The 144179-nt window shown below is 45.0% G+C and overlaps 1 protein-coding gene and 1 long non-coding RNA gene across 2 annotated transcripts; one reads left to right on the top strand and one right to left on the bottom strand.

Moving 5' to 3' along the window:
- The first annotated feature begins 29739 nt into the window (after positions 1–29739).
- Positions 29740–121281, top strand: SNX5 (sorting nexin 5). Its single transcript, XM_040429664.1, has 13 exons — positions 29740–29909; positions 59661–59765; positions 61448–61558; positions 72051–72172; positions 78457–78580; positions 80328–80423; positions 95749–95854; positions 97272–97347; positions 113030–113069; positions 113172–113258; positions 113373–113532; positions 115803–115888; positions 120907–121281. Exons 1-13 carry the CDS (start codon positions 29871–29873, stop codon positions 120955–120957), a joined length of 1203 nt encoding a protein of 400 aa, XP_040285598.1. The 5' UTR covers positions 29740–29870; the 3' UTR covers positions 120958–121281.
- Positions 117713–138794, bottom strand: LOC120998818. Its single transcript, XR_005778488.1, has 3 exons — positions 138635–138794; positions 134291–134293; positions 117713–117723 (listed from the first exon to the last, which is right to left on the bottom strand). It is a non-coding gene; the product is annotated as an uncharacterized LOC120998818 (long non-coding RNA).
- Positions 138795–144179: the final 5385 nt, after the last annotated feature.

The following is a 144179-nucleotide window of genomic DNA, read 5'->3' as shown; positions in this document are numbered from 1 at the left end:
AGAAAAGTCCAAAGAGACATTCAGAGACTTACATAAAGATCTCCAAAACCGGGAGGTGAATTGTACTCCTCTATCCGAGACGATATGGAGGGGAAATCCATGAAGGCGGAAGATATGTAAAATGAATAGCTCAGCCAGACGAGGAGCAGATGGCAGACCTGGAAGCGGAATAAAGTGCGACATCTTAGAAAAACGGTCAACGACAACCCAAATGACTGTACAGCCCTCTGAGACAGGTAAATCAGTTATGAAGTCCATACCAATATGCTGCCAGGGGACCTCAGGCACCGGAAGAGGCAATAATAAACCTGCAGGTTTCAGTCTGGGAGACTTATTCTGAGCACACAAGGTACAGGAAGCCACAAAGTCTACAATATCCGCGGTTATGGATGGCCACCAGTAATGTCTGGAGATGAGATTCAGGCCCCCTGCACACGATCAGGATTGCGTGCGGATTTTCCGCGCGGATTTGCGTGCGGAAAATCCGCACCGTAGGTCATGTCCATTGTATTCTATGAGAATTTGAAATTCTCAATGCACACGATGCGGATTTTTTCCGCGCGGATTTTGACCTGCGGTGCGGATTTTAAAATCCGCGACATGTCAATTAATTTTTTTTTTCCTGACCGGATTTTCTTCATTCACTTAGTGAAATCCGCATGCGGAAAATCCGCACCGAATCCGCACCAAATCCGCATGCAAATCCGCATGCAAATCCGCACTAATTAATGCGGATTGACCGCACGGATTTGCCTGTGAACACCTGCGGATTTCAGTGCGGATTCTCCGCACATGAATCCTGATCGTGTGCATGTAGCCTCAAGGTCCCCCGTTGACCTGGATGGCCAGCAATCTTGTATGAATGCCCCCACCATAAAACCTTCCTTCGTTTAGATTCCGGAACAAAGATCTTACCTGGGGGAACCTTGGACAGGTTAACTGGAGCCACTGGGACTACTTTAGTTGGTTCAATGATGAACTGGGGTTCGTCTTCTGAATCTGTGGTTTCAAAGGACCTCGAGAGAGCGTCCGATTTGATATTTTTGTCAGCGGACCGAAAATGCAATTGAAAATTAAATCGGGCAAAGAAGAGAGACCAACGGGCCTGACGAGGATTAAGTCGTTGAGCTGTCTGCAAATAGGTGAGGTTCTTATGATCGGTGTAAATTATGACCGGTAGGCTAGAACCTTCTAGAAGATATCTCCATTCCTCTAGAGCCAACTTAATTGCTAGGAGTTCCCTGTCCCCAATAGAATAGTTTTTTTCGGCAGTGGAAAATGACTTAGAAAAAAAACCACAAGGAGACATACGACCTGAGGCATTCTTCTGTGACAGGACCGCCCCGGCTCCCACGGAGGATGCGTCCACCTCCAAGAAGAACTGTTTGTTGGGTTCTGGGCGTCTAAGGACTGGAGCTGAAGAAAAGGCTTGCTTGAGGGAGGAAAATGCTGTCTCTGCTTCAGGGGACCATTGTTTGGGATTGGCACCCTTCTTGGTCAGACCAGAAATAGGAGCTGTCAGGGTAGAAAAATTACGGATGAATTGACGATAATAATTGGCAAAACCCAAGAACCTTTGTATTGCCTTCAGGCCGGAGGGACGGGGCCAGTCGAGCACTGCTGCCACCTCTTCAGGATCCATTTTGAGACCATGATCTGAGATGATGTACCCCAGGAAGGGCAGGGACGACTTTTCAAAGACACACTTTTCCAATTTAGCGTACAGACGATTCTCTCGTAAGCGTTGTAAGACCACCTGCACATGCCTGCGATGAGTTCTGATGTCACTGGAAAAAATAAGAATATCATCCAAATAGACAACAACACAAGAATAGAGGAGATCTCGAAAAATGTCATTGACAAACTCCTGGAAGACAGCAGGGGCATTACTGAGCCCGAAGGGCATCACGAGGTATTCATAGTGGCCATCCCTGGTATTAAAAGCTGTCTTCCATTCGTCACCCTCACGGATCCGTATTAAATTATATGCCCCCCGCAAGTCCAGCTTAGAGAAGATCCGAGCCCCACGGAGTCTATCAAATAATTCAGAAATTAACGGTAAAGGGTATTTATTCTTGATGGTGATCTTATTCAGACCACGGTAGTCTATGCAGGGGCGAAGAGACCCATCTTTCTTTTTCACAAAAAAGAATCCTGCCCCTGCAGGTGAGGAAGACTTCCTGATGAAACCCCTCTCAAGGTTCTCCTTAATGTAATCTGCCGTTGCCTGCGATTCAGCAGGAGACAGAGGATAAACACGACCCCGAGGAGGAGAAGTCCCAGGTAGTAAATCAATTGGGCAGTCATAGGGGCGATGGGGAGGTAGTGTTTCAGCCTCTTTTTTATCGAACACATCCGCAAAGGAATGATAGACCACCGGCAAGGCCTCCAGGTTTTTAGGGAGGGATATAGAGACCCTTCGTTGAATAGAACATAAGCACTTGCCTTGGCACAGCTGACCCCATTGAAGAACCTCTCCAGAGCTCCACTCGATTACTGGATTGTGCATCCTAAGCCAGGGCAACCCCAGCAAAAGAGAATGGGACAGTTCAGGGAGCACATATAGAGAAATCTTTTCAACATGTAACCACCCTACCTGCAGTTCCAACGGCTCAGTGATGAACCGGACTGGATCCGTCAGTACTTGTCCACTGACGGCAGTCACCAGCAGGGGATTTTTAAGCAGGCGTACAGGAATGTGGTATTGACTCACCATAGCTTGGTGTATGAAGTTCCCCGCAGACCCGGAATCTAAGGAAGCAGATATGGAGACCTTGATGCCCCCAAGAACCAGAGTCACAGGAATTTGGAGAGTGGAACAGTTTTCGCCTAGGGCCGCCTCTCCCAAAGACCCTAAGCATTGGAGTTTCCCGACTTCTGGGGACAGTTTCGGACACGGTGACCCGGACCACCACAGTAGAGGCAGAGTCCAGAAGACATGCGAAGACGACGTTCCTCATCCGAGAGCCGAGTGGAATTCACCTGCATGGGTTCAGGATCCGAAAAGGAGGTGCGTAATGGAGGTTGAGACGTATTAGACTTAAACAGTTGTTGTGGAAGTCTTTTTTCTCGACGGGCCTCCCGAGCTTGCTCCGAAAACCGTATGTCGATTTTAATAGCCAGAGAGATCAGAGCCTCAAGGGAGGTAGGCACATCACGACCTGCAAGTTCATCCTTAATACGTCCAGACAAACCTTCCCAAAAGGCCGCCACCAAAGCCTCCTCATTCCACGAAACTTCAGACGCTAAGGTGCGGAACTGAATCGCATATTGGCCCACCGACCAGCTTCCTTGACGGACGTGCAGCAGAGAGGAGGCCGCAGAAGAAGCTCGACCTGGCTCCTCAAACACCCTCTTAAAAGAGTCCATAAATAGTGCCACATTATTGGTGATAGGACCAGATCTCTCCCATATTGGATTCGCCCAGGCCAGAGCCTCACCCTCGAGATGAGAGATAATAAACGCCACTTTAGCGCGGTCTGATTGAAAGTGATGAGGAAGCAGTTCAAAGTGAATTGTACACTGGTTAAGAAACCCACGACAGACTTTCGGGTTACCGCTGTAACGGGGCAGAGCAGATAATCGTGGTCCGGAAACGCTTGGCTGTGCTGCAGCCGCAACAGGGACAGCAGAAGCAGTAGGAGCCTGTGCAGACTGTGCTGTAGAAAGGGAGTCCAGGCGAGCAGCTACATGCTGCAAGTAATTAATCACTTGTTTCTGGGTGGTACGCTGTTGTTCAAGTTCATGTAGTAGTTCAGACATTCCTGGTTTAGAGCCAGCGGAATCCATGGCCCAAGCGTACTGTTACGACCAGAGGATGTGGATCCTCTGTGTCAGCTGATAGAGGACTGGGAATTAGTCCAATATTGCTGACTGCTGACTCTCAGAGACAGGACCCTGGTGTCTGCACTGGTTACCTTGAATGCAGCTACCTGCAGTAGTGTGAACAGAGTCCAACAAAGGCAGAATAAAGGAACAGATGGTCTTTACTGGCAGACAATATTCAAAAGTCACTTGACAGATACAGGCAACACAAAGTTCAGAGCAATATAGCATGCTGATATAAGCAGTCTCATAGGCAGCGCAGGGTCTGGATCCAGGCAGACTTACAGGAGGAGATGGGCAGATGAGTAGTCAGGCAGTGCAGATATAAGCAGTCTCATAGGCAGTGCAGGATCTGGATCCAGGCAGACTTACAGGAGGAGATGGGCAGATGAGTAGTCAGGCAGTGCAGAGGTCTATAATCCAGGTGATCCAATAAACAGACAGCAGGCAGATGCGTGGTCAAACGAAGCAGAGGTCAGAATCCAGGAAATCCAATAAACAGACACAGAGGAATGCTTCAGCGGGAGTCAAGAGGTACAACAACCACGCTTGGGCACTTCATGATGAGTGAAGCTGCCTTAAATACAAATAGTCCCGCCTCCGGGTGGGGATGGTAATCAGGAACCAGCTGCCTACTCCTATAAGAAAGGGAGAGGTGCGCGCGCGCATGCTATAGCACATCAGATGACACCTGGCAAAGAGGACGGATGCGGCGGTATGCTGGCGGGCACCTGCGTCTCCTATAAGGTAAGCCAGTACTGGGACCCATAGTGCTGCAATGTGTAGACAGCGGTCTGCCACCCTGCAGTGGAGATGCAGATCCCATACTGACACTAATTCTGTAACTCGGAAGAGGTACAGATCGAGTTCCTCCCTCCTGTCCGGCTTAGCAGAACATATGACATCCCTGAAAAGGCTAAATGCCATGACGAACTCCGGGATGGTTAACTTGCGGTTAAGCCTGTGGTCGCGGCCTCTCAGCACCACCGAGACTTCCCCGCAAGCTATGACTTTGTTGTCAGACAAGTCTCTGGAGGCTACCAGCAGTGAAGCGAGGTTAACATCCCTACTCTCTAGGATGTCTTTTCTGACGCTGACCGGGACGAAATGAGATGGAGCCACATTGGGGATGGCCTGGACAGTACGGATTTCCCCTACAGCAGAGGTGGTAGCGGTCGGAACCTCAGGGGAAGAGACCGGAATGACTGAGCCGTGGGACTCGATTAACTCCAACCTCGCCGGAATCAAAGTGACAGCAGATGTCAGACTGTTCAGCATGACATGTAACTGAGCCAGTGACGTTTGCACCGTGGTCACGGGGAGATCATCATGACTGGTCGCCAAGGAGTCTTTCCAGAGCCGGTATAATTCTGCCTTCCTGGCAGAACCCGGGAAAGGGACGCCCCTCTTCGACAGCTCCGACATAAGCCTAGGGATGGTCCATGCTCGCAGGGACGGTATACTGCCCCCCTCGGACATTCCTGCTACGTTCTCGTCCACAGACGCCTCGACGATGTCTGATGCGTGTGACATCACAGCTGTGGAAACAGTAACGTAAATGACCAGCTAAACTGGACGACCACCAGCATTCGTGAAACTGCTTAGCAACGTGTGGAAAGGTGCACTGCCCCCGTGTAGTTACGCACACTAACACCAGAAGAACCGTGAGGGCGTGGCCAGGAACCGTCACCCAGAAATAGCACCCAGGGAAAATATGATGTACTTACCTACTCATAAATCTATACACTGACCACCGCGGAAAGCTTGTGAAACAGCACAACCTGGACGTGAAATAGTACATGAGACACAACCCCGCTGGTGGGTACCTCCTTCCCCTCCCCCAACGTGTACCCCTACTACCTTGCCGACAAGCCACAATCACAGAATGAGATCAAGACCAAATTTGGATCTGGAAACAAAACAATTAATGCGTAAGACACGAAAATGATTGAACGTGAGCTGCAAGCTAAAGGGCGACCGGTGGAAGGGAGTTAGCCGCTGACTAACATTGTTCCCCCGACTGTTCCTAGCGTTGTCACGGACCCCTACCTATCTATGCGGCACGGCGGCCCGTGCCAGACTTTAGTGAAGGCGAGGAGCGGGGCCATTGCGTCCCCCGCACCCCTCCACGATAACCGCGCAGGGAGCGCAGAGCTCCCTGGCACCGTGGACTAGAGTGGGGGGTACCCCTTGCACAACGGCCCCCGCCCCACACCAACACGGATCGAGAGCCACGTGGAGAGCTAGCGCTAGCTCAGTGCGGGGGTGCCCTCCTCTGCCCAAGGGGCCGACCCGCCTGCCGGCTGAGCACTTCTACCGCGTGGGGAGTAGCGCAGCTCTTTGGCATGAAACCGGTGTAGGGGGGCCCCCAAACAACGCGGGCCCCACCTCACTGGTCAGTGGATATTGCCGCGTGGGGGGCCTCACCGCTCCCTGGCAGTGCGCCCAGTGCGGGGGTGCCCCCCTTCGTTTGAGGGGCCGACCCACCGCCGGCTGGGCACACCCACCACGTGGGGAAACGGCGCAGCCCCCTGGCATTTTGGAGCCGGGACAGGGGGGAGGCCTTATGTGGCATGGCCCCCACCCTTCACCTGAAAAAACGATGTGCCACGTGGCGCTACACCGCTCCCTGGCAGGGCACTCGGTGCAGGGGTGCCCCCCTGCTTGAGGGGCCGACCCACCGCCGGTTGAGCCCGCCCACCACGTGGGGAAACGGCGCAGCGCTGGCCAGATATCGGAGGCGGCGCGGGGGGGGGGGGTCCTCTCCATCACAGGCCCCGTGACTGCCACACTGGTTCTCCGAGCGGCGGAGGAGGGGAGCGCTGTCTCCGTCGCGACTCTGCCCCCGCCCCGCTGGAGACAGACAGCGCACAACAGCCGTGGACGGGGGAGGAGGGAGCCTTTCCTCTGTCGAGGTCCCGCCCCCCGCTGGCTTGGATCCCCACCGTGATGCGGTCCGGAGCGTGAGGGCCCCCACTCACCTAGGGGCCGACCGCCAACCGGACTTCCACTTACCCTGCCTGTTGAACTGAAGTGCCAGGTGCGAGCGCACGCTTCCTGCGAAACTCTGCACGTCGTACGATTGTAGGAGGGCGCTGGCCGTTGAAGTAGGCAGCCAAGCCCCTCCCACAAATATGGGCCAATGAATCGGCCTTACACGTATAGCATTAGCCATTATTATGCATTTTTGTACTTTATTTGGTTTGCAGAGAGCTGTTGAATTGCATGTTTTGTCTTATATTATCTTATATTATATAATGAATCTTAAAGGCATATTTTCTTTTCTGCTTCTGTTTACACAATATACACTGCTCAAAAAAAAAAAGGGAACACAAAAATAACACATCCTAGATCTGAGTTAATTAAATATTCTTCTGAAATACTTTGTTCTTTACATAGTTGAATGTGCTGACAACAAAATCACACAAAAATAAAAAAAATGGAAATCCAATTTTTCAACCCATGGAGGTCTGGATTTGGAGTCACACTCAAAATTAAAGTGGAAAAACACACTACAGGCTGATCCAACTTTGATGTAATGTCCTTAAAACAAGTCAAAATGAGGCTCAGTAGTGTGTGTGGCCTCCACGTGCCTGTATGACCTCCCTACAACGCCTGTGCATGCTCCTGATGAGGTGGCGGACGGTCTCCTGAGGGATCTCCTCCCAGACCTGGACTAAAGCATCTGCCAACTCCTGGACAGTCTGTGGTGCAACGTGACGTTGGTGGATAGAGCGAGACATGATGTCCTAGATGTGCTCAATTGGATTCAGGTCTGGGGAACGGGCGGGCCAGTCCATAGCATCGATGCCTTCGTCTTGCAGGAACTGCTGACACACTCCAGCCACATGAGATCTAGCATTGTCTTGCATTAGGAGGAACCCAGGGCCAACCGCACCAGCATATGGTCTCACAAGGGGTCTGAGGATCTCATCTCGGTACCTAATGGCAGTCAGGCTACCACTGGCGAGCACATGGAGGGCTGTGCGGCCCTCCAAAGAAATGCCACCCCACACCATTACTGACCCAATGCCAAACCGGTCATGCTGGAGGATGTTGCAGGCAGCAGAACGTTCTCCACGGCGTCTCCAGACTCTGTCACGTCTGTCACATGTGCTCAGTGTGAACCTGCTTTCATCTGTGAAGAGCACAGGGCGCCAGTGGCGAATTTGCCAATCTTGGTGTTCTCTGGCAAATGCCAAACGTCCTGAACGGTGCTGGGCTGTAAGCACAACCCCCACCTGTGGACGTCGGGCCCTCATATCACCCTCATGGAGTCTGTTTCTGACCGTTTGAGCAGACACATGCACATTTGTGGTCTGCTGGAGGTCATTTTGCAGGGCTCTGGCAGTGCTCCTCCTGTTCCTCCTTGCACAAAGGCGGAGGTAGCGGTCCTGCTGCTGGGTTGTTGCCCTCCTACGGCCTCCTCCACGTCTCCTGATGTACTGGCCTGTCTCCTGGTAGCGCCTCCATGCTCTGGACACTACGCTGACAGACACAGCAAACCTTCTTGCCACAGCTCGCATTGATGTGCCATCCTGGATAAGCTGCACTACCTGAGCCACTTGTGTGGGTTGTAGACTCCGTCTCATGCTACCACTAGAGTGAAAGCACCGCCAGCATTCAAAAGTGACCAAAACATCAGCCAGGAAGCATTGGAACTGAGAAGTGGTCTGTGGTCACTACCTGCAGAACCACTCCTTTATTGGGGGTGTCTTGCTAATTGCCTATAATTTCCACCTGTTGTCTATCCCATTTGCACAACAGCATGTGAAATTGATTGTCACTCAGTGTTGCTTCCTAAGTGGACAGTTTGATTTCACAGAAGTGTGATTGACTTGGAGTTACATTGTGTTGTTTAAGTGTTCCCTTTATTTTTTTGAGCAGTGTATAACAGTTATATGACATCCAAACATGAAGTCACTGTAAATAACTCTGCTTTTGTCTTTAACACACAAACATAGAACTGTATTAAGGTTATTGGCAGGTTTAGCTGTATAAACATATAAGCTATATTAGCAACCTAGGACAGGTCTTAGCTGGCCAGCTACAGCGTTTAAGATAAACATCTGCTCTTGTATCTAAATGCTTGCCTAAACAGCCTAAATCCTCAAACAGAAGAGCTGATTTTGTGGCTATTTTAGCTACAGGGGCATCAACAGAAGGAGCTCTGTCCCATACGCCCGCCACTGACTCTTCAAATGGATATTTTCTCTTAACAGAATTCGGTATAAAAAATATTCTGCCAGGGTTTTTCCATTCTTTCTAAGAGCCCTTTCACACTTGCGGCAGGACGGATCCGACATACTGTTCACCATGTTGGATCCGTCCTTCCGCTATTTCGCCGTGCCGCCGGACCGCCGCTCCGTCCCCATTGACTATAATGGGGATGGGGGCGCAGCTCCGGCGCAGCACGGCGGTGCACGGCGAAAGCCGCCGGACTAAAAAGTCGGACATGCAGGACTTTTTAGTCCGGCGGCTTTCGCCGTGCTGCGCCGGAGCTCCGCCCCCGTCCCCATTATAGTCAATGGGGACTGAGCGGCGGCACGGCGAAATAGCGGAAGGACGGATCCGACATGGTGAACAGCATGTCGGATCCATCCTGCCGCAAGTGTGAAAGGGCCCTTAATCAGTGCTTCTATATTCTTATGAACTGAGACAACTCTATGGCGTTTATCGCCAAGGCCCTCAAAAATCTGGTCAGCAATAGTCTTAGGCTGTTTTACGTCCTCCAATTGCATAGTGGTTTTTAACAAAGACTTAGTATCTTCAGGTGGAAATAGCGCTTTCCCTGATGAATCATGAATCCTAATCTGAAGACATAAACTCAGAAGATAAATCCTGACCTGATTCTATGTCTTCGTCTTCCCCAGAAAGATCAGAATCAGAGTCCATGTTATAGGTACACCTTTCTGGTGAATTCGGACGGCCCTGACTGAAGGATTTAAAGGAAGACTTAACTTCAGATTGTACCAAGGCCTTAATGGTTTTAGATAAGCTATGGGATTCTTCCATGACTAACTTATCTATACAAGCTTGACATAATGGTTTAGCATATGAAGCTGACAACCCTACTCTACATACTTAGGTGTTTTTGCTACCTACAAAAAAGCAAACAACACCCAAAGTTATTAGTAGAGGATCAATCTCACCAATTCGTAGTCAAGCTTCCCCACTCCTCAGGTCCAATACCGGGCTTGTGGACCTCGAGGGTTCCAAGGGATCGGCGCGTCCGGCGTCACCTGGTTCAGACATGTTTCGTGGAGGCTCCAGATCCTGAACAGCACTGTGTGCACACCAAGGCTGGCTGTCCCCTCCTGCTGCCGACTTATTACGCGCCTCGGCTCCTTTTAACACCAGGCCCAAAAAACGCCTAATCCATGAGACAGGTGAGCCCTCCTCCTTCCGGTCAGTGCTGTTGTAAACAGCCTCGATGCGCTGGAAGAAGCCACCCCGGCGCACATGCGCTCCGCGCATGTCACGGCTTGGTGGTAGTTTGCCGTGACACTTTCGCCGTGCATGATGGTTGCCAGTGGCAATGTGTTGTTTGTTATGCATTTCCCCTTTAAGGCTGTTTCCCTTCCCTTTTCTGGTGTGTATGGGGTTAATGAGTGTGCAAGGTGGAGCTGGGTGTGGCCTCTTGGCTCTTATTGTTCTGAGTTGTGAGCCTGAGGTCAGATTGTCTTCAGTGTCTTGAGGAGCTGGTGCTTTTCCATCTGCCCAATCCTTGAGGGCCACCTTATGGGACATCGATGTTACCTGATGTCTTCTGATGTCACCCCTTTGTGTCTGTTGCTGTTACCCTACCTCACTTGTTGTATGTTTGGTGTAGGTTTATGTTTGGGTTTGTTGTTATGTCTAGTTTGGTGTTTCATGTCTGGCCTGTTTGGTGTTTCAGGTCAGCATGGATGCCAGACATATCCTTTGTATGTCCTAACCTCCGGAAGGGAGTCGCTGGAGTTCCCCGGAGGGGGAACTACAGGCAGCATGGCCTGGTGCCGCCATGGTTCATGCCTCATGGTGGTTCAGGCTGTTACTACTGGATTCTGTGTTTGTGCTAGGTCCTGCCTGGTGTGTGTTTGGGCCTATGCGCATTACCATGATCCTGTGGTAGTGGCGTGGACGGCTCGAGTTCCTGTTGCAGCTGTGTCAGGTAGGTGTCCATGTTGGTCCTGTTGGCAGTGGTGTTTTCTGCCACTGGACACTTACCTGTCGTGTCGTCCACTGCTGGCTGCTTTCTTCCCCTTTGTTGCTAGGCCTGTTGGAGACTGCGGCTCCTTCGTGTCTTGGAGGAATAGCTTGTCTCCACCTGAACACGGCTACAGCAGTTTTCCAATGAGGCTTGGCAGGAGGCAGGAAGCAGGACAGACTTAAGCGACAGCTCCCCCAGGAAACTTACGCCGCCAGGAATAGGTGGGGAGTGAACCATTTTATCTCTTCAGGTTTCCTGTCCTGGATGGGAGGTCCTAGTCACATGGGTGCCGTCATGGGTGAGGGGAAATGACTATTATTTCAGATGACTTTTTGGAATATGCTTTGTGTGTCTGTCCATCATATGATGGCTTCTACCCTTTCTGTAAGCTCCATCTCTGATTGTCAGTTTTTCCTAAGCTATTGGGTGAAGACTAGATGCTATGATGTCCCCCATACACTGTACACACAGAGAAGAGGAGATCCTGCTCCCATCTCTTTCCGTTGTACTCCCTCGGAAGCATCAGCAGCAGCAGCAGGTTGTTATACAACAGTAATGAGCAGTGAATCTAGGACTGGAGTGCAATAGAAAACTTACTGGGGGTAATTTACTATCGAGTCTGCACCTGTCTTAGGCCAAGTTCACACCAGTTATTTGGTCAGTTATTTCCATCAATTATTGTGAGCCAAAACCAGTAGTGATGCCTACTCAGAGATCAGGTGTAATGGAATGATCTGCACCTGTTCTGTGTTTTTGACCCGCACCTGGTTTTGGCTTCCAATGACTGATGGAAATAACTTGACCAAATAACTCAAGTGTGAATTTAAAGGCAATGTACACCTTTGGAGACTTTATTTTTTATTATTGCATTGTACTTATTTTTAGCTAAAAAAAGAATAATAATTTTTTCGATTGCTCTTTATTAAAAATATGGAATCCTTTTTTGTGTACAGAGCTGACATGCTCTACTAGCTGCCTGTGGATTTTCTGTCTTTTCTGTAATTTGGGGAGCTGACGCAGGGGCGTAGCTAGAAATGACTGGGCCCCATAGCAAAAATCTTTTAGGCCCCCCCCTCCCGGATCTCCCACCCCCACATACCTCGCCGCCACATCCGCAGCTCCTCATGCACTTGCGACGGTTACGTGTAGGACTGAGCACAGACAGTTGGTCACTGGCAACGCATTTGTGCCAGTGTAGGAAATGTATGACTCTCAATGTCTGTGTATTAAAGTAGGACTAGTCAGAACTGCCGCCCAGGCTGCGGGACCACTCCAGGGGTCAAGTCCTGGGAAAAAAGTGTGGGAACTCACCCAAGATCGACTGCCACCCCTACCCCCCCCCCCCCCCAAAAAAAAAATAATAATAATAATAAAAAAAAAATATATATATATATATATATATATATATATATATATAAAACAGAAATTGGACTGTACTCCAAAGGACTTTTCAATGAGTCAATGTGTTTTATTCACCCATCAAGTGGCAAAGAGCGACGTTTCGGCTCATACATGAGCCTTTCTCAAGTATTGGTACAAAATGAACAGCACACATATAAAAGTGTATCAATCAAGGTAATCAGTGAAAAGACATGATTGGTAATTAGAATAAAAATACAAGTACAAAATATGTCAAAGTACATTAAAAATCAATAATCAACCCCAAAGGGTAAAGTGACATAGTGTATATGGTAAATCAAATACATAATATGATATATTACATACAATACCATCAAATGTGCATAATTGAATCCAACTGTATCGCATCAATGTGCAATCAGTGCATACACTTTAATCAATGTGATCATAAGTGGGAGGAGGAAACTAGTTACAACCTGGATGATCGATGAGGCCCACACATACCATCGCGCCGATCGGCGCGTCTACAGGTTACCTCTGCGCATGTTCCGGCTGCATTACATCATCAGGATCGGGCTGAACGGAGACCCAATCGGCGCACGCATGAATCACATTCACCACCAAGAAGGGAACATTTCTTTTTATAATTCATCACAGCAGCCAAAAATTGTCACAATCGTATGATACCTTATCAAAAAAGTCACTATGGATAAATTCCACTGACAGGCAGGTTAGGCGAGTGACCATCTCTTCCAAGATGGATAATGGTTTGGTATAGAGTTGTGTAATAAGAGCCCCATTGGAGAATAAAACATTAGTGTCCAAAAATTGTACAGCGGTATCAGAATAGGTGATAGTGAACTGTAAATCACCATCAATACTATTGAGATACCGGTGAAAATTAAACAATTGTTGTTCTGACCCTGTCCAGAGGAGGAATATGTCGTCTATGTATCGCCACTATCCCAGAATGTGCTGGGCATGGTGGGAGCCATAGACGACATCCACCTCAAACCGGCGCATGAATATATTGGCGTAAGTGGGGACCAATTTGTTTTCCAACAGTGATCCTTTCTGTAAGCGATTTGAGGCCTTGTCTAACAAATATTCCATGGATTTTATTCTATTGAATATTGAATTTCTGCAACAAGAAGTCTCTTCATTAACAATCGACATGACACGTATTGATCAACTGTTACGCACACATATGACGGAAGAATTGTATTCCTCAGTTTATTGATACTTTAAATATACAGTTGCAACAGATGCAGACCGAATTAGAGGAAGGCAAGAGAAATAAATGGGCACGTGACACAGAGGACTATAAAAAGGGTGATATTTACATCTGGCAACCAAATAACTCCTCATATAACATCATGAGAGATAACAAGAAGCCAAGGAAAAACACGCAGACGCACAAAAGTGAGTCAAATGTTTTTTTAGGGAACAATTCACACCCAAAGACACCAAAAGGAAGCGAATCAGGAGGGGCGGCCGTCGATATAGACGAAACCGGAAAAACCTGCAACATGAAAACACGGACTCAATTGAACAAAGTACCTACCACTAAGAAGAAGTAGCCGTCATCAATCTTTCTTCTAAAGTACTGACTGCTGCACAATTAACTTTCCTGTCCAAAGGATTGTCCTTTTGCCCTAATGCACAGGTAAACTGGTTGGATGTAGAATCTGATTTGTGTAATTTTATTTCGTTCAATTAAGTTAAAAGTCTGGTTTCAGGGAGTAACTGGGGACAAGATGGAGAGATCCAGTGAATTCACCTGTAAAATGTTTGATTTATCCAATAAAAGCAGTTTCAATCCTGTGATAAGTGAACCTGCCATTGAGGCGTACATCTCAGCCGTCAAGACTGAGATTGGTGGGGGCGTGGCCTGACCGAGCTAGATGGCGGCTGCTTGTTAGCAGAGCTCTCGCCACCAGCACCCATCTAAGCCTCATTCTTAGCGCTATCCTGACCTCGGTATGAAGATCCAGTCGAAGGACTGCATGCAGACTGCACCGGGACGCAGAGAGGACCCGAACTCCAGCCTAGAGATGGATAGATTCCTGAGTAAATTGGCAGCACAGCCGCCGGCGCGGCCTTCCAAGATGGCGCTGAAACCTCCCAGCTCGGCTACAGGAGACCATGCTTCCACCCAGATTCCAGGAGATGACGGGACATCGCACAGTGACGAAAGGTCAGGTCTCACTAGGGAAATTCTTGAGGAGGCTTTACAGCGAGCCCTGGCCCCTTTAGCCGCGGACCTAGTGGCGATCAAAGCGGACGTGCACCACATAGGTGACCGCGTTGAGGCGCTTGAGCAGTCGCAGGACGCCATACTCACCTTTAATGCGTCTGTAAAGGATTCCTTGCTCTCGCATGCCAGGGCGATGAACACGCTCCTGCTTCAAATGGAAGACCAGGAGAACAGGAATAGAAGAAGGAACATCAGGCTCAGGGGGCTTCCAGAGGCGGAGGATAAGGAAGACCTTTTTCAGGTCATGGACTCCCTCTTTAGTATGCTACTAGGCCCAGAGCAAGCGTCACATATTACTGTGGAGAGAGTGCATAGAGCATTGAAACCGAAGCCAGCGTCACGAGATAATCCAAGAGATATAATCTGCGGTATTTTAAGCTTCAGAGATACCGAATTAATACTCCAAGCGGCTAGGAAACAAGGAGAAGTGAAGCTTCAAGGGGCCCAAGTTCAAGTCTACCAAGACCTAGCTGCATCCACGTTGCAAAAACGGCGCTTACTGAAGCCTCTCACTGATCTCCTGCGGTCGTCCAAATTCCCATACAGATGGCTCTTCCCATTTGGGATTTCAATCACGATAGGGAACCGCCGTTACACTGTTCGATCGCCTGAGGACTTACCACCTGTTTGGGAAGCACTCCAACAGCCTCCGGTCGTGATTCGCTCCTGGTTATCCGTCCTGCCCGCGGAGGATCTACCACCGCTCCCCCAGGTGTCTAGATGGATGAAGCCAAAACCCCAGAGAACCGGGAAGAGTAAAAGAGCATGGCCGCAAGGAGTCCCGGACTAAGGGTTCACTGTTAATGCATCTTTCTTTTTCTCCCATAGCAGTGTAGCATTGTTGGCACATTGGTACTGCGTCCCTGTTGGCTGTTAACTACCCTACCTGGGTTTACCTTGCCTTTTAAAATGTCCGTGGTAGTCAGTATCACTGACATTCTTTAGTTTACTAGCATCTTGTCTGGATAGGGGCGCATACCCAGCTGGGTGGCTAAGGGGCCTATCGCTATGCTCTGCCAAGCTGCTGTGTATTGTGCCTTCCTTCTTCAACAAAATGTTGGTCAGGATAGCTTTATTATAGCTTTATTATAGCTTTATCATAGCTTTATTATAGCTGTATTATATATACTAATGAGCACGAGGTTTAGAAGTGGGGTTCTGGGCTGGTTGGGATACACATGGTTTTCACATGTGCGATTCTTTACCCCCCCCCCCCCCCCCGGTCCAAAAGGCCGTACTCCTTTGCTATTACCTTTAAGTTATTGTTATTGTTTGAATTGGTTCTTTAACCTGTTTGGTACATCCAAGTGGTCTAGTAAGACAAACGACCTAAATATGCAAAATGTCACTTCTATGAGATGGCTCCATTAACTTTATGTTTTTCCACCTTCAACGTACATGGTTGTAATAGCCCTAAAAAACGTAGTAGAGTGTTTCAGGTTCTCAGGAGAATTGGTGCGGATATAATACTCCTCCAAGAGACCCATTTTTCTCATTCGCATGTTCCTAACTTAGAACATAGCCCTTTTAATGTGTGGTACCACGCTACCTCCAGTAGTTCTGCGGCCAGAGGAGTCAGTATAGGCTTTAGGCGGGGCACCCCTTTTGCTTTCCAATCCGCAGTGAAGGATCCGGAGGGGATATACCTATTATTGAAGGGAGAGATAGGACACGTAACTGTCACAATATGTAATCTCTATGCACCAAACGTGAAGACGGTTGGTTGGTTGACAGAAATGCTGGACAAAATTGGTCCATTTGCTGCGGGTCTATTGTTAATCGGTGGTGATCTTAATCTAACCCTGAACCCTTTACTTGACTCCTCTGCCCAGAAATCTGCCGTTTCTTTCCGAGCTCTCAAAACAGTTCAGTCACGTCTTAGATCTTTGCACCTTAGTGATGTCTGGAGGTCGGCGCATGGTGACAGGCGTGATTACACATTCTATTCTAACCCTCACAAATCATACCAGAGGTTGGACTACCTGTTTGTGCAGGATAAATACCTGCCAGCCATTAAGTCCTCCACTCTCCACAACATCACGGTCTCTGACCATGCGCCGGTCTCCCTTATCATCAGTTTTCCAGAATTGTGTAGTAGGGAGTGGACATGGAGGCTAAATCACACCCTTTTGGATTCGCAGTCTAGGGTTGACTCCATATCACAGAAGTTACTGTCATACTTTTCTACCAACACAACGCCCGATATATCCCAGGCAATAATATGGGAGGCACATAAGGCGGTGATTAGGGGAGAATTTATTGCATTAGGGTCCCACATTAGCAAACTAAGAACGCGTAAAATGTCAGACCTCTTATCTCACATTGCTAGCCTAGAATCATCCCACAAACGTTCTGGTGCACTTAGAGATCTGGAGGAGTTGAGGATAGTGAGACGAGAACTGCAGGAGCTGTTAAACATTAAGGCGTCTAAAGCCTATCTAAAAGTGAAACACAAACATTACGTCCACGGAAATAGGGGCGGAAAAATAATGACTGCACTTATTAAAAAACGAGAGGACCAGGTTTTCATTAAACGTATGAAATCACAAGCAGGATCGGTTAAGACTGACTCAAGGGATATATCAAAGATCTTTAGAGATTACTACCATAATCTATACAACCTTAGAGGGGAGGAACAGGAGGAGGTACGGATAGACCGCAAAAGGGAGATTGAGCAATTCCTGGGGACATTAAACCTCCCCACCCTGGATGACGCCTCCAAACCCCCATTTCATTAGCCAAAGTAAAAAAAGTCCTGAACTCAACTCCATCAGGTAAGAGCCCAGGCCCTGATGGGTTCACAGTTGCCTATTATAAAAAGTTTTTCCCGGAATTAGGCCCACAACTAGTAAGCTTTTTCAACGCCCTTTTAAGCGGTTCCCATATAGCCAATCAGGCTCTAGAAGCACATATAATTGTGTTGCCTAAGCCAGGTAAAGATGTCGAGGTCCCCTCTAGCTATAGGCCAATCTCTCTGCTAAATGCAGATGTCAAGCTATGGGCCAAAGTATTGACCAATAGGCTATCACCCCTACTCCCAGGGATCGTATCCCCCGAACAATCAGGCTTTGTGGGGGGCAGGGAATGCAGAGACAGCACCTTTAGAGTTCTTCAAGCTCAACAATTTGCTTTAAAACAGGGGAAGAAGCTTGTGTTCCTCAGCACCGATGCCGAAAAGGCGTTTGATAGAGTGGCTTGGGATTATATGGAAGCCACACTGCATAAGTTTGGCCTCCCCCCCAATTTGTGGGGGCGGTGCTGTCTCTGTATTCTAACCCCTCCGCAAAAGTACAGGTGAATGGTATCTTGTCACCCCCATTTAAAATCTTAAACGGGACACGCCAGGGATGCCCGCTTTCGCCCACTTTATTCATCCTGTGCTTAGAGACCTTTATACAATCTCTGAGGCAAGATCCTGAGATTCAGGGGCTCACAATAGGCAAGGACTTACATACTATCGCCGCGTTCGCAGACGATATGCTTATATTTCTGACCAACCCTGAAAAGGCATTCCCATCCCTCTTACGACAGTTAGAAGTATATGGAGCCCTTTCCAATTTCAAGATTAACCTTTCTAAGTGTACGGCAATGGGTATCAACATTTCTCACTCATCTATCATGAAATTGGAGAGGGATTTCCCGTTTGAATGGAATAACTCCCATATAAAGTACCTAGGTATTAACATAACTAAAGACCCTAACTTATTATTCCACCAAAACTACACGTCATTATTCGACAGTATAAAACAACAACTAGTTGATATAAAGATTCCCTTCTTATCCTGGTTGGGGAGAAAAAATTTACTGAAGACCTATGTACTTCCTAGAATATTATACACACTCCAGACCTTGCCCATACCCCTTCCTCAATCTTTCCTAGCAAGAATCCGGAGTCTTTTCTGTTCTTTTGTGTGGGGAGGTTGTAGGCCCAGGTTAGCATATAAGATTCTCACCAAACTCATATTTAAAGGAGGATTCGGTCTTCCTGATGTTGCAGCATATTATAGAGCTGTACAACTTAGGCTGCATTCCGAAATTTGCAGTCCTATGAATGCAAAGCTCGGATGTAGGATAGCTAGGAATATACTAGGCCCTAGAGGAATGGCAGCATTATGGGACCCAAAACTAGTGACGAACCGTACCATAAGTAAGGGGGGACTAAATCCTCTACAAGGGGTTATGGTCACTTGGTCAAAGATATCACCGCTCCTGCGTAGCTCCCCATGCATGTCTCCGTACACTCCCATTTGCTACGTCCCGTATTTGGTTACTCAGGGATTTCAGGATGATTTAGGTTTATGGAAGGCAATGGGTAGTGTAGCAATTGGGGATATCTTGAAAAAAAGGGCAATCCCCTCTGCTCAAAGTTTGTCAAGGAGATTTCCTCATATCCCTTGGTCGCCCACTTAATATTCACAGTTCCAAAAGGTATGCACTCTATATCTGGCATGTACCCCTAGTAAACTAGACCCTACTTGGTATGACACTTGTCTGCTTAGCCAGGGGAACAAGAAAGGAGCTATATCTAAGGTACACAATAAGTTATTGGAGGAAGAGGGCCACGATAAACCTTGGTTTATTTCCCAATGGGAAAAAGACCTTAATACTACATTCGATGAGGGAACGGTAGATAGGATTCTGTGTCATTCACATGGATATTCTCGGTGCATTAGGATCCAAGAAAATGCATTTAAATTGGTAACTAGGTGGTACAATACGCCAGCAAAATTGCATGCCATGGACCCCTCGCATACGGAACAATGCTGGAGATGTAAAGGCTCCAGTGGCACTTTACTGCACATCTGGTGGACCTGCCCTTCGATAAAACCATATTGGGAGATGATTTCTGGGAACATATTGGAAATCATCCCTTCCTCTTCCTCACTGACCCCCTTAGTGGTCCTGTTAAATCTCCCTAATGATAAATTCATTCTTACCAAACATTCTCTATTATCATCCCTTGTAGCTGCAGCAAAACTTCTGGTTCCAGTCCATTGGCTTACCAATAAAATCCCAACAATTATGGAATGGGTAAACAAAGTTCAAGAGATCCGCTTACTGGAGGAGTTGTCCAGCTGGGAATCTCTATCACACGAAAAACACCTGAAAATATGGGCTCCATGGCTGCAATGGCAGGCTAAAAATCAAAATGCTTTGGCACTGGGAGTGGCATCTGGTCCTACCAATAGTGATTAGTGTTTATTGTATTTTTTGTGCATTATGCTTCCTGCCATCAGAATGATTGTGATCTGACTTTTGTGTTATGAGATAGAGGTGGAGTGTTGCCCCCTGACCTCCATTCCTATATACAACATGTGATTTTTGTTCAAAAAGAGGCTTTAATATTAAAAATAATAATAATAGCTTTTTTTTACACCATAAACAAATGCTCATCAGTACTACTTCATATGTATTGTTCTGCTAATATGACAGTATGCATGTTATAACTTGTATGCCATCTTGTGCTTACCCCACGAGTCGTATTGTCTTATACCTCTAAATATCTTCTATGATATATACTGACCAAGGATGTAATGTTCATGTTTGTTAATGTTTCTCAAATATGTCATGCACCTTTCTTTGCTTTGTAAATTGAAGATAATCTTAAATAAAGATTTGTTAAAAAAAAAAAAAAAAGACTGAGATTGGTGAGTTGAGGTCTCTCCCTCAATTGGAGGGCTTCAAGTATCTGAATCTCACTACGGCCGAGGCGTATGCTTTGACTGAGTTGAGGGATGACATTGATTTAATGGTGAAATCAGCCGATAAAGGCGGTGCAGTTGTAGTGATGGCTACTACTAAATATATCAAAGAGATCTTAAGACAATTAAGTGATGTAAATGTTTATAGTTTGGTACAACATGATCCCAAGTTTCATATCATTCAAATCATTGAACAATGTGTGTCAGATGCTTTAAGGGCGGGTATCCTAGATGAGGGACTCAGGGAATATTTGGTTGTTCCCCACCCCATCACCCCGGTGATTTATGTGTTGACTAAGGTCCACAAAACTTTGGTGGACCCACCGGGACGCCCCATCGTATCTGGCACAGATTCTGTTTTTGGACACATAGCAATTTTCCTGGACAAGGTATTACGTGACTTCTCTACAGGAGGTCAGTCTTACATTAGGGATACATCTGATTTTTTAACTAAATTGAGTAAGGTTAACTTGGATGAGTTTGAATCAGTCACTTTGGTCTCCTTTGATGTCACATCTATATATACCTCCATTGACCATCAGAAAGGTATTGAGGCTGTGAAAAATATGTTGGATCTATCATCTATGACATCTGAAGCTTGTTCCCTTATTGTTTCACTCCTTAGGATAGTTTTGGAACATAATTACTTCCTTTTCCAGGACAAGTATTATGTCCAGAAACACGGCGTGGCGATGGGGTCCAATGTGGCCCCCACTTACGGCAATATATTCATGCGCCGGTTTGAGGAGGATGTCTTCTATGGCTCCCACCATGCCCAGCACATTCTGGGATGGTGGCGATACATAGACGACATCTTCCTCATCTGGACAGGGTCAGAACAACAATTGTTTAATTTTCACCGGTATCTCAGTAGTATTGATGGTGATTTACAGTTCACTATTACCTATTCTGATACCGCTGTACAATTTTTGGACACTAATGTTTTATTCTCCAATGGGGCTCTTATTACACAACTCTATACCAAACCAACTGATAGAAATACGATGTTGAGATTAAATGTTGAGAAATGAAAACATTTACCATACTCACAATTCCTGAGGGCAAAAAGGATTGTAACAGATGAAATGACTTTGGACAAGACAATAGATGACATGGTTATTAAATTTAGGCAGCGAGGTTACCCTAGTAAATTGCTTGCTGAACAAAAACACAAAGTTTTGGCAATGGATAGGGATTCCATACTTCAAGGGGCTAGAGATAGGAATGCTCAAAGGAGAATTACATTTGTATCTACTTATTCTGAGTTTAGCGGCGAAGTCAACAAAATTCCGAAGAGGCATTGGCCTATTCTAGGCAGTTGTTTGAAAGAGGTACCTGAATTTAGGGTATTACCTTTGTTTTCATATCGCAGATGTAAAAATATTAGAGATCAGTTAGTGAGAGCGGATGTGTGCCCCAAAACAACTATCAGGCAGACGACGTTGGCACCATCGGGCACTGGTTGTTTTCCGTGCTTGCATTGTGTCAATTGTCGTTATGTCTGTAGATCTAGGACATTTACACACCCCAACACTGGTTGCACATATCCCATCAAGTTCCACTTAACTCATCTTTTGTAGTATACATATTGTCCTGTCCTTGCAGGTTGCTCTATGTAGGTGAGACATCTACAGATTTAAAGACCAGGCTTTATAATCATCGCTACACGATTAGAAAAGGGCGTACAGATTTACCGGTCCCTAGACATTTTGTGTCATATAAGCATAATGAAAAGGATCTCAGATGTTGGATCATAGATCAGATTCAAATGCCACGGAGGGGTGGAGACCGTATATCTCTACTTAAAAAAAGGGAGTTATATTGGATCCAGACTTTAAATAGCTTACATCCTAATGGATTGAATATAGATTATAGATATGGGGGTATAGTATGAGCATGTGGTGGTTTGCCCCCTGTTACCCTTATTTTACGCGAAGCGTCCCACCTGTGTTAGACAGGTTCATTGGTTAAAAAATAAAAAAATAATGAAACATATATAATGTAAAATAAAGAAAAGAAAAATATATATTTTTGTAACGTAGGAATAATAAGGTGTATTATTTATGTCTATTATTCATACTTTTTTTATTTTAGTTTTTTAGACACTTTCGCACAACTGGGAGAAGGTATTTTGGATAAATAATGGGCCTGGACATTGGATGAAGAGCCCCCAACAAAGTATAATCCTGCTACAACATCTCATCGTTCTTTTATTTTTAGGTTCCTTTTGCGTGTCCCGCCTGTATTGCATGGGGGTAGTTTCCTCCTTGTCTTGATAAGACATTGTTTTGTATAGTATAAGTGCTTATGTTGCCAGTATGGTATTTCTTTTAGAGCTTTATACATCCAATGACCAATCATGTCACAGCTGATTGAGGAGAACCCTCTTAGTCACGAGTTGGGGCAGGACGGGGACCCGTAATGTTGCTGACACTGACGTGCTGGCAACATTGGGGCGCCTACTGGGCCTGGGTTATCCGTCTTGGAAGAGATGGTCACTCGCCTAACCAGCCTGTAAGTAGAATTTATCCATAGTGACTTTTTTGATAAGGTATCATACGATTGTGACAATTTTGGGCTGCTGTGATGAATTATAAAAAGAGGTCTGGCAATGTTCCCTTCTTCAATATGGCGGTGGTTACAAGGGTGACAGTGTTGCGCATGAGCCGCCGTCTCCAGCCGTCAGCTTATGGGCAGTGAATGTGATTCATGCGTGCGCCGCTTGGGTCATCGGCAGGCGACCCTGCGGCGAGCGCGTGTCTCCGTTCGGCCCGATCCTGATGATGTAATGCAGCCAGAACATGCGCAGAGGTAACCTGTCGGCGCGATGGTATGTGTGGGCCTCATCGATCATCCAGGTTGTAACTAGTTTCCTCCTCCCACTTATGATCACATTGAGTAAAGTGTATGCACTGATTGCACATTGATGCGATACAGTTGGATTCAATTATGCACATTTGATGGTATTGTATGTACCGTATTTATCGGCGTATAACACGCACTTTTCCCCCCTGAAAATAGGGGGCAAATGATGTATGCGTGTTATACGCCGATATAATGTTAAGAAGCCATGTTTTTACAGTATTAACAAGTACCGTATACACCATATACACCGCCGATATAATGTAGGTACATACCGCACATCAGCGAGTGGATCAGTAGCAGCGTGTGGAGTGTGAGTAACGGCAATCAGTAGGCAACGGCAAGCCCAGGCAACCCGCGCCTTCCTCACGTCTAATTCTCGCGGCCGTCGGAGCGTAACCACGGTAACGCTCTGCACTGCGAGAGTTTGCAGACTCACTCGCGAGAGTTTGCTGTCTGAGGCAGGAGAACTTGTACCCGTCAGGTACAAGTAAAGTAGTGAAGTGTACAGCGTAACAACTTAACGAATTACCGTAACAACTTACGGTATTAACAGATAAAATATATGGTAATTATAAAATAATTATACAAAGTGCTAACATGCTAATTCCCATATGTGCATTTTTTTTCCTGAAATTTCCCTCTTAAAATGAAGGTGCGTGTTATACGCCGATAAATACGGTAATATATCATATTATGTATTTGATTTACCATATACACTATGTCTCTTTACCCTTTGGGGTTGATTATTGATTTTTTATGTACTTTGACATATTTTGTACTTGTATTTTTATTCTAATTACCAATCATGTCTTTTCACTAATTACCTTGATTGATACACTTTTATATGTGTGCTGTTCATTTTGTACCAATACTTGAGTAAGGCTCATGTATGAGCCGAAACGTCGCTCTTTGCCACTTGATGGGTGAATAAAACACATTGACTCATTGAAAAGTCCTTTGGAGTGCAGTCCAATTTCTGTTTTATACAAGTGGGTAAGCACCTATTGCCATACTTGGGCCTTGCACCCTCCTTTTTTCCTTTTTTCTTCTTGGATGGTGCTGCCGGTGGTTTTTTCTACTATATATATATATATATATATATACAGTCCTGTAACGTTTAAGACCACTTGAAAAATGGCAAAAAATCATATTTTACATTGTTGGATCTTAACAAGGTTCCAAGTAGAGCTTCAACATGCAACAAGAAGAAATGAGAGTGAGACAAAACATTTTTTAAGCATTCAATTAATTGAAAATAACGATTAAACTGAAACAGGCTGTTTTTCAGCTGATCCAAATTTTTGGACCACATGCCCTTAAAAGGCCAAATCTGTGCAAAGATGTGGATTCATTGTCATTTTCTGTCAGGTAGTCACACATTGTGATGGCAAAGGCAAAAAAACTCTCCCTTTTTGAACGTGGTTGGGTTGTTGAACTGCATAAGACAGTCATTTGGAATTTCTTAAATGATCCTGAGGGTTATGGAACAAAAAAGTCAAGTGGAATACCCCAAAAAATTTCATCAGCACTGAGCCGGAGGATCCAATTGGCTGTCCGTCAAGACACTGGACGATCCTCGACCCAAATTAAGGCCCTTACTGGTGTTGACTGCAGCCCCATAACCATCAGACGGCATCTGAGACTGACGGGCTTCAAAAACAAAAAACGACTTCAAAGACCTCGTCTCCTTGAACGCCACAGAACTGCTCGTTTGGACTTTGCAAGAGAGCACCAAACATGGGACATTCAAAGGTGGAAGAAAGTTTTATTCTCTGATGAGAAACAATTTAACCTTGATGGTCCTGATGGTTTCCAACGTTACTGGCATGACAAGCAGATCCCACCTGAGATGTTTTCTACGCACCACAGTGGAGGGGGCGCCATAATGGTCTGGGGTGCTTTTTCCTTCAGTGGAACAATGGAGCTTCAGGAAGTGCAGAGGTGTCAAACGGCCGCTGGCTATGTCCAGATGTTGCAGAGAGCATTCCTCATGACTGAGGGCCCTCGTCTGTGTGGTAACGACTGGGTTTTTAAACAGGACAACGCTACAGTACACAATGCCCGCAGGACAAGGGACTTCTTTCAGCAGAATAACATCACTCTTTTGGCCCATCCTGCGTATTCCCCTGATCTAAATCCAATTGAGAACCTTTGGGGATGGATGGCAAGGGAAGTTTACAAAAATGGAGAACAGTTCCAGACAGTAGATGGCCTTCGTGCGGCCGTCTTCACCACTTGGAGAAATGTTCCCACTCACCTCATGGAAACGCTTGCACCAAGCATGCCGAAATGAATTTTTGAAGTGATAAACAATAACGGCGGAGCTACTCATTACTGAGTTCATGTTTGGAAGTTGGATTTCTGTTTTGGGGGGGTTTAGTTTTTTTTTGGAGGTGTGGTCCTAAACTTTTGATCAGCTGAAAAACAGCCTGTTTCAGTTTATTCGTTGTTTTCATTAAATTGAATGCTCAAAAAATGTTTTGTCTCACTCCCATTTCTTCTTGTTGCATGTTGAAGCTCTACTTGGAACCTTGTTAAGATCCAGCCATGCTAAATATGATATTTTTTGCCATTTTTCAGGTGTTCTTAAACTTTTGATCAAGACTGTGTGTGTATATATATATATATATATATATATATATATATATATTTCGCAGAAAATTCAGTGCAACATAAAACATAAACAAAAACTGGAATTTGCGCTATATGTCTGTTCAGACATAATTCATCTCTTTCATATTATAAGCTCTCCTTATATATAATTTACTTACAGTTCTGAAGACTCAGGGGTGCTGGCTGGCTTAGCCTCAGGGGTGCTGGCTGGCTTGGCCTCAGGGGTGCTGGCAGGCTTGGCCTCAGGGGTGCTGGCAGGCTTGGCCTCAGGGGTGCTGGCAGGCTTGGCCTCAGGGGTGCTGGCAGGCTTGGCCTCAGGGGTGCTGGCAGGCTTGGCCTCAGGGGTGCTGGCTGGCTTGGCCTCAGGGGTGCTGGCTAGCTTGGCCTCAGGGGTGCTGGCTGGCTTGGCCTCAGGGGTGCTGGCTGGCTTGGCCGGGTAGAAGGAGTGTGGGAGACTGTGAGGCCTTTTTTCTCCAAGCTGCTCCGGAAAAAAAAAAATATGTCATTATATCTCAGGTCAGACCACCAATCAGACCCCCAATGTTAATCAGACCTCAGCTAACAGCCCCAATAAGATCCCCAATGTTAATAATACCCCAATAAGACCTCAAATAACACCTCAGCTCAGACCCCAATATGAATGACCCCCAATCAGACCTCAGATAAGAGCCCCATGCCTTATAGCAACCCCCAGTAGCCTTATAGCAACCCCCAGGAGCCTCATAGCAGCCCCCAGGAGCCTCATAGAAGCCCCCAGTAGCCTCTCCATCAGCCCCAGTGCCTCTCACCAGCCCCCAGTGCCTCTTCATCAGCCCCCAGTGCCTCTCAATCAGCCCCCAGTGCCTCTCAATCAGCCCCCAGTGCCTCTCAATCAGCCCCCAGTGCCTCTCAATCAGCCCCCAGTGCCTCTCCATCAGCTCCTAGTGCCTCTCACCAGCGGCCCCCCAGTGCCTCTCCATCAGCCCCCAGTCAGTGCATCTCCATCAGCCCCTAGTGCCTCTCACCAGCCCCCAGTACCCTCTCCATTAGCCCCAGTGCCTCTCAATAAGCCCCCAGTGTGCCCTCCCTGGTATTAAAATCATTGGTGGGCAGTGTGCACCCCCCCTCCTCGGTATTAAAATCATTGGTGGGCAGTGCACCCCCCCTCCCCGGTATTAAAATCATTGGTGGGCAGTGTGCCCCCCCAGTATTATAATCATTGGTGGGCAGTGCAAGCCCTCCCCCCAGTATTAAAATCATTGGTGGGCAGTGCGCCCTCCCTACCCAGTATTAAAATCATTAGTGGGCAGTGCACCCTCCCCCAACATTGGTGGCAGCGGCAGTTCTAATCGGAGTCCCAGTGTAATGCTGGGGCTCCGACCGGTTACCATGGCAGCCAGGACGCTACTGAAGTCCTGGCTGCCATGGTCAGTTAGTCAGCAGCATATTTGCTACATACTTACATGCGCTGTGGCCGCCCGACGCTCCTTCTTCTTGTAACTCACAGGTCTGTGCTGCGCATTGCTTATGCTTATAGCAATGCGCCGCACAGACCTGTGACAAGTTACAAGAAGTAACATGTAAGTATGCTGCTGACTAACTGACCATAGCAGCCAGGACTTCAGTAGCGTCCTTGCTGCCATGGTAACCGATCGGAGCCCCAGCATTACACTGCTGGGACTCCGATCGGAACTGCCGCTGCCACCAATGATGGGGGGGGGGGGGGATCGGGAAGGGGGGAAGGTCGCCCCCTATCGTACCGCCACCCACTCGCCACAGAAGATTATTATAATTTTTTTATCCTCAGCCGGCGGCCCGGGCCCCCAGTGGCGTAGGGCCCCATAGCCATTGCTATGGCTGCTATAGCGATCCCTACACCACTGAGCTGATGGACTCCTTATTTCTGTTCTCTGACCTTATAAACACTCATTATGGCTCAGTTCTCTTACTGATAAGACTATGGCTTAAATAAGTGTTTATGACCTCTCAGTAGTTTAGAGGTTTAATAGATGACCAGCAGAAAGTGAAAGTAACAGTCACACAGTTAGAAAAATAGTTTCACCCTTGGTGACAGAACGGCTCAATATTTTTAATAAAGGCCAATTGAAAAATATGATTTTTAGCCAAAAATAAGTAAAATGCAATCATAAAAAAAAATTGCCTCTGCAGGTGCACATAGCCTTTAACCTACGGCTACATGCACAAGACAGTGAAAAGGGCTGTGTGACGCCGTTTTCAGAAACATTGCTGTCTATGGGGCTATTCACATGGCCATTTGTTTTAACAGCCAGTGAATAGCGGCCATAAAAAAACTGAAAATGTCCTACCTTTGGCCGTTTTCATGGCCAGACGAACCCCACTGAAATCAATGGGACCAAATGGGTACACAAGGATAATATGGCCTTTTAAGGGTTAAAAAAATACATGCTGAGCACAGGTCTTTTGGCAGGTCCTTTTCAATCCAGAGAGGAGGGACTGCCCCTGTGCGTGCAAGTGGATGAGGTATTTTTATTTTATTTTTTTGCTAATATGAAACATTACAGCTGGGGGCCACTATGGGGGGCATTTTTACTGCAGGGGTTACTATGGGGAACATTATGGGACACCATGAGGGACATTACTACTGCAGGGGGCCACTATGGGAGAGATTACTACTGCTGGGGGGGCCACCATGGGGGACATTATTACTGCTGGGGGACATTATTACAGATGGGGGCCACTATGGGAGAGATTACTACTGCTGGGGGCCACTATGGGGTACATTATTACTGCTGGGAGCCATTATGATGGGACATTATGTGTACTGAGAGCACTGCAGGGGTTGGGATCTTTATTTAAAAAGCCAATGAAATTCATCCGTTTTCATGACCATTTTAACAGCCACGAAAGACAGACATTTATGACCTATCCACGGGAAGCTGTCAATCACTGTACGTGGGCGGGGTTATCAGGACTCTCACTGATTCTCCTAGGAGTCCTGTCGAGGTTTATTCCACTTTTTGCTCCAAACCAGATAGACCCATACGTCACAGAGCTCAGCTTCTTTCCCTCTATCATCTTACAGGTTTGCTTTAAAGGAGTCGTCTAGTTTCAGGAGGATTGGGATCCACCTGCTATAAAGAAGTGGTAAGTACTTACCTAACAGATCCCGCTGTGGTTCTCCTGGCTAGGCTTTATATACCTGGCTGCAGCGGTGATATCCTATCAAGCAACACATGACTGCTGCAGCCAATCACTGGCCTCTTCAGGTGCACCTCTGAGGTCAGTGATTGGCTGCAGCAGACACATGTTGCCAGGTATATAGAACCAGAGTGGGATCTGTCAGGTAAGTACTTACCACTTCCTCATTGCAGGTGGATCCTGAGGGTCTTGGCAGAGTAGACAAGTGATGAACGGAAAGCTAAACGGTGATGTGAACTCAGCCTAACCAAACAGGTCATGGTAGACCAAGCCACTGCTCGTAAAATAAGGCCTTAAACGGGTTGGAAGACAGTGGATTATAATGTGTCTCTTGGAACGTGCAACATATCGGTTTTGTTTTGTGCACTTACTCCATAGGAACAGAATACAGGGCTGACCCACAAGTGTGAACCAAGCCTGTGCCTCAGGGGCCAGCCTCCACTGACTCCTATAGACCTGTCACTAGTCTATAGCTTTAGTCATTGGCCTCAGTTCCTTATTTTCAAGCAGCAGGGAACTGGACATAAAAGTCACATTTTGGCGTTTTTCTAGGACTCAGCGAAGTCTGGAGTCACAGCAACATGTGGACGCCACGCCCACACCGTCCTCATTTATAAGGTAGCGTTGTCAATAAAGTTACCATTGCAGTGGGCGTGGCCCGCTCACGGAACAAGAACCTAACTAAAGTTATCTAGGGGCGTGGCTACTCCGGAGGGAAGTTCTTATAAAGTCTTCTAAGAGGGCGTGGCTACGCAGACGGAGGGAATGACTTGGAGAATGTGGGCGGGGCCTGAGCGCAGTGTGCGTTGCCGGTGAAGTGTAGCCAGCCTGTGTGTCAGGAAGCTGTACCCCAGCAGTCAGCGAGCTCTCCGGCGACGTCCAGCTGTCCGGCCCCGGCATGGCCTCCCTGGCGGTAGAGGAAAGCGGCCAGAGCAAGGTACGGAGCTCGTATTTGCCTGCTTACGGACGTGTGCGGAGCTGGCTGCTCACCCAGCACTTCCTGATTTCTGTCTCTATTCCCAGTGCAGACATCATGTGCTTGCGTTTATCATCTGCAGGGTTGACACTTTTTCTACAGTTCAATTAGTTATGTGATCACGTGATAGAGCGGAGCAGAAGAATATGATATAATAATAACCTGGAGGGGCTCATCCCTTTAACCCTTATAGTTGTCCCTTTTATTTATATTTTTACATAATTAAAGGGGTTGCCCAAGTGCAGTAAAAATTTTACCAGCAGGAAGTAAAACTTTACCATGGCAGTCATACACTTTGTTCTGCCCTGCTGCTTCCAGCGTCGCGCGCCGATTCTGCCAGAGGCGGATTGGCCATAGACCCTACAGGGAAATTTCCAAGTGGGTCGATGCCCGGGGGGCTACTCAAGCAGATGGCCGCAGGCCGGGTACATAATGATCTGAAGCTCAACGGCCACAGGTGCCCTCCTGAGCTCAACTGTGGTTGGAGTGGCAGTATTCTGTGCCGTACTGATGTATTTGGTTCTGCCAGGGCGGTATTCTGTGCAGCACTGTGGTATTTGGTTCTGCCGGGGCGGTATTCTGTGCCGTACTGTGGTATTTGGTTCTGCCGGGGCGGTATTCTGTGCCGTACTGTGGTATTTGGTTCTGCCGGGGCGGTATTCTGTGCCGTACTGTGGTATTTGGTTCTGCCGGGGCGATATTCTGTGCCGCACTGTGGTATTTGGTTCTGCAGGGGCGGTATTCTGTGCCGCACTGTGGTATTTGGTTCTGCTAGGGCGGTATTCTGTGCTGCAGTGTGGTATTTGGTTCTGCAGGGGCAGTATTCTGTGCTGCAGTGTGGTATTTGGTTCTGCCGGGGCGGTATTCTGTGCCGCACTGTGGTATTTGGTTCTGCAGGGGCGGTATTCTGTGCCGCACTGTGGTATTTGGTTCTGCAGGGGCGGTATTCTGTGCCGCACTGTGGTATTTGGTTCTGCAGGGGCGGTATTCTGTGCCGCACTGTGGTATTTGGTTCTGCAGGGGCGGTATTCTGTGCCGCACTGTGGTATTTGGTTCTGCAGGGGCGGTATTCTGTGCCGCACTGGGGTATTTGGTTCTGCCGGGGCGGTATTCTGTGCCGTACTGTGGTATTTGGTTCTGCAGGGGCGGTATTCTGTGCCGCACTGTGGTATTTGGTTCTGCAGGGGCGGTATTCTGTGCCGCACTGTGGTATTTGGTTCTGCAGGGGCGGTATTCTGTGCCGCACTGTGGTATTTGGTTCTGCAGGGGCGGTATTCTGTGCCGCACTGTGGTATTTGGTTCTGCTGGGGAGGTATTCTGTGCCGCACTGTGGTATTTGGTTCTGCAGGGGCGGTATTCTGTGCCGCACTGTGGTATTTGGTTCTGCTGGGGCGGCATTCTGTGCCGCACTGTGGTATTTGGTTCTGCTGGGGCAGTATTCTGTGCCGCACTGTGGTATTTGGTTCTGCAGGGGCAGTATTCTGTGCCGCACTATGGTATTTGGTTCTGCAGGGGCAGTATTCTGTGCCGCACTGTGGTATTTGGTTCTGCTGGGGCAGTATTCTGTGCCGCACTGTGGTATTTGGTTCTGCAGGGGCAGTATTCTGTGCCGCACTGTGGTATTTGGTTCTGCTGGGGCAGTATTCTGTGCCGCACTGTGGTATTTGGTTCTGCTGGGGCGGTATTCTGTGCCGCACTATGGTATTTGGTTCTGCAGGGGCGGTATTCTGTGCCGCACTGTGGTATTTGGTTCTGCAGGGGCGGTATTTTGTGCCGCACTGTGGTATTTGGTTCTGCCGGGGCGGTATGCTGTGCTGCTTTACGGTTTTGCAGGCCCTGCCTACTTCTGTTGTCACTGCCTACTTGTTTTTGTCTTTTTTGACCCACCTACAACATGGGGCCACTTAAGTTTTTTTCCAGGGCCACTTTAAGTTCCCAATCCGCCCCTGGATCCTGCAATGCTGGCGTCCCGCGCAGCTGGTCCCTATCCTCAGCTGTCATGTGCCGCATGGCGCGTCACTGCTGCATTTAAGTACAAATACTGCTGCATTGATATTAATGACACTTCTGCGCCTGTGGCGTTGTTCCGATTAGCGGGGGAAGCTTCTGCATCCAGAGCAGCAACTGTGCATGCGCCTCTACACTTCTGGGTAGCAGCACATGAGCAGCAGCAAGGCGTGAGATTGTCAAGACCAGGTGAGATGTCTGGCCCTGTCCATCAGGCGGAAGAGGGGAGTTTCTTCGCCAGCAGGGACGGCCCCCCACAGGTAAAGAATTGATTTGCTCATCACTGTCAGATCGGTGGGGGTCAGCTACTTCAGTCAGCCGCCAGGGCCATAATCTATACAGTACATTCCCAACGACTGGGGGAGATGAGTGGCAGCGGTCGTGGCCCGTATCGCAGAATAGCGGTGATCCCATACCATAGAAATAAATGGGATCGCACTGTGAGTGGCGAAAAATCCAACACTGCTAGGTTTTTTTTTTGTGACTTGCGCTGCAACCCTATACATTTCAATGGGATCACCGCTATCCTGGCCACAACCAGAGTACCTTTTATTACCATTAATATGAAATGCCCACTATTTAATTCACAGTGTGAGATCCCTTTAACTTGAGCAACCCCAGTCTGAAATACTGCCAGGTCCGGCCTGATTTTTATTCTGAAAAGTTATTTACACAAATGTCAGAAAATATTATAAAAACAAACCCACAGTGCTCTCCTGTTAAATGCTCCACCGCTCCAGCGCCGGTGGTCCCTACTGCTCCTTGTATTGGCATTCAGAGGCCACGTGCTTTCTGACGTCACCACTTCTCCCAGTTCCCCAGTCAAGCCGTTCATCCTAGCAATATACGTTACTAGAGGGAAGCACACTCTGACAGCGCAGTGATTACTATTACTAGATAGGAGTACACTCTGACAGCGCAGTGATTACTATTACTACATAGGAGTACACTCTGACAGCGCAGTGATTACTATTACTAGATAGGAGTACACTCTGACAGCGCAGTGATTACTATTACTAGATAGGAGTACACTCTGACAGCGCAGTGATTACTATTACTAGATAGGAGCACACTCTGACAGCGCAGTGATTACTATTACTCTGACAACGCAGTGATTACTATTACTAGATAGGAGTACACTCTGACAGCGCAGTGATTACTATTACTCTGACAGCGCAGTGATTACTATTACTAGATAGGAGCACACTCTGACAGCGCAGTGATTACTATTACTAGATAGGAGTACACTCTGACAACGCAGTGATTACTATTACTAGATAGGAGTACACTCTGACAGCGCAGTGATTACTATTACTCTGACAGCGCAGTGATTACTATTACTAGATAGGAGCACACTCTGACAGCGCAGTGATTACTATTACTAGATAGGAGTACACTCTGACAACGCAGTGATTACTATTACTAGATAGGAGTACACTCTGACAGCGCAGTGATTACTATTACTCTGACAGCGCAGTGGTCGCCATTACTAGACTGTGACTGCTCAGTGGCGCCCACTATTGTATGAGGGTGGAACTTCACATTGCCCAGCAGCTTGTACAAGGTAAGTGTTCTCCTGTAGTCATTGCCAGCAGATCCTATGTCGTATCCATGTAGTTCAGGTTGAGTCTGTGGGCTCCTTCCCTCTGCTGAGTTACATGGCAGTGATGTACTTTCTGCAGTTTTAGACGCTAATAGTCATAGCCTCAGGTTTTACAGCTTTGACCTGCTTAGTAGGAGGTGAGGCATAGTCTTCCTCAGAGTAGTCACCAGTCACGTGAAAACATGAAGCTGCCTGAGCTGTAGGACACTGGTGCTTATGGTTGTGGGAAATTGTGGAGACCGTCAGACGTCATGTCGTTCTGTCACCCTGATAGTGAGCAGATCCATAAATGGTACCATGTGCTGTCAGCCAAATAGGTTTCAAGATCTCTGCTTGCAGTCATTCCATGGGAACCTTCGTTGGTAACTTGCAGTAGATAAAAGCCTGTCCTGAGTCTGGTTTCACATTTAAAGTGGTTCTCCGGGCTGCAGATATCGATTGACCATAAGTCATCCATATCAGATCGGTGGGGGTCAGACACCTGGCATCCCGCCATCAGCTATTTTGGGCTGGCACTAGACAGTGTAAGGAGCTGGAGGCAGAATGCCGCTTAGGCCCCATTCACACGTCCTCAGTTTCGTTCCGATTGCGGACCCGTGCGGCCCGGCTCCGGAAATGCGGACCCGCAATTCTGGGTCTGCATTTCCGTTCCTGAAAAAAATAGAACATATCCTATTCTTGTCCGCAATTGCATATTCTATTAGTGCCGGCGATGTGTGCTACGGACGTGTGAATGGAGCCTTATAGTGTAATGGCCGTTCCGGGGTCCTGCAGCACTGGGAACTACACATGCTTCAGGCAGATAGTGTCTAGCGCAATGGCAGCCCGAAACAGCTGATCGGCGGGGTGCTGGGTGTCGGACCTTTATTGATCTGATATCAGTGACCTGTCTGTGTGGTCATCCATATCTGTAGCTCGGAGAACCCCTTTAAAAGGGTTGTGCAGGCATTATATAGATCTTTTTGGTTCCGAGGTACTAGTCGGAACCAAAGCCAAATTCGGTTTCAAGTTTTGAAGTGGTTTTCCATTTTAAAAATCAATTACCGAAGTAATTCAACCAAGTCACGCGCGAGTTCGTGAATAACTGACTTCGGCTCATCGGAGCCAATACATTCTAATACTGTACAGAGACAAATTTCTGTACAGTATTATTCCGAAGTTTTGAACGAAGCGACTTCAGATGAAGCATCCGAAGCTCGCTTCGCTCAACTCTATTGATGACCTATCCTGAGGATTGTAAATCGATATATATATACTGCCTGCACATCCCCTTGAACAATACATCTGTTAAACCCCCCCGAAAAACATATATTTACCTTGCAAACCAAGACCCACTGCTATCGACTGGAGCCAACAGCAGACTGGTAGCTGACACAACCCCTTCCTGCCCCTTACATTGAATGGTGCCCAGTGTAGTACCTCCTCTTGCCCCCTCTCTCTCCCCCAGTTGGTGTACCTTCATCCAGTAACAATGCTATATACTGCCGCTGCCATCATGTGCGCCAAGAATAATACACTGAACCGTGCCCGAGAAAGGGTGTGTTTACAGGCCGAGCCCTCAGATCTGTGCCGCGGATTCCTATGAGGATTGACCCCATTGTCATTCAATGAACACGACCGTTCCCGTGCTGTGAACCGCAAATTGCGGTCCGCAATGCACGGGCACCTTCCGTGGGGCAGGCGCATGGGGATCGCAGACCCATTCACTTGAATGGGTTCGCGATCCTTCCGTTCCGCAAAAAGATAGAGCAAGTTCTATCTTTTTGCGGTGCGGAGGCACGGAACGGAACCCCAGAAAGCACTCCGTAGTGCTTCCGTTCCGCATCCGATTTGCGGATCCATTGAAATGAATGGGTCCGCATCCCTGATGCGGAATGACAATGGAACGGTGCCCGTGTATTGCGGATCCGCAAATGCGGTCCGTAATACGGTAATGGGACACCAACGGTCTTGTGAACGAGCCCTAAGATTTGAGGAGTCCTCATTCACATGGACAGGATACAGAAATCCATGTCAAGTCCAACACATGTGAACAGGTCCCAAAAGTGCCACATCATGCCCGTTACTACCATATAGTGCGTGAATATTACCAACAAATAGTGACATAAAGTAATAACTAATGCTGCCATACCATTAAACTTTTTATATGTCATAGAGACATATGAACATTTTAGGCTACTTTCACATTAGCGTAAGCAGGGTGCAGCAGGCTGTTCCGGTAGGGGAATAGCCTGCCGGATCTGTAATAACGCTAGTCCATGCGTGCCGCCGGAAGTCCGCTCCGGCTCCATTCACTATAGTGGGGACGGGACGGAGATGCAGCACAGCAATCATGCCGAGAGGCTGCCGGACAAAAACTGCGCTAACGCTAAGGTGATAGTAGCCTTAGGTTGGTGTGGGGGGCTGCTAAGACCCCCACTGATCCTTAGAAGGAGGGGAGTGTGTCCTGGATGCCTAAGGGCTCTTTAACACAAGCAAGTTTTCTGTCCGGCTGAGATGAGTGTAGTGAACACACAGCTTCCAGACTGAATCCTCACCTATTCATTTCGTTGGGTCTGTGCACATGAGTTCAGGAAAAATCGCAGCATGTTGGGGCCCTTTCACACGAGTGAGTTTTCCGTGCGGGTGCAATGCGTGACGTGAACGCATAGCATCCGCACTGAATCCTGACCCATTTATTTCAATGGGTCTGTGTATTTTTTTATTTATTTCCCGCAGCATGTTCTATATTCTGCGATTTTCACGCAGCCCTGGCCCCATAAAAGTGAATGGGGCTTCAGTGAAAAGCGCATTGTATCCGCAAGCAAGTGCGTATACGATGCGTTTTTCACTGATGGTGGCTAGGAGATGTTGTTTGTAAACCTTCAGTTTTTTATCACGCGCATGAAAAACGCATTGCACCGGCTCAGAAAAAACTGAACGCAATCGCAGACAAAACTGACTGAACTTGCTTGCAAAATGGTGCGAGTTTCACTGAACGCATCCGGAGCCAATCCGTCACGCTTGTGTGCAAGAGGCATTACTGTGGTTTTTTCACACAGCTCTGGCTCCAGAGAAGTGAATGGGGTTTGCGTCAAAAATGGAAGGCATCCGGATGCAATGTGTTGTTCACTGATGGTCGCTAGGAGATGTAGATTGTTTTGCTTCCATTTTTCTTCACATGCGTGAAAACCACGTGCAATCCAGATACAATCTGGATGTAAAAACGCACACACTGAAAGAAAACTGATTGAACTTGTGTGCAAAACCGTCAGTTTTTTCCTGAACAGATCCGGACACAAACCTTATCCCTCATATGAAAGAGGCCTAAAGTTTTTTTTAGTTTTTTTTTGTCCTTTGATATTGATGGCCTATCCTTAGGATAGGCCATCAATATCTGATCGGTAAGTGTCTGACACCCCGCACCCCCATCGATCAGCTGTTCTGCAGTAGCTTCGGTATCAGAACTACAGCTCCATCCAGTGTTTAGTGGACAGAACTGGTTACTGCAGCCCTGCCCTCATTAAAAGGGTTGTTCACTTTTTACTACTGATGACCTATCTTTAGTATAAGGTCATAAATATCAGACCGGCAGGGGTCCGACTCCTGGCACCCCCGCTGATCAGCCGTTTGAAGAGATATGAGCGCTGCCTTCTGTGCTCTGTTTACCTGCTTACTGCATGCAATTACAAAAGTATTCAGAACCAGGCGCTGGTTTAAATTTTTTTGAAATATTTTTCATGGCACATCCCCTTTAACAGATGATGAGACTTTATCTGAAGGTACTCTCTAGATCCAGCACGTTTAGCAGCAGAATGATGTATTTTATCTGTGACATTGAGGAGAGAACACACTGATCGCCCCCGTGCACGACGCTTGCAATGGTTGGGCAGTGAAGGTTGTCAACTTTGCTCCTTCCTCTTCAGGGCAGCCATGTGCCAGGAAACGCGTTGGGTGAGGTGGTCATTATGGGAAGCAGATGTCTAGTGCACTGTGCGGAACATGGCCAGCGCGCTACATCCCCCCCAAGAAGAATACGTGTGTCCAGGTATCCGATACCCATAGAAGTCCGTGGTCATCTGTCGTTTAGTGAAACGTGCGCTCTGGTTAAAGCTTTGTTGTAGATTTGGTTGTAGTCACGTCAAGGGGTTCATTTTTATAATAGCTCCTTATCCCCTTTTCTAAAATCTGGATAGAAATAACATTCTCGGCATTCTTCGGCTGCAGCAAATTGCATGATGGGATAGAAAATGAGCCAAAAGGACGGGATTTGGAAGTAGTAGAATGTGCTGCATTCATATCACTCAGTCTCTATTATAGGTCATGGCTTATTAGCCTTGCCCTTAGGCGTCTGCTGGTTTCTTCTGTAGCTGCGTTATCACAGAGGGCAGATCCGTGCCAAGCCATGGGCTGGACCTGTGCAGTATTATCACAGAAGTAACGTCTGCCTTGGGCATAGCCCTCCTGACATTGATCTCATTGATGCAGGTAGCTAAAATAAGTAAGGCTACCTTCACATATGCGTTTTTGCTGTCCGGTTTTGAGGTCCGGTATGGGGTCTCAAATCCACAGCGAAACGCATCAGTTTGAATAATACAAGCGGCTCCATCCGTTCAGATCGGATCCGGTTCTATTATATAGAAAGTGAAGAAACCATTGTAAGGCTACTTTCACACTCACGTTTGGTGCGGATCCGTCTTGCTTCTGCACAAACAGACCCGCACCGATAATACAACCGTCTGCATCCGTTCTGAACAGATCCGTTTGTATTCTCTTTAACTTAGCCAAGTCTTGAACACCATTGAAAGTCAATGGAGGACGGATCCGTTTTTTATTATGCCTGATTGTGTCAGAGAAAACGGATCCGTCCCCATTGACTTAAATTGTATGTCAGGACGGATCCGTTTGCCTCCGCATCGTCAGGCGTGAAATGGAGGCAGAACGGAGGCAAACTGATGCATTCTGAGCGGATCCTTATCCATTCAGGATGCATTAGGGCAAAACTGATCCGTTTTGGGCCGCTTGTGAGAGCCTTGAAACTGATCTTTCAAACGGAAACCAAAACGCCAGTGTGAAAGTAGCATAAGTCAATGGGCGCCGGGTCCGGTTTTTTTCAGTTTACATGGCTTTTGGTGCAGGATCCAGCATATTCACAAAAATGCTGCTTGCAGCGGTTTTGTGTCCGGCATGGGAACGTAACAACGTGTTCCGGTTTTGAAATACTCTGCCGGAGCTCAAAACCGAAAAGTAAAACGCAGATGTGAAAGTAGCCTAACCAGTTATAACTTTATGTACAGTAGTGAAGTTGTTTTACTTGTAATCTGTGCCTTTCATTGCTCACTGTATTTGTGGCAGTTTGTGGTTATTAAACCGCTGGCATGATGCGGTTGTGCTCGTATCTACCCTACTAGACATGCGTCCATTGAAATCGCTCTTTTTTTTACTAAGGGGAGGAAGCGACATTAATGAAGTCAATAGCGACCGTTGGATCAGAGGGGTCTTTTGATTCGAGCCCCCATGACCTTTTGACAGCTCCCAGGCCTGCCGTAGTATGCTGCTTGTCTTGCTTGTGACGGGGCTTATAGGGGTTGTGCACCTTTTGGAAACCCCCCCTTCCCTGGGAAGACCTGTGAAGGGAAGCGTACTTACCTGCCTCCCAGCGCTGGCTCTCGGCTCCTTCACTCCACTCGTGGCTGGGGTCGCTTGATGTAACTTCCTGTTTGACACTGCTGCATCCAATGGCTGGCGGCAGCAGTGACCTGCTCCCCTTGTGTTATATGACGATTTGTCATGGCGCAAGGGGAGCAGGGGTGCTGTAGTCAGCGATTTGCTGCAGAGGTGTCAAACAAGAAGTTTACATACAAGGAGCCCAGTGGAGCAACCAAGAATGGGGCGAAGGAGCTGGGAGCCAGCGCCGGAAAGCATGGAAGTATGCGTCTCCTTCCCAAAGACGCACACCCCATTTAATAGGATGCCTGTCAAAAACCTATAGGCTGCAACAGTATTCTGTTGCAGTCTTATGTTACAAGCGATTTCCTAAGGGAACTAAAAATTACAGCAAAAAAATAAAAAAAAGTTTTTAAAAATATAAAACCCGAACAAAAATATAAAATATTTCAGTCACCCCCTCCTTTCCCAATTTTACATATAAAATTGAATAAACAATAAAAAAAAAATGGTATCTCCACATTTGAAAATGTCCGGACTATTAAAATATAGGAATATTTATTATTAGCGGTGTATGCAGTAACTGAAAAAATGGACAATTTGTTGTTTCTTGTTTCATCCCCAAAGACTGAATAAAAAGCGATCAAAAAGTCATATTCTCCCCCCCAAGTGGTACTAATATAAACTACAGCTTGCCCCACAAACAAATACAGTCAGAAAGTTAATCAACTGTATAACTTTGGTATCACTGTAACCATACTGATCCGCAGAACCTAAAAACTATGGCCAAATTGCATTTTCTTTCAATTTCGGCCCACAAAGAATTTTTACAATGCAAGATATGGTAAATTAAATGGTGCCATTAAAATTATTACTATGTAAACAGAACATTAAAGAAGTTATGGCTCTTGGAAGGCAGGGAGGAAAAAAAACAAAGAAGAAAATTGGTCCGCTACCCTCATCAAGACCAGGTCAATTTTATTTATATTTTTAACTCTCTACCTTCCAAGAACCATAACTTTTATACATTTTTCTATTCACATAGCCGTATGAGGGCAAAAAAAAAAAGATTCAATTTAAATAAAAAAACACGCAATTTTACTATTGTCTTTTTGGGTTCACTGTGTGCTAAAAAGAACATGACCCCCTTATTTTGAGGGATGGTGCAATTACATCAGGGGAAGGGTGATCGGAGATCATATTGAGCCCCCTCCCTCTGACTAACATCTCAGATGCTGTGGTGTGTCGGACTGTCTGCAGGAGTGGTCACCACCGGGGCCAGTGAATGTAAAACACAATACACTATAATAACCTCATGTTAAGCAGATCTGAGAGATCTCACATTCATATGAGGTTTTAAGTAGTTCCCTTTCAACTTGAAAGGGAACTTCCCTGTCTAGGAGCCCGACGAGAAGGATTTGGCTGAGAAAGTTCTAGTTGGAGGAGAGTCCTAGGTGGCCTTATTTTCCCATGTAGCCCAGAATGAGGTGTGTTGTGACTAGGTGGGAGTTGGACCTTGAAATATTGACTCGGGAACTTCTTGTCTAGTCATCAATGGATTTAGGAGTTTATAGTAACAGGACATTGAATTCTTTTGAGGAAAAAAAATCTCAAAGATGTCTTACTCATCTCAGTGTGGAGAGAACTGTACATTTACTGATGAGCAGGCCACAAACTGTTCCTGGTAACCCAATCTCCTGGTGATCAGCAGATAAAGTAAAGGACTTGGAAGGTTTCCCAGTGGAGGCTGAATGACAGTGAAGCTGGACCCTGCATGGAAAATGAATGAGGACGGATGGAATCAAAGTAGTGTTTGCATGTTAAATCACGTAACACTCTTAACCCGTTTAAGGCCTTATTTTACCAGCAGTGGCTTGGTCTACCATGACCTGTTTGGTTAGGCTGAGTTCACATCACCGTTTAGCTTTCCGTTCATCTGATCAGTCAGTAGAACAGAAAAAAAAAACGGAACCGTTATTTTTAGCACCAATTATGATCAGTTTGTGTCACTACCATCAGAGATCAGTTATTTTTGACAGAAGAAAAAGTCCTGCGTTTAGAACTTTTTCTCCCCTCAAAAATAACTGATCTCTGATGGAAGTGACACAAACTGAGCACAGCTGATGCTCAACATAACTGGCGGATCAGAAGAACGGAAAGCTAAACATTGATGTGAACTCAGCCTTAGGCCTCTTTCACACTACCGTATGGCTATTTCAGTGTTTTGCGGTCCGTTTTCACGGATCCGTTCGGTTTTTTTGTTTTTTTTTGCGTTCTGTTTCCGTTCTGTTTTTCCTTATGGCATATACAGTATACAGTAATTGCATAGAAAAAATTGGGCTAGGCATAACATTTTCAATAGATGGTTCCACAAAAACGGAACGGATACGGAAGACATACGGATGCATTTCCGTATGTGTTCAGTTTTTTTTGTCGACCCATTGACTTGAATGGAGCCACGGAACGTGATTTGTGGGCAATAATAGGACATATTCTATCTTTCAACGGAACGGAAAAACGGAAATACATTCCGTTTTTTTACGGAACCATTGAAATGAATGGTTCCATATACGGAACGCAAAAAACGGCCCGCAAAACGAAAAAAAAAAACAGTAGTGTGAAAGAGGCCTTATTCGTTCATGGGTTTACTGCATTTTGACAGCCATGAAGTTTTTACTTTTTCATTGACATTGCCCTGTCAGATCTTGTTTTGGGATGTAGTTTTTTTATGTTATCGTTTTTCAAGATTTATTAATCACGCACACGTTATGGATTACGTACAGATTTGTCGCATTGATAATTCAGCACCAGATAAGTCTAAAATTTCCCTATGGTGCGGGTTTTGATATCTGCAGCATGTCAGTTCTTTCCACGGACTTTCATTGTGGATTTCACCCTTTGCAATGATTAGGGTGAAATCCAGGGCAAATCCGCAGTAAATTCTCATGTATCACATGCAGATTAGTGAATGCGAGCCAAGCTGCACGGCGCTGGAAACTAGACTGAGGCTTCCAAAGATCCTGAGGATAGGTCATCGGTATATGTCCTGGGAAACACCTTTAACGATTAGAGGGATACCTATTTGCGTAATTTGGTTGTGTATGGTTTTTATTTTATGACTTTTTATATTTTTTTAATTCTTTTTTGAATTTTATTGCTTTGTATATTTTTTATTATAATGATAAATGAATTATCCAGGATATTTTTTAAATGTTCCACACACTCCTCCCCAGCAGGACCTGCGAAGAGCTATACTTTCCTGCTCTCCACCGCTCCATTTGGTCTCCGTGGCTCCTGAGCGGTCTTCACTAGAGATGTTGCGAACATGAATCCACGGTCACTGCGTCTGTGCCGTGCAATTTACTGTCCCACCCGATATGAGTGGTATTTTCTGTAGTACTATTCTCATCAGTTCAATCCCTGTTACGTCCCCAATCTGGGGTCCATTTATTAAATAGATTTTTCGAACGGGGAGATGGTTAAAAAAAACGCTGGCTCCCTCCCCTTTGTTTGAATCCACGCCACAGTCACTGCGTCTGCGCCGTGCAATTTACTGTCCCACCCGATATGAGTGCTATTTTCTGTAGTTCTCTCTTCTCATCAGTTCAATCCCTGTTACGTCCCCAATCTGGGGTCCATTTATTAAATGGATTTTTCGAATGGGGAGATGGTTAAAAAAACGCTGGCTCCCTCCCCTTTATTTGAATCCACGGTCACTGCGTCTGCTCCGTGCAATTTACTGTCACACCCGATATGAGTGCTATTTTCTGTAGTACTATTCTCATCAGTTTAATCCCTGTTACGTCCCATATCAGGGTGGGATTGCCTTTTGTGAAAAAAAATTTAGGCCGGGTACCTTTGACTGCCTTCACAATGACAGACCAAACTCTGATACACCTAACTGAATTGATTTTAGAAACCGGGAGATGGAAAAAGCAGCTTGGTCGGTCCTCTTACTCCCAAGTTGGGGCACTGCGCGTGCACGGAGCAATGTGCTGTGACACCCTATATGAGTGGTGTCTTAACTAGTACTATTCCTATCAGTTTAATCCCTGTTACGTCCCCTATCCGGGGACGTGTGTCGAATTGATTAACCATTGTCGAATTAACGAACCATTTACGACATCCTGAAATAATTTAATTCTGAGCTCTGTACTTGCTTTGTATTGGAATTGATGGGGATTTTTTAAATTGTCTGCATTATTTCTAATAAACTAAGAGACTTTATTATGATTTTTTTATTTTATGTATTAAAAACTCACCCATACAACTTAAAAAAAAAAAAAAAAAATTCGTTTTTTCTATGAAAATTTTTCCAGCCGATCGCTTTTGGTCTGATCATAATGAAGCAACGGCCTTATCATCTGGTGTGTCGCAACATTGCCAACACACTCATAGAGGTGATGATCGCTTCATTGTGATACGCAAGCCCGTTCACCACAACAAGGTAACGATCACGAAGGGGAATTGACACTTGTATGTGCCTTTTTTGTTTTGTTTTTGCAGCCACAGTGCAGCACCAGAGGCCAGAAAAATTAAACATGTACACATGCCTGAAAAATAATGTTATTGTTGCAGCCGCTGTTGTAGCAGCGGCTGGAAAAATTGATGTTTTCAAGGCAGAAAGGTGACTAAAACATTGCGGCTTGAACCCTAGTTGGTGGCGGAGAATTCACGAAAGTCATCCGGTATGCAGACATTAAATACAGCAGCGTGGGGACCATTTTGAGGCCAAGGCATGTCATCAGGCCTTTTGTTAGTCAAACGTATCCCCCACTGTCAGTCCCTTCGGGATCCATGCCTCATTCATCTTAATGAAGGTGAGGTAATCAACACTTTTTTGACCGAGGCGACTTCTTTTGTCAGTGACAATGCCTCCTGCTGCACTGAAGGTCCTTTCTGACAGGACACTTGAAGCGGGGCAGGTCAGAAGTTCTATCGCGAACTGGGATAGCTCAGGCCACAGGTCAAGCCTGCACACCCAGTAGTCAAGGGGTTCATCGCTCCTCAGAGTGTCGATATCTGCAGTTAAGGCGAGGTAGTCTGCTACCTGTCGGTCGAGTCGTCCTCTAAGGCTGGATCCCGAAGGGCTGTGGCGATGTGTAGGAGTGAAAAAGCTCTGCATGTCCTCCATCAACAACACATCTGTAAAGCGTCCTGTCCTTTCCGCCGTGATAGGAGGAGGATTACTTTCACCTCTTCCCCTGTTAGATTCCTGTTGTGCTGTGACATCCCCCTTATAAGCTGTGTAAAGCAGGGCTTGACAAATTTCCTTGGAATCTAGGAGCCAGCTAAAAAAGTTAGGAGCCAGGCGGAGCCGCGTCATAAAATCTATATTGCGATATAATTTTAAGCATGTGCGATATGCGATATATATCGCAATATATTGTTTTCTATATTTGGGGGGGGGGTGTTTAAACTTTTTTTTTTTTTTTACTTTTTATTTAATAACTCCTTAAGGGCTAGAACCCTTGTCATATTCACCCTAATAGAGCTCTATTAGGCCCCTTTCACACGAGCGAGTTTTCCGCGCGGGTGCAATGCGTGACGTGAACGCATAGCACCCGCACTGAATCCTGACCCATTCATTTCAATGGGTCTGTGTACATGAGCGTTGTTTTTCACGCATCAGTTCTGCGTTGCGTGAAAATCGCAGCATGTTCTATATTCTGTGTTTTTCACGCAGCCCTGGCCCCATAGACGTGAATGGGGCTGCGTGAAAAACGCATTGCATCTGCAAACAAGTGCGGGTGAAATGCGTTTTTCACTGATGGTTGCTAAGAGATGTTGTTTGTAAACCTTCAGTTTTTTATCACGCGCGTGAAAAACGCATCAAAACGCATTGCACCCGCGCGGAAAAACTGAACAACTGAACGCAATCGCAGACAAAACTGACTGAACTTGCTTGCAAAATAGTGTGAGTTTCACTGAACGCATCCGGCCCAAAAACATGACGCCCGTGTGAAAGAGGCCTTAGGGTGAATAGGACTTTACACTCTCCCTGCTGCCCTGTGCTTTGTGCACACAACAGCAGGGAGCTGACCATGGCAGCCAGCCTCTCATGTGCCCCCCAGCCTCTGATCAGCCCCCCCAGCCTCTGATCAGCGTCTCCCTCTTATCAGCCCCCTCTGGTAACAAACCCACCCCCCCTCCCCAGTATTAATCATTGGTGGCAGTGGGCAGTGTAATGCTGGGGCTCCGATCGGTTACCATGGCAGCCAGGACGCTACTGAAGTCCTGGCTGCGATGGTATGTTAGTGAGCAGCATTATACTCATGTGCGCCGTGATCGCAGGGAGCTCCTTCTTCTCATAGGTCTGTGCGGCGCATTGCTAATGCTATAAGCATTAGCAATGAGCCGCACAGACAGAAGGAGCGACCGGCGGCCACGGCGCACGTGAGTATAATGCTGCTCACTAACATACCATCGCAGCCAGGACTTCAGTAGCGTGACTCCTGGCTGCCATGGTTACCGATCGGAGCCCCAGCATTACTCTGCTGGGACTCCGATCGGAACTGCCCACTGCCACCAATGCAGACAAACATTCCCGGCACCCGACCTCTGACAGGACGCTGTGATCCACGCGATTAACCCCTCAACTGAGGGGTTAATCACGCGGATCACAGCGTGCAGTCATAGGTGCCGGGATATGGCCGGCACATTGGTATTCAGGCATTCATTGGTGGCGCAGTGGCCACAGTCCCTCCCCTCCTACTCTGTTCTCATTGGTGGTCAGCGGCAGCCGCGCACAGTGGGGAGGGAGGGACTCCTCTCCTTCTCCACTGTGCCGGCTCAGGAAACCATGGTGCGCGCCGAGAGCTCATCTTTGAAAACGGGCTGACAAATACCCAAGCGCCAGGACCAAATTCCTGGTCGCCATGGCGACCTGGCGCCTGGGATTTGTCGAGCCCTGGTGTAAAGCATATTTTTTAGTTTTGTTTTGAACTGCTGCATCCTTTCTGACTTTCGGTAAGTTGGTAACATTTCCGCCACTTTCTGCTTATACCGGGGGTCTAGTAGCGTGGCCACCCAGTACAGGTCGTTCTCCTTCATCCTTTTTATACGAGGGTCCCTCAACAGAAATGACAGCATGAAAGACCCCATTTGCACAAGGTTGGATGCCGAGCTACTCATTTCCCGTTCCTCGTCCTCACTGATGTCATTGACTGTCTGTTCTTCACCCCAGCCACGTTCAACACCACGGGTCCCAGATAGGTGACAACAACGAGCACCCTGGGATGCCTGCTGTGGTTGGTCTTCCTCCTCCTCAAAGCCACATTCCTCTGACTCCTCTTCCTCATACTCCTCTTGCAGCGTTGCCGCAGGTCCGGCAAGCGATGATAAGGCTGTTTCTGGTGGTGATGGTGGCCACAACTTTTCCTCTTCCTCTTCACGCTCATCCATAGCCTGAATCAGCACTCCTCGCAGGGCACGCTCCAGGAAGAAAACAAATGGGATGAGGTCGCTGATGGTGCCTTCGGTGCGACTGACTAGGTTTGTCACCTCCTCAAAAGGATGCATGAGCCTACAGGCATTGCGCATGAGTGTCCAGTAACGTGACAAAAAAATTCCCAGCTCCGCAGAGGCTGTCCTAGCACCCCGGTCATACAAATTTTCTTGTTGGAGCAGGCGGTCGAACATTAGGAGTGTTGAATTCCAACGTGTCGGGCTGTCGCAAATCAAGCGCCTCACTGGCATGTTGTTTCGGCACTGAATGTCTGAAAAGTGCACCATGGCCGTGTAGGAACGCCTGAAATGGCCACACACCTTCCTAGCCTGCTTGACGTCCTGTAAGCCTGGGTACTTAGACACAAAGCGTTGTACGATGAGATTCAACACATGTGCCATGCACGGCACATGTGACAACTTGCCCAAATTCAATGCCGCCAACAAATTGCTTCCATTGTCACACACCACTTTGCCAATCTCCAGTTGGTGCGGGGTCAGCCACTGATCCACCTGTGCGTTCAGGGCGGACAGGAGTGCTGGTCCGGTGTGGCTCTCTGCTTTCAGGCAAGTCAACCCCAAGACAGCGTGACACTGTCGTATCCGGGATGTGGAATAGCCCCTGGGGAGCTGGGGGGATTCAGTTGATGTGCAGCCAGACACTGCAGCAGAAGAGGACTCAGCCGAGGAGGTTATGAAAGAGGATGGAGTAGGAGGAGTAGAGGAGGTGGCAGTAGGCCTGCCTGCAAGTCGTGACGGTGTCACCAACTCCGCTGCAGAGCCACGCATTCCAGCCGTCAGCAGGTTGACCCAATGCGCAGTGTAGGTGATATACCTGCTCTGACCGTGCTTTGCAGACCAGGTATCAGTGGTCAGATGGACCCTTGCCCCAACACTGTATGCCAGAGATGCCATGACTTCCTTTTCAATCACTGAGTAGTGGTTTGGGATTGCCTTTTTTGAAAAAAGAAAATTCGTCTGGGTACCTTCCACTGTGGTGTCCCAATAGCGACATATTTTTTGAAGGCCCTCAGACTCCACCAGCTGGTATGGTGAAAGCTGGCGGGCTAAGAGTTCCGTCAAGCCAGCTGTCAGACGCCGGGCAAGGGGGTGACTCTGTGACATTGGCTTCCTACGCTCAAACATTTCCTTTACAGACACCTGACTGTGGGCAGATGAGATGGAACTGCTAAAGGTGAGAGGCGGAGTGGCGGGTGGTTGAGAGGGGGCAAGGAGGACACCAGTGGTTGACGTGGCTGAAGATGCTGGACCAGGAGGAGGATGGTGGCTTTGAGCTTGTGTGCTGCTTCTACTCGTCATCATGTGTTGATCCCATAGGCGTTTGTGATGTGCGATCATGTGCCTTCGCAAAGCAGTTGTACCTAGGTGGGTGTTGGATTTCCCACGACTCAGTTTCTTTTGGCACAGGTTGCAAATGGCACCGCTGTTGTCAGAGGCAGACACACAAAAAAAATGCCACACTGCTGAGCTTTGCAATGACTGCATTCTGGTGGTTGCAACAGCATGTGTTGATTGGCATGCTGTCTGGCTGACCCCGGGTGCCGATACTAGCTCCTTGTGACGACCTCCCCCTGCTTCCAACTCGTCTCCTCCTTCTCTCTGTCTCCCCTTCTGAACTTTTCCCCTCTTCTTCTCTTCGAGCAGGCACCCACGTGGCATCCACGGACACATCGTCATCATCAACCACTTCACTTGTATCTGACACCTCAGCAAAGGAAGCAGCAGCGGGTACCACATCATCATCACACTGTACGTCCGTGTGTAATGCTGCCTGAATGAGAGATATCCCTGTTATCTCCATCCTCTGGCAATAATGGTTGCGCATCACTAATTTCATCCAACTGATGTGTAAATAACTCCTCTGACGGATCAAGTGAAGCGGCTGTGGTGGTAGTGGTGGTGGCGGGCGGGAGAGTGGTAACTTGAGAGCAGGTGACCAAAGCTGAGCTGGAGGAGGATGGTGCATCAAGGTTCTTAGCGGAAGCTGTTTAAGATTGGGTGTCCTGTGTAAGCCAGTCAAATATTTTCTCCGAATTTTTTGGGTTCAGGGTACGTGGCCTCTGAACACTGGGTATTATTCCAGGGCCAGTGAAAATCACAGCACCACGACGGCCCCTGCGGCGTGGCCTGCCTCTGCCTGTCATTTTTTTATTAGATAAGTGTTACTATGCGTGCAAGGTACTGTGCCACCCTATATAAGTGGTGGGCAGTGGGCACAATACAGTCTGTGTGGGCCTGACACACACGGGCTTGCAAATGTGATTAGATCACAGAAAAATATTAAATAGATTTTTTTTTTTATCTGCGAGGTATTTGTGAGTGAGTGACACCCTGTAACGGTATAAGTGGAGGCCTAGCCACTAGCCAGTGGCCACAATACAGTCTGTGTGGGCCTGACACACATGGGCTTGCAAATGTGATTAGATCACAGAAAAATATTAAATAGAATCTGCGAGGTATTTTCTGTCACACCCTGTATGAATGGTGTGCACACAGTACTGTCTGTGACTGAGCCTGCAGCCTTTTACACACGGGCAGGCAATTGCAATATATATATTTGCACTTTTTGTGAGGCAAGATAACAAGAAATAGCTGTTTTGGCACCGTTTTTATTTTTTGTTATTCACAACTTTCATCTGACAGGTTAGATCATGTGATATTTTTATAGCCCACGTTGTCACGGATGCGGCGATACCGAATATGTATACTTTTTTTTTTATTTATGTAAGTTTTACACAATGATTTCATTTTTGAAGCAAAAAAAATAATGTTTTAGTGTTTCCATAGTCAGAGCCATAGTTTTCAGTTTTTGGGCGATTATCTTAGGTAGGGTCTCATTTTTTGCGGGATGAGATGGCGGTTTGATTGGCACTATTTTGGGGTGCATATAACTTTTTGATCGCTTGCTATTACACTTTTTGTCATGTAAGGTGACAAAAAATGGTTTATTTAGCACAGTTTTTATTTTTTATTTTTTACGGTGTTCATCTGAGGGGTTAGGTCATGTGATATTTTTATAGAGCCGGGCGATACCAACGCGGCGATGCCAAATGTGTACTTTTTTTTTATTTATGTGAGTTTTACACAATAACAGCTTTTTTAAAACAAAAAAAAAATTCTGTTTTAGTGTCTCCATATTCTGAGCCATAGTTTTTTTTATTTTTTGGGCGATTGTCTCAGGTAGGGGCTCATTTTTTGCGGGTTGAGGTGACGGTTAGATTGGTACTATTTTGGTGGGCAAACGCCTTTTTGATCGCTTGCTGTTGTACTTTCTGTTATGTAAGGTGACAAAAAAATGGTTTATTTAGCACAGTTTTTATTTTTTACGGTGTTCATCTGAGGGGTTAGGTCATCTGAGGGGTTAGGTCATGTGATATGTTTATAGAGCCGGTCGATACGGACGCGGCGATACCTAATATGTATACTTTTTTTTACTGTGTGTATTACTCATACAGCTTCCGGGGCCTGTGAGATCCAGGGGGCTGGATCTCACAGGCTCTTCACCGGAAGGCAGCGCAGATGCCTCAGGAAGGCATCGCGCTGCCTTCCATGCCATCGGGTCCCCCCCACAGCCCCATGGGGACCCAATGGCACCACCGCCGCACCAGGTAAAATCCGAAAACCGCAGGTCTAAATTAACCTGCAGTTTGCGGCGGTCGCCGACACGGGGGGGGGGGGGGGGGGGTCACGGGAACCCCCCCGCGCATTTAGCCGAGGTGCCTGCTTAATGATTTGAGCAGGCACCTTGTTCCGATCACCGGGCAGCGGTGATCGGAACAACACATGCCGTACCGGTACGTCATGAGTCCTTAAGGACTCGGGAACCATGCCGTACCGGTATGTCATGGGTCCTTAAGGACTCGGGAACCATGCCGTACCGGTACGTCATGGGTCCCTAAGGGGTTAAAGGGAATCTGTCTCCCCGACTTTGGACCATTATCTACAATAATACCTGAGTAGTACTGCACACATGGAGTCCAGATCACAATTTTTTAATTACCTACTGCATTCCCCTGCTGTCAGCACTCAGAGCTGTGCTGAAGTACATTGTCAGGACTGCTGTGCATGCGCACAGGAGTCCTCTTTATTATGTTAGTACAGCAGTCCAGACTGTATATTTCATTACAGCTTGGAGTGCTCACAGCGGGAGAACTGGAGGCAGTAGGAAAGTAAAAAATAGTGATCTGTATTCCTTATCTGCAGTACTATGCCTGTATTACTTGTGGAGATTTGCTCTGGTAGGCAGCTTAGCGGACGCAGTATAGAGGCAATCACAAAGTCTTTAACTTAAATAGTTCAGTATTTATTCGTTAGTGTCCATGGGTTTACCCCGATGGGGACAGTCGGCTCTTATGTGTCCAGGCTCGTGACACCGCCAGCAGACCACCAGGGCTGGGTCTGCAGGGGGTACCTCCCGGGCAGGTTTAGCTGGCACCAGCTGCCGGGCCTGGGGTGGAGATTTCCGGGGTTTGACTGGCCCCTTCCCAAAAGAACCCCCCTGCAGATTTCTGGTGGCTTCGTAGCGCTCCACCAGGTCTACTATCTCTAGGGCATTACCAGGAGACACCTGGCCGATCCAGTGCTGGAGAGGGTACGGCAAAGCCCTCCAGAACACATCCGCAAACAGGCGGTCCAGCATAGCAGTGGGACTCAGTACGTCAGGCTGCAGCCATTTTTGCAGCCAGTGTAGCAGATCATAATACTGCGGTCTGGCGGCTTCAGCCGGGTTAAATTCCCACTGACTCACTCGCTGGGCCCGGACAAATACATTCACCCCCAGTCTTGCCAGAATCTCACCTTTTACGGACAGGTAGTCGGCCGCTTGGTCAGCTGGTAGGTCGAAAAACCCCTGCTGGGGTCCAGATGCCAGAAACGGAGCGATGACCTCAGCCCATTGGTCTCGGGGTAACTTCTCCTGCACGGCCACCTTTTCGAACACCGCCAGATAAATCTCGACGTCGTCCGATTGGGTCATCTTAGGGATCGCTGCACGAACAGCTTTCCGGGCATCGTGAACGTTCTGGGACGCTCCTGCCGCTTGTAATGCCATCACATGCTGTAATAACAACTGGTTGGTTTCCTGCTGCTGCTTGTTTGCCTCCCGCTGCTGCAAGTTAGCCTCCATTTTGTCAGGGGATATAGGTCGTAACCTTGCCGGCTTGATAAGACATACACCCGTGCCCGGGGAAAAAACAAAAAGGTTTCGGCCTTCAGGCCAGCCTCACTGCGTTTGCCCGGATCGTCTCTACAGCCATACTAAATAACAAATAGTGTCAGTCAGCACTAACTGCCGCTGACACTTAAAATTACCGGCTCTTACCTCACCGAGGCCAGGAATCTTGGTGACACATACCTTCCGTCAATGACGGACCCTTGTGCCTTCCTACATACTGTAGATAATAGTCCAAAATCGGGTTGACAAATTCCCTTTAAGTTTTACTTATTTTTAGTTTTTAGTATCCTACTAAATGCACAACCAGCTGTCAAGGCAGTAGAGCAAGCCTGGGGCATTTATTAGGCCCAGTGCAGTCCCTTAAAATGGTTATCCCCCGGCTATCAGGGCTTTCCCCACAACGCCTGTTTGTCAATCTCGCATACTTTCAGTGGACGACAGTATGGTGTTTGGCCACCACTCCATTCAAACAGAGGAGGGGGAAGGTATGGAGGACTTGGGGACCTTCTGTTCTGATAATCAGTCACACCACGATCATATATTTGGCTCACCCATCTAAATTGGATCAAAATTCTTCTATGCGCTAACCTAACTTAGAGGGGTTCAGCAAGTGCCATTTATCATGTAGAGAAACCTAATACAATGCACTTACTAATGTATCATGATTATCCATATTGCTTCCTTTGCTGGCTGGATTCATTTTTCCATCACATTATACACTGCTCATTTCTATGGCTACGACCACCCTGCAATCCATCAGCGGTGGTCGTTCTTGTGACACAACCCCTTTAAGGTGTGTTGGTGACTAAATCATTATTGGCTAAAGTGGATTTGAACTGTGAAGTTGGGCTATCTTAGGGCTCTTTCACACTTGCGTTATTGTCTTCCGGCATAGAGTTCCGTCGTCGGGGCTCTATGCCGGAAGAATACTGATCAGGATTATCCTAATGCATTCTGAATGGAGAGTAATCCGTTCAGGATGCATCAGGATGTCTTCAGTTCCGGTACGGAACGTTTTTTGGCCGGAGAAAATACCGCAGCATGCTGCGCTTTTTGCTCCGGCCAAAAATCCTGAAGACTTGCCGCAAGGCCGGATCCGGGATCAATGCCCATTGAAAGGCATTGATCCGGATCCGTCCTTAAGCTAAACGTCGTTTCGGCGCATTGCCGGACCCGACATTTAGCTTTTTCTGAATAGTTACCATGGCTACCGGGACGCTAAAGTCCTGACAGCCATGGTAAGTGTAGCGGGGAGCAGGGGAGCAGCATACTTACCGTCCGTGCGGCTCCCCGGGCGCTCCAGAGTGACGTCAGGGCGCCCCAAGCGCATGGATCACGTGATCACATGGATCACGTCATCCATGCGCATGGGGCGCTCTGACGTCATTCTGGAGCGCCCGGGGAGCCGCACGGACTGTAAGTATACCGCTCCCCCGCTCCCCGCTACTACTATGGCAACCAGGACCTTAATAGCGTCCTGGGTGCCATAGTAACACTGAAAGCATTTGGAAGACGGTTCCGTCTTCAAATGCTTTCAGTACACTTGCGTTGTTACGGATCCGGCAGGCACCTCCGGCAACGGAAGTGCATGCCGGATCCCAACAACGCAAGTGTGAAAGAGGCCTTACATGTATCTCGGTGATGTGTTTTTTTGGGTGGTTGTTTACTATGGTGTTACATTTCTTACCTACGTCAGCTAAATATGAATCACAGCAGTGCGAGATTTGTAAATGAAAGGTTTTAGATTCCAGGGAATAGATTGTGCATTGCAGTAAGCGGGAAGAAGCGCAATATTTCTATCATCATCCTGGAAGTAGCTGTAATATCCTCTTCTAGTTATTTTAGAGATTTATCTTGTGTCCTTTCCTGTGCCATTGATATGTTTCGCACAGTTTTGATATTTCTGGAAGTATTCTTAATTTAACTCTTAATTATAACATTTTGCGGTTGTTAGAGTACAGTGTGGATGTTGCAGCGTACAGTGCTTCTTTCAGTGGGATGAGAGCATTTTTTTGGAAACGGTCATTGTTAACCCAAAATATATAAAAAAAAGAATGTTAAAGGGGTATTCCCACCTTAGACATTTATGGCATATCCACATGATATATGTGTCTGATAGATGTGGGTCCATTTTTAAGACTTGCACCTACCTCCAGAATGGGGTCTCCTTCTCGCCTGGTGAGGTGGCCACCAGTTGCCACCGATAGAGGATAAATGAAGCGGTGAGTTGGAGATACAGAAACAGCCGAGCAAATGTTGCCATGCGTGACCATCTCTCCATTCATTCTCTGCCTGCATGTGGGGGGCGCCTGGCCGTTATAGTGGATATACAGTGGATATAAAAAGTCTACACACCCCTGTTAAAATGTCAGGTTTCTGTGCTGTAAAAAAAAGACAAAGATAAATCATTTCAGAACTTTTTCCACCTTTAATGTGACCTATAAACTGTACAACTCAATTGAAAAACAAACTGAAATCTTTTAGGTAGAGGGAAGAAAAAATATAAAAATAAAATAATATGGTTGCATAAGTGTGCACACCCTTAAACTAATACTTTGTTGAAGCACCTTTTTATTTTATTACAGCACCCAGTCCTTTTGGGTATGATTCTAACAGCATGGCACATTTTGACTTGGCAAGATTTGCCCTCTCTTCTTTGCAAAAACACTCCAAATCTGTCAGATTGCGAGGGCATCTCCTGTGCACAGCCCTCTTCAGATCACCCCACAGATTTTCAATCGGATTCAGGTTTGGGCTCTGGCTGGGCCATTCCAAAAGTTTAATCTTCTTCTGGTGAAGCCATTCCTTTGTTGATTTGGATGTATGCTTTGGGTCGTTGTCATGCTGAAAGATGAAGTTCATAATTCCCTCTAGCTGAACTAAGGCCCCAGTTCCAGCTGAAGAAAAACAGCCCCCAAAGCATGATGCTGCCACCACCATGCTTCACTGTGGGTATGGTGTTCTTTTGGTGATGTGCAGTGTTGTTTTGGCGCCAAACATATCTTTTGGAATTATGGCCAAAAAGTTCAACCTTGGTTTCATCAGACCATAACACTTTTTCTCACCTACTTTTGGGAGACTTTTGCAAAATGTAGCCTGGCTTGTATGTTTTTCTTCGTAAGAAAAGGTTTTCGTCTTGCCACTCTACCCCATAGCCCAGACATATGAAGAATACGGGAGATTGTCACACGTACCACACAGCCAGTACTTGCCAGATATCCCTGCAGCTCCTTTAATGTTGCTGTAGGCCTCTTCGTAGCTTCCCAGACCAGTTTTCTTCTCGTCTTTTCATAAATTTTGGAGGGACGTCCAGTTCTTGGTAATGTCAATGTTGTGCCATATTTTCTCCACTTGATGACTGTCTTCACTGTGTTCCAGGGTATATCTAATGCCTTGGAAATTCTTTTGTACCCTTCTCCTGACTGATACCTTTTAACAATGAGATCCCTCTGATGCTTTGGAAGCTCTCTGTGGACCATGGCTTTTGCTGTGGGATGCGACTAAGAAAATTTCAGGAAAGACCAACTAGAGCATCTATTTGGGATTAATCAGAGGCACTTTAAATGATGGCAGGTGTATGCTGACTCCTATTTAACATGATTTTGAATGTGATTGCTTAATTCTGAACACAGCTACATCCCCAGTTATAAGAGGGTGTCCACCTAAAAGATTTCAGTTTGTTTTTCAATTGAGTTGTACAGTTTATAGGTCACATTAAAGGTGGAAAAAGTTCTGAAATAATTTATCGTTCTAATTTTTTTACATTACAGAAACCTGACATTTTAACAGGGGTGTGTAGACTTTTTATATCCACTGTAGTTACAGGTCCCAAGAATTGGACCTATGTGTATATGACCTTTATATCATGTCCTGTAGATATGCTATAAAAGTCTGAGGTTAGAATACCTCTCTGAAGAAATAATTACATAACTAATACAGATGGAGAAAGTCCTCAAAAGACAGACAAAGCAGGTGAATCACATCCTATGGCGAGGACCAGAGCTTCTTCAGGGTCCTGTATAGTATAAACTTTTTACAGTAAAAGTAGACTGACGCCACAACCATCTGGTTCCAATGCAGCCACTTGGAAAGTCGCGGGTAATACATATATCAGAGATAGAAAATATATGTAGTACATGTAGAGAGCAGCACGACATTTAACACGGGTATAGTACAGCACCCATGTAGAGAGGAGAAGAATATATGTTGAGTCTGTGCAGAGCAGTGTGTGTAGAGGGCAGGACAGTACGTGTAGCGCTGGTACAGAGCAGGACAGTACGTGTAGCGCTGGTACAGAGCAGAACAGTACGCGTGGCGCGGTTAGAGGGCGGAGCAGTACGCGTGGCGCGGTTAGAGGGCAGAGCAGTACGCGTGGCGCGGTTAGAGGGCGGAGCAGTACGCGTGGCGCGGTTAGAGGGCGGAGCAGTACGCGTGGCGCGGTTAGAGGGCGGAGCAGTACGCGTGGCGCGGTTAGAGGGCGGAGCAGTACGCGTGGCGCGGTTAGAGGGCGGAGCAGTACGCGTGGCGCGGTTAGAGGGCGGAGCAGTACGCGTGGCGCGGTTAGAGGGCGGAGCAGTACGCGTGGCGCGGTTAGAGGGCGGAGCAGTACGCGTGGCGCGGTTAGAGGGCGGAGCAGTACGCGTGGCGCGGTTAGAGGGCGGAGCAGTACGCGTGGCGCGGTTAGAGGGCGGAGCAGTACGCGTGGCGCGGTTAGAGGGCGGAGCAGTACGCGTGGCGCGGTTAGAGGGCGGAGCAGTACGCGTGGCGCGGTTAGAGGGCGGAGCAGTACGCGTGGCGCGGTTAGAGGGCGGAGCAGTACGCGTGGCGCGGTTAGAGGGCGGAGCAGTACGCGTGGCGCGGTTAGAGGGCGGAGCAGTACGCGTGGCGCGGTTAGAGGGCGGAGCAGTACGCGTGGCGCGGTTAGAGGGCGGAGCAGTACGCGTGGCGCGGTTAGAGGGCGGAGCAGTACGCGTGGCGCGGTTAGAGGGCGGAGCAGTACGCGTGGCGCGGTTAGAGGGCGGAGCAGTACGCGTGGCGCGGTTAGAGGGCGGAGCAGTACGCGTGGCGCGGTTAGAGGGCGGAGCAGTACGCGTGGCGCGGTTAGACGGCGGAGCAGTACATGTAGCGCTGGTAGGGAGCAGTACTGTTTGAGTCTTTGTGACTTTTCTGTAATTTCAGTTAGAGTGGTCCAGGTAAGGCCCGTTGTATGTTACCTGAGGGAGCGCTGTCTACAGAAATATTTCAGCGATTGATAAAACCTTATGACAAAATAGAAATCCTGAGGGCAGAACCTCTGTATATTACCCTGTGGCTTTAAGTACATCCATGGGTTTCCTGACCTTTATCTTCTAGGATGTTGATTCTTTTAGCTTATCGCTTTTTTTCCCTCGTTCAGCAGTTTCTAGTTGTTTAGTTTTGCTCTGCTGGAAATGGACAAATCCTGAACCCATGGCATCCGTTCCCCTCAGACTTTCACTGCATCCAGCTTTATAACACAGGAAGTATTTTCGCGGTGAATTTCCCCACCGGTGATGGCTATCACTTTCGACCAGATTTTCTTGTTCGATGTGCACTGAATATGCATCTAGTGTTATTGAGATGTCGGCCATCAGATAGCCCTGCAGCACCCTCCTCTCCCTAGTTCTAGATTGGAGTCTCCACCGAGGAAGGAAAAATCTGCCGCAAATCCGCAGCAAAGTCTGTGTAACAGAATTCAAAGGGTTAATATCTGCAGCAGCAAATGAAATGCAGTGAAGTGAAAAAATCCTCTCCGCGGGTTACTTTGTGTTCATTCTCTGTGGGACTGCCCGCGATTGCCGAGCTCTGTAGAGAACGTATGGAGTGGCACGGCCCATGCTCGACCAGCTGCTCCATCCATTTCCAGGTACTGGGCCCCCAGCTCTCCTGATTATTAGGGGTCCCAGCCGTCAACTCTATGTCAAATAGTCTTTCGTGATCTCAAACACCTCCAGCTTTGTCACTGAGGATTAGATAAGGATCATTGATTGCACTAGAGGCCAAAGACCTAACCATTGCATAGTTCACTAGCAGCTAGCTAACGTTAGATAGCCGAGGGTGGGGTGGGGGATGTCCATGCAAAATTTGATGGAACGAGCATATAACGTATTATATTCTGGAATTTTTGTGATTAGAGTGTATAGTTGGTCTCTGTCAGTGGCTCGTATTATTATGTATTTATGCATTTAATTGTGTTTTTTTGTTTTGTTTAACCCCTTAGTGACTGACCTGTTTTGGACCTTCAAGTTATTTTTTTGAGATTTTGATACTGATGACCTAGCCTCAGGATAGATCAACAGTATCTGATCGGTGGGGGTCAGACACCCGGGCCCCCCACCGATCAACTGTTTGAGAAGGCACCGGTGGGGGTCACTTGAACAGAGCTTAGCCGCGCCCAGGCCAGTGATACTAGTTGTGACGTCACTGGGCCTAAACAGTGAGAAGGCCGCGGCACTACTGCCAGCGCCGCTGCCTTCTCAAACAGCTGATCGGCAGGAGTCCCAGGTGTTGGACCCCCTCCGATCAGATGCTGATCTATCCAGAGGATAGATATCCAGAGGATAGATCATCAGTTTAAAAAAACTGCAGAACCCCTTTAACATCTGACAGACTGCTATGGTAGCTTGGGGCCTGTCAAGTACAGATGCCAAATAGACATTTTCTCGGTTTTTAGCTACATCCACATGGGACATAAAATACAGCAGAGAATTTTGCAGCGGATCTGGAAATGTCTGTGGATTTCACCCTCTGCATTGGGTGAAATCCATGGTGGAGATCGGTGGCCTAAATTGACACGCACAGATTTTAAACCGGCATCACAAGTCAATTCATGCTGCAAATTTTTATTTTTGCAGTGTGTAGGTGAGATTTCTTAAAATCCACTTTTCTATTACTGTAGAACACTGCAGATTTACTGCACAAAACTACAGCTTGCTTTGAAGAAAGCAAGTCCTCACACAGTTCCCTCAGGAGAAAATTAAAAATATTATAGGTCTTTGAATGTGGTAAGACAAAAATTACTATTTTCATTTTTTACGTTTTTATTAGGGATGAGCGAATCAACTTCGGATGAAACATCCGAAGTCGATTCGCATAAAACTACGTTTGTATATTGTACGGAGTGAGCGCTTCGTACGGTATTAGAATGTATTGGCTCAGATGAGGCGAAGTCTCGCGAGACTACATGTAATAACTTACAAAAATTAATTTCTACTGTTGAAAACCTCTTGGAACCGAACCAGAGTTCGGGAAAAGGTTTTTAACAGTAAAGATACATTTTTGAAGTTATTACCCGAAGTCTCGCTCGACTTTGCGAAGTAATAACTTCGGCTCATCTGAGCCAATACATTCTAATACTGTACAGATCGCTCGCTCTGTACAGTATTCAATCGAAGTTTTATGTGAATCGACTTCGGATGTTTCATCCGAAGTCGATTCGCTCATCCCTAATTTTTATTATGCAAAATAGAATAAAAATGTAAAGAACTATATAAATTTATTGACGTAATGTCACTTTAGCACAAGGTGAATGGCTTGCTGGAATATCAGTATTTTTTTCACATTGTCGTCCCACAAGCATTTTATACAGTACCTTAAATGTACCCCAAAATGGCGCCATCTGCTGTTCAGGGACATCCGCGTGACATCATATACATGAGATTTGTCTGCGATACATTCATCTAATGTATGTAGGCAGTTTAGTTACACTAAAAACCTAAAAATAAATCTTATTTGCATGCAGTTAAGTGCATTTCCCACAGTGATGTATGGTTCATTATAGGTGTTATTTCTCTTTTAGGTGAGGTCAGTATCTGTAGATCTGAACACTGACCCATCCCTGCAAATTGATATTCCAGATGCGCTAAGTGAGCGTGAGAAAGTCAAGTTTACTGTCCATACAAAGGTGAGATAATTGTGAATGGACAGCAGGGTCTTAGGTGCTCCTGTTATTCTCCTTTTAAAGGGAATCTGTCATCAGCGACCTTCCTATTAAACACGTAGCTGGGGTTCCCCTGATTAAAACGCTATTTTTCTTTTGTTGATCTAAGGCTCTGTTCCAGAGTTATGATACTTTTTCGTAAAGGGATGTGAGCAGGACTTTTGCCTCCACTTGTAGAGCTGCCTGGGTGGGCTGAGGCCTCGCTGTACTGCTCTACAATAGATGGTAATGATGTCATCCTGCCTACAATATGTCATCATGGCTGAGCAGCCTGACAGGAAAACTCACTAGTATAGTATATGTAATATATGGTAGTGCCAGAGTATAATGTGTAGTGTGAGCCCCTAGGCAGCACTGCAACTGGTGGCAACCAGTCCTTACATTCTAGGATAGGTTGCTGGCAGCCATTTTAAATCATTCTGTGAGGCCCCCTTTAATGTGCAAATGACTCCTTTTGGTACAATGAGGACGTCGCCATTGCTCTTGTTGCACCCAAGCTCCACTCCCTGCTGTAGAAAAGCAGTGAAGGAGGGGCTGGTCACAGAAAGAAGCGGAACTTAAGTGCAACAAGACCAACTGTGACACACTCATTGCACCAAATGTCTAATTTACATATAAAGAAAAAGTATCATAACTTGGGAACAGAACCAAAAAGAAAAACAACATCTTATTCGGGTGAACCCCCGATATGTGTGTATGCAGACATTTGGATAAGGTGATTGCTGGTGACAGACTCCTTTTTAAATCTTTTTTGACTGTGACGTTTATTATGGATTATAATATTTGAAGGGAATGATAGACTTATCTTTCCCCGGTCAACCAAGTCCGCTGCCTTGGAGTAACCTTCGATTCTGCTCTGTCCTTCAAACCGCACAACCAAGCTCTTTCCACCTCCTGTTGCCTTCAACTCAAAAATATCTCTGAGATCCACAATCCAGAGTGTACAAAAATGCTTGTACATGTCCTCATCACCTCCCGCCTAGACTTCTGTAACGTCCTCCTCTGTGGCCTCCTATTTAGCACTCTTCCACCCCTTCAATCTGTCCTCAACTCTGCTGTCCGACTAATCCACCTCACCCCCCGGTACTGTCCTGTCTATTCATTGGCTCCACGTTACTGGCCCAGAGAATCCAGTACAAAATACTTACTATGACGTACCAAGCCGTCCACAACCTGTCCCTTTTTATACATCTGTGACCTGATCTCCGGATACCTTCCTACACACAACCTCCAATCCTCACAAGACCTCCTTCTTTACTCTTCTCTTACCTCCTCTTCCCACAATCGCGACCAAGATCCAAATATTCTCTACTCTCTACATATCGGACACTCTCCTACCGTGGAAACCTTCAAAAGAAACCTAAAAAGCCACCTCTTCAGACAAGCCTACAACCTACAGTAATCCTGCTGCTGCTATACTGCTATGCCCAGCTTTACCCTCACTTACTGTATCCTTCTGCCATCACTTGTAGATTGTAAGCATTGCGGGCAGGGCACTCTCCCCTTTTGTGCCAGCTTGTAACGTGTCTCGTTCATGCCTGTTGTACTTTTTTTTTATTATGTATGTATTCCCCTCATCATATGCACAGCTCCATAGAATGAATGACGGTTTAATAATTAATAATTATGTTTTAATTGCTTTTCAGACCACATTGAGCACCTTTCAGAACCCAGAGTTCTCTGTGACCCGTCAACATGACGACTTCATTTGGTTACATGATTCACTTACCGAGACAGAGGAGTATGCTGGAATTATTGTGAGTATAGCAGGTTTCTATCCTTACAGCTACTCACAGGAAACCTTTTCCTAGTATTTTAATATATTTTTATACTCTGTTTTGTCTTGATTACACATTATACTATACTTTGTCTAAAGCTCTTGTCTAGGTTAGTAATAAGCAAAGTTCAGATGACAGGGGTAACATGAGACTTCATGTTCAGACTACACAGGGTTTGTTTGTAGTCTGTAACTATGGAGACACATGGGTAGGGTGTTTTCAATGTTCTTTTATACATTATAGCAATAACAAGCATGATTGTAAAGGTGTTCATAGTTTTATTTTTTTTATTTAAGGAAGACCTTTCATCACTCCTGACATGCCTATTTTAATAGCTCAATGCATTCCCCACGTACCAACAATTCTGGAGCATCTATTCTTATGGCTCTGTGTTATGCCATTCCTTTATTATTTGCACTAGAAGTTATGAAAGAATTGCTATTAGCCTTCAGTAAGGGTACAGAGGGGAGGTAACCAGTTGGGGGGCGTCTACCTGCCAGACTGAACATGGCAGCACTGATTGGATATCTGGAGTCTGTGCAGGTACACGCCCCCAACTGGTTACCTCCCCTCTGTACCCTTACTGAAGGCTAATAGCAATTCATTCATAACTTCTGGTAGAAATAATAAAGGAATGGCACAACATAGAGCCATAAGAATAGATGCCCCAGAATTGTTATTACATGGGGAATGCATGGAGCTATTAAAACAGACATGTCAGGAGTGGTGAAAGGTCCTCTTTAATGTTAGTTGGCACGGTAATGTGCATTTGACCTCTATTAGCTTTGATATACAGCTGTTTCTTGATAGGTGGGTCACAACCAACGTACAACCCTACAGGTGGTGCTGTCGATTTTCCATAGACTCCAGTAGGACAAAACTAGGGAAGCATATTTAGATGACAGATCACCTTTCTGTGCCTTAACGTAATACTACGTACAGGTGCTGAGTTAGTTGAAACATGCTGATGTACTATCATATGACAACGATTGCATGGTTTCAGAAGCTGCATCACCATGGAAGGCCTGTGGTGATTTACAGCTGGGCTACTAGTTCAGAGAAGCCTCTGATCCTGGCTGTTTACCCATTAGATCCTGCAATGAATAGCAACCAAGGCTTCTAGGTGGTTACACAGAGGGAGTGGTGCTGATGGTTTGCCAGTGCTCGCCATGGCCATATGCCTATTTATAGCAGTGTATTACTGACAGGCAATAATGTTTTGCTATACGGAGTATATCAGTGCATTATAGAAGAGATCAATGGATCGCATTGTAAAGTTCCCTTAGTAATACTAAAAATAAAAGTTAATCAAAAAATATTCACAATAAATAATTAAGCCATTTTTCCATAGAAAGTAACTTTATTTTGCTAAATTATTCACGCACAACCAACCAGATTTAACAGGTTGTCCCTTCTTGCATTTTAGTAGCAATGTCCGATAGGTGCGGGTCTGTCCCCTCTGTGACCCGCATCTATCTCTAGAACGGGGGCCCCCTGAGTGAACAAGAGCACAACATGCAAGTGCGGCTACCCACCACTTTGGGAGTACCTATGTGCTTGGCTATTTCCGGAACTCCCATAGAGGTGAATGGATAGATGGCCCCATTTGCGCAGTGCACACTCTATTCACGTCTAGGGGAATTCTGAAAAGAGCCAAGGACGCTGGCTTGGCTCTTTTTTTGGAATTCCCATATAAGTGAATGGAGAGCACGTCATTGATGTGCAATGCGCTCTCTTTCACTTTCTGGGGCTCGTTCTCGAGTTAGATGTGGGTGCCAGAGGTAGCGGTATGCCACCAAAGTGCAAGATGGGCCAACCCCTTAAAGGACTTGGAACGAAGGTTCGAAAAATAGATATTGGAAGCCGTGAATGGCGAAAGCAGTGGCCAGGCAGAGCAGCTTCTCTTTACTGTTGTATTTTATGCCTTCATGTCGTTTTACATGCGAGTATAATACATCCTTCTCATCTTTTAAGCTGGAAGCAGTCTGCACTATTTTTTCTGCCTGTCGGTAATTAGATTGTGGCAGATTTGTGAAAGCGAGGCAGAGTATATATCTGTAGTTCTGGAGGCGATTCTGTGTACAGCGTGGAATGGAGGAATATACGTCTTGAAGGTCTACATTGGACCTTCAGCAGGAATTGCCTGAGATTGTAACAGATACGTAGGACCTCGCTGGAATACCAGCTGAGTGTGAACCGCTTCCAATATCCATTTGTGTCACTCTGGGATATAAAAATGTCTGTGATTTGCACCTTACTTCCAAGTCCTTAATCTTGTTGCTTTTCAGTCGTAGGCATTGTGCGCGAATTGTTCTATATAGGGGTCCATCCGATTCTTGAAAGTAGAGTAGTGCAATGACCTTGTTCTTTTAATCATTTTTATTTTATTTTGCAAAAGTATTAATCTCCTTCCCAACACACACACTTGCATATGGTATTGTTAGGCCTCATGCATACGAACGTATTTTGTTTCCATGCCCATTCCATTTTTTTTTTTGCGGATAGGATGTGGACCCATTCATTTCAATGGGTCCTCAAAAAATGCGGACAGCACACTGTGTGCTATCCGCATCCGTATGTCCGTTCCGTAGCCCCGCAAAAAAAAAGAACATGTCCTATTCTTGTCAGTTTTAGGCATTGTTACAATGGATCCGCCAAAAAAAAAAAGGATGGCATATGAATGTCATCCATTTTTTTTTTTTTTTTGCGGACCGCAAAACACATACGGTCATGTGCATGTAGCCTTAAAGGGATTGTCCAGGATTAGAAAAACATGGCTGCTTTATTCTCAAAACAGCTTCATAGCTGTCCATGGGTTTTGTCTGGTATTGACGCTCAGCTCCTGTGAAGTGAATGGGGCTGAGCTGTAATACCCCACACAACATGTGCTCTTTCTAGCGCTGGAAAATGCCATTAACACGTTACTTAAGCTGCAAGGATAAACCATGTAAAAAAAAATACCCATTAAGCTTCATGTACTCAAAAACACATAGCTCAGCCCGCAAAAAATCCAAACTCTCTACATCCATGGAAAAATGAAAAAGTTACAGCACTTAGAATGTAATGATGGAAAAGAAAATAAAAATACCTTTAATGGGAGTCTGCCACCAGGAAATTCACTGTTAAACCAGGCACAGTGCCTTTGAGATTCAGCTCAGCTGAAAGTAATGATACCTTTCACTTAGCGATCTGGTGCTTCATTCAGGAGAAAAAGTACTTTTTTTTTTTTTTTTAATAAATCTTTATTATTTTCTTTTTTTTAAATACAAACAACAAAACAAAGTAAGGCACTTCATGTGCCCCAGACAGTACAATCATAAATATAGAGCAGTATATTTTCCGCAGTACAAAGCAGCCATAGTTTACAATCAATGTAAGGAAGTATAAACAATCAATACACTTGCATTAAATCAAGAAGAGTTGGTTAGACTAAGTATCAGACGACCAAGTGTCCCTTTCAATTGTCCCATTATGTACCATTCCGTGAGTGTAAATGGTTTCATAATCAACTGTATCTCCGTATTTGACATACAATACTCAATAAACGGTTTCCATTTTTGAAACAACCCTTTTGCTTGTTTTTCCTTTTCTGCAAGAGAATTTAACCTTTCTATATGAAAGACATGCTTTAGCTGTTCAATTATAACCTGTAAACTAGGGGTATCATCTTGAAGCCATTGTCGCAGGAGGCTACGCTTCGCTACCATGCATATCGTATGGAACAAGCGGGGAATCCCACCTTGCCCTACCTCTCCCTCCTCATAGTGAAACAGGTACAAAGTGGCTGATAATGGAAGCTCTCTTCCCCAAATCCCTTTAACCAAGTTTCCCACTTCCTCCCATAACCTTTTACTCTTTGGGCACGTCCATATCCCATGGAATAGATCAGGGAACCCTATCCCACATTTCGGGCAACTTGTAATCCTGTCTGGTTTAGCTGGATGAGGGGGGATATTAAACCCATAAATAGCTCTGTGCATTAGTCTAACCTGGGTGTCCCTCCATGACTCATTAATTATATGTCTCCTTACTACTTCCCACCCTTTCACTATCTTTGTTTCAATGTCGTCATCATCCAATTGCTCCGCCCATTTTCCAAAACATTTACTCCCATCCCTAATCCCTTCTTCCTTCCGCATATCTGCGTATATCGTAGAAATCGAGACCCTCCCTCCCCCCAGGTCCAGGATCTTATCCAGAGTGTTCTTTCGTATTTCCTTCTGCACCAACACTAATTGGTTCACCACTGCCTCCTTCACTTGAGCCCACTGAATAGTCTGAAATGACGACAACGAAAACTTTTCAATCACTTCCTCTCCTGTGAGCCACCTAGGGTCCGAATCATGTAATAACTGTTTCGCCTCTAAAATCCCCTTCCTCCTCCACTCCTCGAACAGCTTGTTTCTGTTACCCTGTGGGAATTCAGGATTGTTCCACAATGGAAGATGCTTGGAGACCCTGTACGACAACCAGTACTTTTTTCTAAGAATCCTCCATGCAGCTATCGTGTCCTTAATCAATAAAGACTGTTTGATCCAAACAGGAATCACCTGCAACCTCGCATGCAGCAACGCCACCGGAGACCAGGGAGCACAGAATTCCTTTTCCAACGTTAAAGCTGAGTAAAAACTAGAATCATTAATCCAGTCACAAATATGCCTAGCCATACACGCCAGATTGTAGTTTCTAATATCAGGAAATGCTATCCCTCCTTGCTCAATTCCCTTCGTCAAGGAACGCATTAATATCCTAGGTCTCTTGCCATGCCATAAAAATTTTTTGAATGCTTTGACCAGTTTGGAGACATCTTTGTGTTTTAACAAAATAGGAATCGTCTGCATGGGATAAAGCAGTTTAGAGACTGACATCATCTTAATAAGATGATTACGCCCCAACAATGACAGCGGCAAATCATGCCACCTATGCAATTCTTGAATTATTTTAGTAACTAATGGGTCATAGTTAAGTCTATATAAAGACTCGGGAGTAATCCCCACTTTAATCCCTAAGTAAGTTATGTAAGATCTCGCAATAGGTATACCCCCCATTTCATCACCTGACACCCTTTGCCCTCCACTCTTTAGAAATAGTATCTCGCTTTTTGATTTATTAATCTTTAACCCTGAAAGAAGACCGAACTCCTCTAGTGCATCCATAATCCTCCCAATATCCCTTTGAGGGTCAGATAGGAAAAGCAAGGTATCATCAGCAAACAACGCCGTACGCAGTTGTTTCTTGCCCACCTCTAATCCCTCAAAGAATTCTCCTGAATCGAGCAATCTAGACAAGGGCTCTATAGCCAAGTCAAACAGGAGAGGAGACAAGGGGCATCCCTGCCTAGTTCCCCTTTCTAACCGAAAAGAGTCAGATATACATCCCCCTGTACAAACCCTTGCCTTTGGACCTAGATATAACCCATCTAATAGAGTGCGGAATAATCCCGTAATACCCGCTGAATCCAAAGCTAGACCCAGCCATCTCCAATTGATGCTATCGAAAGCCTTTTCCGTATCTAGAGTGAGGATGGCTGGGTCTCGCCCCCGGTACTCCGCCCTGCCAGTCACAGAGAGGGCCAACAATACTTTTCTCAAATTAGTGACAGCCGCCCTACCTTTAATAAACCCAACCTGTGCGGGAGAGATCAAAGAGGGAAGAACCGATGCCAACCTATTGGCAAGCAATTTTGAAATGATCTTGATGTCATGGTTGATCAGGGATATTGGCCTATAAGATGCCAAATCCTCCGGATCTTTCCCAGCTTTATGGAGTAACGTTATATACGCTGTGTTCATATGTTCTGACAACGGAGTCCCCTCCACTATAGAAGAATACAGTGTCGTCAAATAAGGCACTACCTGAGCATCTAATGCTTTATAAAAGTCCGCCGTATACCCGTCTGGGCCTGGGGCTTTACCGGAAGGAAATGACTTTATGGTTGCTTGAACCTCAACTGCTGTCAAAGGGGCATTCAAAACCTCCAGCTGTTCTACTGTCAGAGTTGGCAAGGACATATGCTCCAAGAAAACTTTCCCCTCTTCCACCCTATCCCCAGTATTTTGATAAAATGCTGCCATATACCGTTCAAACATTTTATTGATCTGTTGTGGTCTGTGCTCCCTGGTCCCATCCCCTTTCCTCACTACCTGGATATGATTCAGAGGACGTCTACCTTTAGCTAAAGAAGCTAACAGCTTCCCTGACTTATTGCCAAATCTATGCAACCTGGCCTCCATATAAGACCTCTTTGAAATCTCTATTTTCTCTGCCCATTCATCAAAGTCTCTCTTAGCCGAGATCCAGCGTTCTTTAGTATTCTGGGTCTGGGCCAAGAGAAAGTTGCTATAGGCTTCTCTTAAACATGTACTTGCCTTCTCATACTGACTCCTGGCTATTTTCCTAATGGAGGACACATACGCCATCAACCTTCCCCTCAATACAGCTTTGGCCGTTTCCCAAAATAATATCGGATCATTCACATGCTGCCCATTGTCATCAACAAATTCCATCCACCATCCTTTCAGTAATTTTACAAATTCGGCATCCTTCACCAAGTAATTAGGAAATCTCCATATATATTCCCCTCCCCCCTTGTACACTTCCCTGATATCCATTAGGAGAGGTGAATGATCCGATATTACCATATCCCCTATAGCAATGTCGGTTACTCTATGCACAATAGCTGCCGATACAAAAAAATAATCAATTCTCGACCAACTCTTGTGCACATGAGAATAGTGAGTAAACTCCCGACCTTGGGGATTGGAGACCCTCCACATATCTCTGAGAGACAACGACTCGGCAAAGTCCCCCAGAGGATTATAACGACAACTCTCACTAGTAGTCCTCCTGTCCTCGTGCTGATTCATTACGGCGTTAAAATCACCCCCTAGTACTTTTACACCATGTGTATCTTGCAACAGTCTGGTACATAAGGAATCAAGGAAGGCTTTCTGGCCCATATTGGGTGCATAAATGTTGTAAAGGCTAATGTCCCCAAACAGGCCAGAAATGTGCAAACGTAACACCCTGCCTGCATCATCTGCGGTTACTGAGTGCACAGTATGTGACAAGTGACGGCTTATCAAGACTAAAACCCCTGCTTTTCTGTCCACCGCCGCAGAGCCATATACCTCCCCAACCCATAACTTCTTCATCCTATGGAAGTCCGCCGCCGCCAGGTGGGTCTCCTGCAACAAGGCAATATCAGCCTTTAATCTGCGCAAGTGTCTCAGAATTTTCATACGCTTATTAGGAGATTTCAACCCCTTTACGTTCCATGAGATAATTCTCATAAATGGAGTAGTTACGTAAGACCCACCTGACGGCAGAGAACCCCTCCCCACCTTGCTGTTATGTCCTGAATATTATTCAAAGAAGCACTGCCTCCCAGCCCGACAGCACTCCATTCATCATCATACATTGATTGCACATAGACTGCCCTATAACATAAAGAAAACAAAATAAACCACATAGGAACTATGGTTAAGCAATATAAGTAAACTAAGAAGAACCATATATAAAACACAATTTGTTGTAGTACTCCCTTTTTTCTAGTATTAGACGCTCACCACCACCGCCTGTTAGCAGGCACATATCAGAGTCTACGGGCATTGTAAAAGTCACTGTGAATACTTCAGTCATAGCTAACATGAAATAAACTCCCTTCCCCCTCCCCCAAAGCCATGAAGGTAATATCTAGTATTCAAAACATAACCTGACATTGACATCACAGTCCACCCGTCTACCGTGCAAACTTTGCTCCCGAAGATTTTGAAATCTTATTCATCCTCTGAGGAAGAGACGAGGAGATTTGATGAACCCGGCGCCAGCCATTATCTCCCTGTCGTATGGAAGTAACTCGACGATCCTCCTCAATATCAGCAGCTCCCGGACCACAGTTCACTTGGTTCCTCATAAATTCTTCCGCTTCCACTGGATCCGTGAACTGTTTAGCGCCACCATCCGACAACTGTATGCGTAGAATAGCAGGATATGCTAGCTGAAATCTGGTTCCGTTTTTGTAGAGGCTAGAGCAAACAGGCCCAAAAGCCCTCCGTTTTCGCGCCACTTCTGCGGAGTAATCAGCAAAAAGTAGCACCTTTGACCCTCTCAGTATTAATGGCTCCCTTCTTGCTCGGTAAGCCCGCAGAATGTCCTCTTTGTCAGAGTAGTCTAAGTATTTGCAAATCGCCTGCCTTGGCCTTTGGTCTGCCCTGGTGTTAGCCGATGAGCCTTGGTCCTTCCATGGACCTACTCTGTGAGCCCTTTCCACTTTTCTTCTTCCACCTTGAAGCCCCAAGGCCTGAGGCAATTCCAATTCAAAAACTCGGCGAAGCTCTATCACCGGTACCGATTCAGGCACCCCAACCAAACGCAAATTGCTGCGTCTGGACCTGTTTTCAAGGTCCTCAACGCGGTCATATAATTTCTCCGTTAGTAAATGTAAATCACGCATCTTCTGTGCGGTATCTGATGCCTCCTCCTCCATGCAGGCCACCCGTCGTTCCACTTCAGATACCCTATGGTCTTGTAAGTCCACCTCCTCCTTAAGCTTGTTCAGTGCAGCTTGCAGGGTAGTAGATAGAGATGCTATAATATCAGGGGCTAGCTGTTTCGCCACTTCAATGGCCAGAGTTTTAACATCAATCGTCTTACCAGCGCTTTCAAACAAATCTAGCTGAGTGTCAGCCATCTGGGGATCTTGTTCCTCAGGAGACGCCGGTTTCGGCGAGGGGGGAGGAAGCGGCGCCATCTTTAGAAAAGTTCCGCTTGCACTATCAGCATCGGCTGGCGTCTGAGTAGAAGTTTTCTGCCCACTTAGCAGGTAACGCTCCATACACCCTTCAGGGCTCCACTCCGCCAGAAGCAGCCCTCTCACAGCTCCAAACTGGCCGATGTTAGCAGATGTATTTGGCGGCGGTACGGAGCAGCAGTCTCCAGCGTCCTCACATACTAGCGCCGGAACCGGAAGTTCCGAAAAAGTACTTTTAATCCATATGCAAATTAGCAGTTAAGTGCACTGAGGGCGGGCCCAAGCCACTGTGTGTGCCAACTTGCTCTGTCCTCTGCTCTTGCTTTGTGCCAGGCTTCCTCTGCCAGCCCCTCCTTTTCCTTCTTGATTGACAGCACCAGGAGAGATAACTGTGCAGGAACTTGGCCATGTCAACTAAGGAGAGGGAGTAATAAACACTTATATATTAGATATTGAACTTGGAGGAAATAGGAGCCTTAAAATATAACTTTTAATGTTGATCTAGCTAAAAATGTGCCCCAAAAATTGGTGACAGATAACAACCCATGTGCGAGCGGATGCAGCCCAACTATTACTGCATATATAACATCCACCACAAATTAACAAATGTAAATATACTACATCAAGAGGAGGAAAGGGGATCATTGATCAGGTGTTGAGGTAAAAATGAAATGCTACCAAGGGAATCTTTCCCTAGACAGATCCTGGTCTATCCTAAGCCCAGGGACCAGCCCTAATGGGGTTTCCCTGTCCTCGTACCTCCCCTAAAAATCCCTATACGTTTGTATAAAGCCCTATACGTTTCTCTGTGAATTAACAATGATAATACCCCAGAATATAAAAGTTGGTGAGAAAGTTACCCAACGCGTTTCACCCTCGCGGGCTCCTCAGGGGGTCAATACAGAAATGGTTGGAACAACTCGGACAATAAGGAAAATTGATATTTCCCTAAAAATAGAGACCTAATGTGTTTCAAAATAGAGAGAAACCACTCGCACTGTGGAGAGCAGTTTGCTCTACTACGTATGCAGTGACCAAGTGGGTTCCATCAAATACATTACATCATTATAGATAAGTTGGTGTCCGGGTGATACTATAAACCTCATGGAAAAGACACAATGAGACAGACCTTAAGAAGGGGGATATAGATGCATCACCAGTTCCTGCTGTATAAAGGAGATGCTGCTAGTGAAAGATCCCCATTCCAATCCGGACTGCCTCCTCCCAGGTGCTCGATGTGGTATATTAGATATTGCCCTTTGAACACCAAGAACCTATACTTAAGATCAATAATAAATAAAAAAAATATATATATCGCATATATATTCAAATATTTTATTAATCTATAAAAAAGTTTATCATGCACATAATAAAACTTGCTTTACACAATAATCCAAATGTATGCATTATAAAAAACATCCATGGAAAGTACTTAAGCAACAGGGTGGCTCACGAAAAAATAGACCTCCTCCAGCTATAGTATGACAAGATGAACGAACAAATTGGATTTTTTATTTTTTTTTTATTACCCAGAAGTCTCAAAAGATGCTGAAAGTGGTCCCCGATCACGTCACTGCATTGTTGGGCAGGTCAGATTCTGCTTGCTGCTCTTCAACAATGATGCTGCAGAAGAAAAAGATGTCCTACATTTTCCAACAAGATGGGGAAACATGCCACACCCCACAGATTTTGACATTTTTTTTGTTTTTGTACTTGTAGATACCACCGTCTCCTGCAAAACCCGATTTTGATGGCCCTAGAGACAAAATGCAGAAGCTCGGTGAAGGCGAGGGCTCCATGACAAAGGATGAATTTGCCAAAATGAAGCAAGAATTAGAAGCGTATGTATCTGAGCTGTATATGCCAGGGAGTAAGACACATTTATTAAAGTGGTTGTCTCATGAAGACAATGGGGGATCGTTCTCCCCTGTTTGAATGAAGCTGCAGTCACACATGCACACTACTGCTCCATTTAGCTTTATGGGTCTGATGGAGTCCCATAGTGTTGGAGTGATGGACAGGCAAGTGTCGCCTCACCATTCAAACGAGGACCCATCTTGTGAACCTTTTCCGTATCAGCTGTGCGTGCAATGTCTTGAAGGTATTCATCCCTGTTTCGTTGGAATAAAATGGATTTTTCGGAGAGTTCAACATTGACCTATCCTCAGGATAGGTTGTCAATACCAGATCTGGGGGGTGGGTTTCCAGCACCCCCACCAATCAGCTGTTTGAAGAGAAGTGCCATGGCCTCTTCCTGGGCCAGTGAGTATAGGTAATCAATATTGTACCCCCAGGAATCCACTTTAATTTAGATTTTTATGTAATGGACCTGACAAAATATCCAAATTGTTACAGTGGAATGAAAAGAAAAATACCTTTTTTGAAAAAAATATTAAAGGTTGTATTTCTATGCAACCTCTAAATAATCAGTTGAATAAGGGTACTTTCACACTTTGTATTCCGTTGTATTCCGGCAGGCAGTTCCGTTGCATTAGGTTAAAACTGAAGCTTTTTTTTCTGGTATTGAGCCCCTGTGACGGAACTCAATACCGGAAAACTTTAACGCAAGTGTGAAAGTACCCTAAAGTCACCACAAGTGCAATCAAATGTCATATGAAGTGAGTATAAATCCACCTGATCTGATAGGCTCCTGAGTCAGCAGCACTATTGCATAAGCAACATGAAGACAAAGGAGCGTCCAAACGTGCCAGAGACTAAGTTTTGGAGAAGTACAAATCAGAGTTGGGTTCTAAAAAAAATGTTTTCCCCAAAACTTTGAACATTCCACAGAGTATCATTGAAAGGGTTGTTCACCCTTGAGGGCGTTTTTGGCAGATCCCCAGTGTATCTGGATCTACGGAGGGAATTGTACAGGTGAAACTCGAAAAATTTGAATATAGTGCGAAAGTTCATTTATTTCAGTAATGCAACTTAAAAGGTGAAGCTAACATATAAGATAGACTCATTACATGCAAAGCGAGATATTTCAAGCCTTTATTTGTTATAATTTGGATGATTTTGGCTAACAGCTTATGAAAACCCCAAAGTCACAATCTCAGAAAATTAGAATATTACATGAAATCAATAAAAAAAAGGATGTTAAATAGAAAAATGTAGGACCTCTGGAAAGTATAATCATGCATATGTACTCAGTACTTGGTTTGGGCCCCTTTTGCATCAATTACTGCCTCAGTGCGGCGTGGCATAGATGCTATCAGCCTATGAGGTGTTATGGAAGACCAGGATGCTTCAATAGCAGCCTTCAGCTCTTCTGCATTGTTCGGTCTCTCATCTTTCTCTTGGCAATGCCCTATAGATTCTCTATGGGGTTCAGGTCAGGCTAGTTTGCTGGTCAATCAAGCACAGTAATCCCATGGTCATTGAACCAGGTTTTGGTACTTTTGGCAGTGTGGGCAGGTGCCAAGTCCTGCTGGAAAATGAAGCCACCATCTCCATAAAGCTTGTCTGTGGAAGGAGGCATGAAGTGCTCCAAATTCTCCTGGTAGACGGCTGCGTTGACTCTGGACTTAATGAAGCACGGTGGACCAAAACCAGCAGATGACATGGCTCTCCAAATCAACACAGACTGTGGAAACTTCATACTGGACTTCAAGCATCTTGCATTGTGTGCCTCTCCATTCTTTCTCCAGATTCTGGGTCCTTGGTCCATGCTTATCAGAAAAGAGGACTTTGGACCACTGAGCAACATACCAGTTCTTTTTTTCTTTAGCCCAGGTAAGACGCTTCTGATGTTGTTTGTTCAGGAGAGGCTTGACCAGAGGAATACGACATTTGAAGCCCATTTCCAGGATCCGTCTGTGGTGGCTCTTGATGCACTAACTCCAGCCTCAAGCCACTCCTTGTGAAAGTCCCCAACGATCCTGACAATCCTCTCCAGGCTGCGGTCATCCCTGCTGCTTCTGCACCTTTTTCTTCCACACTTGTCCCTTCCACATGGCTTTCTATTAATGTGCTTTGATACAGCACTTTGGGAACATCCAACTTCTTTTGCAATTACCTTTTTGAGGCTTTCCCTCTTTATGGAGGGTGTCAATGATGGTTCTCTGCACAACTGTCAAGTCAGCAGTCTTTCCCATGATTGTGATTTCTACTGAACCAGACAGGTGTTATGGATAAATTAGCTGATCTGACTTTGAGCCTAGAATATTGAACCTTTTCACAATATTCAAATTTTCTGAGATTGTGAATTTGGGGTTTTCATAAGCTGTAAGCCATAATCATCCAAATTATAACAAAGGCTTTAAATATCTCGCTTTGCATGTAATGAGTCTCATATATTCGTTTCACCTTTTAAGTTGCATTACTGAAATAAATAAACTTTTGCACAATATTCTAATTTTTCGAGTTTCACCTGTACTTACATGATTGCCACTGGGTTCTGTCTCCTTCACTCGCCCGCCTCTTCTGCAGATCGTCAGGTTATCAACATCCAGTCTGACAGTGCTACTTGGCTGCTACAGACAATGACTGGCTACATCGGTGACTTGTGCGCCCGGTGACAGGAAGCATGGGGTACACACCACTGCTGCGGCCAGACATTGGCTGCAGTGTCCACGTGACTTGTGTCAAACCGGAGTGAGAGAGCCAGGTGATCAGGCAAGTATGATTTCCTCCGTAGGTCCAGCTACGCTGGGGGGTATGCCAGAAAGGTCTCCCAAGGTGAGCAACCCCTTTAAATTATAAAAATGGAAAGAATTTGGCATAACTACAAACCAGACAAGAGAAGACCATCCATTAAAACTTACAGACCGGACAAAGAGAGCATTAATCAGAGCTCCTTAAGATCCACAGTGGAGATGGAAGTATCTGTCCATGGTCAATATTGTAAGCTGTACACTCCACAGAGTGATAATTTATGGAAGAGGAGCCAGGAAAAAGCAATTGCTTAAAGTGTAACTGTAATTTCTTTGTTTATTTTTGTAATGTATAGGGGCAGTGATACTGACTATTTTTGTAATATATTTTAATTACTGAAATCATACATTTCTATTAGAAAAATAGCTCTAAAGTGGCCAATTTTGAGCCTTAACAACGCTCCTCTGTCTTCTGTTTACATAACTGGAGACTTGCTCAATACTGACCGTGTTATGTAAACAGAAGACAGAGGAGCGTTGCTAAGGATCAGAATGGGCCACTTTAGAGCTATTTTTCTAATAGAAATGTACGATTTCAGTAATTAAAGCATACTACAAAAATGGTTAGTATCACTGCCCCTACAAAAAAAAATAAAAAATGAATGACATTACACTATAAAGGGGTAGTCAACGATTAGAAAAACATGGCTGCTTTCGGCCAAGAACAGCACCATATCTTTTCATAGGTTGTGTATGGTATTGTAGATCTGGCCACAATGGAGTCAACCTGCAATACCAGACACAATCCGTGGTTGGGGTGGTACGGTTTTTGGAAGAAAGCAGACATTTTTTTCTAATCGTGGACACTCGTTTGACTGACTCGCAAACAAATGTAAGAAGGCTTTCTGATGAGATGAAACTAAAATTCAACGTTTTGATCATCATGGGAAGCATAAAAACCCAACCCTTCTCATCACCCCAGGAACATCATTGTGGTGGCAGCGTCATACTGTGGAGATGCTTTTTGCAGGGCAGTTCTTGAGGAAAACCTGTTTCAGTCTGCCAGAGATTTGAGACTGGGACAGAATGCACCTTCCAGCAGGAGAATTAACCTATACATACTTCTAAAGCTACACTGGAGTGTTATAATGGGAAATCTTTACATGTCTTTGGCCTAGTCAAAGCCCAGACATCAATCCAATGGAGAATCTGTGGCATGATGTAAAAACCGCTGTACACCAACACAACCCAACTAACTTTAAGGTGGTGGAGCAGTTTTGTTTGGAAGAAAGGCCAAAAATCCAAGTGTCCAGATGTGCTAAGCGAATAGAGACTTGCATCTCTAATTGCTTCAAAGGTGGCAACACAAAGTGTTGACTTTCAGGAGGTGAATATTTATTCACATAAAAATTCTCAGTTTTTTGTCTTAAAGGGCTTCTGTCATCCCACTAAAGTGTTTTTTTTTTTTTTTTGGCTACTTAAATTCCTTATACTGCGATATATCAATCTATAATGCTCTTACTCATTTTCGTTCAGTAGTTTAATAAAAAAACGAACTTTTATAATATGTAAATTACCTCTCTACCAGCAAGTAGGGCGGCTACTTGCTGGTAGCAGCTGAATCCTCCTCTCATAAAGACGCCCCCTCCTCATGTTGATTGACAGGGCCAGCGAACGCGCTCGTCCTCTGACTGGCCCTGTCTGCAATTCAATTCCCACGCCTGTCTTCATTCGGCGCAGGCGCTCTGAGAGAAGGAGGCTCGCCTCCTCAGCACTCCCTCAGTGCGCCTGCACCGATGACATCACCGAAAGAGAAGACGTCATCGGCGCAGGCGCACTGAGGAGGCGAGGGTCCTTCTCTCAGAGCGCCTGAGCCGAATGAAGACAGGCGCGGGATTTGAATTGCAGACAGGGCCAGTCAGAGGACGAGCGCGTTCGCTGGCCCTGTCAATCAACAGGTAATTTACATATTATAAAAGTCCGTTTTTTTTATTAAACTACTGAACGAAAATGAGTGAGAGCATTATAGATTGATATATCGCAGTATAAGGAATTTAAGTATCCAAAAAAGAAAAAAGACTTTAGTGGGGTGACAGAAGCCCTTTAAAGGGATATTCCCATCTCGGACATTGATGGCACATTGCTAGAATATGCCATCAATGTCAAATAGGCGCAGGTGCCATGTCTGGGATCTCCCGAATGGGACCCTGAAGTGAACAGAGAGCTCCTAAGCATGCGTGGCCACCCTCCATTCACCGCTATCTGAGTTCAGGGGTGTGCTCTCCTTCACTTCACTTCAGGGGCCTCTTTCTGGAGGTAGGAGTGGTTCCCAGACATGGGACTCGCACCTGTCTGACTGACCGGTCTGGCGTACCTTTTGCCCCTTTACACTGCCTGAACATCTGGCAGATAATTGCTAGTATGCGGAACACTAGTTGGCGATAATCTGCCACTGTAAAGGTGCCACCGGTTACCCGAAGAACGGACGTCATGTGATCCTTCATGCTGTCGCCTAAAGCAGCGGATCATGGCATCTATACAGCCTCTGCTGCTGGCAAGCAATGATTCTGTATGGGGACAAGCGATGGGGTTAGTGATCGCACCTCTCGCTACTGTGGAGGAGATCACTGCATGTAAATTCAGCGGTATCCTTCACTGACAAGAAGGCTTCCTTTCCAACAATTGTAAGATAAATTGAGCTGTGTAAAGTTTAGTTATGACGTCAATGTCTGAGATGGGAATAGCCCTTTAATTATTGTTTGTGTCACAGTAAAAATGTTTGCCTCCTTAGGGCTCATCCACCCGAACGTGCCGTGTGGCCAGCGCTGATGGATGCAGACCCATATAACTTGAATGTTTCCGCGATCCGTTCGCACCGTAAAAAAGGAAAGCATGTGTTTTTGCTGAGCGGATTCAGGGACAGAAATTCCATGAAAAACGCTCTAATGCTTCTGTGGCCTTCCATTCCCTGCTTCCGCTCCATATCTTCCGGATTGTGGACTGATTCAAGTAGGGACGCAATACGGGCACGGCTGGCACACATTCGTGTGCATGAGCCCTTAAAGTGATGATGTGTAAATCATATGACACAAACTCTGCTAACTTTTAATTCCAGGTTGCCACCCAACAAGGAAAAAACGAGAGGGGTGGGGGCATGAATACTTTCACAATGCACTGTATACTACTTTGTATTCCCATGTATACTAGGTTTGTCTACCATCAGCATGCAGCTGTAGTTATTGGCACAAAGAGAGAATATTTGGAATATTTGCTTTATTTTTATAGCTTCAGTTCAGCTTTTGGAGATCTGCTCCCAGGCTTTATATTGTATGAAGTTAGAGTTTTGGGATTTGTTGGGCAGGCCTTGTTGGACCAGACGGATACGGCATCACATTGCAGCACTGGCAGGTTGTGAGATGGTCGGACAAATCACTGTTAACGCTTTAAATGAAGAACATGTAGACTGGAAGGTATAATGTGTCACTGATGGCTGCCTGCATTCTGCAACTCTTCTCTCCGTGTCCTGACAGTGAATACCTAGCCGTGTTTAAGAAGACCGTCTCGGTGCATGAAGTCTTCCTTCAGAGAATTGCCTCCCACCCCATCTTAAACAAAGACCACAACTTCCAAATATTCCTGGAATACGACCAAGATGTAAGCACCCTTCCTTCCTGTGTAGAAAGTGAAGCTTGAATGCTGAGACAGCAGATTTATTTGCTGACCTATACGTGTACATGAGCATTTTGTTACATGTAACGTTTCACAAAATAGATGTCAGTCTCTGCGCTTTCTAGTCGCATATGAGGTTCACATTCTCAGTTCCTCATGATGATTTTTACATGAACTTTATCAGCTGCACTTCTTAAAAGGGTTGTTCAGCTTTGGGGGCCTTTCTGCCAGATCTCCCTACCTCAACGTACCTGTGGAGGGGAGCATACTCGCCTGGCCTCTCTGGCCCCACATTCTCCGGTCCCCACTTGTAAAATTCCAGTTGGAGAGTCACTTGCGCCGCTGAAGTGACTGGCCTCAGTGGTGACATCTCCCCAGTGTATCGTGTCACTGGTCCATGTGACGGATGGGGGACACATCACAGGTCCAACGGCCCACAGGATAGGGGATAATTATTAGGTTGGGGTCCCACCACTGGGACCACCACCAATCACGAGAACAGGGGCCCCGTACCCCATGAAGCCCTCCCCAAATGAACGGAGCGGCTGGTTGGGCATGCGCATGGCTGCTCCATTCATTTCTATCAGAGTTCAGGAGAGAGTGGAGCGCTGTACTCTGCATTGAAATGAATGCGGTGGCTGTGCACATGCCCCACTGGCAACTTTGTTCATTTTGAGTTTACTCCATGGGCTATGGCATCGGTGGGGGTCCCAGCAATAGGACCCCTACCAATCTAATAATTATCCCCTAACCTGTGTATAGGAGAGAATATAACCATCCAAGCGACTCTACCACTCCCTCTTGATTGACAGGGGCAGGTTCCTTAAAATCTGTACCATTGTTCAGTTTACACTGCAGATTTTTTTTTTTGTAGCAGTTGGATGAGAGAATGAGATTTCTTGAATTTGCTTTCCAGGTTCTAGATACTGATGACCAATCCTTCGGTTACCAGAACCCTCCATCCATTGTGTAGTGGCTGTGTCAGGTTACCCTTCACTTGAATGGAAGCTGTAGAAACCTGGAGTGGCCACTACACAGTGGACAGAGTTTTCTGCCACTGGCTCCATCCACTGTGTCATCACAGTCTATAAAAAAAAACAACCTGGAAAACTCATTTAAAATCTCATCCACTTTGCCGGTACTGTAAAATGACGCAAATTATCCACTCAACTCCATGGCAGAAAAACTGCTGCATTTCAGTCTTGTTTAGAAATACCCTAAATCTCTATGTGGTGGGGCATGGATAGGATGCGGTTGGTTGCAGTGATATTAAACCCGACCTCATGCTAACCAGTATTTGGCAGTTTCAGGAGAAACTAGAATCCATGATGAAGGAAGATGTTCTGAAAGACATCGTGAAGGTTTGACCAGATCTACCATCCATTGACATCACACACCTATTGAGTGGGGCTTCTCCATTAGAGCATAGTTTGTGGATTGTTAGATGAAGACCCGTCTTCTACCTGGAGGATCTACTCGTTGTGCAAATGGGTCAGGGAGCAAAGTGGAACCTGTACATTCATGAGAAGGGCTTAATATTCCTGTGACCAGCTGCTTCCTAAACATGCAGCACCACATAGATATATGTATTCACTTGATCGGTCAGAGTTGACTTGTTGCTTCTTGAATTTTGCAGATTACGCTCGCTTAGTTTCGCACTGTGTGTGTCGAATAATTGCATATGTAATACTTACAATTAGCAATTTTCTGTATTTGTGTGTATTTCATTCAGCTAAGTGTACGAAGGAAAAATACCAAAGAAATGTTTGGTGGCTTTTTCCGGAACATGGTGAGAAGTGCAGATGAAGTTCTATTTTCTGGAGTCAAGGTGAGGTAATCTGCAGTATGGACGTCACAACAACTATTAAAGCTTTACGTTAGTATATTAAAACCTTCTGCAACTTTTTAATATGTTTGGTGTTTTTTATTTCTCAAGAGCTTGCTGTTAGGCTGGGTTCACACGGGCGTTGCTGGAAAATGTGCTGGTGCGTTGCGGGAACACCCGTGATTTTTCCGCGCGAGTGCAAAACATTGTAATGCGTTTTGCACTCGCGCGAGAAAAATCGTGCATGTTTGGTACCCGAACTTCTTCACAGAAGTTCGGGCTTGGGATCAGTGTTCTGTAGATTGTATTAACATAGTTATAAGGGAAAATAATAGCATTCTGAATACAGAATGCATAGTAAAATAGCGCTGGAAGGGTTAATTTTTTATTTTTTTTTATTTAACTCACCTTAGTCCACTTGATCGCGTAGCCCGGCATCTCCTTCTGTCTCCTTTGCTGAACAGGACCTGTGGTGAGCATTAATTACAGGTAAAGGACCTTTGGTGACGTCACTCCGGTCATCACATGATCCATCACCATGGTAAAAGATCATGTGATGGATCATGTGATGACCGGAGTGACGTCACCAAAGGACCTTTACCTGTAATTAATGCTCACCACAGGTCCTGTTCAGCAAAGGAGACAGAAGGAGATGCCGGGCTACGCGATCAAGTGGATTAAGGTGAGTTAAATTATTTTTTTATTTTTTTTAACCCCTCCAGCGCTAGTTTACTATGCATTCTGTATTCAGAATGCTATTATTTTCCCTTATAACCATGTTATAAGGGAAAATAATAATGATCGGGTCTCCATCCCGATCGTCTCCTAGCAACCGTGCGTGCAAATCGCACCGCATCCGCACTTGCTTGCGGATGCTTGCGATTTTCACGCAACCCCATTCACTTCTATGGGGCCTGCGTTGCGTGAAACGCAGAATATAGAGCATGCTGCTATTTTCACGCAACGCACAAGTGATGCGTGAAAATCACCGCTCATCTGAACAGCCCCATTGAAATGAATGGGTCCGGATTCAGTGCGGGTGCAATACGTTCACCTACCGCATTGCACCCGTGCGGAAATCTCGCCCATGTGAACGCAGCCTTAGTGAATAAGGACATTCTTATTTTCACCCAGAGGTTGAAAAAATGTTCAGTGTTTCTATGCAGTCTAGATCAATGTCTGTGAGCATCATCACCTCCTGTCCTGATGGTTTATCACGGTGTACCAGTGTAGATAAAATGCATAATATGTCGATGTCATATAACTTAAAGGGGTTGTCCGGGATCAAATTGTTTTTAAAAAAACATGATATCTCACCATGTCTAGCTGATTTAAGGCCTCCCTGTTGTTTTCCTGTATTTTTACCACTTCTCCAGTGCTCCTACGGTCCCCCACTGATTGTTTACATGTTTGTGTATGTGTGCGGTAACTTCCTGCTGCACTGCCTTGTGGGTCCCACAAGGCAGTGCAGCGTCACGTTGTCCAGGCTGTCCGTCATAGCAGTCAACGCTCCTCCGTGCATCCTCCCCCCTCATTGATATTCCGCCTCCTGCCACGCATATCCCTCCTCTTTATTCCTCCCCCTTGTTAGTTACGCCCGATTCTACGCCTCCACGCATAATGTTCTTGTTTGCCGGTGATGTCACCGGACCATAGGGGCGTTACTTAGCGCTGCCTGTTGCCGCCTACTAACCGCCCTCCCTGCGCTCTGAATAATGTCCGCTGGTGCCGGTGATGTCACCGGGCTCCTTGCGAAGCGGAAGAATAGGCTTCGCTCTTCACAAAGGGGCCCGGTACGTCAGTTACTTGTAGAAAATCCGCACTTCTGGCTCCAGATTTTGAGATTTAAAAATGGGGCATCAAAAAAGGAAAATAAAGGTAACACACGCATGTACCATATGTTCAATTTAGGTGACTAAAATCCACTTAAACAAATGTCACCAATCCCAGACAACCCCTTTTAAAAGAGGAAAAAGACAAAAATACTTTGACGGCGCGCCACCAAACAGGTCGTATAGCATAATTACAGCCTCTTCAGAGCTATACATAAAACACTTACTCCATCACCATTCACAAACTCCTTTTACCGCTCCTGGTCTTCTCTGCTTCAATCCATCCCCAGGTTCATCACACTCAGACCCCGTGTAAACCAGCAGCAGTAATAAAAAAATAAAAAAAATAAAACACAAAAATGAAGAGCAGAGTCTGTCGTAAGGAAAACCAATTATCCATTTGATCTACTTATGTTATTCACATCTCTGAGGAGAGTTCACTACCAGTTCGAACCCCATTGATCTTCTCGATCAGCAAATTTATATCCTCCATGCACTTCTCTGTCTTCCAGTGGATCATTGTAGTTGGGATATTCAAGTTTTATTCATTTGAAAACAGTATACATTCGTCCAACGTGTTTCAGGGTATGCCCCTTCATCAGGACTCCTGAGTGATCTGCTACATGGAAGACTGATGAGCGCATGGGGGTATAATTTGATAATCTGTGGTGTTTGTAGTGAAACCATCTCGTAGAGGTGAGTAAGACTAAGTAGTTCACATGGTTTTATGTATGACAGAGACTGCTCTCCAATATATGTGTTTTATGTTTTATTATTGCTGCTATATAACTTACAGAGGATGCCTGGAGTAGATCTAGGTCTAACAAGACAACTTACCTGATTGTCCAAGCTAGTGAAGGAGTTTAAAGCAATTGTCCTATCTGGACATTTATAGCATAGCATTAGGACATGCCATAAGTGTCTGATGTGATATACCCAAAACGGCTGTCGCCAGCCAATATGCGTACCGTGCGGCCTCAAATTATACAACTCCTATAAATGCACAACACGCCAGCGGTAATGTTCATGCAAAACTTTATTAAACATATATGCTTACAAACACAATAAATTATTGATACATAGTTAAAACCCAGAAGGGAAATACAGACAAGTGTGGATGAAAATTCCCCCCATAGCCGGTATAAATATCAGTGCATAATAATTGTAACAAGTTGCCGCTGCTAGTGTGGTACACCGGAAAAAACAGTCTCCAGCGTGCTGGAAAAATCACCAAACTCCAATGCAAGTCACCTCAGTGGAGGCTGAACCTCATCCCAGGTTGGGGGTACCGGCCTGGGCGACTGAGGAGACCACGGAGCATAAAAAGTATACAGGACAGTTTTAACACCGGTAAACCCACAAGCAGCATTAAAGGCATACTAAGTACATGCCAATGAAATAACCAACCTGGCTGGGGAGCGGCCCGATGACCATTTCGCTCACTGGCTTTATCACAGGGCACAATGAACCTGCCTCATGTCCCACCCTTTATACCCAGACTCTCTCTCTATGACCCAATCAGGTGCGGCCATCAATTTCCTAACACACCGCACCTGCAGGATGCTGACGTCTGTCCCAATGCCTGCCCACAGTAGGCGTCATCACTGCCGTCATCGCCGCACAAGCGCGTTTGACTGGATCAGCTGCCGCAGAGACGGGAGAGCCCACCCCCAGCCCGCACCACGCCAGCCCTGCACAGTGAGCCGCAAGTGAACGCGCGACCGGAAGTACGGATGACGCGCCGCCGCAAGCCGCGTGATCCAGACATAGCGTCCGTGGTTGCCCAGCAACAGTGTCCACGTGATCAGCGGACGGGTGAGGACCATCTCGCATACCTGCCTTACTCATATGTTCGTATGGCTCTCCTCAGTGGACGGACACACACGGGACTTGAAGCCCCCTTGCTTGGAGGGTAACCCAATTTGTTCGCAACCAATCGGACAATACAGTACTGTCTCCATATACAAATAGATTTCTAATAATAATGTATATAATATATTAAATAGTGATTATACAGTGTTTATACCCATGATCAAAATCATAACTCAATATACAACAATTAATCAATTTACAATAATGATTTATAATTAATAGACAAAATTAATAAATATACATGATTATACAGTATATCTGCCTATGATCATGATTCATGTGAAAAAAACATGATTCAACCAATAAATAAGTGATAAAAAGTGAGGTAAAAAAATATTATATACCGGTACATCATATTGAGTGAAAAAAATAAACAACCTAATAAATATAAATAGAAAAATGAGCATGCCGTGCAAACGCGTGCAAGTGACAGTGCAGAAAAGAATAAATAATAAGTATATGTAACAAAATTCTTATACATCTACTGTAAAATCAGTGTAATCTAGGCCAAAGAGATGCCTAGTACATCCGATGAGTTGCCACCCATCAAGTCAGAGATTGCATCCTCCTTGCCACCACCTTTGTGATGACAAGAGCCCAATATGGCGTGTCCTTTGGTCAACACCATTTCACTGTAAACAACTGTGTGTGTAAAACCGCTACCCTCACCGTCCATCACAAAAAATCCCATACTGAACTCCTGATTAATGATGTATCCTGTGTATCTACAGGCATATGATATCCTTGTAGCTTTAAATCTCCACACAGACACTCCATTCGCCGAGACGGCACACCATTGTGCTGGACCGAAAGCACACTACGTGAGCCACAGAATCTAGAGAGACTAAACCGACAAAGGGTTAGGGACATAAGCAGGTAACCAGACATAACACTAGAACTGATAAAAAACAAATAATGCAGACGCCTAAAATCAAACTGCTAAAAACTAGAACTCACCTAGTGAATGTCCGGTAAGTGCAGCACGAGGGAGTCTACAAGAAAGGCACAAAACTGTTAGTCATTTAATCCGTGTGGTGCAAGGGAATTGAGGGTGAAGATCCATCGGGATTCACGTTGCGCAAGAATCCTCTTCCAATTGCCTCCTCTCGGGATATTTTGACATGGTCAATTCCCCAAAACCTCAGCAAGGAACCATCACAGCCGTGTTCTTCCTTAAAGTGTCTTGGTATTGTCGTAAGGAGGTCGTCATCCGTAATGTCAGCTGCGGCTGTAATACCCAGTACATGTTCCCGAATTCGTTTTTTGAACTGGCGTGTCGTCAGCCCCACGTAGATCTTGTCGCACGGGCATAAAGCCCAGTATATCACACCAGTAGTGGCACAATCAATTGGATGGGTGATCCGATATTCCTTTCTGTGCGCAGTATCTCCGAAAATGTCAGCCCTGTCCATGTTACAGCAAGCCACACATTTCCCGCATGGTTTGTTACCACATCTGGGGCCCTTAAACCCAAAGAGGCCAGGTTCTCTCACTATGTGATGGCTTCGTACCAAGTGGTCCTTAAGATTTTTGGACCGTCTAAATGTGACACATGGGCGAGCCGACATTGTTGGTCCCAACTGTGGATCCCCGCGCAGTATTCCCCAGTATTTACGTAGTACCTCACCTATTTTGGTGCAATTATTATTAAATGTGGTGATGAATCGTGTCTCATCCGATACAACCCGCCGTACTCGTGGTTGTAAGAGTTCGGGACGCTTGGCCTGGCGTGCTCGACGATATGCCCTCTCAATCGGGCGTCGTGTATATTCTCGCTGCTGAAATCTCTTCCGCAGGTCATCAGCCTGAATTTCAAAAAGATAATCAGTGGAACAAATCCTTCTGGCCCGCAGGAACTGCCCAACAGGAATACTGTTGATCAGATTCCTCGGGTGAGAGGACTGTGCTAACAGAAGTGAGTTTACCGAAGTATGTTTCCTGAACAGATCTGAGGATATCCTCCCATCAGCATCCACCCGCAATTTCACATCCAGAAAATCAATCTCTGTCCTGCTGGACGTGAACGTGAGTCGAATGTTCAGCTGGTTCTTATTTAGCTCATCCACAAACAGCGTTAATTCCTCAGTAGACCCCTGCCAGATGATAAGCAGGTCATCAATGTATCTTCCCCAGTACTGAACTTTCAGCCCCAGAGAAGACACACTGGTTTGTAGGATCTCTCTCTCCCACAGCCCCAGGAACAGGTTAGAGTACGAGGGTACGCAAGCCGCCCCCATCGCTGTTCCCCGGAGCTGCAGGAAAAAGAGACCCCCAAACATGAAAATATTGTGAGTAAGCACAAATTCCAATAATGTCATAATAAACTTACATTTCTTGGCATCCACATTGGAGCTGTATAAAAAGAACTCCGCTGCCTTGAGCCCATCTGAGTGCTTAATGGATGTATATAGCGACTCGACGTCACACGTCGCCAGTAACATATCGGGGTCTAGATGCAGATCTTCCACTTTTCTGAGTACATCCATGGTATCCTTCAGGTGTGATGGTAGCTCCTCAACCAGTGGGTGCAAAAAAGAATCGATGTACTTGCATACTGCCTCGTTTAGACAGTTTCCCGACACAATCGGGCGGTTCAGCTACTATTAGAAGTCGCGTAGTGGTGGATAGAGGGGAAAGGGCTTTACATGTGTGATGTCCTCCCCATTTACTGGCACAGGACATCAAAAAATAGCTAAGCGCACTTGCACAGCTTTTTTGGGGGGAAATCCCATAACGGCAAATTGAGAGACTGCCGCGCATGCACAGTGTGCTCTTAATTCATGGTGGGGCCATGTTCTTGAGATAGAAGTGGGCATAAATATTCTATTGATATACCATAAATGGGACAACCCCTTGTGGATGGGTTGTTTTTTAATGGGGTTTTTCTGCTCTTTTGCATTATTTTTTTGCCTCTGCATTTTGGTGCGTTTTCTGCTGTAAAAACACCAGCTCCAGATGTTATCTGAAAGTTTGAGGTAAATATGAAAATGCAGGACACACAAACGTTTTTTTTTGCTACTGGGGTTTTGGTTAGGTTACTTTCACATCTGCGTTTTTGTTTCAAGTTTTGAGATCCGTCAGAGGATCTCAAAACTTGACCAAAACAGATCCGTTTTGATTATACATCAGTATGCATCCATTCTCTTACGATGCGGTTGTGTAAAGTCAAAACGGATCTGTCACCATTGACTTACATCTTTTTAGTAACGGATCAGGTTTGTTCCGTTCCGATGACTGGAAGCAAAACCGGAGCTTGCAGCAAGAGAGAGAAGTGGAGCCAGCAAATGATACACTGAAAGAGCAATCCTAGAGATATGAAGAAAAACAAGAGAGGGCAGAGTCCTTTAGGCCGATAGATTGGAGCATGGTGATTAGGAGATGGTGGTCTACAGTGTCAAAAGCTACAGAGAGGTCGAGGAGAATGAGCAGAGAGTAGTCACCCTTGCATTTGGCTGTCAGGAGGTCATTTGTCACTTTGGTGAGGGCTGTTTCTGTAGAATGTAGGGTGCTGAAACCAGAATGTAATGGATCAAAGGGAGAGTGAGCAGAGAGATAGCAAATGAGGCCAGAGTAGACCAGATGCTCCAGTAGTTTAGAGATGAAGGGAAAATTGTAGACTGGTCTGTAGTTAGTTGTGCAGGATGGGTCATGAGAAGGTTTTTTGTTTTGTTTTTTATACTTTTTTCTGGCCTTTTGACATCACTTTCTCTGGGAAGCACTATAAAAAAAAATCATGGTTCACACATCCAAAAAAAAAAGAAAAGCTTTTTTTTGTGGTAAAACCTTTAGGGTTTTTATTTTATGCTACAATACCTCAAAAAGTCTTGGACATAATTACATTAAAACGTAACTTTTACATACTAGGAATAAAAGTAGAAAAGAAGAAACAAAATGTGCTCAAATAATGCAGTGAGAAAATAATCTAAAATATGCAAGATGGTCTTCTTATGCACCTGGATGAAACAGATACCTGGATAATAATTAGAAAGGTCTTACCCAGTCCAGGTGTATGAATTGTAGTCTTTTCTCCAGGTGCCTGTCCCTCAGTTTGATGACGGAGAAGTTGAGGCAGCCGGAGCTCGTGATGCAAGTGACAATATGGGGACAAAAACTAGCAAACACAGAGCACCCGCCCCGATAGGGGCGACCCCGTCAGGAACCTGTCCCTGCTTGGGGCCTATTCCCTAAAATTGTCCCTCACTTAATTCCCTACATGCCACGTTTCATCCCATTGAAGGGACTCATCAGGGGACTACTAAGTGAAGAAAAGTACTTAAATAAGGACAAAAGAAAAAATGTCCAGTTGTCACAGCTGTGTCATGGTCTGGTGGTAGTGGACCGTGACACTTGTGCCGTCCAAGCTTGTTGCCGGTGGCAACTTGTTTTAGCTTGTGTGGTCTTAGCTCCGCTCTGGATGTTTCACCTGTCTGTGAGGGCCTCCTTGTGGAACATCAAGGTCTTTAGTGATGTCTCCCTATGTTCTCCTCCTTGTTCCCTACCTTACCTGTTATGTTTTGTGTGGGTTTGTTTTGGGGATTTGTTGTCTTGTCTAGTCATAGGTGTTCTATGTCTGGTATGTTTTTTTTTTTAATTCGTTTTATTGAATACACAATGCAAATATTAATGACAGTCTTTGTACAGAATCCAACATTAATTGTACATTATTGTTATCCATATAGGTGTACATATGACTTGTGCATTATAAAGTTGACTAAAATAAACACAATAATAAAACAACAATAGACAATTAACTTCTTCTGTGCTGTATCGTTACTTTGCCTCCTTACTTCTAGCCGTGGGTTCTCCTCCCCAGAACAAACAGTATCACATAGACATTGTAGATATATTCCAGCTTATTTGTTTCAGTGCATTATATTTTCTCCATCCCACATAATCCTACTACTCGCCTTGTTCTGCCCTTAGGGCCTCAGACAATCTTTGTGTGGAATAAGCAGTGCTTGGGGAAGTGCACCAAACTCCCCATACCTTTTAAAATTTAGATGTACAACCTCTATTCTTATATACAATATTTTCATATGGTATAATGGCGTTGACTAGTTGTTTCCATTGTGTTAAGGTGGGTGGTCTATCGCCCATCCACCTCATGGCTATCGCCTTCCGTGCCAAGAATAATACTTCCCTGAGGAATATTCTAGTGTGATGCGAGTACCTAGTCTCATCTATTATCCCAAAGAGGCAAATTTTTGGGTGCAATGGTACTACACAACCCAGTAGATCAGTGAGTAGTTTGGCTACCTTTTCCCAGAACGTTTGTACATGAGGACACTCCCATATAAGGTGCCAGAAGTCAGCATCCACCGCCCTACATCTATGACACTCAGAATGAGTAAGTCTACCCATTCTATTTAGCCTCAGCGGGGTCAGGTAGCTCTGATGTATTATGCATACTTGGATAAACTTGTTGTTTACGGCAGGCGACACTAATGTGGGAGATTCTAGAATATCTGCCTCATCTTCGTTACTTAAGTCTGGAATTTTAGCTTTCCATTTACTGAGTGCTTGGATTGGAATACCCTTCAGCTTTGCATCCAGTAGATGAGTATACAATGTCGAAATAAACCGCGTGGTCCCTGTGAACGGATAACTCCAATCATTGGGAAATTGGACGGTGAGATTGGGGTATCTCTATAATGAGTTTGTAAAGCGTGCCTTAACTGTAAGAATCTCTAGAAAGCCTGTCTAGGTAGTTCATGTCTGCGACTCATGGATTCATAATCATTGAAAACATTATTGTTATAAAGATTGCCCAATGTGACAACCCCATGTTCCTTCCAGAATACCTTTTCTTGCATTACCAGTAAATCAGGGAACATAGGGTTATCCCAGATCGGGGTCTCCTGCAGATCCGTCTCTATACCATGTATTCCCTTACTAGCCTTCCAAACCTGAATGGCCACCCTGTGAATCGGTAGCAGCCTACGTGAGAATAAACTAGGTCGCTCTAAAACCGACCATAATCTGCCTACTCCCAAATACTCAGCCAGTTGTTTCTCCTGTCTACATAGTTCACCCTCCGGTGACAGCCAAGATTTAATGTTTCTCAATTGTCCAGCTAAATAATATACGTATACATCAGGTAAAGACATGCCTCCTTCTTTTTTAAAACGGGACAGGTTGACTATCGAAAGCTTGTGCCTATTAGTGCCCCAGATAAAGGGTGACATCAGCGAGGTGAGATTTTGAAAAAAAAAATTTGGAACTGCATATGGTGCATGTTGCAAGATATACAAGCACTTAGGCAGGATAATCAACTTTATCAAATTGATTCTCCCTGGTGCAGACAAGGGCAAGTTCTGCCACACCCTAAATTTCTCCTTGCAGTACGTCAGCAGAGGTTGAATATTTAGTGTATGGAAGGACGAGGCATCCTTAGTGATATGTACACCCAAATATTTATAACTGTGCACAACAGGCAGCTCTCCTGAGTCAAAGGTATCTTCCATTTGATATAAAGGGCATAGAGTCGATTTTGACCAGTTTATCCGTAGTCCCGAGAATTGACTGAATAATTCAATTGTGGTGATTACCCTGGGGAGTGTAGATTCCGTCTGTGACATAAAAAGCACCATGTCATCTGCATACAACCCTATTCTATCTTCCTGTTCTCCTATTTGAGTGCCTCGATATTGTGGGTCTGATCTTATGCGTATGGCCAGTGGTTCTATAGCCAAGGCGAACAGTAATGGCGAAAGGGGGCAACCCTGCCTGGTTCCTCTTTTCAGATCAAAGTTATCTGATAATATCCCATTTACTAATATGCCTGCTCTGGGACTTTTGTATAATAATTCCACCCATCTTCTGAATTTAGGGCCAAATCCGAATTTCCTCAGAACCTGGAACAAATATGGCCATTCAACCGAGTCGAATGCCTTTGCTGTGTCTAATGAGGCCAGGGCCCATTTCTCTTGTCTCTGAACACCAATCTGAGTTACTACCTGTACTCTTCTGATATTGTCAGTAGTTGATCTACCTGGCATAAATCCAGATTGATCTGGATGTACCAGAGCTGTGGCTACTCTACCCAGTCGTACCGCCAATATTTTTGCCATAACCTTATAGTCTAAGTTTAACAAGGATATTGGACGATACGACCCACAATCATCCGGTTCCTTACCAGGTTTCAAAAGCACTACTATGGTTGCATCATACATTGTTGGCGGGAAACGTCCGTTTCTGAAGGCATCATTATACATTTTAAGCATAAGAGGAGTAATGTGAGTAGAGTATTTAACATATACCTCTAAAGGTATTCCATCAGGTCCCGAGGCTTTGCCCCTCGCCAGCTGTGAAATGGACTCCTGTATCTCTAGGATAGATATGGGCGCCTCCAAACTGTCTACTGCTTCTTGTGTTAAAGTTGGGAATTCCAAATCTTCTAGATATTGCATAACATCCTCTAATTCATAGTTTACCCTAGAGTCATAAAGGTTTCTATAATATTCTTTAAATCTAGCTGCTATAGCCTCTGGGTCTATGTCTGGTATGTTTGGTGTAATGCCCAGCATGGTTGCTAGACATCCCCTTGTTTGTCTGTACCTCTGGTGAGGGGGTCCCTGGGGTTCCTCGGAGGGGAAACCACAAGTCAGCAAGCAGTAGTTGTTCCACCCAGTCGTTGTGGCAGGTAAGTTCTGTTGTTCCAGTGCTTGTCGTTTTGCGCTGGGCTCTTACATGCTGCTATGTGTTTTTGCTTGCTGTCTGCGCCTTCCTAGTTGCTAGGCCTGTGTGATACTCTGGTTCATCCGTGTCGTGGATGAACCGGTTGTCTCTTATACCTGACTCCTATTTCGGGGATCATTAGGGTCAGAAGGGCCCAGGTTCCGGAGCATGAGCCCCCCCTACCATCGAGACCGGCTCATACAGTTAGGAGGTCAGGGATAGGATGAGGGTGGCATTAGAAGGTGACCTGCTCACCTTATCCTCGCTTTCAGACCTAGTGGCATTCCCTTCTTCCCTACATTGTACGGTGGGGAGTTTCCCCTACTCCCCACTATGACACCAGTAGGACTCAGCAGAATCTTTTGTTGTGTATTTTACACCTTTAGTTTGATATATCATTATCTTTGATAAAACCAGGGCTTTTTTTCTGGCGGAACGCACCGGAACGGCGTTCCGCCACCTTTTGACATCGCAAGCTGCGATGTATCAGCGGGGAGGGACTGGGAGGAGGAGCTGGGGGCCGGTGCGTTCACTGTGCTCCGGCCCCGCAGCTCCAGTAGAGACTTATAAAATGTTTAATTAAATGAATAATGATTCCTGCTGCCCCTCAGTAGTATAACATTCAATGTATTTGTACTCACAGCCGGCTACTGACATCGTAATCCAGGCCGGCCGGGTAGACGAGCGGCAGCGTCACTGACTGACGTCACCTGCCTGGGGCCGCCTGCTTCATTCATAAAGTAGGCGGCGCACTCACGTGACGTCAGTCAGTGACGCTGCCGCTCGTCTACCCGGCCGGCCTGGATTACGATGTCAGTAGCCGGCTGTGAGTACAAATACATTGAATGTTATACTACTGAGGGGCAGCAGGAATCATTATTCATTTAATTACACATTGTATAACTGTACTGGAGCGGCAATGGGGGGTCTGTGGATGACACTGTTATGTGGTGGGGGGGGGGGTATATTGATGGCACTGTTATGGGGTGGGGGGTCTGTGAATGGCACTGTTATGGGGTGGGGGGGGGTCTATGGATGACACTGTTATGGGGGGGGGGCTATGGATGGCACTGTTATGGGGTGGGGGGGTCTGTGGATGGCACGGTTATGGGGTGGGGGTGTCTGTGGATGGCACGGTTATGGGGTGGGGGGGTTTGTGGATGGCACTGTTATGGGGTGGGGGGGTCTCTGGATGGCACTGTTATGGGGTGGGGGGTCTGTGAATGGCACTGTTATGGGGTGGGGGGGTCTATGGATGACACTGTTATGGGGGGGGGGTCTATGGATGGCACTGTTATGGGGTGGGGGGGTTTGTGGATGGCACTGTTATGGGGTGGGGGTGTCTGTGGATGGCACTGTTATGGGGTGGGGGGGTTTGTGGATGGCACTGTTATGGGGTGGGGGGGTCTCTGGATGGCACTGTTATGGGGTGGGGGGGGGTCTCTGGATGGCACTGTTATGGGGTGGGGGTGTCTGTGGATGGCACTGTTATGGGGTGGGGGTGTCTGTGGATGGCACTGTTATGGGGTGGGGGTGTCTGTGGATGGCACTGTTATGGGGTGGGGGGGTTTGTGGATGGCACTGTTATGGGGTGGGGGGGTCTCTGGATGGCACTGTTATGGGGTGGGGGGGTCTGTGGATGGCACTGTTATGGGGTGGGGGGGTTTGTGGATGGCACTGTTATGGGGTGGGGGGGTCTCTGGATGGCACTGTTATGGGGTGGGGGGGGGTCTGTAGATGGCACTGTTATGGGGTGGGGGGGTCTGTGGATGGCACTGTTATGGGGTGGGGGGTCTGTGGATGGCACTGTTATGGGGTGGGGGGTCTGTGGATGGCACTGTTATAGGATGGGGGGGGGGCCTGTGGATGGCACTGTTATAGGATGGGGGATCTGTGGATGCCATCCCCAGATCCTCCACCCCATAACAGTGCCATCCTCAGATCCCCCCATTAACAGTGCCATCCCCATCTGGGGGGTTTCTTTGCTGGGCTGGACTTTTATAGCCCCCCCCCCCCCCCCCCCCCCAAATTTTACTTGCGGTCCTAGGGTTGGGTAGAGGGGGCGGTCCTAGGGGTGGGTAGGGGGCGGTCTTAGGGGCGGGTAGGTCCTAGGGTTGGGTAGGGGCGTGGCCAGGGGAGGGGGGGTGAGTTCCACCACCTTTTCTCTGAGAAAAAAAGCCCTGGATAAAACTAATATTGTCCTGTACTGCGCCCTGCCCTAAATCCGTTTGAGTTATTTAGCTCCTTAGTGTTAAACAGCTTTCCAGTGTCTGAGCTAGCTTGAGAGTGCCGATTCCCGGCGTCGCTTAGTTGTTAAGCGAGGAGTTACGTTGGAATGCCGCTCTACTTTACCTCTGACTGTACACATGACTTCCCCTTCTGGCTACTGGGGAGCGCGTGCTTCCCACGTGCGTTCCACTTGCGTGTCAACACGGGCCTGGAGTGGGGAGGGAGTAGCCAGGGCATCTGAGCCAGGAGGATTTAAAAGGGAAGATGGCGCACTGCACCGCGCTTTCCTCCCTTGATCCCAATATCGGCGGTAAGACAAGGGTTAGGTGGGGACACTTCCTCAGGCACGGACCACTGTTCAAGTTGTGCCTCATTTTTTCTTTAAAGAGCTGTGGGATTCTCATTTTAAGCTCCCATCGCTCCTCTACTAGAAAGTAGTATTTGTTTCTCCAATTTACAAACTGTGGAGATTCTGCTGTGGTCCTACTGGACATTTTTTCTCTTGTCCATATTTAAGTACTTTTCTTCACTTAGCAGTCCCCTGATGAGTGCCTTCAATGGGATGAAACGTGGCATGTGGGGAATTAAATGAAGGACAATTTTAGGGAATAGGCCCCAAGCAGGGACAGGTTCCTGACGGGGTCGCCCCTATCGGGGCGGGTGCTCTGTGTTTGCTAGTTTTTGTCCCCATATTGCCACTTGTATCACGAGCTCCGGCTGCCTCAACTTCTCAGTCATCAAACTGAGGGACAGGCACCTGGTGAAAAGACTACAATCCATACACCTTGACTGGGTAAGACCTTTCTAATTATTATCCAGGTATCTGTTTCATCCAGGTGCATAAGAAGACCATCTTGCATATTTTAGATTATTTTCTCACTGCATTATTTGAGCACGTTTTGTTTGTTCTTTCCTACTTTTATTCGTAATAAGTAAATGTTATGTTTTAATGTAATTATGTCTTTTTGAGGTATTGTGGTATAAATTTAGTGGGAGACTTTAGACCTTTACATACTCACCTTGTGTATTGGGCAAAATTATGTTGTTGTTTTTTTCATGTTTATTGCCTGTCCACAGGATATGCCAGAAATTCCTGAGAGGTGGGATTCTCCTCTATATTATATATTTATGTGTAGCATATCTCTATTATAATTTCGAGTTAATATATAAAGACTGAACTTATTAACTCGAAATTATAATAGAGATATGCTACATATGAATATATAATATATAGGAGTATATAACTTTATATACCGCAGCATATGAACTTGGTTCCGAAACTGCGTTCGCTCCGCAATTGGAACTAAGAGGGACCGTGACTACAATGAACTATAAGTACTAATGTATCACTATATATATATATTTCCACATTTTTTATCCTCTTCACATGAAATGTAACTTTCTATTTTTATATTTTATAATTGTTGTTTGGACTCTCATATGAATTGTATCTTAAAATAAATGTTCTATCGATTACTTAGAGCCGGCCATTGGTTGAATGATATAGTACTGTAGGTAGGTGGTTATAGCCGTGCTCTATTCTGGTGAGCTCTCCACATAGTGTATGTATGCCATAAACGTCTGAAGGGGGGTTTCTGTAAAGTTGTTCATGTGTTTGTATAATTTTTTTTTGTGGAGTAGCGTATTTCAGTTACTGTGTTAGTTGGACCCTAAACTGACAATCGCCATGTCCTGCCTCTTATCTCCTCCATATGCAGGAAGTAGATGACTTCTTTGAACAAGAAAAGATGTTTCTTGTCGGTTATCACACGAGGATCAAGGACTCCTGTGCCAAATCTGACAAAATGACTCGATCACACAAAAGTCAGTACTTTTGGGTTTAATTTTATTAGTGTGTGTGTATATGTATGCTGAATGTTGGTGTCAGGAATATATTTGCAGTAATAGTTGATTAGTTGTTGGTTTGAGGAGGGCAGAATTTGAAATAGATACAGGTGCCCATCTGTCTGTCTGTCTATCTATCGATCTTCTCTATTTCACTATCTGTCTATCTCTCGCCGTTTCTTTTTCTGTCTTTCTCAGTCTCGCACTATCTACCTATACAGTATTTAGGAGTATTCCAGTTATATGAAGTTATCCCTTATCCACATTTATTTCTGTTATGCACTTATATAGCGCTACTATATTCTGCAGCGCTTTACAGACTTTGCTTTGGGCTGCAAATCTAGTGTCCCTGTCAGTTTGTCTTTGGAGTGTAAGAGGAAAACGGAGTACCTGGAGGAAACCCACACAAACATACAAACTCCATGCAGATGTTGTCCTTGGTTGGATTTGAACCCAGGACCTCAGAACTGCAAGGAACCAGTGCTAACCACTGAGCCACCGTGCTGCCCCCACATGATAGGGAATACCCATTAGATCAGTTGGAGTCCTACTGCTGGGAACCCCACGATCAAGAGAGTGGTGTGTGTGTGTGTGGTCCCAGTACCCTGTGAAGGCCCCTCGAAATAAACATAGCGGCTGGTGAGGTATGTGCGCAGCCACTCCATTCATTTCTATAGGAGTTCAGGAGATAGCCGACTACAGCACTCGACTGTCTCCAGAACCTACATGGCAATGAATTAAGCGGCCACTCGCATGCCCGACTGGCTGCTCCGTTTATTTTGAGAGGCCTCCACGGGATACGGGTTCTCCTGATTGGTTGGAGTCCAAGCAGTAGGACTCCAACTGATATAATGGGTATCCCCTATCATTTGAATATTACATAACCCGAATACCCCTTTAATAGTGTAACCCAAAAACCTGCACCCTTCTTCCTTGCACAACACCTTTTTTGTGCACTTTCGTAAAATGCCTTTTTAAAATGTTTTACTGCAAATAAATAATAAAAAAAACACATTCAATCTTATTGCAGTTGTTTTTGATGGGTGAGTGTGGTTTGCTAAAGCCATTTTCCATAAGATACTTTTTATTTTTTTCTGAAGACTTATACCTATGGTAGACGTATCCAAACAGGAGACCCATGGGTAGAAGTTTTTTTTTTTGCTTGTTCTGGACATAAATGCTGGATTTACATGGTTTCCGTTTCTTGCCCTGCCTGCTACACTACTGTAGTTCTTGCATAACCTTTGCAATATCACATTAATAGTACAATATAAAAAGTTTGTCCAGATGTTTCCGTAACTTGCCCTAGACCTGGAATGGGGAGAGTTATGGACTTGTGGATCTTTGTGTTACTACATCATGTACAGTGTAACAGGGTTTCCTATGTTCTCTGCAGATGTGGCTGACGACTACATTCATATTTCTGCTACGCTGATCTCTTTAGGTGATGAGGAGAACGTTCCTATTAGAAAGTAAGTGCTGCTGTCAGTGGTGGGTGGGAGAAGAATTTGGAGTAGGAAGTCATTTTGATGACTTCCCTTTTGTTGAGTAAACGCATTCCATTTAGCAGAGGCTTGTAAATCCTCCCAGTACACACAACTCACATGTGCAGCGTGACAGCGGAGGCCCGCCACTAGAGGGCGGCAGTGCTTTAGATTTATCTTCATATCCCAAGTCACATAAGCACGAGTTTTATCCCTCTTTTTTAGGGTAGCCGGTGGCAAGATACAAATAATGCCCCTTTGCCCTGTTACTGGCTGGCCTTTAGCACCCATACAACCTCAAATTTAGGGCCATTTTTACGAATAGTAAATGTTTGTATAATATTTTATAATTTATTGATTTTCTCTGTGCACATCCTGGACGCTGGTCAGTCATGAACGGAGTATGGTACCTACAGACTTTGTAGCAGTACTGATACAGACATCTACTACATCCCTGTTGTTCGGGTGCCGGGCAGGTGTCCACAACCTTGGTCACTCCAGCTGTTGGTGAAACTACAACTACCAGCATGCTCCATTCACTTCTCTAGAAGTTCCCGAGAACAGTGGAGCAAGAGTCCATGTAGTTTCACAAGAGCTGGAGGTTGCTGACCCCCGTGCCAGGGGTTGCAACATAGGATTCTGCATGTCTCTGATCTTAATATCGTCCAGTATTTCATGCTGACTCAATGTTTGCCCAGAGCTTTCTCTCTGAATTTGATTTCTAGGTAGTGTATCTGTACATCCAGCACTTTACAATCATTTGATATAGGAAATTCCCCATGTGTCTGATCAGCGACTGCTTCCAATAGGAAACGGCAGAACTGTGAATGCAGCTCTGGAGACAGGCAGTAACTCTGCACCAGTGAGATAAGTCATGTAATGTGCACACACAGACCCCATTTTATATGAATTAAAGGGTTTGTTCAGTTTCAGGAGGAAACCGACAACACGGGGGATGTGTCCGCAATAGAGAGCTGATCGTTACTTACCTGGCAGATCCTGCACCACTGCTACCGTCTCTCCTGGCTCTAATGGTGACATGACATCTTGACCACTGCAGCCAATCACTGGGGGTGCACCAAAGAGCCTGGTGATTGGCTGCAGCGGTCACGTGTTGTCAGCCCTGCAGCCAGGTGACCAGATTCTGGGCAGGAGAACTAGAGCAGCGTAGCGGGTTCTGCCAGCTAAGTAACGATTAGTTCTCTATTACAGATATATCCCTGTGGCGTCCGGGTTCCTCCTGGAAGTGGATAATACCTTTAACCCCTGCAGCCACAATGACGTACCTGTATGTCATTGTGGCTCAGGAAATGTATAGAGCAGGCTGCTCACTGAGCCCGCTCCATACATGACGGGTGCCGGCTGAATAGGACAGTTCGCACCCGAACGCAATGACTGGGATCTGCAATGACGCCAAACCTGGCCATTTAACCCCTCAGATGTCGTGGTCAATAGCAATCTTTGCATCTGTAGAGTTAGAAACAGAAATATAAGAAAAAGTTATGTCTGTCCGAAAATGGCAATGCAAAGGAAATTTAGATTTTTTTTTTTTCAAAGTTTTTTTTCTTCTTCTTTAAAGTGGTACTAACAACGGGACAGATCTTGTAAGTGCAAAAAAAGTTTTTGGGGTTTCTGCATGTTGTAGTCACCTTTTTTCTATTTGTTCCTATTGTATTGTTACACCTCACATACATGCTCCAGAGGGCAGAACTTCCCTGTGCTCTTTCCTTTGTGCCTATTGATCAGTATAATCTGCACGCTTTTTTTATTTTATGACTTCCCCCTACGTGTCATTTGCCCCATATAACCTTTGTATATAAAAGGCTAAGTTACTCTAGTTTTAGCTGTAAGATTATTTTTTTCTAATCCATCTCCAATATTATCAAAGTTCATGGAATTATTTTAGTTACAATTGTCACCGGGTTTTACAGGTCACCCTGCCCCTAACTGTAATATGTCAGGTTACATTATGGTTGTGTACCCTGGTCGCCTGAACTCCATGATCAGTCTTCTCTGTGCTCTTTCACCCACATCGGAGGCGAGCATACTCCTTATGGCTCAAGCAGAATGCTCAGAATCGCACAGATTCTGATGTGAAAGAGTTAATAATAAGACATTACTGATTCATGTGCCTGCACTATTTGGATGCCTTCAATGTGCATTGACCGCATTTTATATTTCCTTTTGGATGTAAATGTGTAACCAGAGCATGGCACATTTGAGCATATGATGAAACCACTTAAAATGTTGTTTTGTTTGGTGGAAATGCAGGTCATGGATGTAAGGATATAACTGATTACCATTGCTGATACATAGTTTGTCCTATATTACTGACGCCTATTACATTGGGTCTTCCATTCTTACAAAACCCTCAAAGTAACTGAGTATATCTGTAGGATACTTTCAGTAGCATTAGAGTCTGTTTAGAGGGTAGACTCGGTAAGATATCCTTCTTCTGTATTCCCTGTTGGAGTACTTACATATCTGCTTGGTGGACACAGGCCCATCCATGTATTTCAAGGATGTCCCTTTGTTCATTGGAAGTAAAAATTGATGGCTGGCCACAACCTCCAGCAGAGGTAAGCTCAGGGGCGAACTGGGAACTTGGTAGCCCTGGAAAAAAAATAATAAAGTGGCCTCAATGTTGTAGGTGGGTCCAAGTTGACAGAAGATGGTGCAACAGAAGTAGATGGAGCCAATACAATTTGGCAGGGTCTGTAATACCATAGTGTAGCACAGAATACCATCCCACAGAACCAAATACCACAGTGCAGCACAAAATACCTCCCCAGATGCTTGTATCTCTGTGGTGGCCATCAATAGCTGCCAAGTTCTGTCCTTCTTTTCCAATTGTCTGTAATATGGATCTGGAGCAGGTCTTAAGCGTTGAGATGTGGGCCACAACACTAAGCCAGCCCTACCTTCAGCATGCTGCCTGGACTTCTTCTAATAATGAGCCCTATAGTTTCCCTAATAGTATGTATACAGCCAGCAACCGTGATGAGTTCAGGTGGCCCTATGGGAAAATTCCCATTAGGGTCTATGGCCAGTCTTCCAAATAGTAGCCAGCCACACGCTGTGTTTCTCCTGCAGCAGTCAGTGAATAGATGATCCATGTAGACCATGTCATGCATTCTATTTTACCACTATGCATGTTTTTGGTCCAGTTGCCCATTAGTCACTTCCTGTCCACGTAAGATGCAATTTCATGACCACTTCTAGTGTTTTAGTATGAATTATTTTTTATGTTATAATCATGATTAATGGAGATACAAATGCTTGTACAGACATGTAGGAAAGGAGGTTTCGAACCCTAGGAACCGTCAGTTATGACCAGTAGATTGAGGTCTAGTAATGGATAGTGTATAAAGATGAGTGAAGTTATCAAAAATTCTATTCAGCTATTTTGCTGAAGTTCACAAAGAAATTAGATTCGTTACGAATTACTTCTTTGTCACAAATTGCATTCCATTGTATTTAGTGGGCGCAACGATGGGGAATGGCGATCGCGCTACGCCCAACCCCCCCCCCCCCCTTCATTGAACCCCTCAGATGCCTCGTTCAACACTGATCATGGCATCTGACAGTCACTTTAAAGCCTATAGGGGGTTAAAAAAAAATAAAAAATTACTTACCGTATATACTCGAGTATAAGCCGACCCGAATATAAGCCGAGGCCCCTAATTTTACCCCCAAAAAATTGGAAAAATTATTGACTCGAGTATAAGACTAGGGTGGGAAATGCAGCTATAATGCAGAGTGTATGTGTATATAATGCACACACTCTACATTATATACACACATCTGCAAGAGGGTGACCCAGATTGATGGGAGTCTGACTCTGACTCCCTGTATTTAATGCAGAGTGTGTGCATTATATACACACACACTCTGCATTAAATACAGGGAGCCATCCACAGATCTCCCCCCTAAACAGTGCCATCCACAGATCTCCCCCCTAAACAGTGCCATCCACAGATCTCCCCCCTAAACAGTGCCATCCACAGATCTCCCCCCTAAACAGTGCCATCCACAGATCTCCCCCCTAAACAGTGCCATCCACAGATCTCCCCCCTAAACAGTGCCATCCACAGATCTCCCCCCTAAACAGTGCCATCCACAGATCTCCCCCCTAAACAGTGCCATCCACAGATCTCCCCCCTAAACAGTGCCATCCACAGATCTCCCCCCTAAACAGTGCCATCCACAGATCTCCCCCCTAAACAGTGCCATCCACAGATCCCCCCCCTAAACAGTGCCATCCACAGATCTCCCCCCTAAACAGTGCCATCCACAGATCTCCCCCCTAAACAGTGCCATCCACAGATCTCCCCCCTAAACAGTGCCATCCACAGATCTCCCCCCTAAACAGTGCCATCCACAGATCTCCCCCCTAAACAGTGCCATCCACAGATCCCCCCCCCTAAACAGTGCCATCCACAGATCCCCCCCCCCCTAAACAGTGCCATCCACAGATCCCCCCCTAAACAGTGCCATCCACAGATCCCCCTAAACAGTGCCATCCACAGATCCCCCTACAGTGCCATCCACAGATCCCCCCCCCCTAAACAGTGCCATCCACAGATCCCCCTACAGTGCCATCCACAGATCCCCCTCCCCGACGCTCACAGCAGTATATTTATAAACGAATCAGTAACCACGGTACTTTAACTTTAATCATTGCTGAGCTCTTTACTCTGATTATTTGGATATCTTACTTTGTCTTAGCTCCGGTAATAGCAGGCAGTGCGGGGGGCGGCGCTCACTCACTGACGTCACGCGCCTGCTCCCACTAGACAGACCTAGACTCGAGTATAAGACGAGGGGGCTTTTTGAGCACAAAAATATGTGCCAAAAAACTCGTCTTATACGCTAGTATATACGGTACCTCATCGATTTGCTCGTGGATAGGCCGTCACAGCCATCTTGATTGAAGATCGACTTCACTGCGTGTGAGATTTGGTGCCTTTTCTTCAATGAAGATAACTGCGACGCCCTCTCCATGAGCAAATGGATGAGGTGAATATGTATTTTTTTGTTTGTTTTTTTACCACAATTTAACGAAAAATGTATTTGTTACCACAAAGCGCAAGGAAATTCAGCTTCATGCCGAATTGAATTTTTCCTGAAATTCAGCTTGAAGTCCACTTCGTTAAAGGGGTTATCCGAGTTTTTTTTTTTGTTCTTTCTATGTTCCTAACTAGGCAAATGTAACAGCTTTCCAATTAACTCCCTTTATCTCCAGTGGCTGGTTTCTCAGATTTCACTGAGGGTCACATGACCTGTGATGTCAGCTTCTCTCCCTGCTCTGATAAAGGTCGTTTACAAGCCTGTAAACGAGAAGTCACTGTGCTGTGCGTGGCGCTCTCCTAAGATTCTTAACCCCTTCAGCTGCACATACTGGCTAGCTGCAGCAGTGACCATTCTGGGCACAGGATCTGACGGACTAGAGAGAGCATTGCACAAGAAGGTAGGGGGAAGATCCTGTGTGTATTAGCAGTGTCATACAGCTGGGACTTGTAGTTCTACACTTACAAGTTGCTGTTGATTCTCCCAGCACTCAGGGCAGCTCTTGTATCCACTCCCTTAGTAGTGTCATTATACAGCTTGGACTTGTAGTCCTACACATACAACATGCTGCAGTGTCTCCCAGCAGGCAGACATGTCACTCAGGGCAGCTCTTGTATTCACTCCCTTAGCAGAGCAAGGGGAGGGGCAGAGATTGTCAGTGGCGTTGCGAGGGGGGTGCGGTGGGAGCGGGCCGCACCGGGTGACACCAGTCTGATGGGGTGTCACCCGCCGGAGTTCTCCTTATTCACTAGCCAGCACGTTGGTCCGGCCGTCACGTGGAGAAGGGGGTGTGACTACCTGGTGAGTAGCGCCGCCGCGGCTGCACTGCAGGAACAGCCAGCAGGCCCAGGACTCGAGTCTGGAGCTAATGGATTGGGTGGTGAGTCACGTGACAGCAGTGACTCACTCATACAGCCAGCCAGACCTGCCACTGCCGCGCCTGAGGGACGAGGAGGTGTGGTAGGTAGCGCAGAGAGCGCATATTGACTTTGTATTTAGATTTAATTTAATACCCCATTATAGCATTTATTATATTTAGGGGGGGGGGGGGGGGTTGGGGCTTCCAGGTCCAGCCAGGGTAAAGCTTGAACAGAAGGTGGAAATGCACTTTAATGCTCCATGACTCATTGCGGCATTTCCAGGAAATGCACTTTAATGCTCCAACTACATAATGGAGGGCAGTGTGGGGGCAAATTACTTAGTGGGGGGGCAAATTACATAATTGAGGGCAGTGTGTGGGGGGGGGGCATATTTCTTAAAGGGGTTCTCCAATTTGTTTTAACTGATGATCTGTCCTCTGGATAGATCTTCACCATCTGATCGGCGGGGGTCCGACACCCGGGACCCCCGCCGATCAGCAGTTTGAGAAGGCAGCAGAGCCGCTGGCCCAGTGACGTCACGACTAGTATTATCTGGCCTGGGCGCGTCTAAGCTCCATTCAAGTAAACAGAGCTTAGCCCCGCCCACGCTAGTTGATACTAGTTGTGACGTCACTGGGCCAGCGGTAAACAGTGAGAAGGCCGTGGCGCTGCTATAGCGCCGCTGCCTTCTCAAACAGCTGATTGGCGGGGATCCCGCATGTCGGACCCCCGCTGATCAGATGCTGATGATCTATCCAGAGGAGAGATCATCTGTTAAAACAAAGTGCAGAACCCCTTTAATGTGGGGCAGTGTGGGGGGGGGGGGGCATATTACTTAGTGTGGGGGGGGGGGGCATATTACTTATGTGGGGCAGTGTGGGGGGGAGCATATTACTTAATGTGGGGCAGTGTGGGGGGGGATATTACTTAATGTGGGCAGTGTGGGGGGGCATATTACTTAATGTGGGGCAGTGTGGGGGGGCATATTACTTAATGTGGGGCAGTGTGGGGGGGGGGGCATATTACTTAATGTGGGGCAGTGTGGGGGGGGCATATTACTTAATGTGGGGCAGTGTGGGGGGGGGCATATTACTTAATGTGGGGCAGTGTGGGGGGGCATATTAATGGGGGGCATATTAATGTGGGGCAGTGTGGGGGGGCAGTGTGGGGGGCATATTAATGTGGGGCAGTATTATTGGTGGGACTATGAGGAGCACTATTACTATGGGGGCACTATTATTTCTTCAGGATAGTATTTGGGGGTATTGGGGAGCACAGCGAGCTGCAGGATAACACTGTGGGCTCCAGGTTGGGGGATGATGATGATAGAAAAGTGAGGACACTAAGATGTCCATGTATCGCACTCTGCAGAGACGAGACGCGGCTGAAAGAAGTGTCTGGACCAAATGGAGAAGATGATGGCAGAGAAGATCTACATCGGAGGAGACGTCACCTGGAGGCCCTGGATGTGAGAGGTACGTGCTGCTGTATTGTATAGTGTATTTATGTATGTGTACCATGTATATGGTGTATTTATGGGTATGTGTGTTGTGTTGGATATATATGGTGTACGTGTCGTGACGCCCCGCGTCCGCCGTTAAGTAGGGAACCTGTTCCCAATTTTTTTTTATCCGACCCCTTCCCCTGTTGTCGATCTGCCTGCTAGCACCCCCAACCCCCCCCCCCAAAAAAAATCCCCCCCCCTCCCCCTTGTTGGCAATCTGTCTGCTTAGCCCCCCCCCCCCCCCCCCCCCCCCACGTCAGCAGTTTACTATCCAAACCCTACCCTACCCCCCGAGTTACCGCTCGGGTCGGTCGGCAAGCTCAGTGAAGGACGAGAAGGGATGTCAGCGGCGGCGGCAGGGCGGAGCTTGATGGACGTCCCCTACGTGACTCGTCCCAGGGGGGGTGACTCCATTTTCTACCGCAACGGGTGACACCAGATTGTTTTTATTGCATGTAAACAAAGGGCCACAAAAGAACCAGGGAATTGAGGCAATATATATTTTTTTTTTTTGCATAAAACTTGCTTAGCTTAGTTATATATTGTTGCCCATCAGATTTTCAGTGCTATATAATTTTTTTTCATAACTCGGACAACCCCTTTAACTTCGATTTGCTCTAGTTTATAATTCAGTGGTGCAGACAATTCAGTATGCAGCTTTGATGTGAGACAGAATATCCTGTGGTTTCAGGAGGGCAGAGTAATGCCTCATTCACATGTCAGTGTTTGGTTAGTGATTTTCATCAGTGATTTTGAGCCAAAACCAGGTGCGGCTCTAAACACAGAACAGGTGCAGATCTTTCCCTTATGCATTATGTCTGTGGAGGCTCCAATACTGGTTTTGGCTCCTGATCACTGATGGAAATAACTGATGTGTGAATGAGGCATAAGTGGTGAGGATCTGTTCAAGTCAGTGTCTGAGTCATGTCGAACTTATGCTTGCCTGCTGCCATCACCGACTATCTGGTGCACACTATGTATTTTGTAGTAGTCCAAGACACCTGCCCGTGGATTGAGCGGTGATGGCCAATCCAAGAGCAAGCTTGAACAAGCAGGATGTGTCTTGGGATATAAATGCACAGTGTGACCTGATAGTTTGAGAAGCAGTGCGCCCATCCTGAATGACAGAAGAACCAGAGAATTAGCGGATGTGCAAAAAAAAAATATGAAAATGAGGTCCCCATGTAAATGTTTTGTTTGTTTCCCAGTTAATGTGACTTTTCTTCTTGAACCGGAGGGTTGCTCTAATGCGATAGTAAACCTTGTATGTGCCTATTGAAAATGTAACATTGGACCTAATGTGAGCATATCCAAGAGACGGGACCTAGAGTTGGAGGACCAGAACAAATGTTTAACGGCAAATGTATTAGGAACTTTTTTTTAAATTATTGAAAATCCCCATTAATATCCTAGAGATATAATCCAGCGCTTCTCATATTAACAAAATAATGATACAGCATGAGGTTTGATCTCAAACATGACAATACAAAGTCCAGTGTAAAGTAAACACAATACTGTAGAAACTTTGTCCATGTCCACTTAGTTCCTGTCAAAAATTAACTAGGTGTATTATAAAATTATTATCACTTCAAGTCTACTCTGAAAAACATTTTTTTTAATCGGTTCAATATTTGGTGAAACTTTTTCAATGTCCTAAAGACATTTCTAAAATAACGACAAAAACCCTGTCCCTACACCCCCATCACACCCATCCCTGAAGCTTAGGGTTCAAAATCATGAAAAACATTATCGTGCATACCAAGTTCACACCATAGTACAGAGTCCTGCAGACTTGAGGGAACCATCATCTTCAGTTACGCAACACAATCTGAGAATGTGTTAAAATGACACTATGGAAGAAAGAGCTACAGTATATAGTCCGGCATACATAATAAAACCTAAAGGTCTTAAAAACATACAACAGTTCTCCAAATACCATATATAGAAAGCCACCCATCCTGGTCTTAGGCCATCTAACAATGGATCGCATCCTTAAAATCGGCCTCTATTAAGCATCAGTGGTGCCAAACCATGAGTATCCAACCAGAGTACCCACAAATCTGCAAACTTTTTGCAGTGTTGCCCATTTTTTTTTAATGCAAATCCAAAAAATCTGCAGCACTCCGCCAATTAAAGCATAGATAATTTATTCACCAACCGACATCAAGACATAGTGATGTTTCGAATTCAAGTCTTTTTCAAGCATTGTGACAGTGTGCAAGGTATTCCTCAAATGAACCCCTGCCTCATTCAACACACCTATAAGTAATGTATCAAATATTCCTGTAAAGCATAAGAGACATAGGAGGTGATTTATCAAACTGGTGTAAAGTAGAACTGGCTTAGTTGCCCGTAACAACCAATCAGATTCCACCTTTCATTTTTCAGAGCTTCTTTGGAAAATTAAAGGTGGAATCTGGTTGCTATGGGCAACTAAGCCGGTTCTACTTTACACCAGTTTGATAAATCTCCCCCCATAGTGTACATAATCAATCACTTAGTGATAGATCTCCATGTCAGGACCTGGCAGAAGGATCGACTAGTGTTGTCTGGAGCCAACTGTTTGAAAGGTCCTGTTTGAGTGGCAGACTGCACACTTTGCTGGAGAGGGTGACTATTTATATATGCCTGGATCCAACGCTGCGTGCACCAGGTAACCTCAGCAAAATTATTTGGTATACTTCTACACTTCTCTTTATAATTGGCTCTTCCCAGGTGTGGGTTCGGAGTGCTGCTCATCCATGAACCGTTTTTTATACATATACTTTTACAGCCTCAATACAGTGTTCATCCATGAACTAAATTCAGGTATCCTAAGGCAATGGATTTTCCTATGCTATTGTCTTTCAGGCTTGATTTAGCAACCTTTGAATGGATGACTGTTGACTCTTTGGAAAAAAAGGGATATCAGAAACATTTCCAAGGATACATAAAATAGGATAACGCTCCAGGCTGCAACATACACTTCTCAAAAAAATAAAGGGAACACAAAAATAACACATCCTAGATCTGAATTAATTAAATATTCCTCTGAAATACTTTGTTCTTTACATAGTTGAATGTGCTGACAACAAAATCACACAAAAATTAAAAAATTGAAATCAAATTTTTCAACCCATGGAGGTCTGGATTTGGAGTCACACTCAAAACTAAAGTGGAAAAACACACTACAGGCTGATCCAACTTTGATGTAATGTCCTTAAAACAAGTCAAAATGAGGCTCAGTAGTGTGTGTGGCCTCTACGTGCCTGTATGACCTCCCTACAACGCCTGTGCATGCTCCTGATGAGGTGGCGGACGGTCTCCTGAGGGATCTCCTCCCAGACCTGGACTAAAGCATCTGCCAACTCCTGGACTATCTGTGGTGCAATGTGACGTTGGTGGATAGAGCGAGACATGATGTCCCAGATGTGCTCAATTGGATTCAGGTCTGGGGAACGGGCGGGCCAGTCCATAGCATCAATGCCTTCGTCTTGCAGGAACTGCTGACACTCCAGCCACATGAGGTCTAGCATTGTCTTGCATTAGGAGGAACCCAGGGCCAACCGCACCAGCATATGGTCTCACAAGGGGTCTGAGGATCTCCTCTCGGTACCTAATGGCAGTCAGGCTACCTCTGGCGAGCACTTGGAGGGCTGTGCAGCCCTCCAAAGAAATGCCACCCCACACCATTACTGACCCAATGCCAAACCGGTCATGCTGGAGGATGTTGCAGGCAGCAGAACGTTCTCCATGGCGTCTCCAGACTCTGTCACGTCTGTCACATGTGCTCAGTGTGAACCTGCTTTCATCTGTGAAGAGCACAGGGCGCCAGTGGCGAATTTGCCAATCTTGGTGTTCTCTGGCAAATGCCAAACGTCCTGCACGGTGTTGGGCTGTAAGCACAACCCCCACCTGTGGACGTCGGGCCCTCATATCACCCTCATGGAGTCTGTTTCTGACCGTTTGAGCAGACACATGCACATTTGTGGCCTGCTGGAGGTCATTTTGCAGGGCTCTGGCAGTGCTCCTCCTGTTCTTCCTTGCACAAAGGCGGAGGTAGCGGTCCTGCTGCTGGGTTGTTGCCCTCCTACGGCCTCCTCCACGTCTCCTGATGTACTGGCCTGTCTCCTGGTAGCGCCTCAATGCTCTGGACACTACGCTGACAGACACAGCAAACCTTCTTGCCACAGCTCGCATTGATGTGCCATCCTGGATAAGCTGCACTACCTGAGCCACTTGTGTGGGTTGTAGACTCCGTCTCATGCTACCACTAGGAGTGAAAGCACCGCCAGTATTCAAAAGTGACCAAAACTTCAGCCAGGAAGCATAGGAACTGAGAAGTGGTCTGTGGTCACCACCTGGAGAACCACTCCTTCATTGGGGGTGTCTTGCTAATTGCCTATAATTTCCACCTGTTGTCTATCCCATTTGCACAACAGCATGTGAAATTGATTGTCACTCAGTGTTGCTTCCTAAGTGGATAGTTTGATTTCACAGAAGTGTGATTGACTTGGAGTTACATTGTGTTGTTTAAGTGTTCCCTTTATTTTTTTGAGCAGTGTATTTCCAATAAACTCAGCAATCTCCTGCCAATATCTAAGTCTATGACAATATCACGTAACTTGCTTGGAGCTAGCTTCCGGCAGTCTACGTTTGTCACATGGCACATCTTTATAACCCATTTTATCTTGAACACACAATGTATATGAAACCATTTAGATAATGTATGCATCTCACTTAGCAACTCCTTAGGCAGTGGCTGCAGTATATCCCCAGAAAGGACCTACAGTGCTGCCCATAATTATTCATACCCCTGGCAAATTTTGACTTTTATTCAACCAGCAAGTAATTTTTTGACTCAAAATGACATAGGTGTCTCCCAAAAGATAATAAGATGATGTACAAGAGGCATTATTGTGGAAAAAAAACATTTCTCAGCTTCTATTTACATTTGAGCAAAAAGTGTCCAGTCCAAAATTATTCATACCCTTCTCAATAATCAATAGAGAAGCCTTTATTGGCTATTACAGCAATCAAACGCTTCCTATAATTGCAGACCAGCTTTTTGCATGTCTCCACAGGTATTTTTCCCCATTCATCTTTAGCAATGAGCTCCAAATCTTTCAGGTTGGAGGGTCTTCTTGCCATCACCCTGATCTTTAGCTCCCTCCACAGATTCTCAATTGGATTCAAGTCTGGACTCTGGCTGGGCAACTCCAAAACGCTAATGTTGTAGTCTGCTAACCATTTCTTCACCACTTTTGCTGGGTGTTTTGGGTCATTGTCTTGCTTAAATGTCCACTGGTGCCCAAGGCCAAGTTTCTCTGCCGACTGCCTGATGTTGTCGTTGAGAATCCTCCTTTTTCATGGTGCCGTTTACTGTGATTAGGTTCCTTGGTCCATTGGCTGAAACCCCCCCCCAAAGCATTATGTTCCCACCACCATGTTTGACAGTGGGGATGGTGTTCTTTGGGTTGAAGGCTTCTCCTTTTTTACGCCAAATAAAGGAAACGTCATTGTGACCAAACAATTCAATTTTTGTTTCATCTGACCAGAACACAGAAGACCAGAAGTCGTCGTCTTTGTCTAGAAGAGCTTTTGCAAAGGCCAAGCGAGCTTTTGTGTGGCTTATCTGGAGAAGTGGCGTCCTCCTTGGTCTGCATCCGTGGAACCCAGCAGTGTGCAGTGTCTGTTGGATTGTCTGCCTTGAGACACTGCCACCAACAGAGCCCAGATTCACCAGGATGGCCTTGGTGGTGATCCTTGAATTCTTTTGCACCTCTCTAACCATCCTCCTGGCCAGCACAGGTGTCACTTTTGGCCTCCGACCACGTCCTCTGAGATTTTCCACAGTGTGGAACATCTTGTATTTTTTAATAATACTTTGCACTGTAGACACTGGAACTTGAAAACATTTAGAAATGGACTTGTAGCCCTTTCCTGACTTGTGAGCAGCCACAGGTCCTCACTGAGCTCCTTTGTCTTAGCCATGGCTGTCCACAAACCAACTGCAGAGAGCCGCTGTTTTTCACCTGTTGAGTTGATTAAAACAGCTGTTCCCAATTAATCAGGGTAATTAGGATGCTTTAGAACAGCTTGGACTATTTGGAATGGTATAGAACTTTTGATTTTCCCACAGACTGTGACTGTTTGTGAAGGGTATAAATAATTTTGGACTGGACACTTTTTGCTCAAATGTAAATAAAAGCTGATAAATGTTTTTTTCCCCCACAATAATGCCTCTTGTACATCGTCTTATTATCTTTTGGGAGACACCTATGTCATTTCCCGTCAAAAAATTACTTGCTGGTTGAATAAAAGCCAAAATTTGCCAAGGGTATGAATAATTATGGTCAGCACTGTACATCCCATTCCTATTTGTCCATCAGCAGCAAAGTGAGTTTGAGTAGCCTCTAAGAGGCACTTAGAATGCAAAAGAAATCACTCCTCCCGGGCGTACCAACAAATCTGTAAAAGGAACGAGCACCGAAAACTAAAAGAAAAAACTCCATAACCTTTAGGTTAATGTGTTTATAGCCACCTTGTTGTATTGTCACACAAGGTAAAATTATCATAGCACCTACCTTCATCCATGTTCAGCCCTTCCTGAAAATTTCTTGCATGCTCCTTCATTAATAAATACTAGAAAAATACCACAGCAGCCCCTTCAAACAGTGGATCGTAGGGGGTGCCAAGACACTTGGCTCCTCATGATACTGTTATTGTTGGCCAGGCCAGTATGTTTACATTAAAGAATTTGTTACTTATATCTTATATTTATATTTTGGTTTATGACTTTTAGGGTAAGGGCTACTTTCACACTTGCGGCAGAGTGATCTGGCAAGCAGTTCCGTCGCTGGAACTGCCTGCCGGATCCGGCAAAACGTATGACAACTGATGGCATTAGTAAGACTGATCAGTCTTAAAAATGTCTGATCAGTCAAAAAAATGCATACTTTATGAATGAAGTAGGCGGCGCAGGCACGTGACGTCAGTGAGTTCCGGCCGCCCGCCCGCCCTGCTGTGCCTGCTACAGGACATTTAGTAAGTACGGTAGTACAGATGGGGCTGGGGATCGGAACTTCAATGAAAGCTATTATAAAATGTTTAGGCTATAAAGCAGTGAGTGAGCGGTGGGGCCGGAGTACAGTGACCGCATCGGCCCCACCACATTTGCATGACACCGGCCCCTCCTCCCTCCCCCGTCCAGCTGATACATTGCAGTCTGCGATGCAGCAGCATCGCAGACTGCGATGTAAAATGGCAGCATTCGCCCCATAAGACGCAGGGGCATTTCCCTCCACTTTTGGGGAAGAAAAAGTGTGTCTTATGGGGCGAAAAATACGGTAAATCTGGAGTGACACTAATATCGCTAATCACAGCTACTTTTCAAAAATGGAGTGGTGTAAAAATGCAAAAAGTTTCTTTCTGAAGTCAGAATTCTAGAGTGCAGGGTGTGATAAATCTCCAGCCAAGGTGTTGACTGGTTTACAAAGCGCTCTGCTAGGGCGTTCTGATTTAGTAACGTGTCGGCCCTTACTTACGTCTTCTATAAGTTAGCTGTTGCGGAAATGGACTACAATGAACATCTTTCTGAAGGACCCAACACATCTGTATCCCATCTTTTATCTTCTCCTTGGTAATGTGAACACTTTCTGGGAACTCTTCATATCAGTCAAGGACAGTGGTAATCGGATCATATAATCGGATTTTACCTTTGTACATCTGAGCTTGAAGACCACAGTACTATATAATGATGTTGTAAGAATGAAAAATCACAAAGTCCTTATGCACTACTTCTATAGTTGAATATTTTCTTTTATCGCTAGTTATTGTGAACTCAAATTTATGGGTTGAAAATGAAAGTCCCTTGTATGTTTGGTTTAGAGATTATTTTGTGGTGTATTCTTCATATCGTATTTGTGTGAAAGCAGCAAATAACACCGTTCTAGTGATGCCCATATAAACCGTGCTACACGGGTCACTGTGCAAAATGGTGCCTATGACTGCCATATGGCACTTAGTTGTTACATACCGGTAGTTAATACGTTGAAAAAAGACATAAGTCCATCAAATTCAATCAAGGGATATGTTGGGACGTGAATCCCAGAAGTAAGTGAGACTCTGTACAAACAAAATAGTCCATAAATTACAAAAGGGTCCAAATTTGCTGCACATTTTTTAAGTGAATTCTACTACTTTTCTCTGCTTACAATACGACTTATTTTACACATGGTCATTCTTTTCCCTGCAGATATTTACTAAAGCTAGCAGAATTGTTTGAAAAACTCAGGGTGAGCTATGCTTTTGTATATTTTTATTTCTTCTAATTTTTGGCACTTTTGTGAAGATTTGGTAACTAGCATTTGCTAATTTTGTCATATTTGTTGTTTCAGAAAGTAGAAGCCAGAGTTGCATCAGATGAAGACTTAAAGCTGTCCGAACTCTTAAGATACTATGTGCTTAATATTGAGGCAGCCAAGGTATTTTTTTTTATCGTTCTAGACTTCTAGAGGATAAGTAAAGTAGATATGGATTTATTTTTTGTGATTTTTCACCTTTTTTAAAAATGTATAAATATATTCACCTTTATTCAGGACCTATTGCTGAGGAGGACAAAGAGCCTGGCTGAATATGAGAACTCAAACAAAGCTCTTGATAAGGCCAGGTTGAAAAGCAAAGACGTGAAACAGGCGGAGTTGCATCAACAACAGTGCTGCCAGAAATTCGAGAAGCTCTCCGAGTCTGGGAAACAGGGTAGGGAAGAGTGGTACTTCACTTTTCAGTTGCCACTTCCTTCTTCAGACGTCATACTTCACTAGCTTAACCATCCTGTTTTTATTGCTATTCATTGCACTTTTTTTTTTCTTAGAATGAACAGAAGGAATACCAAGTATCAGCAATAGGAAACCACCACGATTTAAAATCTATATTGTTTCATGCACCCTTGTGTAACCACCATGGGCTGTCATGCTGTGCCGCTGGACACTGGTGCAATGGATTCGGAAAGTGTTCAGACCCTTTCACTTTTTTTTTTACACTTTATGTTGCGGCCTTGTGCTAAAATAAAAAAAAACTATATATCAAGTTTTCCCCATCAATCGGCACTCAATACCCCATAATGAGAAAGTGAAAACAGAAATTTAGATTTTTATTTTTAAAAGGAAAAACTTTTTTTTTTTTTCATGGATATAGACCCTTGAAATGTAACTCTCTGGGCCTCCAATTTCTCTTGATCATCCTTGCGATGTTTCTACACCTTGTTTGGAGTTCACCTGTGGTAAATACAGTTGCTTGGACATGATTTGGAAGAGACAGCCCTGTCTATATAGGTTCTCAGAGCTGACAATGCATACAGTGCCTTAGAAAAGTATTCAAACCTTGAACTTTTCCCAAAAAAAATTCACGTTACACCCACAGACTTAAATGTTTTTTATTGTTATTTTATGTTATAGACCAACACAAAGTAGCAAGTTTGTGTGAAGTGAAAAGAAAATGATTCATGGTTTTCAAAAATGTTAATAAATAAAAATCTGAAAGTGTGGCGTGCATTTGTATTCAGTTCCCCTGAGTCAATACTTTGTCGGATCATTTTTGCTGCAATTACAGCTGCAATTTTTTTTTTTTAAATTTTTTGGGGGGGGAAGAGGGTCTACCAGTTCAAGGAGTATGAATATTTTTTTCAAGGCACTGTATCAGAGCAAAAACCAAGCCATGAGCAGGAAAGAGCTGCCCGTAGAGCTCAGAAACATGATTGTGTTCTGCTGCATTGAAAGTTCCCAAGAGCACAGTGGCCTCCATAATTTTTAAATGGAAGAAGTTTGGAGCAATCAGGACCCTTCCTAGAGCTGGCCGCCCTACCAAACTAATCGGGTGAGAAGGGCCTTGTTAAGAGAGGTAACCAAGAACCTAGTTATTATTCTGGTTGGGCTCCAAAGATCTTGTGTGCAGATGAGAGAAACTTCTAGAAGGTCCATTATTACCGCAGCACTCCACCAATCGGGGCTTTATGGCCAGAAAGAATACTCTCCTCAAGATTCTCTTGTCTGATGAAAACAACTTTTCAAGTTTTTGACCTCCGTTCTAAGTGTCAAGACTGGGGGAAAACCAGACACTGCTCATCACTTGCCCAATAATATCCCTACAGTTGGAGGTGATGGTGGAAGCATCATACTGTGGGGGTGTTTTAGGAACTGGGAGACTAGTCGTGGTCGAGGGAAAGGAACTGGGAGATTAGTTGTGGTCGAGGGAAAGCTGAATGGAGCAAAGTACAGAGATATTCTTAAAAACTGATTGCTCTGGACCTCAGACTGGGCCAACAGTTTACCTTTCTACAAAACAATGACCCTACCTAAGCACACAGCCATGACAACATAGGAGTGGCTTAGAGCCCTGACTTGAACCCAGTCGAACATCTGGAGACACCTGACAATAACTTTACACACAGTCCCCATTCAGCTCAACAGGTCTTGAGAGGATTTGCAGGGAAGAAAAGCAAAAAAATCCCCCCAAATCCAGGTGTTCAAACATTGTGGCAGCATACCCAAGAAGACTGGAGGCTGTTATCACTGCCAAATGTACTGAGCAAAGGGTCTGGATACTTATGGTAATGCAAGATTTTAGTTTTTTATTTTCAATAAATTAGCAAAGATTTCGGACATTCTGTTTTCACTTTCTGATTAAGGGGTATTGATTGCAGAATGATGGGGGGAAAACTTGAATTATTTTATTTTAGCACAGGGCCTGCAACATAACAAAATGTGAATAAGTGAAAGGGTCTGAAAACTTCTTGAATGCACTGTATATGGTGATCTGGGAATAATGCGAGACCATTCTCATGATTGGTGACGATCTAAGTAGTCAGATCCCCACCACTGGGAAAGCCAAGATATGCCATCACTTTTTATGATGTTTATAATGCTATAGTATCACTCTATCCATCCAGGAAGTCAAAGGAAGCTCACCGGCTATGTTTTGCATGTTTTCCCTTAAGGGAAATCTCACCTTTGCAATGTCTTATTTTATAGAACTGACTAGCTTCAAACAAAGAAGAGTGTGTGCTTTTCGAAAAAACCTGGTGGAGATGACAGAGTTAGAAATTAAGCACGCCAAGGTTGGTGGTGTTATCAAGTTTTATTCTATCCACTGCTCTTGATATACAACACATGTAGCCCTAGTTCTAGAGGTTCTTCATGTGTGCTGATGTTGATATTGTATCTATACTTTACACTCTTAAAGGGGATTGTACAAGTGATTCACTATTATCAAGACAGTCAATCAATGTCTGACACGGGTGTGACACCCAGCACCCCAGCCAATCAGCTGTGTCAGAGTAGCCCCGGTGCTGGAACTACACAGCTATGTCCATTGGGTGGTGGATATTTATTGCCTATCCACAGGTTTGGCCATCTCATGTAAATTCATAGACGGACTTTAAAGAAACATGAAATTCTGAGCTTGCAGTTGATTTTCAAATCTGCCGCATGTTCATTGTGTTGCAGATTTTCATTGCAGATTTCACCCTTTGCGATGCAAAGGATCAAACTTCGAAATCTATGGCAGAACCACATGTAACACATCGCACTGACCTCATAATCATATTTGTTTGTAATTATTGTCTTCTATATTACTTCTAATCATATACTGCTCACGTGTTTCTCTGTCACCAATCTGTCATACTGTCCTCTCTGATAACCTGGTGACACAGACCCTGAGCAAAAATGCTGTGGTTAGGTTGGTATTACACCAGCAGATACGGCTGATGATTGTTGGGAAGGAAGCGTTCGTTCCCAACAATCGCCTGCTCGTTAGTAAAGGAGACCACTGCAGTTACATGCAGAGATCCCCTCCACAGTATGGGGAGGAGCGATCACTAATGCCTTACAGAACCAATATTTGCCGGCAGCAGACCGTGATTAGACGGCACAATCTGCCCCCGGCGAACCATGATTTTTTTTATCTGCTTAAAAATTGTGATTGCCTGATGAATTTGAATTTGCGCGTTGATTGAGTAATTCGTGGCAGTATTAGGCTACTTTCACACTAGCGCTCGGGGCTCCGCTTGTGAGTTCCGTTTGCTCAGAATGCATCAGTCTGGCACCGTTTGTCCTCCGCTCCGCTCATCAGGCAGACACCCAAACGCAGCTTGCAGCGTTCGGGTGTCCGCCTGGCCGTGCGGAGGCAAACGGATCCGTTAAGACTTACAATGTAAGTCAATGGGGACGGATCCGTTTGAAGTTGACACAATATGGCTCAATTTTCAAACGGATCCGTCCCCCATTGACTTTCAATGTAAAGTCAAAACGGATCCGTTTGCATCATCATGGATCCGTTTTGTTCATGGTAATGCAAACGGATCTAAGCGTTTGCATTATAGGTGCGGATCAGTCTGTGCAGATACCAGACGGATCCGCACCTTAACGCAGGTGTGAAAGTAGCCTTACACAGGCAGATTATCACTAACGAGCGTTAATATGAACAGTTGTTAGCGATGATCTACACAATTATCTGCTGGTATAACACAGCCTTTACTTTCTTGAATTGACCCAACCATTTTTCTAAAATGTGTATTGAGAAAATTGAGGTCAATGGGGCTATTCACATGGCTTTAAGACCAGACGGACTCCATTGAAATCAGTGGGCCCGTTTTTAAAGGCCATTTAGACAGGAGCGCATACTCGCCTTATCCACTTGCATGTGCAGGAACACTCGCTCCTTACTAGAGGCTGCAAATCCGTCCAGAATTTCTCTGCAACTGGTGAAAACCCTATGCACATTAATGTATCGTACACACAGAAGCCCTTGCTGCAGGACAACAAGTCATTCCACTCTACTTATTTATTTTTAGGATATTTCCTCCTAAATTACACAATAATGTGAATACTGTATGTTCTGTACAATACCAGACAACATACAGTTATTGCTGCTGCCATAAAGTGCTGTTGGAGGCTCCGTTCTGAGTCTCTGCAACAGATTCTACAGTAAGGCTACTTTCACACTAGCGTTAATATTTCCGGTATTGAGATCCGTCATAGGGTCTCAATACCGGAAAAAAAAAAAAAAAACTTCTGTTTTGTCCCTATTCATTGTCAATGGGGACAAAACGTAACTGAACAGAACGCTCCAAAGTGCATTACGTTCTCATACCGTCCTGAGATGCAGAGCAAAACAGATCCATCATGACCCACAATGCAAGTCAATGGGGATGGATCCGTTTTCTCTGACACAATTGAAAACGGATCCGTCCCCCATTGACTTTCAATGGTGTTCATGACTGATCCATCTTGACTATGTTAAAGATAATACAACCGGATCCGTTCATAACAGATGCAGACGGTTGTATTATCAGTAGCAGAAGTGTTTTTGCTGAACCCTGACGGATCCAGCAAAAAACACTAGTGTGAAAGTAGCCTAAGGGAGGTGTCACCAAAGCGGTTTGTTTCAGTTTTCAATTCAGATTTTTGAGCCAAAGCCAGACGTGGTTTGGAAAGGATTGAGAAATATTAAGGAATGCCTGTTCTTTCCTTCTGGATCCACTTCTAACTCTGGTTCAAACAAATGCATCAAAAACTGCCCCAAAAAGCTGTGTGTGACATCATCCTAGGTCTAAGAGTATTGCTGTATGCAGCGCTAGTGTCCCCATCTGAACAAACTGACCCCCACGACTTTCAATTGGGTGCCGATTGTATCCGTTATGTCATGGATCTAGAACAGTGTTGTGGTTTCTGTGAAAGCCATGATGAATATTTGGACACTTAGTAGACTACTTTAGAACGTTAGACACAGTGGTAATACTGAGCGCGCACTGGAGAGTCCTCATTCATGAGCTCACGGCTCTCTCCGGAAAAATGTCAATTAGCGGCAGGAGGAGTAAAGCCAGGAGCTCATGAATGTGAGGACTCCCTAGTAAGGCTACATTCACACAACCGTGAAAAATAACGGCCGTTAAAAACATACACTGCCAGTTTTTCATGGCCGTTTTGCATAAGAGTGTGCATCCATTTTTTTTCGCCGTCTATCCGTTTTTAATGACCGTTATGAGCTTCATAGGCTTTTTTTTTTTTTTTATCCCAGTCTCTGCAGTGCCTGCAGTATATACAATGCCTCTCTTTAGTGCCCCCTGGACATATAAGGCCCTTTTAGTGCCCGCAACATCTATAATAGCCCCAATAGTGCCCACAGCATTTATAATCGACCCCATAGCGCCAACAGAATCTATAATAGCCTCCATAGGGCCTGCAGTACCTATAATAGCCCCCGTAGTGCCCCCAGTATATATGTCTTCATAGTGGCCCCTGTATGTATGTGTGTGTGTGTATATGTGTGTATATGTGTGTGTGTGTATATATATATATATATATAGAGATGAAAGAAGTCGGACTGCACTCCAAAAAATAGTGAAATACACGGTTTTATTCACCCATAGTCTGGCAAACTTGCGACGTTTCGGCTCACAAGAGCCTTCCTCATGGCTTGAGGAAGGCTCTTGTGAGCCGAAACGTCGCAAGTTTGCCAGACTATGGGTGAATAAAACCGTGTATTTCACTATTTTTTGGAGTGCAGTCCGACTTCTTTCATCTCTACAATACTTGGGGTATTGCCGTTACCCTGTGCCGGACGTTGCACCCACATCGTTGGTGGTGCTCCCGCTGGATCTCCTTCTCTTTCTATATATATATATATATATATATATATATAAAATAAAAAAATTATAATAAAAAACTCGCTTTATCCACTTGCATGAGCAGGAACAATCGCTATTCACTGGAAGAGCCAGGACCCAATGCACACTGTGTCATGATGTCACATCATGTGACGTCACCGAACTGTGTGAGTCGGGCTCTGCAGATTTTAAAATTTGCAGCGTGGTGATTGTCACAGATGTGCAGCCGATTTTTACTGTGAATTTCATCTTTTTACCAAGGTGATATCCGTTGCGGAGTTGCACAGTCTGCCTCCAAATCTCCTTGTCACATACGGATTAGTTTCAAAATTAGTAGCCGAAAATATCCATGTCAAAACCCCTAAGCAACATTCTGGGCAGAATTGAAAATGCGCCCCAATTTTGGCACAGTTTGTACCACAGAACTGGCATACGTGCCTTGCACCACATTTATAACCATTTTAGACCCTTTTTTTTTTTTTCCTCGTCGTGCAACAAAGGGGTGTGGATTACTGGAAAGGGGGAGTGGGGTGGGAGTTAAACGCTCCATTGTGCACCAAAAATTTGCCGCATTTGTGTCCCAAACTAAGCCAACAAATATGGGATGTCAATTTAGACTAGACGGTGTCTGTGATGAACCGGACGCCGTTTAAAACTTTCTACGACAGTATTAGGCACCTTTTACACTCGCCTTTTAGCTTTCCATTCTTGTGATCTGTCAGAAGAACAAAAAAAAATACGGATCTGTTATTTCCGGCATCCGTTATGATCAGTTTGTGTCAGTTCCTTCAGAGATCAGATATTTTTGACGGGAGAAAGTCCTGCATGCAGTATTTTCTCTCCTGTCAAAAATAACTGATCTCTGACCATAGCTAGAGATAATTGAATCCCACGAAGTGGAATTTGATCCGAATTTTAGGATAAATTCATGTTGCCTCAAAGCCGAATTTCCTTGTGCTTTGTGTTAGTTAATCTATTTAACTTGAAATAGTGTAAAAAAACAAATTAATTCATGTATGAAAGCGGCATCTGAGGGATACAGTGACGGAGGGCAGAGCTTTCGTCGCTCCCTGTCATTGCACCAGCTACTTACAAAAAAAAAGCGCTTCGTGATGAAGTAATTCGCCACAGAGCAAATTTTTTTGTAAAATTCGCAGAAGCAGCCGGATCGAACTTTCTAAGAATTCGCTCACCTCAAGTCATAACTGATGCTCAAAATAAGATGGATCAGTTGGTGTCAGTTTGCTTTGCACTAAAAATAACGGCGCATAATTGATGCAAAATAAAGGATACTTTTTTTTTTCTCCTGTTCTTCTGATGGATCAGAAGAAGGAAAGCACAACGGTGATGTGAACGCGGCCCCCATGTATCATGCGTGGGCAGAGGGGCTGGAGCATGCCAGGAAAGACAGAATAATTCAGTGAAGATATCTGCAGCTTTGGTGATTTTCCTGTCTTTGTTTTTTACAGAATAACATCTCCTTATTACAAAGCTGCATCGACCTCTTTAAGAACAGCTAAACGGGAGCCCAGGCCTGAAGAAGCACCAGTTGCACATCTGACATCCTGAGCAGAGCAGCTCTGTCTTTACACAATCATAACTTTGGGTCTTAGAGGACTATCATGATAGAAGTCAAGATATATATTAGTGTATGTGTTTAGTAAAATTTCTAACAATGGGGGAAATCTAATATTGCTCTTATAAAAGGTTAAAAGGGCTTTCCAGTTTTTTTTTGTTTTTTATACTGATGGCCCATCCTCTGGATAGGTCATCAGTATCTGATCGGTGGGAGTCCGACACCCGAGACACCCGCCGATCAGCTGTTTTGAGAAGGCAGCGGTGTTCCTCTGAGCGCTGCTGCCTTCTTGCAGCTTACCAAGCACAGCGCCCTACATTGTATAGTGGCTCTGCTTGGTATTGAACTCGGTCCCATTCACTTAAGTAGGGCCGAGCTGCTCCTAGGCCACGTGACACATGAATGTGTCATCACTCAGCCTAGAAAAAGCGGAGAGAAGGCCGCGGTGCTCACAGGAGCGCTGCTGCCTTCTCAAACAGCTGATCAGTGGGGGTCCCAGGTGTTCAGACCCCTACCGATCAGAAACTGATGACCTATTGAGATGATTTGTCATCACTAAGAAAATCTTGGAAAACTCCTTTTAAAGCTGATCTTTTCAACTATTTGTTCAGTAAGATCTGTTTCATTGTATATATAAATATATACACAAAGATTTACTATGTGTTCCTTTTATTTTATTTTTTTAAAACTTTACTGTTTAGTAATATGAGACTTTAAAATCACATCTCATTCCAGGGAAAAAAGTGGACGAGTAAGGGCTCTTTCACACTTGCGTTGTCCGGATCCGGCGTGTACTCCACTTGCCGGAATTACACTCCGGATCCGGAAAAACGCAAGTGTACTGAAAGCATTTGAAGACGGAACCGTCTTCAAAATGCGTTCAGTGTTACTATGGCACCCAGGACGCTATTAAAGTCCTGGTTGCCATAGTAGGAGCGGGGAGTGGGGGAGCAGTATACTTACAGTCCGTGCGGCTCCCGGGGCGCTCCAGAATGACGTCAGAGCGCCACATGCGCATGGATGACGTGTCCAATACGATCACATGATCCATGCGCTTGGGGCGCCCTGACGTCACTCTGGAGCGCCCCGGGAGCCGCACGGACGGTAAGTATACTGCTCCCCCGCTCCCCGCTACACTTTACCATGGCTGCCAGGACTTTAGCGTCCCGGCAGCCATTGTAACCATTCAGAAAATGCTAAATGTCGGCAATGCGCCGAAACGACGTTTAGCTTAAGGCCGGATCAATGCCTTTCAATGGGCATTAATTCCGGATCCGGCCTTGCGGCAAGGCTTCCGGGTTTTTGGCCGGAGCAAAAAGCGCAGCATGCTGCGGTATTTTCTCCGGCCAAAAAACGTTCCGTTCCGGAACTGAAGACATCCTGATGCATCCTGAACGGATTTCTCTCCATTCAGAATGCATGGGGATAATCCTGATCAGGATTCTTCCGGCATAGAGCCCCGACGACGGAACTCTATGCCGGAAGAAAAGAACGCAGGTGTGAAAGAGCCCTAAGATAACTTACATGACTCTTTTTCACTGTATTTACTTCCCTCTTACTTTTTTAAAGGGATTGTCCGGGATTAAAAAAAATTGCAAACAGTCTCTGTTTACCTGGAGCAGTAACGTGCCATACATGCCTGTGGTCACTGCAGCTAATCACTGGCCTCAGCATTCATGCCTGCAGGTGACTGTTGAGGCCAGTGATTGGCTGAAGAAGTCACATAGTTGTTGGTGACATATTTTAATTTTTTTTATTTTATTCTGGTCAACCCCTTTATTAGAATAAATGAAATCCTACTGGACAGAGCAAATTACACAGTAGCAGCTCAAACACGCATCATATCCAGGACAAACTGTGTGGGATCCGATAGAAATAAAAATTGTGCTCTTTGTTGGCACAGAGGCCGGGTTCACATAACGTTTTTCTATCCATTTAATGTATACAAAAAATGTATGCGTTAACGGATGCCATAGAGGTCCATTGTTAAAAAAAAAAAAAGTTAAAAATAAAGTATACTTTTTTTTTTTTTACTAGACTCTGCAGGATAGAAACGTGTTGTGTGCTAGGCTTCTGTATCCTTTTTCTTTTTTTTCCCCTTAACGTATACGTTAAACAAATGGCAAAAACGTGATGTGAACCCACCCTAGCAGGCACCTGTTGGGGCAACAGTGAAGGAGACGAGCGTTCTAGAGAGCACACTAAAGTGGACCGAAGGACGGTGGAATGTTGATACCGCAGGAGGTGGTGAGATTTATATGAACGAGCTAGAAGCAATATAAGGCTGATGGAATTGAAGTCTTCCTGCTGTATTCTTACAGATCTGTCCCGTTTATAATTACTCTTAAAGGGGTGTTCCCATCATATAATGTTTGATATGTCGTAATATAATGATGGGTGGAGGGCCAACTGTTAGGTGGATGGGGCTGTGCTGCTGTTCTCCGGAGCAGCTGGCCGCAGCTGTGCACCAGGCTACACTGCAAATGAACCACAGAACCTGTATACAATCTAAACAAGTACGATTTGTTTGTTTAAATCCCCCCCCCCCCCCCCCCTCTTTGCAATGGCAGACCTGGTTCTGTGCAGGAATTGTTGTGCTTTTATTTCAGGTTCCACTCTTCAGAGGTTTGGATACTGTCTGATCTGTAGACAGCTCTCCATAATGCAACAGGAAATTACCTTTTTGAAATATGAGATTTGTAAATTAACCATTAAGCAAACCCAGACTGACAACATTGCAATGCCACTGCCACAGAGGCCCCCTAGAAATGGAAGATGGGTTACTGTAGGTTCTGGTAGACTGAGAGTTGTGGATAGAAGACATGTCCCACAGTCTGTGGCTCTCCATAATTCATTTGCAGCACTTTCAGAGTGCAAGAGCAACATGGCGGATGGCTCAAGCACAGTGGGTGAGAACCAATAATCTCCCATGCCTAAAGTATGCAAGACTGCAGCCAAAGACAAAAAGTAGAAGGTGAGGACTGATAGTAAGCAGCTGTTGGTGGGCGATTCCATCATGAGAGGTGTGAAGTTTGAGGAGAATTGTGTTGTAAGATGTCTCCCTGGTGCTACCGCTAGCTGGGATAGACGACGGATCCTTAATATTGTTAGGCAAGCAAAACAGGAAAGGGAAGTGGATGTTATTGTCCATCTGGGGACAAACGATCTGGCTTGCAATGAGGTTTCAAAGGTGAAAGAAGCTTTTCACACACTTGGAAAGGATATACGGGAGGTTGCATCAACTGTTTCATTCTCTGCAGTTTTGCCTGTGCATAACCTTCAGCATGACAGGAAGATGCGCATTAAGGAATTCAATGTATGGCTTGGTGAATGGTGTCGGAACCAAGGGTTTGGCTTGGTGTCTCATGTTAGCTCTTGTTGGAATGGAAAAGAACTGTACAAGAAAGATGGTTTGCATCTTTCTCTCAAAGGAACGACTGTCCTCGGTGAACAGTTCCAAGTATTTGCTAAGGAGCATTTAAACTAGGAAAGGGGGGCAAAAGAGTGATAATCCAGCAGTCCGACTGCCCCCCGGAACAATGCCAGAAGATGCCAGTAGCACAAAGGTTAAGAATTGACAAGCTCAGATTCTTATCTACAAATGCTCGCAGTTTAGGGAATAAGATCAATGAACTTGAGGCTATAATGGCATCTGAGAATATAGATGTAGTGGCTGTTACTGAGACGTGGTTCAAGGGGAGTAATGACTGGGATATATCAATACCAGGGTTCTCTCTATACAGGAAAGACAGAAAAGACAAGAAGGGGGCAGGGGTGGCCCTGTATGTGAAAGACAGCATAAAATCTAATTTGATACAAGTTAGCGAGAACAATTTTGAGTCAGTTTGGGTTACCTTGCAGCTTGATAATCATAAGGTAACTCGTGTAGGTGTGATATATAGACAACCTAGCCAAGTCAAAGAATTAGATGATCTACTAGTTGAGGAAATGGCTAAAATGACATTGAAGGGGGAAGTTATCATTATGGGAGACTTCAATCTTCCTGATGTAAACTGGAAAACCAAAATAGCTAGTTCTGCCAGGAGTACAGATATTCTAAATTCCCTACTGGGATTATCTCTACAGCAAGTAGTTGAGGAGCCAACCCGGAAGGAGGCCATTTTAGATTTAGTATTCACAAATGGGAATTTGGTATATGATATTACTGTAGGGGAAAGCTTGGGATCTAGTGATCACCAGTCAGTGTGGTTTACTATAAGTACAGTGACTGAGTCACACCACACAAAAACAAAAGTTTTAGATTTTAGAAAAACTGACTTTTCTAAAATTAGATTAGTGGTATACGAGTCCCTATTAGATTGGAACAGTTTCATTGGAGTCCAGGAGAAATAGGACTACTTAAAAGAGGCACTATTGAAGGCAACAGAAAATTGCATTAGGCTTGTCAGTAAAAGCAAAAAAAGGAAAAGACCACTGTGGTACTCAGCAGAAGTGGCCAAAATCATTAAAAACAAAAAGATAGCATTTAGGAATTATAAAAAAAAAAAAAAAAAAACGAGGATGACAGGCTTATTTACAAGATTAGGCAGAGAGAGGCCAAACAAGTTATAAGAGCTTCTAAAGCACAGGCAGAAGAGAAATTAGCTCAGTCAGGGAAAAAAGGCGATAAGGCATTCTTCAGATACATAAATGAAAAAAGGAAACTAAAACAAGGAATTACAAAATTAAAAACAAAAGAAGGAAGGTATATTGAAGAAGTTAAAGAACTAGCTGACTGCCTCAATGAATACTTCTGTTCAGTCTTTACGAAGGAAAATGAAGGAAAAGGACCTCAGTTAGGAAAGAAGACTAATGAATCTTTTGATGCATGTGTCTTTACAGAGTAAGAGGTTCTAAGTCAGCTGTCTAAAATCAATACAAATAAGTCACAGGGGCCTGATGGGATACACCCAAAGCTATTAAAAGAGCTCAGCGGTGAACTAGCAAAACCATTAACAGATTTATTTAACCAATCACTGGCAACAGGAGTCGTCCCAGAAGATTGGAAATTAGCAAATGTTGTGCCCATTCACAAGAAAGGTAGTAGGGAGGAATCGGGCAACTATAGGCCAGTAAGCCTGACATCAATAGTGGGGAAATTAATGGAAACCATACTTAAGGAGAGGATTGTGGAACATCTAAAATCCCATGGATTGAAAGATGAAAAACAGCATGGGTTTACTTCAGGGAGATCATGTCAAACTAATCTTATTGATTTTTTTGATTGGGTGACTAAAACAATAGATGTCGGAGGTGCAGTAGACATTGCTTATCTAGACTTCAGTAAGGCTTTCGATACTGTCCCACACAGAAGGCTTATCAATAAATTGCAGTCTTTGGGCTTGGACTCCCATATTGTTGAATGGATTAGGCAGTGGCTGAGGGACAGGCAACAGAGGGTTGTAGTCAATGGAGTATATTCAGACCAAGGTCTTGTTACCAGTGGGGTACCTCAGGGATCTGTTCTGAGACCCATATTGTTTAATATCTTTATCAGCGAAATTGCAGAAGGCCTCGATGGTAAGGTGTGTCTTTTTGCTGATGACACAAAGATTTGTAACAGGGTTGATGTTCCTGGAGGGATACACCAAATGGAAAAGGATTTAGGAAAACTAGAGGAATGGTCAAAAATCTGACAACTAAAATTTAATGTGGATAAGTGCAAAATAATGCACCTGGGGCGTAAAAACCCAAGAGCAGAATATAAAACCAGTGATACAGTCCTAACCTCAGCATCTGAGGAAAGGGATTTAGGGGTCATTATTTCAGAATAATTAAAGGTAGGCAGACAATGTCATAGAGCAGCAGGAAATGCTAGCAGAATGCTTGGGTGTATAGGGAGAGGCATTACTAGTAGAAAGAGGGAGGTGCTCATGCCGCTCTACAGAGCACTAGTGAGACCTCATTTGGAGTATTGTGCTCAGTACTGGAGACCATATCTCCAGAAGGATATTGATACTTTGGAGAGAGTTCAGAGAAGAGCTACTAAACTGGTACATGGATTGCAGGATAAAACTTACCAGGAAAGATTAAAGGACCTTAACATGTATAGCTTGGAAGAAAGAAGAGACAGAGGGGATATGATAGAAACTTTTAAATACATAAAGGGAATCAACAAGGTAAAAGAGGAGAGAATATTTAAAAGTAGAAAAACTGCTACAAGAGGACATAGTTTTAAATTAGAGGGGCAAAGGTTTAAAAGTAATATCAGGAAGTATTACTTTACTGAGAGAGTAGTGGATGCATGGAATAGCCTTCCTGCAGAAGTGGTAGCTGTAAATACAGTGAAGGAGTTTAAGCATGCATGGGATAGGCATAAGGCCATCCTTCATATAAGATAGGGCCAGGGGCTATCCATAGTACTCAGTATATTGGGCAGACTAGATGGGCCAAATGGTTCTTATCTGCCGACACATTCTATGTTTCTAACCTAATAATATTTAACTGTAAATGTATTGAAATGCGCTTATTTTTCTATATCATGCCCTCCAGTGCCGGGAGCGCTGCCACATGGGAAGTGGTGCGCTCTCTATATGTCTGTTTGTCTGTTCTATAATAAATAATACTGGCATGAGTAGTGATGAGGCTCCTGAGGAGGTCAGGACACTAGAAACGCGTCGAGCCAGTGTGGAGCTACAGCCAGTGTCAGCAGACGTAATTGAGGTACACTAGACCACGTCAGGCCAGTGGTGTAAGAGAGCAGGGGAGTTGGTATATTAGGGACCTACTGTATGATGTGCTAAATACCACTAGGCATACACCACCCCGCTACCATTGACCCCCATTAGTGATACTTTACCGGAGCTCCACATTGCTAATATACAGTGTGGTCTGAGCTGCTGTTAGGGGTTACGCCCAGCAACAGGCATAGGAGTGAAGGCGGCCTTGCACAGGCACATGTATTCAGCTTAATAGTGAGATTGCACAGTGAAAGCTCCTAGGTATAGTATTGGATTAGAATTATCTTTGTGTAAGTTTTCCCCATTTTAAGCAAATAACATAATAAAGTTGGTTTGTTATTTTATTTTAGCTTCCCTTTAAATACTGTGATCTGAAATTGGTGGTGACATAATTGTGAATATCCATTAGTAATTACGGCTATATCATGCCCTCATCCATTTATTTCCCATGACTATGACAGCTGCAGCACAGTTGCACGTGTTTGACTGTTGAGCTGGTTTGGGTTCTCAGGATTGTGCAGTAACTCCCAACTCTGAATAGGTCTACTTCTGGGGATGCACAGTACCCATAGAGCATTCCTATTCAGAGGCCACATGAAGGCACTGACTTAATAGCTCTAGGACTCCCCTCAGGCCGGCCAGTGGGAACTCTAATGCAACTCTCGGATACACTCATTAGGACGACTGGCCCTGTTTCTGCTGCTCCAAGTAATGCTAGTCATAGTGGAAAGGAGAGGGAGAGACCACACAGCTTGGGAGGAGGCTTCCTAGGACACTGATATCTCTGTGGAGAGTGCAGATACAGTACAGACCAAAAGTTTGGACACACCTTCTCATTCAAAGAGTTTTCTTTATTTTCATGACTGTGAAGGCATCAAAACTATGAATTAACACATGTGGAATTATACACATAACAAACAAGTGTGAAACAACTGAAAATATGTAATATTCTAGGTTCTTCAAAGTAGCCACCTTTTGCTTTGATTACTGCTTTGCACACTCTTGGCATTCTCTTGATGAGCTTCAAGAGGTAGTCCCCTGAAATGGTCTTCCAACAGTCTTGAAGGAGTTCCCAGAGATGCTTAGCACTTGTTGGCCCTTTTGCCTTCACTCTGCGGTCCAGCTCACCCCAAACCATCTCGATTGGGTTCAGGTCCGGTGACTGTGGAGGGCAGGTCATCTGGCGCAGCACCCCATCACTCTCCTTCATGGTCAAATAGCCCTTACTTTCAAAGTTTTCCCAATTTTTCGGCTGACTGACTGACTGACCATTTCTTAAATTAATGATGGCCACTCGTTTTCCTTTACTTAGCTGCTTTTTTCTTGCCATAATACAAATTCTAACAGTCTATTCAGTAGGACTATCAGCTGTGTATCCACCTGACTTCTCATCAACGCAACTGATGGTCCCAACCCCATTTATAAGGCAAGAAATCCCACTTATTAAACCTGACAGGGCACACCTGTGAAGTGAAAACCATTTCAGGGGACTACCTCTTGAAGCTCATCAAGAGAATGCCAAGAGTGTGCAAAGCAGTAATCAAAGCAAAAGGTGGCTGCTTTGAAGAACCTAGAATATGACATATTTTCAGTTGTTTCACACTTGTTTGTTATGTATATAATTCCACATGTGTTAATTCATAGTTTTGATGCCTTCATAGTCATGAAAATAAAGAAAAATCTTTGAATGAGAAGGTGTGTCCAAACTTTTGGTATGTACTGTATGTGTAGTGAAATAAATAATAAGTCAATAAAAAAAACTCAAAAAGCAGAATGACTGACAGCCATAGGCTTTCCACATTTATTGTTTCTGCTGCCATGCAGAACTGAGTGGGAGCCACCATGAACAGCTCAAGAGGAGGCTTCTGGGGAGATGGCACTGATTGAAGAATGGATTAAGGAACTTCACATTTGGTTGTGTTAGGCGGCTCGAGGTGGAGTGGTGATTGTGGTCTGGCAGTTCCTGGACAGGTGACATGTTCTGGATAGCCTCCTACCTAATAGAATGCGGGGGGGTCTCCTGCTCCTTGACTCTACATGGTAAGAGTTTTGCATGGCAGCTTGGCTGGTACTGGTGGAAAGTCCATGAGAAGCAATTATTGAAGACTTGAAAAAATGTCCTGACATTTAGATGAAATCTGCAAAGACATGGCATGCTGCGGATTTCAAAATTCACAATGCAGGTCAATTTCTGCTAGGAAAATTTCTGCACATTGTAGAAGAGATTTATAAATCTTATCTACTCAACTGGTAATGTGTTAAGCTGCAGATTTTTGGCATGAAAATGCGCATGGAAAATTAGTGCATAATATACACTGTGTGCACATACCCTTAGCGCTTTCTCAGGAGAGCTTGTGCTGGCCACCTCTTGGAAGGACTTCGGACCTCCCATTGCAGCTGACAAGAACCTCAACAAAAGAGTGCAAGAAGAAAAGGGTTTAGAAAACCTGTTTCATATACCCCATTAGAGAATCTTCTGGGGAAGAACTTTAACAAGGAGCATGTTTCACCCTGGAGGACCTGTCCTATCCTGCTTTACATGGACAACCCAGGGATTTGAACAGGCACTGTATAATGCTTAATTCCCACTATAGTGGTGCCACAAGGAAATTGAACACTTACGGCCAGGCTTGCCTACGGGTTACAGTTGATCACTGGGGGTGCCTCGCAGGTGGACACTTTGTGATGAGCTTATCATTGGAGAACCCTTCTAACAAGTAGGGATTGTGCAAAGCAGCCGACCCCAGTAACAGTATGGCCTCTTCATTGAGAGGATTGGAGTAGACCCGGTGACCACGAAGTGATAATAAATCCTAGTGATGCCATTGCTTTCTTTGATGCGGAAAACCCCTTTGCCTGCGTTCTTTTTGGTTGTTGTTAGTGCCTAGGGGGCGTTTAAAATTTTGAGTTGTAATTTGTTTGGTCCTAGAGTAACATTAAAGGGGTTGTCCGAGTTATAAAAATAAATAAATATAGCACTGTAAATCTGATGAACAGCAATATATAACTAATATATAACTAAGCTAAGCAAGTTTTATATATATATATGTTTCCTCATCTCCCTGGTTCTCTTCTGGCCCTTTGTTTACCTGCAATAACAACAATCTCTGAGGTTTCCCTAATGAATATTTGTGCCCCTCCCCCTGCTCTGCTAAGGGAGTGAATAAAAGTCCCTATCTCCACACTAAGCCACTACTGCATACCCTAGATGTAGATACATATACGTCTTACTACATACGTGGCAATTTTTCCATTTCTTCAGAAAAGGCCTTTCCTAACAATAAGAATCTAGTCGTCTCTGAACTTTACTGTACCGTTCATGCACTGGAAAGTGCTTCCCCAGTCACAGAGGAAATGAACCATGCAAATATTTTTAACAAATGAATGCTCTTCAGAGGAAAGAGTAAAAATAAATGCCATGGAGTCATCACACCAGATGTGTCTGATACTTTCATAATGTGAGCCAGATGGTTAAAGTGAAAACTCTAGCAAAGACTAGAATCCGTGTTCCCTCTGTAATGGTCGCAAAACTGCAGACTTCTTCATGGATATATACCGCACTAAGGGAACACAGTTTCTTACAAGTGTCTCTACGCATAGGAATAGTGTTTTTAAACAGTAAAAAAAAAAAATATATATATATATTTATTTTATTTTTTTTTGCAGTGTCTTACCACTAGCATTTTCTTTCTGGGGTTTTACTCTATAGAGAAGGTGTTGTCAAAAAGCCTGAAAAATCGCCAAAAGCTACAGCATGCTGCGTTTTTTTATAACAAGCCAGAAAGACAAAAAAAAAATAGCCAGGTTCAGAAAAACATTGTGGGTCCTGTGTTTCATAACTCTCACAGACCTTCAGATAACATCTGGAGTTGTTGGGCCAGATTTATCATTAGCTCAGGTCAGAATAATGGAGTGAAAAAGTCCCAAACGCTAAAACTGCGCACAAATTTGCAACTTTTTTCTGCTCTGCACTATGCTCGCCAATTTTCTGAAAGTGGGTGTGTTTTCTTATGTAAATTAATCTCTAGACAGATTTACTATTGGGACTATTTAAAAAGTCTCAAAAAAAGTCGCAATTTCACTCCAGTGAGGACCATGCTTATCTTATGAGACTTTTTAATAGAACATGCGACTTTTTCATAAAGATGTGCGACTTTTTCATAAAGATGTGCGACTTTTGTAAAGCCGCTTACTGACGGATAAACTGCTACCGTCAAACCACATTTATTACAGTCTTAAAGGGCCGATCATAAATCTGACTTGGCTAAAACTGACTTTAGCCATATGTTAAAGTGGAGTGAGCTGTCAGAGTAATGATAAATCTGGCCCGTTGTTTGTACACCAAAAAAAACACCACTCAAGTGCAGAAAAACACTATCAAAAACCTAGGTGTGAAAGTACCCTAATAAAATAACTAATTTATGGAACGTCATTCGCTGCTAGATTAGTTCTTTCTGGAGCCCTAAATAATGTGAACAGTGCCTGAATTCCAATGTAGTCATGTTAAATTTCTGTCAACTTTTTGACACGTCTGCCAAAGTGAATCAGAATCGGGGGATTCTCTTGCATTATCAGGGCATGCCTAATTTTTCCAAGCTATAGGACAATGCTTCCTAAACCTGTCCTCAGGGAGGAGGATTTCCCACAAAGAAAATGTGCTATTTATTAATTTAGTGAAACAAATTGTTGAGAAAATACTGCACTTAAGGCTACATTCACACGAGTGTATGAGTTCCGCAATTTTGTGGAACAGGTGTGGACTGATTCATTTTAATGGGGGCCGCAAAAGATGCCTACTGCACACTGTGTGCTGTCCACATCCGTAGTTCTGTTTCGCATCCCCACAAAAAAAATAGAGAATTTCCTATTCTTCTCCGCAATTGCGGCAAGAATAGGCATTTTCTATGATAGCAGCGGCATGTGTGGTCAGCAAATTGCAGAACGCACACAGACCGGTATCCGTGATTCAAGGTCGTGTAAATGTAGCATAAAGGAGTTTCTAGATTATTATTTCTTTGTCATATTAACGGTACCTAGAGATCTATATTTACCTGCTCACCACCGCCCTGATCCTCTATGCAGCCCCCGCCGTGTCCACGTTCCCGCAGTGGTCACATGCTCCGCTTTAGCTGGCTTCAGTGGTGATGTGGCCACAAGCTCCACGTCATGGCTGAAGCCAGTCATTGAGCCCATGCTGCACCAGATGTAAACATAGAAACATAGAAACATAGAATGTGTCGGCAGATAAGAACCATTTGGCCCATCTAGTCTGCCCAATATACTGAATACTATGGATAGCCCCCGGCCCTATCTTATATGAAGGATAGCCATATGCCTATCCCATGCATGCTTAAACCCCTTCACTGTATTTGCAGCTACCACTTCTGCAGGAAGGCTATTCCATGCATCCACTACTCTCTCAGTAAAGTAATACTTCCTTATATTACTTTTAAACCTTTGCCCCTCTAATTTAAAACTGTGTCCTCTTGTGGTAGTTTTTCTTCTTTTAAATATGCTCTCTTCCTTTACCGAGTTGATTCCCTTTATGTATTTAAAAGTTTCTATCATATCCCCTCTGTCTCTTCTTTCTTCCAAGCTATACATGTTAAGGTCCTTTAACCTTTCCTGGTAAGTTTTATCCTGCAATCCATGTACTAGTTTAGTAGCTCTTCTCTGAACTCTCTCTAGAGTATCTATATCCTTCTGGAGATATGGCCTCCAGTACTGCGCACAATACTCCAAGTGAGGTCTCACCAGTGTTCTGTACAGCGGCATAAGCACTTCACTCTTTCTACTGCTTATACCTCTCCCTATACATCCAAGCATTCTGCTGGCATTTCGTGCTGCTCTATTACATTGTCTTCCCACCTTTAAGTCTTCTGAAATAATTACTCCTAAATCCCTTTCCTCAGATACTGAGGTCAGGACTGTGTCAAATATTCTATATTCTGCCCTTGGGTTTTTACGCCCCAGGTGCATTATCTTGCACTTATCCACATTAAATTTCAGTTTCCAGAGTTTTGACCATTCCTCTAGTTTTCATAAATCCTTTTTTCATTTGGCGTTTCCCTCCAGGAACATCAACCCTGTTACATATCTTTGTGTCATCAGCAAAAAGACAAACCTTACCAGCGAGGCCTTTTGCAATATCACTTATGAAGATATTAAACAAAATCGGTCCCAGTACAGATCCCTGTGGAACCCCACTGGTAACATTACCTTGTTTTGAATGTTCTCCATTGACTACAACCCTCTGTTGTCTGTCACTCAGCCACTGCCTAATCCACTCAACAATATGGGAGTCCATGCTCAATGACTGCAGTTTATTGATAAGTCTTCTATGTGGGACAGTGTCAAAAGCCTTACTAAAATCTAGATATGCGATGTCTACTGCACCTCCGCCGTCTATTATTTTATTCACCCAGTCAAAAAAATCTATAAGATTTGTTTGACATGATCTCCCTGAAGTAAACCCATGTTGTTTTTCATCTTGCAATCCATGGGATTTTAGATGGGGACCAGAATGTGGACACACCAGAGGCAGCATGGAGGACCGGAGTGGAGGGGAGCAAGTATGAATGCTCAGCTTCGTGAGACAGCCTGCTTGCAATTATTCCCAGAAAACCCCAGAAAACCCCCCCAGGCTGGTTTCACACGGGCGTTGCGGAAAAATGTGCGGGTGCGTTGCGGGAACACCCACGATTTTTCCGCACGAGTGCAAAACATTGTAATGCGTTTTGCACTCGCGTGAGAAAAATCGTGCGTGTTTGGTACCCGAACTTCACAGAAGTTCGGGCTTGGGATCGGTGTTCTGTGGATTGTATTATTTTCCCTTTATAACATGGTTATAAGGGAAAATAATAGCATTCTGAATACAGAATGCAAAGTAAAATAGCACTGGAGGGGTTAAAAAAAAATAAAAAATCATTTAACTCACCTTAATCCACTTGCTCGCGTAGCCCGGCATCTCCTTGTGTCTCCTTTGATGAAGGACCTGTGATGACGTCACTCCGGTCATCACAAGGTACGTCACATGATCTTTTACCATGGTGAAAGATCATGTGACTTACCTTGTGATGACCGGAGTGATGTCATCACAGGTCCTTCATCAAAGGAGACACAAGGAGATGCCGGGCTACGCGAGCAAGTGGATTAAGGTGAGTTAAATGATTTTTATTTTTTTTTTAACCCCTCCAGCGCTATTTTACTTTGCATTCTGTATTCAGAATGCTATTATTTTCCCTTATAACCATGTTATAAGGGAAAATAATAATGATCGGGTCTCCATCCCGATCGTCTCCTAGCAACCGTGCGTGAAAATCGCACCGCATCTGTACTTGCTTGCAGATGCTTGCGATTTTCACGCAACCCCATTCACTTCTATGGGGCCTGCGTTGCGTGAAAAACGCAGAATATAGAGCATGCTGCGATTTTCACGCAACGCATAAGTGATGCGTGAAAATCACCGCTCATCTGAACAGCCCCATAGAAATGAATGAGTCCGGATTCAGTGCGGGTGCAATGCGTTCCCCTCCCGCATTGCACCCGCGCGGAAAACTCGCCCGTGTGAAAGAGGCCTAAGAGGTTAAAAACTGGGACCACTTCTTGATTCTGCTACCAAAATGTAAAATATTTGACCACTTGGGTACCTACATGACTGTATTCAAAATAATGAAGATTAATAAAATATATTCTGTTTGATGGATGTTCCCCTATAGGCTACATTTACACACAGCCAAAATGTGGCACATTTTCCATCCAAATTTGCAGGTAGAAAATCCATGGCGGAATACAGTTACAGCAAAGTGGGTGGGATTTTAAGAAATCTCATCCACACGCTGTGGAAAAATATCTGCACATAAATTAACTTGCAGTGTGCATTTTAAATATGCAGCATGGCAGTTTATGTTGCGGACTGGTTGTGGATTTATTTCCCCTTTTAAGTTCAATGGGGAGGTCAAAATACGCAACAAAAGCATTCTCTGGAGTTCCAGATTGCAGACCCATTCAAGTGAATAGGTCCACATCTGTGATGCGGGGTGCACATGGCCGTTGCCTGCATATTGCGGACCTGCTGTTTGTGTGCATGAAGCCTTACCTGCAGATCTGCCCTGCCCCTTCCTCACACTGATATCTGCCGTGATCCTCTCTCCTTACGTCCTCTGGGCTCCATGACAGTGGTCTTCACCCTCCTCAGGCATTGTCCACTAGTGCAGGCTCTGTTCTTGCTCAAACATCATCTGTGTTGATTGGGTTTTTAGCATGAGGGACAAGGGTGAGGAGCATGGTTTGCGTCTTAGGCCCCACCTCTGAGGGGACATCCTCTGCGTCTGGAGAAAAGAAGGTTTGTACACAAACATAGAAGAGGATTCTTTACGGTAAGAGCAGTGAGACTAAGGAACTCTCTGCCTGAGGAGGTGGTGATGGTGAGTACAATAAAGGAATTCAAGAGGGGCCTGGATGTATTTCTGGAGTGTAATAATATTACAGGCTATAGCTACTAGAGAGGGGTCGTTGATCCAGGGAGTTATTCTGATTGGAGGAATTTTTTATTCCCCTAAAGTGGGGAAAATTGGCTTCTACCTCACAGGTTTTTTTTTTGCCTTCCTCTGGATCAACTTGCAGGATAACAGGCCGAACTGGATGGACAAATGTCTTTTTTCGGCCTTATGTACTATGTTACCATGTTACCTCGCTGGTGCCAGAATTGATTATGTGCCTCAAGTGCGAACTTCATTTTAGCACCAGGACTAGGGAGCCTGACAGTGATATACCTGTCCATGAATGGACAGAGCACACCATCCTTTTAATCAACTTAAAGATAGTGTGAACAGAGCCTCAACAGTACATACATACTGTGTAGCCATGGTCCTGGGTCTCAACTGGTATTTAGCTGTGGCAAAACGCAGAGAGCTGCAAGGGGTAGGGATCATGTGTTCCCAACAGTTTGTCCAATCCAGATACTGCTCTGACCTCTGCCTGACCTCTGTTGCCCCGCCTCTCTCCCGTCAATGCCCTCTGCCTCCAGTGCTGTTTACTGTCTCCTCCTCAAATATATCTGCAGCCCCAGCTCTCCTTACCAAGTTCAGCGGCTGCCACCGGAATGGAGATGATCCAAAAACAGGGCAAAGCATACTAGGTGTTGCATCTGATGAATTATCCATGACTGACCATAACCTTTGGAGCCTGAGCGCACTGAAACCTGTAAAGGAGTGCTTACCCTTAAAGGGAACCTGTCATTTGGATTTTGTGTGTAGAGCTGAGGACATGGGCTGCTAGATCACCACTAGCACATCCCCAATATCCAGTCCCCATAGCTCTCTCTGCTTTTATTGTGTAAATTTTTTTTTTTTGAGATATGTAAATTAACCTTAGATGAGTTCTGTCTCCTCCATGCTTCAGAGATAAGTCCAGCGTTCTCTGACTCTGAGCCCAGCACCGCCCTGCATCCTCCGAATCTCCTCCTTGCTCCTCGACGTCACAAAGCTAGAGCACCGTAGTGTCGCGATGCGCGAGCTAGAGCATACGCAGTTCGTTCCCTGAGGCTGATGCCAGCACAGGGAAGGAACACTGCTGACACTGCGCATGTGCTAGCTCGCGCATTGCGACATTACGGCGCTCTAGCTTTGTGATGTCGGGGAGCAAGGAGGAGATTTGCAGGATGCGGGGGGGGGGGGGGGGTGAAAAACGGATCCGTCCCCATTGACTTACATTGTAAGTCAGAACGGATCCATTTGGCTCCGCATAGTCAGACGGACACCAAAATGCTGCAAGCTGCGTTTTAGTGACCGCCTAAAAATAGCAACGGAGACCAAATGAGGCCAAATTGATGCATTCTGAACGGATCCTTATCCATTCAGAATGCATTGGGGCTGAACTGATCCGTTTTGGGCCGCTTGTGAGAGCCCTGAAACGGATCTCACAAGCGGACCCAGAAATGCCAGTGTGAAAGTAGCCTAAAGGGCTTGGCCCATCTCACACATTGGTTTCATATCGCTAGGATATGCCATCAATTACATATACAGTGGATAGAAAAAGTCTACACACCCCTGTTAAAATGTAAAAAAATGAGACAAAGATAAATCATTTCAGAACTTTTTCCACCTTTAATGTGACCTATAAACTGTACAACTTAATTGTAGGGCTGCAGCTAACGATTATTTGAATAATCGATTAGTTGACGATTAATTTCTACGATTAATCGGGAAAAACGACAAAATTACAAAACAAAGCGGTTTATATGATTTTACTTGAAAAATTATGTTCAAAGGCCATATTAAAACAAATTGTGGGTGGCACTGTTTTGGAGAGGGGGATCTGTGGGTGGCGCTGTTATGGAGAGGGGGATCTGTGGTAGCGCTGTTATGGAGAGGGGGATCTGTGGGTGGCGCTGTTATGGAAAGGGGGATCTGTGGGTGGCGCTGTTATGGAAAGGGGGATCTGTGGGTGGCGCTGTTATGGAGAGGGGGATCTGTGGGTGGCGCTGTTATGGAGAGGGGGATCTGTGCACTGTTATGGAAAGGGGATATGTGCCCTGTTATGGGCATAACAGTGCACAGATCCCTTTCCCCATAACAGTGCACAGATCCCTTTCCCCATAACAGTGCACAGATCCCTTTCCCCATAACAGTGCACAGATCCCTTTCCCCATAACAGTGCACAGATCCCCCCTCCCCAGAAGTGCCATAGACCGATCCCCCTACCCATAACAGCCCCGGCCCTGCTGCTCACAGCAGACTAATCACTCACTGCATCTTTATTTTACCTTACAATCGTGACGCTCCAGTAACAACTCTGCAGGCAGAGCGGAGGGCGGCGTAACGTCACTTACTCACGTGACGCACCTGCTCCGCCCACTTTATGAATGAAGGAGGCGGAGCAGGCGCGTCACATGAGTAAGTGACGTTACGCCGCCCTCCGCTGTGCCTGCAGAGTTGTTACTGGAGCGTCACGATTGTAAGGTAAAATAAAGATGCAGTGACTTAAAGTAAACCGCCCGCCTGCATAGCAACGAATCGGCGATTATTCGATAACTGGATTCGTCGACAGCGAATCCAGTTATCGATTATTATCGATTACATCGATTAATCGTTGCAGCCCTACTCAATTGAAAAACAAACTGAAATCTAGGTGGACACCCTCTTATAACTGGGGATGTAGCTGTGTTCAGAATTAAGAAATCACCTTCAAAATCATGTTAACCGCTTTACGTCTGCCCATAGGATATAAACGTCCTATGGGTGGACGTCTATTTCTGAACGGACGTTCCAGAACGTCCGTTCAGAAAGTGCAGCTGCACGCTAATCGTGCAGCTGCTGATCGGGTTGCCCGCTGTCAGTGACAGCAGGGCAACCCTAAGACAAGGCAGGGACAGTTCCCAGGTGTCCCTGCCTTCCGGATCGCTGCATACACAGCGCTCGGTGAGCGCAGTGTATGCAGAGAAGGAAGCGCTATGCGCTTCCTGTTCCGGCCCGGCGGTCATGTGACCGCCGGGACCGGAGTGTGCAGGAGCTGTGTGAGGCTGTACAGCGCTGGATTGCTGCTGTACAGCGTCTCTAGGGGTGTATTTGTCCTGTAACTGGGGCTACTATGTCAAAAAAAATAAAAAGTGAAGTAAATGTCCCCCAGAGGTCTTGTATGACCTTATGGGGGACGAAAAGTGTAAAATAAAAAAAATAAAAATAAAAGGTTGAAAAAAAAAAAAAAAAAAAATTTCACATGTAAAAAAAAAAAGTCCCCAAGTAAGGAATGAAAAAAAAAAGTTAAAAATAGAAAAAATAAAAAAAAAGTATACATATTAGGTATTGCCGCGTCCGTAAAAACCAGCTCTATAAAAATATTACATGACCTAACCCCTCGGGTGAACACCGTAAAAAAAAAAAAAAAAAAAAAACGGTGTCAAAACAAGCAATTTTTGTCACCTTGCACCACAAAAGGTGCAACACCAAGTGATCAAAAACGCGTATGTCCCACAAAATAGTACCAATAAAACCGTCACCTCATCCCGCAAAAAATGAGCCCCTACATAAGAAAATCTCTCAAAAAATAAAAAAAACTATAGCTCTCAGAACATGGACACATTAAAACATAATTTTTTTGTTTCAAAAATGCTATTATTGTGTAAAACTTTAATAAATGAGAAAAAGTATACATATTAGGTATCGCCACGTCCGTAACAATCTGCTCTATAAAAATGTCACTTGACTGAACCCCTCAGGGGAACGCTGTAAAAATAAATAAATAGAAACTGTGCTAAAACAACCTATTTTTTGGTCACCTTGACCCATAAAGTGTTATAATGAATGATCAAAAAATCATATGTACCCAAAAATAGTACTAATAAAACTGCCACCTTATCCCCTAGTTTCCAAAATGGGGTCACTTCTTGGGAGTTTCTACTGTAAGGGTGCATCAGGGGGCTTCAAATGGGACATGGCATCTAAAAACCATGTGGAGTTCCTTTTCTTCTGCGCCCTGCCGTGTGCCCATACAGCAGTTTACGACCACATGTGGGGTGTTTCTGTAAACCGCAGAATCTGGGTAATAAATATTGAGTTTTGTTTGGCTGTTAACCATCGATGTGTTAAAGAAAACAATTGATTAAAATGGAAAATCTGCCAAAAAAGTGAAATTTAAAAATTTGATCTCCATTTTCCTTTAATTCTTGTGGAATGCCTAAAGGGTTAACAAAGTTTATAAAATCGGTTTTGAATACCTTGAGGGGTGTAGTTTCTACAATGGGGTCATTTATGGGGGTATCCACTATGTAGGCCCACAAAGTGACTTCAGACCTGAACTGGTCCTTAAAAAGTGGGTTTTGGCAATTTTCTTAAAAATTTGAAGAATTGCTTCTAAACTTCTAAGCCTTCTAACGTCCTAAAAAAATAAAATGACATTTCCAAAATGATGCCAACATAAAGTAGACATATGGGGAATGTTAAATAATAAATATTTTATGAGGTATCACTTTCTGTTTTAAAAGCAGAGAAATTGAAATTTAGAAAATTGCGAATTTTTCAAATTTTTGGGTAAATTTGGGATTTTTTCATAAATAAAGGTGAAATATTTTGACTCAAATTTATGACTATCATGAAGTACAATGTGTCACGAGAAAACAATCTCTGAATGACTTGGATAAATAAAGGCGTTCCAAAGTTATTACCACATAAAGTGAGATATGTCAGTTTTGCAAAATTTGGCCTGGTCAGGAAGGGGGCAAATGGCCCAGATGGCAGGTGGTTAAATAGGAGTCAGCATACACCTGCCATCATTTAAAGTGCCTCTGATTAACCCCAAATAAAGTTCAGCTGCTCTAGTTGGTCTTTCCTGAAATTTTCTTAGTCGCATCCCACAGCAAAAGCCATGGTCCACCAGAGCGCTTCCAAAGCATCAGAGGGATCTCATTGTTAAAAGATATCAGTCAGGAGAAGGGTACAAAAGAATTTCCAAGGCATTAGATATACCATGGAACACAGTGAAGACAGTCATCATCAAGTGGAGAAAATATGGCACAACAGTGACCTTACCAAGAACTGGAAGTCCCTCCAAAATTTATGAAAAGACGAGAAGAAAACTGGTCTGGGAGGCTACCAAGAGGCCTACAGCAACATTAAAAGAGCTGCAGGAATATCTGGCAAGTACTGGCTGTGTGGTACATCTGAGAACAATCTCCCGTATTCTTCATATGTCTGGGCTATGGGGTAGAGTGGCAAGACGAAAGCCTTTTCTTACGAAGAAAAACATTCAAGCCAGGCTACATTTTGCAAAAACACATCTGAAGTCTCCCAAAAGCATGTGGGAAAAGGTGTTATGGTCTGATGAAACCAAGGTTGAACTTTTTGTCCATAATTCCAAAAGATATGTTTGGCGCAAATACAACACTGCACATGACCAAAAGAACACCATACCCAGAGTGAAGCATGGTGGTGGCAGCATCATGCTTTGGGGGCTGTTTTTCTTCAGCTAGAACTGGGGCCTTAGTTAAGCTAGAGGGAATTATGAACAGTTCCAAATACCAGTCAATATTGGCACAAAATATTCAGGCTTCTGCTAGAAAGCTGAACATGAAGAGGAACTTCATCTTTCAGCATGACAACGACCCAAAGCATACATCCAAATCAACAAAGGAATGGCTTCACCAGAAGAAGATTAAAGTTTTGGAATGGCCCAGCCAGAGCCCAGACCTGAATCCGAAATCTGTGGGGTGATCTGAAGAGGGCTGTGCACAGATGCCCTCGCAATCTGACAGATTTGGAGTGTTTTTGCAAAGAAGAGTGGGCAAATCTTGCCAAGTCAAAATGTGCCATGCTGATAGACTCATACCCAAAAAGACTGAGTGCTGTAATAAAATCAAAATGTGCTTCAACAAAGTACTAGTTTAAAGGGACACTGACAGGCCCAATAAGCATATTTAGCTATATATATGACTGCACAGGTCTTCTAAAGTGTATTAAAATCATATAAGTATACCCCCTGTCCACCTTATAAATAAAGTAAACTGATGTTTTATAACCTGGTAGAATCTACTTCTTTCTGCCCAAGGGGCGGCGTTTCAGTTTCACTTGCGCCCAGCCAGCCGCCCCCAACCGCCGTTTTGAAGCGCCGCCCAGCTCATCAATATTCACTTTGCTGGGCGGCTTTTGCTGTCCCCGACTTTACAAGATCCGGCACATGCCCCCCACATGTTAAAAAATGTAATGTTTTTGCTTCATTATTTTTTATTAACAATAGCTTTGTAACTTTGCAGAACATTGTAACTTTTACCATAAAATCAAAAAGCTGGAAAGTAAAACATCAGTCACAAGACGTGCATGTTCATGTACATATTACAGATTCTGAACATGTTATTTATGGTAATTGGCAAAGAGCATTAATAAATATGGTAAGGGGTGGGCACACAGTTTTCCTGTATGGAGCCCTGAAATTCCCGTTGCCAGCCCTGGATCCAAGCCTGCTTGTAGCCCTGCTGGAAAAATCCGGGACAGGGTCCAGGAGCATTGATGGTCAGCCCCTACATAAGAAAATAATTAGCAAAATTAATTCCTTAAGGACACAGCCTTATTTCACCTTAAGGACCAGGCCATTTTTTGCAAATCTGACCAGTGTCACTTTAAGTGGTGATAACTTTAAAATGCTTTGACTTATCCAGGCCATTCTGAGATTGTTTTTTTTGTCACATATTGTACTTCATGACACTGGTAAATTGGAGTAAAACAAATACCAAATTTGCCAAAAATTTGGAAAAATTAGCAAATTTCCAAGTTTAAATTTCTCTACTTCTATAATACATAGTAATGCCTATAAAAATAGTTATTACTTTACATTCCCCATATGTCTACTTCATGTTAGGATCATTTTGGGAATGACATTTTATTTTTGGGGGACGTTACAAGGCTTAGAAGTTTAGAAGTATATCTTGAAATTTCTCAGAAATTTAAAAAAAACAACTTTTTAAGGACCAGTTCAGGTCTGAAGTCACTTTGTGAGGCTTACATAATAGAAACCACTGAAAAATGACCCCATTCTAGAAACTACACCCCTCAAGGTATTCAAAACTGATTTTACAAACGTTGTTAACCCTTTAGGTGTTCCACAAGAATTAATGGAAAATAGAGATACAATTTCAAAATTTCACTTTTTTGGCAGATTTTCCATTTTAATATTTTTTTTCCAGTTACAAAGCAAGGGTTAACAGCCAAACAAAACTCAATATTTATGGCCCTGATTCTGTAGTTTACAGAAACACCCCATATGTGGTCGTAAACTGCTGTACGGGCACACGGCAGGGCGCAGAAGGAAAGGAATGCCATACGGTTTTTGGAAGGCAGATTTTGCTGGACTGGTTGTTTGACACCATGTCTCATTTGAAGCCCCCCTGATGCACCCCTAGAGTAGAAACTCCAAAAAAGTGACCCCATTTTAGAAACTACGGGATAGGGTGGAAGTTTTGTTGGTACTAGTTTAGGGTACACATGATTTTTGGTTGCTCTATATTACACTTTTTGTGATGCAAGGTAACAAGAAATAGCTGTTTTGGCATCGTTTTTTTTTGTTATTTACAGCATTCATCTGACAGGTTAGATCATGTGGTATTTTTATAGAGCAGGTTGTCACGGACGCAGTGATACCTAATATGTATACAATTTTTCTATTTATATAAGTTTTACACAATGATTTCATTTTTGAAACAAAAAAAAATATTTTAGTATCTCCATAGTCTGAGAGCCATAGTTTTTTCATTTTTTGGGCGATTATCTTAGGTAGGGTCTAATTTTTTGCAGGATGAGATGACTGTTTGATTGGCACTATTTTGGGGTGCATATGACCTTTTGATCGCTTGCTATTACACTTTTTGTGATGTAAGATGACAAAAAATGGCTTTTTAAAAAAAAAAAATTACGGTGTTCACCTGAGGGGTTAGGTCATGTGATATTTTTATAGAGTAACTTATTACGGATGCGGCGATACCTAATATGTATACTTTTTT

The sequence above is a fragment of the Bufo bufo genome, chromosome 4 (assembly GCF_905171765.1).
Source record: "Bufo bufo chromosome 4, aBufBuf1.1, whole genome shotgun sequence".
NCBI lineage: Eukaryota > Metazoa > Chordata > Amphibia > Anura > Bufonidae > Bufo > Bufo bufo.
Note: the sequence above shows the minus strand (reverse complement) of the source record. Positions and strands in the feature narration are given on the sequence as shown.

Bases quoted from the DNA above. Each gene is read 5' to 3' on its own strand.
- SNX5 (XM_040429664.1), top strand. From the start codon at position 29,871: ATGGCCTCCCTGGCGGTAGAGGAAAGCGGCCAGAGCAAG. The intron at 95,855-97,271 runs GTCAGTACTTTT...TGTTCTCTGCAG, and splicing joins AATGACTCGATCACACAAAA to ATGTGGCTGACGACTACATT. The intron at 113,259-113,372 runs GTATTTTTTTTT...ACCTTTATTCAG, and splicing joins TTAATATTGAGGCAGCCAAG to GACCTATTGCTGAGGAGGAC.